General features: G+C 42.4%; 1 protein-coding gene and 1 long non-coding RNA gene across 3 annotated transcripts; one reads left to right on the forward strand and one right to left on the reverse strand.

Annotated features, from left to right (window-relative positions):
* Positions 1-414: 414 nt before the first annotated feature.
* Positions 415-101,263, forward strand: RNLS (renalase, FAD dependent amine oxidase). Of its 2 annotated transcripts, none has more exons than XM_081189789.1 (7): positions 415-571; positions 1,613-1,718; positions 4,808-4,950; positions 7,006-7,167; positions 72,006-72,179; positions 86,066-86,241; positions 100,968-101,263. In XM_081189789.1, the coding sequence occupies exons 1-7, from the start codon at positions 451-453 to the stop codon at positions 101,118-101,120; spliced, it is 1,035 nt and encodes a 344-aa protein (XP_081045915.1). In that variant the 5' UTR covers positions 415-450; the 3' UTR covers positions 101,121-101,263. The 2 variants fall into 2 exon arrangements, with proteins under 2 accessions (XP_081045915.1, XP_081045916.1); XM_081189790.1 differs by having other exon boundaries at positions 7,009-7,167.
* LOC308584812 lies at positions 27,757-33,190 on the reverse strand. Its single transcript, XR_014007028.1, has 3 exons — positions 32,995-33,190; positions 32,608-32,705; positions 27,757-28,304 (listed from the first exon to the last, which is right to left on the reverse strand). It is a non-coding gene; the product is annotated as an uncharacterized lncRNA (long non-coding RNA).
* Positions 101,264-144,179: the final 42,916 nt, after the last annotated feature.

Raw genomic sequence — 144,179 nt, forward strand, 5'->3', positions numbered from 1 at the left:
CTTGTTCCTGATTTATATCTTCCCTCCCCGCCTTCTGCCCCTGTGGGGAGTGGGTCACTCTTTTGTGGTTTACCCCAGGTGCCAAAATGTCTTGGGCAGGCCCTGCGCCGGTAATTAAGTATGTAATTTGGTTCTGGTGCGCAATCCAACTGAACAGGGAGCGGGGTGTGTTTTTGCACAAAACAGGGTTCCTATGCACGCTTCCCAACTTGGAGAAATTCGGGTCCTTTTCCTGCCTCCTCCACCGACAAGGCCGGCTCTGAGGAACCTCCGCACTCGCAGTGGCACCAGGACCGGGGAACAAGCTACCAAGCGGCGGCTGCCTTCTCGAGGAAGCGGCGCGATCTCCCTCTGCCGGCGGCCCGCAGCGAGTCGGCTCCGCCTCCCAGTTGCACAAGCAACCCAGGAAGAGGGAGAGGATCCCACCCCCATCCGCCGGCCGGTCCTGCCATGGCGCGGGTTCTGATTGTGGGCGCGGGGCTGACGGGCAGCCTGTGCGCTGCGCTTTTGCGCAGGGAGCTGCCTCAGCGCCTCCTGCGCATCGTGCTGTGGGACAAGGCGCGCGGCGCAGGTGGGTCTCTCTCGTCTTCGGCCGTAGTAGATCCTGTCGGGTAAAAGAATTAAAAAAATAAAAATAAACCGGGCGGGCAGGCTGCGGGATCTGGGGAGGCTGGCAGGAGAGGTGCCCGGAATAAACGCGCCCAAGTTCCGCTTCTCCACATGAGCACGTTGCAAAGTGTCCGCCCTAATCCTTTGCACGTTTACTCAGAGGCAAGTCCCGCCGTGTTCCTTGGGACTTGCAGGTAATTTTGCACAGGGTCTGTGGCCGTCCTGCCGCACCGTCCTAAACTAAAAATAAAAAAAAAGTTGAGCGAGTCCCGGCGGTAAATGCATTAAGCATAGCGCCCGCCTTCAGAATACGTCCTCCCATGCAGGGCTTATTTCACAGGCAGCGTGCATTATGCTCAAGCTTGGATAAAGGTAGATCGGGATCTACTAATAGATCTGCGGCTGATTTGCCAGGGGAGCGTCAAGAATTTCTGACTCACCGTTGTTTTAATAAAATGACGCAAGCGCTTTCCAAATTAGACCGCAGAAAACTCGAGTTAACCGGACTCGATTTTTGTGTGGAAGAGCTGTTGTGCTTCAACACTCTACATCGCTTAGGTATATGTATAGGTTTGTAGAGTCTGTCAGTCAATCAATCAATCAATCAATCAATGAATGCGTGTCCTTTGCACCTAGCTGCATCTAGTGGATTTGGGGTAGAGGGAAAACACAAGAACCCTGAAGTCTGTTTTCCCCCGATATACACGATGAAAAATCCCATTCCCGACGAATCTGGGGTTGTTGGGTCTTTATAACTTGGAACCGGATTCCTAAGCAGACAGCTTTAGGCAGCAATCCTATAGATGCACTTATCTGGGATTGAGCTCTTAATTAAGCGCTAGGCAACAAACCATCGCCCCCTGCTCGGAATGACTTGACCATACCCCTGCCGCTTCCCAGTTACTAGGCGCCACTGGCTTATTTTGCCCCACGGAGGAAGCTGATTGGATACGCGCGGCTGTGCTTTAAAAAACTTCTTGTCTCCACGCACGTGATTTTTAAGGGGGAAGAATGGCTACAAGCCGCAGCACTCAGGATCCGAAATGCACGGCAGATCTAGGAGCCCAGTACGTCACTCGGATGCCCGAATATGCCAAAAAGCATCAAGGGTGAGCGGGGGAAATGAATGACAACGGGCTGGGTTTCTCTTTGGGGTGGGGTGGGGGGGTTCATATGTCAAGGGTGAGACCTGCCAATACTGTTACAGCAACCCGTGGTTATTGATTACATTGCAATCTACCGCTGAGCACCAATGAATGGGAGATTAAAGGGAATTTGGTAAAGTGACTTTTAAGAAGGAAAGTGACACTGCTAATGAAAGTACCTTAATTTTGCTAATTAGATCTTACTGAAACTCTTGAGATGGAATCTCAGTTGGCATTTTCTCTGTTCATGCTCAGCTTTTTCCTGTTTCACTATTTGTTTTGTTTTTTAAAAAAATAAGAGGTTGCTTTAATTTTGTACACACTTGTAAGCTACAGTTGTGTTTCATCATTTGTGAAGCATTGGTGTCTGAATGACTGTGTTGAAGCATCCTAAGTGGCTCATGTAGGTCTTTTGCACATTCTTAGTATATGAAAGAGCAGTTGCAAATCTTTGTTAACATAAGGATACTGTGAAAGTTGAGATTCCCCCCCCCCCCATCAAGTTTAGTCTTCTGTTTCAGAGAGCAGGTAGTGTAAGGTTGCCAAGTTCTCAACCAGCTAATGCACCTATGCCTTTAGTGTGAGTAGCAAACAGTTTTAGCTAGCAGCCCTACCTATCTCCATTCTGTGAAAAGCTTCACCTGTTAATTTCTTGACATCAAAGTTCTGTGAAAGGTTTAAGAGTTTGGCAGCCTATTTTTGCCTGATCAGTTGGCATGTCTGCATTGATCCAGTGCCTATGGAAGCTCACAAGTAGTATTTGTTGGAAGAGGACTGTTCTCCTTACGACTGACTACAGGATTGAAGCAGTCCTCGGCAAATTGTCCTCCATGCATCTGGTTGGCTTACCTCGTGATGCTGCTCTGCCAATCGGTGCCTGTTGGCGACCATTTTACTGGCCTCGAACAATGCTATATCAAGTGCTTCAAGGTATTGTGGGAAACTTAAAATGGTGGCTCAAAGCAACCCGGCACATGGCAAGGGAGGCCCTAGACAGGTATTTACCTTCACATACGGCACAACCCTGATCTAAATCACTTGCTTTTTAAAAAGAAAGTGCCATTTGTAGCTTTGAACATGGCTCTCTGATGTAATTGACAGGTTTGGGCCCAATTTGTTCTGTTTCTCTGTACGTAGTGGGTAGTAGCTGCTGCCAGACATGTAAACAGGACTAGCCACTACTACATCTCATGCTAGTGAACTCTTCAAGTTCACAAAACCATACCATTAAAAAAAAGACAAACATTCAAAATCATAGATCAGCTAACTGTTACAGAAATATGCCTTCTTAGTTGCCTGCATAAACCTGACAGAATACGGAGGTTTTCAGCATGTTTTTTGAAGTTGAAAGAGAAGGCACCTGCTGAATCTCTGTTGGCAGGACTGTTTTGTGGAAACATAGCAAAGTCTTTATGGCCTGAGGCATGCATCATTTCCTTTTCATGTTCTCCCATGTCACGTTGTTTATCCTTGTGTTTTCCTTCGGACACGACAGTGTGGTAAGAACGTGGGTAGCTTCAACAAGAATTTGAGTAGCTTCCATTCTTGGTAAGCTTGATAGGTGTGATGATGAGCAACTGTATAGTCATCTTTCACTAGGACGAGAGAGGAGTTGGGCACATTGATACCTGCTTCCAGCTGAAGATTGCTGCTTTATCTTGAGAGGCGGGGCAGGAGGGCTTGCTTTTCCCAACCAGAACATAAGGCAAGGGTGGGGAAATGTGGCCTGGACTCCCAACTCCCATCATTCCTGACCATTGGCCATACTGCCTGATGTGAACTGAGGTTCAACAACATCTGGATAGCACATACGGCCCACCACTGATGCATTGGTTGAGCTGTGCAGCCCCCTTACACCTGCTGTTTCCTTCCCATGGAACGTAGGAATATGTTATTTGAACTGGGCTGAAAAGAGTCTGTGCTAGAATGAAATAAATTTAATCCAGATCCTTTCATCAAGGAAAGCCAGAATCTGTGACTTGTGTAATCAGGACAATTTTTATTTTTATTTATTATTTACTTACTTACTTACTTACTTACTCACTCACTCACTCACTCACTCAGTGGGTTATAAAAATCTCTCCCAGGGTACAATTGCCCTCCCAAGGCTGTGCTCAAGATTTTATAATAGAACAATAACAATAGGAGTACCCAATAATGTAGTTATCCAAATTAAGACCACATTGCATTCCCTTTAAACTGGGTGTGTAGCAATTAATTCATCACAGAAGAGAATAAAGACCTGACTAAAATAAACATATTTTGCAGTTTGCTTATTTTTTCCTTCTTACTTTAATCATTTCTACTGCAGTTTCAGATATTTTGCATCATTTGTCCTGGTTTTACTAGTTGCAGGAGGATACTGGCCCTAACAGACCTTTGCCTTCTGAGGTTTCAGCAGGCAGAATTCGTGAACTTTTAGGCCTTTTTCGGGCAGCTGATTCCTGTATCCATGCCTGCATTCTGTGCATATCCAGAGGGCCAAAAGTTCCTCAGGCCTGATGTATTGTCAAGCATTGGGAGTGGCCAAAGTGGCCTAGTACCAGATGTTCTTGAAGTCCTAGCATCCTTGATCACTGGCAGTGCTGACTGGGGTTTGGTAGTTGGGGTTTTACCTCCACTGTTGAAGAAATATGCCTCTGAATGCCAGTTGCTTGGATCGCAAATAGGGAGAGTGCTGTTATTCCCAACCTATGGGAACCTATGGCTTCCCATAGGCTGACAACTGTCTTACATACATCTTAAGGGCAGCAGGTTAACTTCATACACATACACACAAGCACACATAAACCGGTCAATCAGATCTTAAAATTAGGGCTGTGAAATCGGTTCTTGGTAATTCATCTTAAGTAGCAATAGCTTTGTGGTGAATGCAAAGGCCATTGCTGCACATGTGGATATTTTTACTTTTGATTTTAATGGTTGTGGATTTGATCACTCAACTTTAAGTTGGGTATTTCAAACAGAAGCATCCTTTTGGGGACATAGTTAATACAGTAGCTATAGACAATTTGACATCGATGTGTTTATGCTTTTGTTTTTCTTGTTTTCAGCTTCTATGAAGATCTGCTGACTCACGGAGTGCTGCGGCCATTGACTGCCCCCGTAGAAGGAATGCAGATGAAGGAAGGGGCGGAGAATTTTGTAACACCAGAGGGAATTTCATCAATTGTGAAGCACTATTTAAAGGAGTCAGGTACAGACCTTGAAACAATGATCCTAAATATATTATTGTGGAAGCATGCCCCACATTTAAAAGTGAATCTTTCGGTGCAATCCTACACATGTTTAATAGGAAGCAAGCTCCATTGAGAACAATGCAATTTGCTTTCAGGCCATTGTGTATAGAATTGCATTCTTGATGTGTTTATAAAATCACATTTGGCAGGTGACATCTTACTATGGATAAACCCTATAGTCTATTTTTATTTGTTACTATAAATTCATGCTTCTCTTTCTCCACACCCACACATATACTCATGAATAGTGGAACAGAAATAGAGCTACTGGATTTGGCCTGTCTATGCGTTATTGTACTTAACTTAGTTAAAAGATTTATCTCTCTCTGCATCCTATGCTCAATTCAGCAAAGTATTGTGTGCATGGTGGAAAAGCAGTTTCTGGCCTTTTTCATTTGGGCTTCCAACCTGGTTATGATGATAAAACGGCTCCGGAGAAGCTGGTAGGTTCTTCACTCATAATTAAAACTGCAGCATCCACTGTTAATAAAAGCAGATTGCAGACAAGTAAAACATCTGCTGCAGCAGTTAAATATCCAGCCAAAGTGACCTCACCTCCCCATTGCCGTTTGCATATAAGGAAGGTCTTGCAGCCCATTCTAAAAGCCATCAGGGATGTGCTACTTTGCCTTCCTGACTGCCACTCCAAGCAGGTGAGCAAGAGCTGGCTGGCTCTCTTAACCAAACAGGTGTCAGTTATGAAGACAGATTTGTTTCTTGGAGGATAGCTGCTTTCCTTACCACAGGCCTGAGATTAACTAATGAAAACCAAAGAAAAAGCTGTTGAACCTCTTCAAGTTGGGTTCCATCCAGTTGGAAGAAACAGAGCCCCAAATTCTTTCTATTCTCTTACATACCTACCCTACTCTACCATTGCTTGTTTCAGGGTCCCAGACTTACACTTTGACTCTCATAGTCCACCCTCTGTGTACAGTAGTTCATGTCAGAGGAGAAAACCAGAAAGTTAATATATCACTTGTATTAGCTGGTGTGGCAGGGCAGAGAGAAGGACAAGCTAGCAAGTGAGGTCCAGCCAGGAAGGTGCTGGGAGAGAGAAGAATATTTGCAGATTGTTTTTTTCTTTCTGTCTCTTCACGGAGCAGAGAAGAGCAGGTCCATTGTGATTTAAGGTGAGATTAAAGCCAAGAACCTATGGCATATTTAGCTGGCTTATTCTCAGCTGCTAGAGGAAAACCATGTGAAAATAAGGTCCATTAGTTGCAGTGGAGTTGCTTCAATGTGACAAAAAGAAAGATACAAACTAATCAATACAATTTAAAAACAAGAGTTATAAATGAAAGAGAACAATGAACAGCTACGTAAAATACCAAGTGAAACTTAAAGACCTTAGAAAATGTAAAGGTCTTTGTCACCGAAAAGGCATTTGCAACATATGTGTCTACTCAGAGGTAAGCCTTGTTGGGTTCAACAGTTCTTAATCATAGGGAAGTGTGTCAAATATTTCAGGCACTGTCCTATATTCAGGAGAAAGTCCTGTTGAACGGGACTTGCGTCTCAGTAGATAGGAAGGCGATGAGAGAATTCCCAAAGTGAGAACCTTCCGCTCTCCCCTGTCACAGCCCACCTCATCTAAGATAGCCGAAAAACCCAGAGGAGGGCCTCCCTTGCCAACCTGGTGCTGTAGTTTTAGACTACAACTCCTGTCAGCTGCAGCAGGGACTGGGACTGATGGAAGTTGTTGTCCAAAGCATCTGGAGGGCACAAATTTGGAAAAGGCTGCTCTGATCTACTGCACAAGCAGGTTTATGTGGGACTTGAGACAGACCAGGCGCCAATGAAGATGGGAAAGAAGTGGAGTCTCATGTTCTGCCAAACTGTGTCCAATCAAAACCTGCACAGCTGTGTTCTTAAAGAGGATGAAGTTGCTGGACAGCCTTCAAAGGCATCTGTAAGTAAAGCGTGTAGCATCAGCCTTGATGTAACCAAAGCATGGATGATGTTTGTTTGTTAATTGGTTCAGATATCTCTTAGGTTCTCTCTTTCTTTCGAAGCAGGTGCTGATGTCTTCTATAACCACCACGTCACACAAATTTGCCTCAGAGATGAGAAGTGGGAGGTCTGCGTCAGTACAGGCTCCTCGGACCAGTTTGACATAGTTATTCTCACAATGCCTGTCCCACAGATTCTTCAGCTTCAGGGAGACATTGTGAACAGTAAGGTTCCTCGTTTAGTTTTGTTTTACATACTTGTTTGCTAGCTTGCTATATTTACATCGTTTGCTTCTCACAAGGAGCTTAAAGAAGTATACGTGGTTGTCTCCCCAACCCCCCATTATATCCTAAAAAAAACAAACACCCCTGCAAGGTAGGTGTGGCTGAGAGTGGCTCAAGGTCTTCCAGCGAGTGTCATGGCTGACAGGATTTGCAGCCAGGGCTTCCATGCTGGCTGGCTGTCAGTTCATACAGGCGTTGTGAAGACCACAATGGTCAGTTATTAATGTAATTTATATGCGTTTTTATGTAGTGTAATATATATGGAAACGTATATCTGAACTTTGCAGACGTTATCGGAGACATGCCTCCATGCCCCCCTCTGCCCCAGCCATTTGATGTTAGGCATGTGGCGATTGGAGAGATGAGATGCCACGATTGAAAAGGGAATCTATGGAATAATATCCCTAGGGAGGCTCCGCTGGCACAGTCTTTGATGCCGTTTCTGCACCGGGCAAAGATCTTTGTATTTGTTGTGCATTCTGGCATGTGCTGTAAGCTCATTTGGGTCAGGTTTTGTCTGTTCTGCCGAAGTGTTTCGTTTTGATGCAGATTCCACCTTGGAATGGTTTTGTATTTCAGTTGTCTTTATTGCAAGCCATCCGGAGAGGTTCATTGCTTTTGTTTTTAAAGTGTGGCATGCAAATTCTCTAAATAAATCCATAATTACTTTGTCCATTATATCTAGGACAACTGAAGGCATAATTGGCATTAAGGTGCCTGGACTGTGCTACTTTAGACTACAGGTACGGAAAGGGACATCTCAGGTGATAGAAAAATAAACAAAGAAAACATCTCAGCCAATAGAAAGCAAGGTATAGGAGTTACTAAGCATTCTCACCTAGTTCTAGCCACAGTTGCAGGGGAAATTGTAAGGTTTTTCCTTTAAAAAATAATAATCAAAAATCAGAATTTCAACATGCCCAGTAGAAAGATTCTTGGACCTGTTTGCTTATGCTTTAGCAGTTTTAATCCTCTCTTGAGGGATGCTGGGCATGCAAATTCCATCCACTTTTCAAAATGAAAAAAATATAGATTATTGTTTATTTCCCAACAGCAAATTGAAGGATGGAGGATGAAATCTCCCCACCACCAAAGAGACTTTGCCTTGGACCCTAAAACTGAGTTAAACAGCCTTCAAAACCCTTCCGATTGAGGCATGCTGTTTTCTGAAGTGCTGAATGGGGTCTGGACCTAATCTTGGGGGCAGTGCATAATTTAGTTTATCTTATCTGTTTACCAGGTCTCATAACAAAGGAAATGATAGTGTACTGAGTTGAATAGGATCCAAACTGCAGCAGTCTGATTGGTCCTAGAACAATAGGATTCAGAATGCAGCAGTCTGATTGGTCCTAGAACAAGGCAGCAGTATGATTGGTTGGCAGGAACCACCCAATCATGCTCCAGATAGAAGTGAATCCACAACCTGATTGGCTTACAGTAGAATTCCAGAATTAGCCAATCATGTGCAGCCCATTGTGTAAATAATGTATATACAGTGGTGCCTCGCAAGACGAAATTAATTCATTCCGTGAGTTTTTTCGTCTTGCGAAGCACAGTGTCGAAAAAGTTTTGGAAAAGCTTCAAAAATCACCAAAAACCTCAAAAAAGGCTACCACACCGTGTTCTATGAGTTGCTCCTCGAAGTCAAGTCGCAACTGTATTAACGGTGTTAAGAAAAAGGAAACAAACTTGCAAAAAACGCAAGACGTTTTCGTCTTGCGAAGCAAGCCCATAGGGAAATTCGTCTTGCGAAGCAGCTCAAAAACCACAAAACCCTTTCGTCTAGCGAGTTTTTCGTCTTGCAAGGCATTCGTCTTGCGGGGCACCACTGTAAAGCAGATACTTTGAGGGGACTTGCATTCATTCCTCCTCACCACTATGAGCTGAATAAAGAGCATGAAATCACTTTGCGACTCTGAGTATATTTCAGTGTGATAACTGGAAATACTGAGAGATGTGTAGTGATTTCTGTGGTTGCTTCTGTCACTTAGAACTGAGCCATTGGCATATCCACATTACTCATCTATGTTAATTTTATTTTTGTTTCTCATTGTTGCTTTAATGCCTTTCCTCTTATGGATGTGATTCTGCAATTGAAGACTATTTCACAGGACACAGAATCCTGCAGCCTAATATTTATCCCGATCAGTTCGAACACATTCAAATGAATAGACTCCTTTAATGGGAAGACAAAAGCTACTCCCTTATTTATAAGTTTAAGATTATTTTTACTTGACATTTACCTTTAGTAATTTCACCCTACATGTGCAAATATTTTAATTATTAAGATGTTTTTTCTCAAAATGAGTCGGTGATTTAAAAACAAAAAAAATTGCTGTCAGTCAATGGCTATTGCCACTTTCCACGGAATGGGAGGGGGGAGATTTCGGAAACACAAATTCCTAAACATTCAGTTTCAGAATGCAAAAAGCCTGCAAGCTAAAACTTAAAAACCAGGAGCAGCATAAGTTTATCAAATTGAATCCCCACTGTGACACTTAACTGCCAGAGTTAAGCTTCAAAAGAACCAATGTTTTGACATGTTTCAAGTCTAGCACTTCCTTGCATTGGATTTATCGGGCGGGAGAAATGTTTGGCACTTGAAGGGTTACCATTTAATGAACCTGGAAGTGTTTCGCATGTTGCACTGGAACCAGTCTTGCAGGGGATGAGGCAATCCTCTTCTAAGCTGCAGTATTTTAAAGAGGCAGTGGATGGCAGCATTTTAATGGCCTTTGAAATGGCTAGATCAAAATGCCTTTAAAAATCGGAAGGTAGGTTCGGTTTAGCTGTGAATAAACGCCAGCTATTATTTCAAGCTCAACTTCGGCCTCCAAATCAATGTTTTCTGCAGTTAAAACATTTGTGCTGACTTCATAAGGTTTATTTAAAATTTGAAGGGGGGAATGTAATAAATAATAGGAAGTTTCTCATCCACACATGTGTAGGGAAGTGGGATTTTAATTATCCATCACATTAACAGTGCAATCCTAAGCATGGATGCTTGGAAGTAACAGCCTCTGAGTTCAATGGGATTTACTCCCAGGTAAGTGTGTAAAGCAAGGGTAGCCAGTGTGAGGCTCCCCAGATGTTGTTAGACTGCAACTCCCATCAGCCCAAGCCAAACTGATCAGGGATGACCAGGCTAGCAACATTGTGTATAGGATTGCACTGTCAGCCACTACACATGATGAAGGGTGTCCAGACTCGCCCTTGATGACTTACAGCTCCAGCACAGCATTGAGGTTGAGGGGATGCCTGGTGATTAAAATATGGTGTTAGATCCTTGGCAGCTCATTCCCACATGCAGGTCACCACTTAACATGCTTACAACTGCAAAATTGTGTGTAAACAAGCACTAACAGGGCTTTTTACAGATTTTCAGATGGATTTCAGGAGAGTAGGAATTATTTTCAATTTCAATAAATAAACCCCCACCCCAACATTCCCCTGTAGTAACATAAAGGCTTTCCTGAACTGGGAGTGCAAGGGTGTCCCAACAGAAGTAATCACAAGGTGGGTCCATTCCTTAATTTTAGGGTTGGGGCATTCATTGGGTTCCATGGGCAGTCCCTAAATATAAGCTCGCATCCTTGCCTAGCTCCTCTTTCCCCAAAGTTTCCCATTAAAATAACACTTTTTTTAGCCCTCGGTACCTTTTGGGGGGTTTTGGTTGGCATGTTCTGTTAAAATTCAGTAAGAGGTGAACTGCAAAGCAATAAAGGTTTGTCATTAATTATTATTAGTAGTACAGTGGTGCCTCGCAAGACGAAATTAATTCGTTCCGCAAGTTTTTTCTTCTTGCGAGTTTTTTGTCTTGCGATGCACGGTTTCCCATAGGAATGCATTGAAAATCAATTAATGCGTTCCTATGGAAACCGCCTTCAGACCAGGTCCGGGGACAGTCTGTCCCCCGACCTCTTCTGAAGGCTGGGGGGGGGACAAGGGCTTTTCTTCCCACCCCCAGCATTTTAAAAAAAACCCAGGACAGCGGAGGACTTCTCCGCTGTCCGGGGCGATGTAAAAGCCCCTGGGAAGGCAGGCAGGGGGGACAAAGACTTTTGCCCTCCGTCCTGGACCTCTTCTGAAGGGCGGGGGGTGAAAGTCTTTGCCCCCCCCGCCTGCCTTCAAAAGCCGTCCGCGATAGCGGGAAGCTCTTCCCTGCTATCCTGGACTGCTTTTAAAATGCTGGCGGTGTGGAGCAAAGCCTTTCGGCCCCCGCCGGCCTTCCTGGACCTCTTCTGAAGGCCGGAGGGGGGGGGAAAGGCTTTGCTCCCCACCACCAGCATTTAAAAGAGGTCCCCGGAGATTTCCCTATGGGCTTTTGTCTTGTGAAGCAAGCCCATAGGGAAATTCTTCTTGCGAAGCGCCTCCAAAACAGAAAACCCTTTCGTCTTGCGTGTTTTCCGTCTTGCGAGGCATTCGTCTTGCGGGGTACCACTGTAGTTATTGTAGTAGTAGTAGTATTATACCGCCCTATACCCGCAGGTCTCAGGACAGTTCACAGGATAAAATCACAATATAAAAACACAGAATACAGAATCAAAATAAAAACAAGAACAACCCAATAACACCCCTGGGGAAAAATACATTTTAAAAGGGCATTGAATGTCAGTCAACCAAAGGCCTAGTTAAAGAGGATCATTTTTACCTTGTGCCTAAAGGTGTATAATGAAGGCATTAGGCGAACTTCTCTGGGGAGAGCATTCCCCAACAGAGAGCCACTGCAGAAGAGGCCCGTTCTCGTGTTGCCACCCTCCGAACCTCTCAAGGAGGAGGCGCACGAATAAGGGCCTCAGAAGATGATCTCAGGGTCTGGGTAGGTTCACATGGAAGGAGGTGGTCCTTAAGTTATTGAGGTCCTGAGTTGTTTAAATATACTTTTATTCAGAGTAGACTCATTGAAATTAACAGACCAAAGTTAATTATAGCCATTCATTTCAGTGGGCCTTCTTTGACAACTCAAAGCCTTTTTGTATACTGGCAGATGTCTGTGTTATACTGTCAGTGAGTGAGTGAATAAATGTCTTTGTGTCTTCGTTCCATAAAACTCTACCTTTCCATTTTCAAGGCTTCTTCCCTCTTTTCCCCCCTCTCCTCATCTTCCATCCAAATCCGTGTCAAAATATTCCAAGTTTTGGAAACAGGAGAGACCCACCTCATGCCTTATTTGAACAATGTTATTTGGACTGGAGAATTTCGGATGCTAAAGCAAAAAAAAAATCTAGAACTCTCCTTGGTGAAGTTTCCATTGCTCGCTCGCTTTGCATTAATGAAAATGCCAATGGGCATGATAATTCACATTTGTTCTCTGATGCCTTTTAGAGCAATTCCCCATGGCTTTGTTCCATACCGTTACACAACACAATTGTTCCATAGCACAGTCAGTTACTTGTAGAATCTTCAGTCAATTATTTTCCCTTTCCATTTTAATGTATGGTTGAGGGTGAAGTAGAGCAGTCAAGCTGTCGTCTTCACTGAGGAAAAGGGCAGAGGCTGAGGCTGGCTAATCAAGAGGAATAAGCAAGTGTCTTCTGTTTCACTCTGCAGATTGCAGTTGTCCCAGCCGGCTATATAAGGATGCTGCAGAGTGGATCATCTTTTTTCTGATCGAGATGTTTGGGACTGCAACTCGCATTGGCCATGCTGGCTGGGCAAGGCTGTCTCCTATCCGTGTATACCCTCTTTCAGCTAACACTGCTATCAGAGTTCCCTGATAATAGTGTTAGCTGAAAGATGACAGTACCATACCACCAACACTTCAGATGTGTGAAGTGATTATATTGACTACTTGGGGTTGTATGCATGCACGCATTCATTCCCTCCATTCGACAGTTTTTTTCCTGTTTGTATTTTTTTGTTTTAAACAATATTTTTATTCAAGTTTTTCACAATACAATAACAGCTACAAAAAAATACAAACAGAACAAGTAAAATATGGAGTCGTCTCCCAAAGGGTTTTCAGCCCCTATTACCCACAAATAGCCCCTCCCAGCTCTCACCTGGCACCCCTGTTTTTTCCTTCTAACATCTCACCCTGGGAGACTGACATTTCCCTGTCTTGCATCCAGGGTCCTCCATCAGCCATCCACCACCTGCATTAGTACAGTGGTACTTCAGGTTACATACGCTTCAGGTTACAGACTCCGCTAACCCAGAAATAGTGCTTCAGGTTAAGAACTTTGCTTCAGGATGAGAACAGAAATCTTGTGGTGGCGGCATGGCAGCAGTGGGAGGCCCCATTAGCTAAAGTGGTGCTTCAGGTTAAGAATAGTTTCAGGTTAAGAACGGACCTCCGGAACAAATTAAGTACTTAACCCGAGGTACCACTGTACACAGTCCCTGGAACTTAGCAAGTGCCCCAAACATAGGACTCCAAAGGAAAAAAAGAAACAAGAATGTTTCTTTTCCTTTTGTCTTTCTTTCTTTACTCTCATTCGGCAGTTTGGTGTCTGTGACTGTCCCCTTTCAGCTGGGTACGGTGTCACGCACGTGAGCTTCCTTTTCATCCCTGCCTGTTCATCAAGAGTTAGCTTGAGAGAAGCGCAAGACTGCTGTAAGCTGTATTAAAACAGAAGCATGGAAAGCTGATATCTAGCATACCATCTGCTTTCTGTGAAAACCATGTTGTCACAAACTGGTGGGGGTGGGGGTGTAGCTGGGGGAAGAAAATCAGGACTTTTGAGTGCCCTGATAGGGAGGAAGCATAACTGGTGCTGTGCTGCTTTTATTGTAAATATTTGTATTTTTTTAATGTATATGATGTTTAATTGTTTCAACGATTTGTTTTTTCTATGTTTTTAGCAATTCTTGTTTTTATCTGTAAGCGCTTCTTGTTTTTAGCTGTGGCGCTTTGTCCTGGATCTTAGGCAAGTCAATCGAAAAATCACTTTTTTTGCATTTTGGGGTTTTCCTTTAAAAAGCTCAACATTTTGGGGGGTTTCCTGGGGGGAAAAGCTCAACCATCTTTGGGGTGTCCTGGTTTTTATTTTTGAAATATGGCAACCCTATATAAATAATGATAATAATAGATTCTAACATTTATGCTTGCAAATGCAGTAGACCAGACTACAAGAGAAAGAGAAAGTAATGTATGGAATATGCCTTAAAACCTTTTACTAGGTGAGAGCCAAACTGTACCCAATCTGTAAAATACCACCTACTTCCTTAGGAATTTGTTCCTGTATAAGTAAGTGCTTCACTTGGGAACCTGGGTAGTATCCTTAATAGAGGGCTAGGCCAGGCCAGGACTGAGGAAACCCACGTTAAAAAACCTTATATTTCAAGTTCACTGGGTGGCCACATACTGTCTAGCCCACAAACAGGTTGTATGAGGGGAAGAAAATGGAGGGGCACTGCTTCTCCTCAGAGAAATGATGGGATGTACTGTACATGTAGTTCAATCACAAAAATGCTAATCTCCATATACAGCAAGATAAAGTTATTTCTCACTTCCTTCATACCTCAACAAGCATGCAGTTAACTTGAGTTTAGTAGGTAGATAGATAGAAACTTTATTTTCATTAGCCACTAGCTGTAGCGATAAAAGAAAATATACTGGGGATAGAGCTAAATAGTTAGCTATACAAAATACATTCTGGAGGTTTACATCAATACAAATGGCAGAATTGATACATGATCCTTTAGGCACAGAGAAAACATGTTGAGCCAATAGGCTTTCGTTTGATTAAAAAAAGAAAAGAAAAAAAGCTGAGGAATGTTAGAAAATTAATCAAATAATAGATCTTATTCTGATTGCCCCTGCTAATTTTTTTTTGCAGTTTTTGCATGCAATTAACTTGAGGGGGTTTTTTTTTTTGTGTGTGTGTGTAACAGCCTATATAACATGTCTTGTTTCATCGTGGGAATTTCAAAAGGTGTCAGGCTGGCCTGCACAACCAAATGTAGCCCAAATGTATTGTAGCCTGCCAAGTCCTTAACTCCTGTTTTTGCAGGCCCAGGCAGGCAGTAAAAACAGGAGATTTATTAAGCTTCTAGTAGGCTGAATCCAGCTTTTGGGGTCACAAATTGTGCACGTCTGATATTGTGCAGGCATAATTTCTTATTGTTGTCATGTTCCAGCACCCCACACTTAGCTTGAGAGGCCTTCACTCAGCCAAAATTGTTTAATAAAAAGGTGCTAATGGAGCCAAAAGATAAACATTCCCATGCTTTTATAACACTGGTGATTTGCTTATTCCAAGCCCTTATCAACCCAGTGAAGTTTCTGTAGCAGTATCTGTATAACATTTGCCTTTCTGAAATCATCACGCCATTTTCCATACTGCCATGATATGAGGAAGTATGTCTTTAAAAGAAGTAAGCTTTTTGTTGTTGTTTAGGTTGCTTTTTTTATAGAGTTATTTTCTGCTGACTAGTAGGCAGCTAGAGATTTGCACAACTTCATAATTGTCCTGGGAATGTCAGAATCCAGCTTCTAATGTGAAGCCAGTTTGGTCTTTCAGCTCTGCATGCGTTTTCTTTCTTTTTAAAAAAGGAAACACTGAGCCCTCATTTTGAGGGGGGGGGAATAAGGCGGTTGGCTTGCGACATGAAAGCCGAGTCTGTTTTAAGATCTATCATCATCAGTTCATTTGCATTCCACTTTTCTACAGTGGTGCTCAAAACGGCTCATTACATACCAAATGAGCAATAATAAATGTAACAATTCATTAAGAACAGATAGAAATAATGTCAATAAATGCAAAAAGTAAATAAATCCATACAGAAGCAGTACAAATAAGCTAACCTAATTTAAAAGCTTAAAACTAAACAGAAGAGAGAATATTATCCAACAGGGAAATAAAATGGTAGCATTCAAAATGTAGCAGGCAGGTGGGGGTGAGTCTTTATTCCCATAGGACATTCCACAGAAGCTCACCACAGTTAATTTGCATATTTTGTATGGTAGCCTTATCTCCTAGTTCTGAGATCTCTCTCAACCATTTCCCCATCTCTCATCTGCAGGTGTAAAGATTGCCAGTCCTTCTTAAAAGCTCACCTGCCCTCACAGTTCAGAAACTGCCATTGAATGGATGTCTTTCTTACATACAAGCCATTGCTCTTCCACAGGGACACTGAAAGGCTGTCAGATAACATCACATATTTAAGCACATAAGATTACTGTCATAATATATGTACTATATAGTTTATATGTGCTAAACTATATGATGAAATTGATTAGTAACACTGAACATTGATTCACATAGATAAACCTATCTAGTGAATCAACATTTAAGGTTACTAATGAATGTACTGTGTCTATTTTAACTTACTTTAATGGAACACAGGAGGAACAGTCGTGGGAAATTATGAATCATAATAGTATCCAGAAACATTTAGGATGACTGAAATTAAGAGCAGAAATTATCAAACATCTGCATGATACAAACAAACAAACCTTTTCCTACAATAATTAATGAATCATCTAATACTTAAACAGGTAGCCCACTTAAATAGCTTTTCCTTTGTTGTCATTTTGGCAAACTTACCAGTTACATTGACAAAGAAGAAGAGTTGCCCCACAAGCTTGCTTCCTGCAGAGAGCATAATAAGGTGGTTAAAGCATGTGGTAGATCTTAACATTATGCAGACCTTTAATAGTTTCAGTTTACTAAAGGTATGCTTGTCTGGTGCAGCCTATGCTGGAATTTAACTGAGGTTGTCACACTGTTCTGAGTCTTTATTCATTGCTGACTGTGTCCTTGCAACAATGTGGGTACATAAATTAATTAATTGTGTGTGCAGCGAATCCAACAAGGATAGGCTGCAGCATGGTAAAGCTTCTTCGAGTGGGTGTTGGGGCCCAGTCCTCCTCTTTCTTGTTGCTTGTTCCAACTTAAGTCTTCTGCCAAGGAAGCACTACATCATGCTGCCAAGCCTACATGTGTTCCTGATCACATGAAACACATGAACTCATGTGCAACATTACAGCAGAGGCATGATATTTTTAGATCTTGGGCCCAGAGTCTCCATGAGGAGGTTGCTCTGCATGTCAGTTGCCATGGGGAATTAGCACCATACCACTCAGTCTCAATTTGGATTAAATCAGCGTGGGTTTAGTTGCAGAATACCAAAACAGTATCGGAGAGGGAAAGGGCTGTGTGGTTAATACCACCAAAATGGTTAGAGATCATAAAATGGTTACTTGGGAGTAGAATGTATGCGTAAGCACCAGCATGCCTGGACTAATGGCTTACAGTTGCTGCTTTGCTTCTGTGATAGGGATAGATTGGGAAAGAGAGACTTAGTTTGCCTACCCATGTGTTAAAGCAACCCTAAATCCCAGGGGCTGGATCCGGCCCAATCGCCTTCTCAATCCGGCCCGCAAACGGTCCGGGAATCAGCGTGTTTTTACATAAGTAGAATGTGTCCTTTTATTTAAAATGCATCTCTGGGTTATTTGTGGGGCCTGCCTGGTGTTTTTACATGAGTAGAATGTGTGCTTTTATTTAAAATGCATCTCTGGGTTATTTGTGGGACATAGGAATTCATTCTTGTGGGTTGTTGTTTTTCCAAAATATAGTCTGGACCCCCACAAGGTCTGAGGGACAGTGGACTGGTCCCTTGCTGAAAAAGTTTGCTGACCCCTGCTTTAACAGAAGCAGAGTGGGATGCTAGAGATTTGGTAGGCTGAAATGGAAGCTGAAAATTCAGTAGTGAAAACTAATAGAATGGAGGAGGTTTGGCTCCCATTAGAACAGAAAGGACAGGGGAAACTGAGAAATGCGGGTGGTTAGGGGGAACCAGGAAGTGGAGTGCTGTTACTTGTCGCAAGAAGAGGAGACTGAGTAGAATCAAGTTTCCCAAATTCCCTAGTGACCCAAGAGTTAAAGACCATGATTTTATGCCAAGGTTCCTAGAGAGTCTATGCCCAGGTTCCTGGATGTCATCCACAAGTAGATATGCCTTCTTAGGTTGCCTTTAGTCTTGTATTTAATAGATAACTTGTGTTCCTTAGAACCCTCCACAGATGGTTGAAATACTGGGAAATGACCTTTAAGGAAAACGCATAGCTTTGTGTCCCACCCTTAAAGGTCCTGACTAACCAAACAGGGAAGGTAATGGAGTGAACGAGGCAAAGAATGGACTTGGCTGGGGTTGTAGCATCCTCCACATTTCCCTTGGGCTGACTGGAGCAACCCAGGAAGGCTGAAAATTTTTGCTGCCCAAGGGGAAGGTCTACCCAAGCAAAAAGTGTCTGGGGGACAGGACGGTTTCCAAAATGATAGGTGGGTATGCAGAACTCTGGAGGCTGTGTACTTCAAGGGGTCAAGGGTGGGCTTTAGAATACCTGCTCAGTTTTGTGCATGGCCTTCTTTTCTGGTCCGTAACCGCTGCACTGAAGGTCCAAGGTAAAAAACCAGATGGGGCAGTTTTCCCCACTCCCTACCTCTGCACCCATGGCAGAACGTACAGCTGAATGTGGTTTGGGGGTAAGTGTACATCACAAGACCATGTCTAAAGCATTATGTATTTTAGAACCAACAATAAGGACAGGGAAACACAGCTCGGATATTATTAGATGGAAGTACACAATCATATTTTCCATAATTAGTTAGCTAATTATTGGATGGGAGACAAAAGCTCTGTTACAGCAACAATTCTTGTGTAACATGTAGCTACTGCATTCACAACTTTGCCTTCTAATTTCTGAGTGATGTAGAGGCATCTGAAAAAGATGTTGGCAGTTTTGACACTGTAACAAATCAAAACTGTTCGGTTTTGGTCTTTTTATTCTCGGACAAGGCACACGTGTTCCATAAATTACGAAAATAATTTCTGAATTTCCTTCGTGGTATTTGTATGCTTTTATGTCTTCGAAGTCTTCATGGTGATTGATATTCTGGAATTCACTGATATGACGCTTCTTACTGTGTTACATTCTGCTCCTTATCAGGCTTTCGTTGTTGGCAGCATTTTTCTAAATAAAAATTCCCCCTAGAAATCAAGCTCCTGGGGACAATTCCCACAACCATTTTGGTGGACTGGTTTCAATCTAATGTGTCATCTTTTTATCAGCCTATGTGGAACGTGGGCTTTTTGTGAAGTGAGCATCTGAGCATTCCCCTGTGGCCCAAGATCTAAATTCAGCACACCACTCTAAACGCCATAAAAAGACTGCAGATGTTGTAATGGTGCAGTAGATTGGGATTAGTGCAACATTAGGTGCTTGAGAAATAGGATTAACCATGAGGATCTGGGCCCAGTTCAAGGAACCCAAAGCTCATCTATAGTGTTGTTTAATGTGAATAGTAAGCTTGTGCCCTCTCCTACTTTCTCATATGCTCTATTTTTCAGAGTATCCTTAGTATGAAAAAATCCAGAGGGGGTACGTGTGGGAAGGCAGTGATTTGGTGGGAAACCTCATATGGATGAGGGAGAATTAATGGAGGCACAGGACGCCTACTGTTTGCATTAAACAGGAAGTATGGCTGAGCCCTGAACTGATTGCTTCTCCATACCCACAAACATTCAATACAAGATGACCAAAACAGCTTGCTGTGATGGCCCGTGAACCTGCTCTGTTCCTCCTTGGTGCCCTGAGCATACTTTCGGATGTGGAAATTCAGTGTTGTTTGTCCTGGCTTCTCGTGCATCGTAGAACAGTAAAGGCAGGGGGATTATTCAGGCAGAGTTCCTGCAGCGTGTATCTGTGTGCCGTTCTTAGCAGTTATTAAGAATAAGCACTGGCTATTGCAGTTATATAATGTGTGTGGCTGCAGCTTGGGTCAGTTCATCTTGAGCCGAATCAGGGCACATGTGGAGACAATCTGGGCAATTCTCTTCTGGTGCCTTGAGACGGAGGGGAATTGCGACAACGTAGCCGCTCTCCGAGTCCTCTGAACTTGTCACTCTTTAACGAAGGGATGCTTTATAAATATTTGAAATTGGGTAGAAGTGCAGTGGCGCGATATAAGAAAGTGAGCTGTCTTTAGAGAGGGGGGAAATTGGTTGGTTACACAGTGATCAATGCTGACGACTGCGGTACTTGTCAGAAGCCATACTAACCATATTAGGGGATGTATATGCCTCCCATCTGTTGAATTTTTAATTTGAATATAAAGTTGTGGAATTTTTCCATCCATCTTGCATGCAGCCAGTATTTACTCTACCGGATTATTATTATTTTTTCAACATGGAAAAAAGGATGAACATCTTGTTACGCAATGCCAGGAGATAGGGCCCTCAGAAGACCTTTTCGCCATCAGAGAGCTTTATCTGATGCCTTGAAGAACTTCCTTCCAAATGAATAAGATTCACCAATTCATGCTAAACTCAGGCAATCTGAGATGAAAATGGACTGTATAATTAATGCTAGCGTGCCACGCTCTGTGTGCTTACCAAGGACGTTGCTAGGAAAATTATTCCATTATTTAGCATTATAAACCAATTCCTCCGAACCACCTCAGCTGCTCATGCATGCAAGCTTTCATTTCCACAGCGCCTGTTCTCTTCAGCAAATGCTGTCTCATAAAACACAACAGGAAGGAAGGAAGTCTTTCCACAACATAAAATAAAGCTGTGCTTTAATTTCATCTTGTTTTCACATCAAGCATCAGAAATGAACAATCGGAGAATCACTTCTATGATTGTTCTTCTGTTATTCAACCGCACACCCCACTCCCAAATTTATATCAAATCTTCTATGCCCAAATTTCCATCCTTGGGAAAAGTTGCGAGAGAATGAAATGGTAGTAATATGTGGGTGAGAGAAACATTTTACAAACTTAGGTAGAATCCCAGAGCAAATGGCAGAAAGTTGCAGGGTGGTTATTATCACTCAGTATTTCTGTTGTACATGTTAGCATAATTAACAACTGTAGTCCTATAACCGTTTATCTGAAGTCAATGCCCTTTGTGTTGAATGGGCTTTAGGATTGAAACTTGAGGTTACAATTGTATCTCTTCTACCTGGGATCTGTGCATGTTTTTGCAATTCCCCTAAAATATTATTTATTTATTTAAAACAAAAACCTATTTTTCTCTGAAAGCTTGTACAGTGGTACCTTGGTTTAAAAACAGCTTAGTTTATGAACAACTTGAATTAAGAACTCTGCAAACCCATAAGTAGTTGTTTTGGTTTGTGAACTTTGCTTTGGAAGCAGAACATGTTCCGCTTCCCGTCAAGTGTGTTCCATTTGTAAATTGAGTACCCCACTGCTATGGGAAAGCACGCCTTGGTTTAAGAACACTTTGGTTTAAGAACGGACTTCCGGAATGGATTAAGTTCGTAAACCAAGGTACCACTGTACTGTAATGTCTTTTCCTGTTTGAAACACAGGAATATAATTGTTGTAATTTTATAAAATTATCAAAATTAGATTTCTTCTCAGTAGGGCCTTCTCCATGGTGGCACCCCAGCTGTGGAATGCCCTTCTCAGAGAGGTGCACCTGGAGCCATGTTTATGGTCATTTCTATATCAAGTGAAGTTGTTTTGTTTTGTTTTTAGATTTTTCTAACACATTCTTCAAACAGATATTTAAAACTCCTTTTCCCAAGTTTCTTTTTCTTTTTCTTTTTTTTGCTCAGATTGTTTTGTGGTTCTTATATGTGCCCTACTGTTTCTCTTTTTTATACGTCTTGTGTGTGAGAACTGCATGTGGCATAAAATGTCACAACCTATTAGTTTTATTATTTATGTATTTTTATCAGTATCTTCAAGTTGGGGACCTGGTTTTAAAGGTGCAAAGAGATTATGGAAAGATTGCTTATTTCCAAACATACTTCATAATTTACAGCCTGGCCATATATGTAAGAAGTTAGATTTGTTCTTTCTTTTTGGTCTCCTGTGAGCTATATCACTCAATGCAATGCATTTTTATTTTCTTCCTGGTTTGTAATACTATTGAAAAATAAATCCATTTTTTAAATTTTATTGCCGCAGGTTAAATTTCTCTGGGACTTGCTTCCCAAATATAATTCTATCATTTCTTGGATAAGTCAGTCTGATGGTAATTTTCCCATTTAAAAACAATTAATGATTTAGGACCTTGATTCATGAAAGATAGCTTCACATATATCTACCCCAATCTTGAAATCTGCTTCTCAGTAGGGCCTTCTCCATGGTGGCACCCCAGCTGTGAAATGCCCTTCTCAGAGAGGTGCACCCGGAGCCATGTTTATGGTCATTTTTATATCAAGTGAAGTTGTTTCGTTTTGTTTTTATTCTCCCACAACTTTAGATAATTTCTGGTCTTAGTCTGTTTATAGGCTGTGTATTTTCAGTCATGCTGTAAAACTGGTTTTATTGCTATCTCTGCTGTAATTTTTTTATGATACAATTTGTTGTTTTATGGTATTGTATTTTATATTGGTAGCTGCCCAGAGAACACTGTTATTGAGCAGCCTAAATAAAATCCTTAAATATAATTTTCATCAAGATGCTATACATTATTTTTTTTTTAGTCCTATGGATATATTCAGCCAACACACCTTTAAATCATGTTAGGTCCTTCTGTTTGCACCCTTCAAAACAGGTCCCTAAATTGTAGGTGTTGAAAATATAATTAGATTAGTGAAGCTGGTACTTTCTGAGGCAGCAAAATTATTGTCATTTCTTGTTATGACAAAGGCTAGGTTCAGACTCTCATATCTTGGTATAATAACCAGAGAGGAACAAGTCTTGTGCCTCCCACAGCCACTTCCTTCCTTTTTTTCTGGCACGTCTGAATAGAGGTCATAAATCCCCAATTAACCATAGTTTCCCATTTGGTACAAACCTCGATACGTATTAAACCATGGTTTAAGTTGGTTTAAGGTTCTGACTTGTTCTAAAACTGGTAACCACATAGTATTGAAGTTTTAAAGTTTTGAAACCAATGGTTAATTAGCACTGGAAGTATTTAATCATAGCACATGATGAAATGATGAGGGTATAGATATCTCTCACAGGCAAAACTAGTGTGTAATATTTTATAATATTTGGGGGTCTCTAAGTCACCCCCAGTACTCTGTTGCATTGTTTTTAACTGTATTAGCAGTATCTCGTTGCTCATATAAAGTGATTCATCGCTTACTGAATTAAACATGTGTTGTGGCGTCCTTACTATGATTATTTTAAAAATAGAAACTAACACTTATTTTTATATGTTACTTGTTCCATCTATGACATTTATAGTTACATATCAGTCATGCTTTTAATTATCAGTTGATCAAAATTATCATTGACAAGATTTATTTATGATCATAGATCATTTTACTCCTAGACTCAGAAGCAGTAATAATGTTTTCTTTCCATATGATTATGACCAGACATCCCCAACCTTCGGCCCTCCAGAGGTTTTGGACTACAATTCCCATCATCCCTGACCACTGGTCCTGTTAAGCTAGGGATCATGGGTTGGGGATGCCTGATTAAGACTTTCACTAATTTATAACCACATATCTTTTGAAGTATACTTAGGAGATCAGTTAACTTTCTTGTGTCCCATGGAATCCTATACATATCTATTTGGAAATAAGCCCACTCAGTTCAATGGGACTTATTCTCAGATAGTATTTATGGAACTGCAAACTACAGCAACACTTTGAGCACTTATCAAGATCAATTGATGTATAGCCATGCTCAGTTTTTCTGTTCATTGTCTTTTTTTCTTTTATGTTGCTTTTCCAAACTGTCTGTTCCTGTAAAACTGTGCAACCTTTTTCTTCCTTTTGCATATAATCAGAGGCTGTACTGATTATTATTATATGTGCAAATCTGTTTTCCTTCACTTCCGATTTTTAGATGTGTGCTTAAGCCCCAAGCAGGCTTTTGGTTTCAAAGTGGTCAGCTGCTTTTCTGTTTTGTTTTGTTGTCACTGCCGTGTGTTTTAAGAGTGGTTTAGGTATAATTTGTGTGTATGCGTGTGAATTTATATTTTATACTTTTACTAAATTGATACACAGCAGAGTGCGGAGAGACGTTGGGATTTGTCAGCTGGTTTGAATACAAAGTTTTTATAGGGAAGTCGAAGGAACATCTATTTAATAATAGCAATAAAATGTATTTATTATTCAGTGGAAAACTGAAAATTGGCAACTGTTTGCAGAATCCTTAGGCAAGCTGAAGAAAGCATCTCCCAGGGCAGCAAGTGTTAAAATGAAGGCTTGTGTTAACTTTTTGGAGCCTTAGGTTTTGAAACATTGTGCCTGTACAGCTATTCCCATAGATTTTGCCTCATATATACAAAGACGGGTGGCTGTAGCTTCTTAGGGAATGGAAAGCTGGGAAAGGGGATGAGGTATTGCTGAGTCATAGCTTTTGAAAACTGCAGAGCTATATGCTTTTGTTCTCCAGCTCCAGTTTTAGATGTAAAACTGAAGGGCTTTCCAATATTTGCTTCTTGCTTTTCTTCTGAATTTCACGGAGGAAGTCACTGTACTATTTAACTTGGGCAGCCATGCATCTCATCTGTAAGCTCAAATATATCAGTTCTTCCTTTTGGTTTGAAATGATAGTGCTAATTGGCAGCTTTGTTCAAGGTTTCCCTAATTTCTCATCTTGCCCCGGCAAGAAGGCGTGATTATCTCCAAATGTATTCCCCCCCCCCCCAGGCAAAAGGTAGCAATGTGTTCAAAGTGACGTGGCAGGATTTTGTATTGTTAAGTACTGCTTTTAATTCTCCCACTCAGTTAGAATCAACCACTTGTTTGGTTTTAGTTCTTCGTACTAGAGATGAGGTACCATATATTCCAGCACAAACACTTGCTCCCATTAAAAGTTTGGGTGTTTTGCACACACATGGTTAGATTTATTTTGAATCTTCACAGTGAGCAGGTGAAGAAGAAGAAAATCTGTTTAGGATTTTTGTTACACACACACACGCAAACGCAACACAATAAAAACCAATGTAAAGGCAGGAACAAAGCAAAAACCCAAATAGAACTTGAAAATTTGATTCAGCAATGTTTGGAACATTTTGTGTTTGGGGTCCCTGTTCAATACCTGATTCTTCAGGTCTGTTTTAAAAGGTACTTTTCTAAGTGGCAACATGTTTTGGATGTCCAAATCCAACTGGGGCCAGAGAAGTGGATTTCTGTGTGCATGTCCCTTGCTGAATGGGGATCCACATACGTCAGTAGATGCTCTGTTCATTGTTCCCTTACCTGATCCAACAGCCAGAGCCAAAGATATAAAGAAAACAAAGTCCTGATTATTTTCACCATGGTTTGGCTTCGCATGGGCCCCATCTCCAAACTTCAATGTAATCACTACTTTGAGCCCCTGAAAAATGTCGGGATCTTGTATCTGCTTCTCTGTAGAATCTTTCCCATTTCATGTGAGCAGGTATCAAAGGACATGAGTTTTCTTTATGCACACACCTCTATGCTTACGTGCCTTATACCGTCCAAACAAATAAGACATATTGTACTTAAGTATCCCAAACTTTTGTCAAGGTGTTGCTGTCTTTTGTAATTAGTGAGCAGGAGACTGGGAACGGTGCAAAGGAAAGCACACTTTTGCTGTTGTTTCATTCCTTATTACGTTTAATTTCTTTGTAATAAAATGGAGTTTTATGTACAGGTCAGTAGGTTTATGCACAGTGAATTCATAATGGCTTCCCAGATGTTCATATTTAACTAGCAACCATATTCCTGAAAAGAGCAATGCATTCAAAGGTTATCTCCTTGATTAATTACTTCAACTAGTCGCTACTTTCAGCTTAGTGATTTTTATAGTCTGCCAGAAAATTTAACCGTATAGTTACCCACTTTGCAAATTGAGGCAACTGTGCCACATGATATGGCTAACACAATAAATACATGAGTCTTCTTGACATTCGTGCATCGCGCAGAGTGTGTCCATCCCATTGAGTTTTTGAATGTGTATCTCCCCTCTTTAAGCCCCAAAAGATGCGTAGAGGAGGGGGGCAATTTGGAGCACGGATGTGGTGTGCGGGGAAAGGGTTAAACAAACCAATAGTGTGTATGTAGATGCATTCCTCAATGTTTGGAGGAGCTGGGCCAGTCAGAGTAGATGGGCAGCATGAGAAGGAGCGGGTGCTTAACTCTTCCCTTGCACCTTGTAGCCCTGCTCAAATTTGCTCCCCGTGCACTTTCATTAATTAGTATATACCAATGCCAGCTTTTGGGAAGGTGTTCTCAGAAATATCCTTTTTAACTATCACCACTGGGGCTGGATCTACATCGACCCCTTTAACATTATTGCATCCTAATAGAACTACATTAGATATGTCATTTTAAAACAGGGCTATTCTTGTTAATTAAAACGTTTTTTACCTTGGTGGTCCCCCCCCCCCGTCAAATGTAAGTAATACCCGGCCACATGATTGTCCAAAATGCTGATTCTTTCCCTGCTGGTTGCTCTGCTCCACTCTGGGGTCACCTTTTAACCCCCCCTCCCCGCCTCTTGTCTTTTGTTATCTGCCCCTCAAATACCAATGGAGGGAGGTCGGAGTTTGAATACAGTAAAAAAAAAAAGGTAAAACACTACATAGGGAGATACAAGCAGTGTTTCACCGATATAGCAGCATAAAACGATTAAAAAATAAGTGATAAAAATAATGCATTACGAACGTAAAAAGTAGGACGTCGATATTATCAAAACCATCCCTTAACCCTTCCTTAACGTTAAAAACCATGAGTGTAGATCTGCCTTGGGTTGATATTCTCTAGTCCAGTGTTTCTCAACTTTGAGTCTCCAGCAGTTTTTAGACTACAATTCCCATCATCCGTGACCACTGGTCTTGCTAGCTAGGGATGATGGGAGTTGTAGTCCAACAGCAGCTGGAGACCTAAGGTTGGGAAACACTGCTCTAGCCAGTAATATGCATTATGCTCCTGCTTTTAAAAATACTACCCAATGGGAAGGAGAGCAGGCTGATCAGCAGTGAGGCACAAGAACCAAGCAAACGGTGGGTGCATGTATTGAACTTAATGGATTTGTATCCTGCCCTTCAGTCTAAATATTTCCACAAAGGCTGGATGGTGGCTTCTCTTTGGGAGGGCACACTTTCCACACAGCATGTTGATGTTTCCTCTCAAAGGTCTTTCCCAAACCAGCATAGCTGGGTTTGTAGGATTAATTGCTTTTGAAATCTCCCTAGTCAGTTCCCAGTTCAGAAAAATAGGGCATCTTCATTCAGCATTGTTTCGCTGCAAGCCCACCCACAGTGGAACTCTGGCAAAAATGAATATTTTTTATAAAATAAAATAAAACAAACACCCTTCAGGATGCTGAGCAGAAAGAATAAAATATTTATTTTGGAGATGAGAAGAGTGGAAGTTGTCATGGGGCAGAGGAAGCGAAGCATTAGGGAAGCCGTCAACCTCCACTCCAGAGAGGCTTCCCGGTGCCCTCCTTGATAGATCTTGATGCGCCTGCAGTTTTCACCAACATCCCTCAGTACTGCAGGGCAGAAAAGGACAGTTCATACCCAATCAGGAAATACAATTGAAGCCTCTAAATACGGTTGAGGCCGTTTAAGTGGTTATATATAGTCTAACTGTCCTAATTCTGAACTTTTTCTGTCAGCTCCATGGTAATGAAATATTCATTATCTTTTGAAGTTTACATTGGACTGTACTTCAAAAACTATCAGCACATCAAATTATAATATATAACTGCTCTTTAAAAATCTGATAGTTGTAATCCTTTGTGAGATGCATTCCCTCCCCCCCCTTTTTGCAATTTCTTCATCAGTGCAGATGTTAGCAACTCACACGGGACAGCTAAAAATGTCTTTCATAAAAGCTACAGAAGAAAGCTGTAAATCATATGCTCCAATTAAAGGAGAAAAACCGAGGTTTTGCGGCTTACAAGACAGGCTCACAGGAACAAATTAATACACGGCAAAACATATAATGCTAAGACTAATGCTGTCCTTCCTCGTTATTAGGTTTATTAGGCGATTGGACTTTTTGTGAGTTAGCATCAGTACTTTGGGGAAGCTGTGGTCCTCCGGCTGTTGTTGTATACAATTCTCATCATGGTTGACAATTGGTCATGGTAGCTGGGGCTGAGGGGAGTTGGTATCCAACATCTGTAAGGAAACAGTTTCTACATCCATGCCACATACGACCCACACAGTGCACCTCAGAACCCCTCTGCAGCTTTGAAACTCCTTTTCACCTAGAGAAAGGAATAAAGCTTTGACCTAGCCTTAAATAAAACTCATAAGGAAATTGGTTCCTGAGTGACCATAGAATGCATTGAACAGGGGCAAGTCTATGATCTTGAAACTGCTGGCCATGGGGCTCCTTGGCAAGTATTGTTCCAGTCCTAACTAGGAAATATAAAATTGGGGTAGATTTCAATTTTTGAAATTGTGTGTACGCTTTGTTGTCATAATCACCTTTGTTGTTGTAATCACATGATACAGTTTTTAATTTTTTTGGCAAGGCTGCTTACCTACTGGATAACATTCAGAATTTGTTGTCTAACTTGACAACAAAAATCATCTCCTACTAGTACTGAATCTAGAACCACTTTCACTGCCAACAGTCATGTTAAAAAAAAGAAAAGAGATAGCAATTATGCGTCTAGAATAATTTGGAAATTAGGTTTGGAAATTACCGTATTTTTCGCTCTATAAGACACACCCAACCATAAGACGCGCCTAGTTTTTAGAGGATGAAAACAAGAAACAAGAAAGCAACGCAAAGCCTCTTGAGCGAAGAGGCAGGAGCACTCTGGCTGCACTCAAGAGGCTTTGCATGGCTATCCCTGAAGCCAGGATTGGTGTGCACCAATCCCTCTTGCTCTCCTGGCTTCAGCGATAGCTGCGCAGCCTGCATTCGCTCCATAAGACGCACACACATTTCCCTTTACTTTTTAGGAGGGGGAAAGTGCGTCTTATAGAGCGAAAAATATGGTAGGTTTTTGAGCCTTTCATTCAGTGTTTTTAATGCTTGAAATACTGTGCTGCTCCTGCTGTTCACAGAAAGCTGATTCCTTAAAAAAAAAAAATTTATTAAGCATGTTATCCCTAGAGGATAGTTACGTAATGGCTATAATCAGCACTATTTTTCTAGAAAAAGAAGTGCTGGAACTCACCATGAACATCTCTCGTTCTTTTAGAATGCCAATGGTGCACACCTGAGAGGTGCCGGAACTGAGTCCTAGCGAGTTCCCTCTGGAAAAAAAAACCCATGAATCTATAAGTCACTCCTGGAAAGAGACAGATAAATGAAATTAAGAAGAGCTAGCTGGGGCTGATGGGAGTTGTAGTCCAACAACATCTGAAGGGCACCAGGTTGACCAAGGCAGCTATAAATCAACAAGCAAGGACTACATCAAAATCAGCCAATATTCCATACTCAGCTATTTCTTTTTACAGGCAGGTTTTCTAAAAGGCCCCAGCATATAATTAGGGCCCACAGATGACAATGATGAACGTGTAACTCAGGAGAACTTCTGACTGCTGCAGCACAAACTATAGTTAAGGAATTTTAAAGCAGTCTGATGAACAGATGTAAAACCTGCTGCTCCAGAGCTGGTATTGGATTCTAGAAATTCCAGAAAGGATAGATTTCCTTCCCACTTATGCCTCGATATCCAACCTCTGAGGGACTGTGACTGCACACCGTGTTGGATTACGTTGCAAAGCAACTTCTTTTGCAGAATCAGTTTGCACTTGTTTAGCTCATAAATGAGGGGGGCAGTGCACATCACTGGGGCAGTGGAGCAGGTTGTTATTATCCTGCTCTGTTTTCTAAAAGTAGGACTAGTTGCCATTTGATTTTGTCTCCCTTCGTACATATAGGAGCTGACTGCTTAGCGGTAAAGAAGTGTGATACGTTTTTCATGGGATGTAGCAACTAGCAGCAATTTGGTTGGCAGTGGATTTTACCTTCCGAGAGCATGAGTTATGATTCCTCAGTTTAAGAATGTGAAAACCTTCTCCAAGACTTAAAAAAATCCAACAACCTCATTCTCAATTAAGATGATAATTATTTCAGCCTTTTCCCAGCAATCAGATAAGGAGAAGGAAGGGGGGAAGCGGGAGACACAGCATCCATCTAGGATATATTAAAGATAAAATCTACAAATCTGCTGTAAAAAAGTACAGAATTAGATTTCTAAAGCATGTCTCAAAGCCTCTCAGGGCCATGTTAATTTCCTGTGGGCAGTTGTGTTGCATAGGAGAACAATGATCCTTTATGTCTTCATTGGATGGTGTTCTGTGACCCTCTTAAAATGCAGAAGTGCAATGTCATAATTTTGCATTGCTGCATGAGTATTCTTCTATGTGTATTCTTTTCCCATTTCTATCCTCCTAGCTTTTGCTTTGAATTATTTTAAGGATACTTCCAGTTACTTATTTATTTGACTCATCTCCTTTTGGAAAGTACCGAGCAACTTTTATAAGACTCTCAAAAGTCTCTCATTTAACAACAGATCACTCGCTACGCCTACGTAGCTTCAGCATTGCTGCACTGTGTAGCTGACTTTCATCTTAACAAAATAATTACTCCGTACGAGTCTCAGACATGGAAACGAAAAGTTGCCACCCCACCATCCAGACATCTTATGAGGTCCTCCTTCCACAGTTCTGAATACCCCCATAGCATTGGATCACAATACTCAATAAACTTTTACCCAGGCATTGGACTAAGGCTGCAGTCCTATACCCACTTATCTTGGGAGTAAATTCCATCAGACTCATGGAACTTGCTTGTGAGTAGAGATTAAAGGATTGCAAGCTAACTTAGCTATGACTTAAGTTTCAGTAGGACCTTTTACAGTGGTGCCTCGCAAGACGAAATTAATTCGTTCCGCAAGTCTCTTCGTCTTGCGGGTTTTTCGTCTTGCGATGCACGGTTTCCCATAGGAATGCATTGAAAATCAATTAATGCGTTCCTAGGGAAACTGCCTTCAGACCAGGTCCGGGGACAGTCTGTCCCCGGACCTCTTCTGAAGGCTGGGGGGGGGACAAGGGCTTTTCTTCCCACCCCCAGCATTTTAAAAAACCCCGGGACAGCGGAGGACTTCTCCGCTGTCCGGGCGATCTTAAAATGCTGGCGGGCGGCATTTTAAAATCGCCCGGGACAGCGGAGGACTTCTCCGCTGTCCGGGGCGATTTAAAAGCCTCTGGGAAGGCAGGCAGGGGGGACAAAGACTTTCGCCCCCCCCCGCCCCGCTTCGGAGCAGCGGGGAGAAGATCGCTTCTCCCCGCCGCCCCTTGCTTCAAAAGAGAAGACCCGCTGTCCCCGGGGCAAGCTTCGTTTTGCGAAGCAAGCCCATAGGGAAATTCGTCTTGCGAGGCAACTCGAAAACGAAAAAACCTTTCGTTTTGCGAGTTTTTCGTCTCGCGAGGCGTTCGTCTTGCGGGGTACCACTGTATTCCAAATCAGGACCAAGGAAGAAGCCCCCCTAATTCCTCATACTGTAGGGTCCCAGTCTAGATTGGGGCCCCTATGGTGACAATTCATTTTTTTGTTGTTGCTAAATACTCAGACAGAACTATGAAGATGTGGCCGTGTGTCATTTGGCCTTCAGCAGGGCAGGTCATGTTTTGCTGCATGAGCAGTTCATTCCCCATGTCTCCACCCTCTACTAATCAGTTTAGACAATACTGAGCTGGACGGACCATTGTTCTTCCTGGGTGTAAGGCAGCTTCCAAGGTTCCTACCTATGTCAGATGTACCTGTTTAGGGAAGTTTTTAATGTTTGATGTTTTTAATATTCTGTTGGGAGCCGCCCAGAGTGGCTGGGGAAGCCTGACCAGATGGGCAGGGTATAATTAATTATATTATATTATATTATATTATATTATATTATATTATATTATATTATATCATATCATATCATATCATATCATATCATATCATATCATATCATCATATCATATCATATCATATCATATTTATTACATTACATTACATTACATTACATTATATTATATTATATTATTATATTATGTTATATTATGTTATATTATGTTATATTATGTTATATTATATTATATTATTTTTATCACCTAGTGGGTGGAACTTGTCTATATGATCAGGATTCCTTCCACACATAGAACATGTCTGTTTATAGTCACAGCTGACTATTAAAATCTTTTCCATTGTTTTAAACGTGAGTTTATTTTATTTTAAATTGTACTATTTTAATATTTTGATGTTTGCTGCCCTGGTTTCCATTGCTCAGAAGAGTGGAGTAGAAAATTAATAATAAAAAAATAAGTCACATGTAGGAAAAGTACTGTTGTGTTCAGGTACTGCTTCTGGGCTTTCCTTGGTTGTCTGGTTGGCACTGGGAGAACAAGATGCCGCGCTACCTGGTCCTTTGGTCTGATCCAGCAGGTTCGTCTTACAATTGTTGTTGTTTGTTTAAAGAAAGCAAAACTGGTAAAGATGTTGACATCTACCTTGGGAGTGCAATAAAATAACCATTCAGATTTAATTGTTTTTCAGACATTACTCACTTGCAAGTGTGTCAAAAGTGTCCTGCGGCAATAACTTTTACAAAGGCCCCCGTTAGCTTCCAGAACAGCTTTCCCTGTATTCGTTCATTGACGGTAACCTGTGCAGTCATTGGTGCAACTGAGTAATTCGCTTTGCAAGAAAAAGAGGTTGTAGATTGATGCACAAAGGGGATGGCCTTAGGAGTGAACACTTGCAGAAGTCACATGAATGAGAAATGGACAAATATGCACATCCTCCCCCAAATGCTCACTGCTGGCTGCTGATCTTATGTTGCCTTCCCTCCTGCCTTTCCTCCACCTCTGGCTTGACATGTCCTCCCCTACAAAAATCTTACTCGGCTCTTATCACTTGGAATGATTCCATTGATTATAGACATAGATGGTTACCTGCCTCTGGTTGTTGTTATTCGTGTTTCTGTTACTGTTTCATCTTCCTTCCTTCCTTCCTTTCTTTTCCAATTATTGTTAACCCAGCCCAATCATAAATTTTGGTCGGATTTGGTATGATCGTCATTGTGTTATTTTTAGCTTTCTGGACCTTAGCAGATTTTCCATAGGATAATGGGAACCCACAGTGAAGAAGAAGAAGAAGAAGAAGAAGAAGAAGAAGAAGAAGAAGAAGAAGAAGAAGAAGAAGAAGCAGCAGCAGCAGCAGCAGCAGCAGCAGCAGCAGCAGCTCTTTTTAACTTGTGGGAATCCCAACATGAAGAGAGATTATTGTGTTCTCAGAGAGCTGTGTGGGTCTTGCTGCCCAAATATGTTAAAGTAGGCGTTTGTTATCATAGCTCCCCCCACGCTCCCATCGGTTGTTCTTCTGAAATCTTAATTATATGATTGATACAATATGTACGGGTTTATCATGCTTTTAAGAAGAAATGGGACCTCTGAACTTAAAAAAAAAGAGAAGTGTAAAGTGTTGTTGTATTATCTGTCTGATCTTATTCTGTTATTTATTGTTTTCTTGACTGTGGATGGGCTTCTTGTATAAGCTTTGTCCTTTCATGTTCGTTTTAAAGGGAGCTCCCACTCATAAACACAGAATGCCCAGACGTCGCTAGATTAAAAGAATGTCTTTCTGTCCAAACAGTCATCTTTTGTAGAATAAAAATTGGCTGTCTGATATTTAATGAACAGAGGTTTTACTTATCGTGCAAAAATAAGTGGGAGCACTTACTGCATTTCTGATCTGTTTACTTTCCAGAATTTAGAGAACATTCTGTCTTTTAAAAATTGCCACGAAACTGACAAGCGCCATTTCACAAACAGCACAGTTCTCATGCTCCACATGTGCATTTTTGGAGCACATGGAGCTCTAGCCAGTCATGGGCTTCCCTGTTCATAGGGATGCCAGGGCTTACTCACACATGAGTTCCATATGTTAACCCATTTTGTTTTTTTGTGTATCTACTAGATTGTAGGCCTAACAGCAGGGACAGTCTTCCTACGGATACTTGAAAGCTGCTCTGGATTTTATTTATTTTTTCCTGCAGCAGAGCATGGCAAAAAAAGAAAAAGAACACTGAGTATTATTATTTTTTAGTACAAGAAGTCACTAGATCAGTCTTCATGCTCTGTGCCAATTAAGCATAATAAAGTATATTTTATTAAATGCAATAATTTCAACAAAAAGCACTGAGTTGTTAGGTAATAATTCTGCTTACTAATATTCTGTGTTACTGTAGCTCTTACAACACTCACAAGGTGGAAATACTCCTATTCCTATTTGCTTTTCCAACTTCATGGATAAGGGGAAAGTTCAGCTGGAGGCTTTCGAGTTTCCACTCACAGCCTCTACATGAACTTTTGCATTTCTTTGCTTATCTGGAGTGATTTTCAAATTCATCTCCACTTGCACTGTATGTTGTCATACCTTAACTTGTTTGGGTGTCTTTTTAAGTGTAGCTTTCATTATTCATTTCCTGGTTTTTCAATGCTTGCTCGGTGTAAAGTGAGTTAGAGCCATGTTATGAAATAACCATTCATGTGAACGAGTGCTGGGATACCACAGCTACTTGATAATTTAAAGTAAGGGGAAATCTGCTGGTTAATTCCTTTCCAGCCTAAAAAAGAGATGTCAAAAGTTTTCGCGTTTTGAGTGCCCAAGCCCATTTTTCCTCCCAACTTCTTGAGATGTTGTTGTTCTTCAGGCTGATTATTGTAATAACTAAAGACGGGGAAAGCAATAACAAAAGACGGGGAAAACATTGCAGTGAAAGAAAGAAAAATCCTGATCGGTAGGAAGAAGTACAGAGTGAATGGAGCAATGAATGTATCCACTTAGATTAGCAAAATTCCATTTGGTTTTTCAAGCACCATTGGGGGAAAAGAGGTTGCATGTCCTGCATCGCTACTCAAAGCAGTGATGTGCTTCTACTGGAGATGCAGCAGTTATTGCAACTGGTTCTAAACAGTTAATTGCTCACAAGAGTGTGTGCCTTTTCAGGAGCCTTGTAGCGCCCGCATCAAACCCTAGTACTTTATTGCTATATTTGGGATCTGGGGGTTCTGGTAATTCCCTCCCCCTTTCCACTCTTCCTTGAAACCTCCTCCCATAGTTCAGGGAAAGGACTTCACCTCAAGGATGTCATAGGTTGTTAGCGCTCCAGAAGGCCAGGCTTGCCCCCAAGAAACATTTCCTTTTTTCTCTCGAACAGACACTCTGACTCTTAATCTCAGCATCGCAGCTTCGAACCCCAAGTTGGGCAAAAGATTCCTGCATTGCAGGAGGCTGGACTAGGTGACATTGTGGTCCCTTCCAACTTTACAATTCTATGACTCGGTGCTCAACGTTTCATCGGTACTGGGAGTTGATAAGCATGGGCTCTCTGGCCATTAAGGGACAGGGTGGTGGGAATGCAATTTGGTAAAATGTAATTGTCTTTTGAAATCACAACCTGATGTGCTTCTCTATGGCTGCCCTATTTCGGGGTAGCCCTGTTTCACTTCCTATCAGATAGCCATTAAAGAACATGATATCAAGCCTGAATTCCAGGCTTATGAAATAGTCTAGGTGGCTTTGGGGAGGACAGTCTCTCAGCCTAAAGTACGTCATCAGATTGTTCCAAGATAACCCTGTGCACACTTTTGAGTTCCTTGGACAAAGGACAGCATCCAAACAGAGTTTGAGTAATAGCAACAACTTATTGTGGATTTGGTGTCCTGAGGCCCTGCTGCAACTGGAAAGGCTGCACAATTTTCTAATTGTGTTTTAAAGTGCTTTGAACTGAAGGAATGCCAAGTCAATATATGAAACCTGAGACTACTATAGAAAGGTGCAGAGACTAACTGTGATTTAATAATTTATGCAGTGGGTTATATTCTTCGCCTTCTCCTAATGCAACGATTCCCCCAGACAGCATTTACTCCTATTGTAGCTTTATAACTGCTACACTTTGAAGGGACTGTGCTAATATTGAGTTGTGTTGGCTGTTCCATTGTGCAGCCTTCCAAGGTATACAAGAGGATCATATTCCTCATGACTCCTAGCACACCGAACCTTTCAGTTACCACTATTTCTCGTAACCATATTTGAATATTGTCCTTCATGCAAAGAACTCAGAAGCGTACAGGGTTGTTCTATGTGTTGCTTTGAAGTTTGTGTATTTTAATACTTGAAAAAACGCCCTTTTGCAACTTCATTTAATGTATCTAGCTTAGCCATTTAAAAATCCTATGACATTGTGTGGCAATATTTTCCCAGAAGATTCTTGTCCTTAAAACCCTACAGGTACTTCTGTGGATGAGATGAAGGCTTCACAATGACACAGCGAGAACTTATATTTTAGTTCTCAAAATTAAATTAATATAAGGACAACAATAGTGCTCGATACAGCAGATTGTTTTGCTGGTAAATTACAATAATGAAATGTGAATATATTATGTGATTTTGTGCCTGCCTCCCTCCCTCCTCTGTTAGGGCATTTTAAAGACATAATTTTAAAATGGATGCTTTAAGAACATAATTCCAAAATAATACCAGCAAGGGATTGCTAATAGTAATAACATAATATGCTTAAAACTCTGAGAAGTTGCCAGCATTATGAGTAGGTGCAGCTTCTAAATGCTTATAGTGTAATTCAAAACATCATTAGAGGGGTGAAACAATGGAATCAGAACTAGGTCATAAGGATCTTTTAAATATTTCAGTGCATCTGTTAAGGTTTACAGTTTGTCCATTAAAGGCTTAATCATATTGTACTTTTGGATCATTTACAAACCCCTGCAACGACTGACTTGCAGATTTATAGGAGACTTGTCTGACCGGGGGGGGGGGAATACTATTAGAGAAAAGTATTTTAAAACACATTTTCCCTACTTGGACATCAAAACTACAGATCTTAATCTACCCAGAAAACATGAAAGCTTAAGCACCACTTCACACATTACATTTTTTAATATATACCTGAGTAGTATAATACTTTTCATTCCTGGAATTACCGATAAAGTGGTTTGATCCTGTCTACGAGTCCCTTTCACAATCATTTGGCCTTGGATGCTCTATGTCTATGAAGAGTCTTTGCCGCCTCTGGTAGAGACTTGCAGTTTTTCTCATTTTTTATCCCAACCCCCAATTTCTAATTTCTTATAATATAAGGCTTTTGTAAACATACAAACAGTAAACATAAACAATAAATCAATATTATTGATGTATGGACAAAGTCAATACAAGTAATTTAAGTATCTAGATCTGGGAACAAAATAGAAGATAGTACATTTAATCAGGAGGAAAAAAGAGGTGGGGAGATATAGAATTGAAACATCTCTGTAGCACAGCTAAAAAGTATTGTGTGTGTCCCCACCACTAACAATGGTTTGCATACTTTGTGTGCCACTTTGCACATCTAATTTGCATTGTGGTTGAGACAGGTTGCCTTTTTTTTTTTTTTTGCCCCTTGTGGCAATTTTCAGAAGTTAAACACTTGAGTTCTGAGCAGACTTCAAACAACCAGCTTTCTTTTCTTTCTTTTTTATTTTTTAAAATAATTTTTTATTAGTTTTTACACATATTCTCCAGCATAACATCCTTTCAAACATCATTTCGAAATTTTTGGCTATCACAGCCTAAGACTTCCTTCAACCTCAACTGATGGTTTTCTAAAGTCTTTCTAAGTATGCATTTTGTTACTATAATTATTGCTATAAACTCATATTTCCAATACATCTATTCTTAATTCTTTTCACAATAATTTATAAATTGCTCCTTACAAAACTTCTTTTAACCCTACAAGCAATGTCAATTGGTTACAATTGCTTTCCAAATACATCCAAAACTTCTTCCATTCCTTTAGGAAAATTTGGTCCTGCTGGTTCCGAATTTTCCCTGTTAGTCTCTCCATCTCAACATAGCTCATCAGTTTCTCTTGCCACTCTTCTTTAGTTGGTGTTTCTTCTTGTTTCCATCTTTGGGCTAATAGTATCCTTGCTGCAGTTACCGCATATAAAAATAATTTTTTATCATTCTTATGAATTTCTGTACCCACAATACCCAATAGAAGGGCTTCTGGTTTTTTAACAAATGTATATTTCAACATTTTTTTCCCATCTCATTCTAAATCATTTCCCAGACGTCCTTCGCTTTCTTACATCAAACAACCAGCTTTCACGTGGGCCTTGATTCTTGTGAATCCTAGTGCGCTAGGAATGGGGAACTTGTGGCCCTGACGATTGGCCAAGCTGGCTGGGTCTGATGAGAGTTGGAATTTAACAACAGAGGTTTGTTTGTATTTTTAAACCTATATAGGCCTTTTTCATATTTGAGCAATATTTGGCTATTAATCCATGCTTTTCCTATTTAAATTAGACCAGAGTAGTCCAGATCCCCAATCTCAGGGGAAAGCACTGAGATTGGTGTTTGCGGGTAGCGTCATGTGGACTATACAGATTAAATAGGAATGGAAACAGCTGCAAGCACACCCCATGTTGGGGGGGGGGAATTCTGCTCAGGGAATTGTCACATCCAAGTACATTTCCATCATCCACTTCCAGGTTGAGTTGGGAGCTGACAAGTGAATTTCCAAATGTATTTTGGTGTTTATATATAGTTGGATGCAAAATGCACACACCATATTTAACATTTAAGCAGTAGTGCCTTTGTGATCCCTGTAGGAGGTTACAGCACATTACACTATTTGAATGTGAATTCTTTTCTGAAGTCTCATTTGCCCCAGTTTGCCAAAAAATGATTCCGAGTGCATTTAAAAGTGCAAATTGCTTTGCAGGCGTGACAAACTCATTAAACCTTATGGCAAGTCTGTGGGATACAGATCATTAACACTCACATTTTGCATTGGTTATGAGTAAGTTTGGTCGTGGATATTCCCATGGGCCTCTGTTAGACAGAGGGAAGGGATTAACAGAAGGTCATGCTGTGGTTAGAACTTATACCTAAGCCCTCTGCAGAGCTTAGGTATTACAGTCCTGAAAAGCTAACATGAGAAGAAAAGGGTGGCAGGGCTACACGATTAGACACACTCCTGCCATCATACAACATGTGCTGGCTTTGATTACTTCTGCAGCAGGAAACCTTTTCTACTTGTGAAGGCTTCCCTTTCAGCTAAGAACCCTGATCTTTCCAAGTTCAGAGGACAGTTCTCTGTTGGAAGTGGTGTCCAGTCCAAGGTCAGATTAATGATAAAAATAACTCCACTAAGGAAGAGTAGATAGGGGCCTTGAGGTTTCTCATCAACAATGAGCATATTGAGTCACAGACTTGACCAGGCACACAAATGTATCCCACTATTTCTATTTAAATTTTACTAATTGTTTCCAAATTTGCATCCATGCCTATAAATTAGCATGTGACGGTTTTATGCAAGTCTGTGTACTTTGTAACTCTTTATGGCCCTTTTAACAATATGTTGGTGGCTACAGTTCCCAGGATTCTTTGGGGGCAAGCCATATTCTTTAAATGTGTGTTAAATGTGCTTCTGATGTATGGTGTAGATGTGCCTTGTCTAGCATCCCATTACAGTAGTGAGCCAGATGCCCGTGGGAGCTTGCATGCAGGACCTGAGTGTAGAGTTCTGAACCATGTGGGTTTAGCGCCCTAAACCATGTGGGGAGTCTACTGGCCTAGGGGTCACCTTCATTCAGACCTTCCCCTCCTCCATGCATGGAAGGTGGGGGAGGGGTTAAAGAGGGGGGCTGGGCCTTCGAGTGCAGTCCTACTCTTCCCCCTACACAGTGGTAATCACATGAGGGGACAGCGAGTGAATGGGGCTTTTGTGTAACACGAATCCTACTGCAAGATGAACAAGAGATCTGATTCAGAGACGTCTTTGGAACCATAGTCTGGAATAATGGACCGAAAGGGTTGGGAATTCAATAGAAATGGAAGCATTTAAGGCAGACGGGTCAGTAGATGCCCAGTGTTCTCGGCAAAATCCATTTGTTGTCTAAGTGGTTGCGCTTTTGTGGCGCCTACTTTAATTAAGGCCCTGACAGGATTTCCATTATAAGCCCATGTTTTAAGAGGTTTATTGCTCGGCTGTAAAAATTTGCTCCAGGCGGCCTGTCTCAGCCTGAAAACGTTTTCTCAAATTTTGAAAAAATAATAATAAAACAAATTAAGTTATGCAAGTAAGGCTTCTGAGATGCTCGTTTTCAGTGGCATGTAACTTAATCAGCTCTCATGTGACACCAGTCTTGTTCTTCAAGCTCTAGAACAAGGAGGTGCCAGTCGAAGTGATCTGATGCTGTTAAAAGCATGGCTTGCATTTGCAAAAGTGTCTCGGTCCTGTGTACCTAAAAGACCACCCATCATAAGCTCTAAGTTCAACCAGGAGAGCTGTCAGCAATGCAGTGCACAAGGCCAGTACGGAGGGCATGTGGGGATATATTTTTGGCATCTGCCCAGCCACTTTTGCTCTTGCTAAAGTCCAAACCTAGGCATTTTCTGAAAATCTTGTTAAACCATATATTTTTTTATTTAATCTGACTTTTTGTGGTTAGGAATAAGATAGCTCAAGTAGAGATTAGAGATGCTTCCATACGAGACAGTTACATACAAGAATAGCCATACTTGGTTCATTCACATTTTATGTGGTGTCCAATCATTTTTCTGCCGTTTTATGTTTGATCCCCCACAATCATTATTGAGACTGCAGAAAATGTGGCCATTTATTTGTACAAAGAATAATATAGCCTGGCACAGTAGAGTGATTTCCATAGGTGTGTTCGAGAAAAACTGCAGTTGAGATACCCGGTGAGAGGATGGTTCAGGAAACCACAGGAGCGGGGAGTTCTCTCTCCCTCGGGTCCTCTTCTGGACTTGGCATCTGGTTGGCCACTGTCAAAAACAGGGTGCTGATCTAGATAGTCTGATCCTGAAAGCTCTTTCTGTGTTCTTCTAGTCAAGTAATGGTGTGGATTAGAGATGTTTTACCATTTCCTGTTTGCAGTGCCAATCTGCAATGTCCCTTCCTGTATTACTTTTCTTTCAGAATTTGTACACTACTTAGAGAGTTTTATGATAAAGCGGTATATCAGGGGTGGGTAACCTGTGGCCCTCCAGATGTTTTAAGGACTCCAGCTCCCCCCAGCCCCAGGCAGCATGGTCAGGGATGATGGCAGTTGGAGTCCAACAATATCTGGACAGGCACAGGGTTCATCATCTCCAAGATATAAATCTTTCTCAGTAAATAAGGTACCAGGTCCTGGAAGAAGGGAGTGACCCTCATGCTTTCTGTCCTCCTTTTATAATGAAGAACAGAAATTTACTGGTGTCTGCCTCACTCTGCTTGATGCTCAGGCCAGCTCCTGATCTGGGTAACAAGAGGGTCTCTGATTACTGGGAATATTTAATATTCAGAGAGATGTTTATCTAGCAAAGCCGGTTTTCTCAAACAAAGCTTTCACTTGCCCCCAAGATCTCAAAATGCATCTTGTGGAAATAGAAATTAGAAGTTGACTTTTAAATGTACAGTATGCACAGTACTTCTGTGCAAGTAAACTGGAATTCCACCTATGTGGTTTTTTTTATTTGTAAATTATACATAAGCTTTCTAACTGCTGCAAGCATCACCTCTATTATTTAATAGGCTTCCCTATCAATAAATTATGGAATTTCAGTGGTATGCAAATTCATATCAATATTTGGGTCCTTCAGAACTTCAGACCCCAAACACACTTAAATTATACATACTAATGTAGTGATACTCCACAAAAGTGTTTTCCCCCCTCGCTTAGATAGTACTTTCTATAAAGCTGTGCTTTGATCTGCAAGTTTTATTTCCCAGTATAAGGGCAAGAAAGGTGTGTACCAGGCATACTTTGTTTAAAACTGAAATGCCAATTACGCACTGTTTGAAATAGACACCTGAACTATAACCATTATTTTAAAAGGAAGGGATTTGTGGTATGTAATAAAGGTGGTGGGCCATTAACATTTTCAGAAATGAAAAGGACTTGCACAACACAATAAAACGTTCTCTAGCGATGAGTAATCAACCAAAGGCTGAGATATGTGTTTGTGTGTTTGTGTGTGTCTGTGTGTATTTGTATGTCTTTCCCCAGATTATATCTTCCTTTGCCGTTGCTTATCTGTGCCCCGTTCATTCTGATACATTTCATCTAGCAAGAGTCCTCTTTCGGTCTCTCACTAGAACCCTTCTCTGAGGCTAGCAGAATACACAATAGGAATCAATCTCATGATTCATAGCCCCATGATTCATCTTCACTTTCTCAAACCAAAGTCAGTTTTTTAATGCTTGCTTTCGCATGGTGTGCTCCAAACATCTTTTGAGATGACAAGCCACCATATTCAGATTAAAGGTCTAACATGTTCCCCCAATGCCTAGTTCTGAAATTCTTCCTTTGTCCACTCCTCCCCCCCCCTTTATTTTCCTCTTGTGACTAATGCACCTCTATTATTTTTTTGCTTGACGAAGCAGGTTCTTTTGGTGGAGCATATGAAACTGTGTTAACATGAACTATGGTTATTTTAAAATAAACTCACTTCAAAAGTAGGGCAGTACTTTTTATTAGGCAAACAAAAATGTCACAAAAAGATCTTCAAGTTTTCAAGCAGTCCACAACTCTTCATTAGACTAGACAGCTTCTTAAAAATAAAAATAAAAAGGTGTGGGAGAAGAGAAAAATGATCTGGTGATAAATCTATCTATATCTGCATCTAATAAAAGTTTTAATTTGGAGTGTGGAAGAGCTAACAGAAATTAGGAATTTGTGGACTTTGCTGTCCAGGGCGCAGTTTGTATTCCCTTCCCCTCATTACCCCATCCAACATGTTGAAATAGTTTTTTCTCCCTATCCCGTTGTTGTTGTTGTTGGCATCACACAACAGATTATACGTTGTTCATTAAGCTCATATTTAGATTCAGGAATCATGTTCAACATAATCTGCTTCTTTTGTTAAGTAGATCGCTCAGCACATTCTCTTTTGTAGGGACAATGGGCCTTTGCAGAACTAAAGACTTGGCCAAGTATATGTGATTGGTTGCCCTTGTATCTAAAGATAAACGATAACATTTGGCTACAATAATGTCAGCATAACATATACTGTGTCGTTATTTTATGGATACAAAATCCTTTTTTAAAGCCACTACAACTTGCTAATTTGCCATGAAAACTGACAAAACGTAGGAAATGAGGAGATTTGCTCAGGGCAGATAAATGCAAACCCTGCAGGGCACATAGACTCTTACCTTGCATTTTAAAGGGGAGTCCTTGCATGCTCTGTAAAAGAAGTTATAAACTGAAACATCTCCTTGCCCCCCCCCCATACAGTTGCTGTGAAATAAACTAGCCTAGCCACTAAGGGTTTTAGCCAATGAGTGAAGCCAGAACTGTGATTGAACCCATCGTTCATTCTCTCTCTGCAAAACTAGGATGAGGTCCAGAAGATCAAAGACTGTGGGAGGGGAATCCCCTTGGGGTTTTCAGTGTGCCATTTTTGTTCACTGTATACATGCTTCACATGTGGTTGAATTGTAGCTGAATAATTATGAAAGGCTTTTTTTTATTTTGAGAAAGCAAATTAACTTTTTTTTAAAAAAGTATTTAGTTTAAGAAAGTAGACTTTAATTTACTATTCCGCCTTGTGCATTGGTGTACCAATACAACAGGGGCACATGATAATAAAGATCAATCCTAGAATACCTTCTGATGTCTAAGTTTGTTTAAGTTGCGAGTAGAAAATCCTGGTGAATAACGAAAGTAAGTTGTTTATTCAAAGTGCATATTTTCAAAGATTCCTGCAAATGCTAGTAACGAATGGTTTTTGCCCTCCAACACACACTTTTTGAGTGTGGAAACACTAATATAGAGAAGTGAACAAACAGAAATAGCCAAAATTGAAATTATTTTTCATCTGTACGCTGTGTGGAAGATTCCAGGGAGATCTCAGTCTGTTGCTGTAATCTGGCTATAACTAGCATGGTAAACCATAATGATTCCTTTGGAGGTGAGGCATAGAAAATGGGTGAGTCTTACCCCCAACAAATTCAAAATTTTATATTTTTCCTTAACAAGAGGGGACTGCCATATTGGTAAAGATTTATTTTAAAGGGGTGGGGCCACAAGGGGGGAGGAGGAGTGTCATTTGAGGAGGAACGAGTTGTGGGGGACAAAATGCCTACCGCTATCTGACCCCAAGGGCCCCTAAGAAGCTAGACCCATCGCTGCTTCTTGGCCGTAGATTGCTTGGGGAGGGGAGAAAGCAAGGGACCCAATGCGCATGCAGTATCCTGGGCCCAGGAAATCCTTTTAGCATTCCTGGTTGCATGCCTACAGATTCTGAGGATTACTTCTGATGTCAACAGTGGCTCTGCACTGAAATGACACTGGTCTTTGTCATCCCTCCCCTCCACTACCACCTTCCATGACACAAGCTAAGAGTGGGGACAGCTGCTTTCACCTTTATCGGTTCACTGTGGCAATCTTTCTTAGCAAAACTCCTCACTAGCCTTTCTGCCTGTGCTGGAAATGTGTGAATGTATCTCTCAGTAATTTAGGACATTTCCTTTCCATTGCTTGAAAGTACGAAAAATTAATGCGTTGGATCCAGACTAAGTCAGGATCCAGGTAAAATCAATGGGACTTAAGTCAAGTTTTGATGAATAACTTGTCCCATCTGTTGAGTATCGTGCAGCTAACTTGTAGGGCAGTCCTATACATGTCTACTCAGAACCTTGTTTCATTGAGTTAAACAAGACTTACTCCTGGGGAGGCGTGTCTAGCAGGGGTTGGAAGCCTGTTGCCCTTCAGATCTTGCTGGACTATAACCCCTGTTGTTCTCAACCACAATAGCTGGCGTTGATAGGAGTTGGGAGTCGAAAATCATCTGGAGGGCTGCCGGTTTCCTGTCTCTGGTGTTTCAGATTGCAGTCAAATCCATTATAGGTATATAGCTCAACTTTCATAGGTGCAGCCATATACAACTGGCAGGTACACAAAGTTGTTCATCACAATCTGCATCATGTCATGAATAATTATTATGCCTTGCTTAAAAGTCTACCCAATATCATTTCCAAGAAAGGTGATCCAATGGTATGCAATGCGTTTTGCAATCTTTTTCATCTTTTCACCTTGTTGCCAACAATCTTTCAGGACTGAGATCTGAGATGGACTGAAATATAATACGACCTCTAGAGTATTGTAGTGTTACAGAGGCTGTGTTCAGAGGATTACTATTGTAGAATGTCTTCTTAACATTTTATCTACCACATCACATTCTATGCAGAAATAGTTAATGGATGATTCTTCCTGATCTTTTGATTTCCCACTCTTGTGGGAGAGTTTTGCACACATTGGATCCATTGACATTAGTGGAATTAACTTGGTCATCGTCGTTAATTTGAGTGGGTCTACTCTGAGTAGGACTAGCATTGAGTACCACCCAAACTGTCTGCCTCCTGACTTGCCAGGCCAAACTCCTTAACCCACCATTTCCCACTGCAACAACTTCCTGGCCCCATCCTATTTCTGCCTGTGCTTCCTGGAGCTGAGGATAACATGAGACGTTTCTCAGAAGACCTTTTTTTGTGGAAGAAATTTTTTATTTTTCTTAGCTAGAAAAAGTCTGCTTTTCATAATCTTCTCCATCATGTGCCGGGGGTGGGGGAGAGAGAGAGTAGATGTCATCCTCTCTGTAGGCCACCTTCCTCCACTGTCGCAGAATGGCACTAGGTAGGTCCAGGGATTTTTGGAAGATGTAAATGGTAGCCAGACTACCAGCACAGTTGCTCCTGCTCCCACCTGCATAAGCAGCAGCAACAACAACAACCCCCAACCCTGAAAGGCAAGCAAACAAACAAACAACCTCAAGTGTGCTATTGTGACTGTTGTTGGTGAGACCTACTACTCTCCACCACTAGAACCAGGGCTTTTTTTCCAGCCGGAACTCACCAGAACTCATCTCCAGCACCTCTTAGGTGTGCACCATTGCCATTATAAGAGAACAAGGGAGGCACTCATAATAAGTTCCAGCATCTCTTTTTCTAGAAAAATAGAACCTTTGGGATAATTTTTACTCCCCACTGCAGAAGTTCAGGATTTATTTCTTTTTAACACATCAGTTTCTTTGCCCACAGATAGAATAGAGCAGGGGTTTTCAACCAGTGTGCCGTGGCACCCTGAGGTGCCCTGAATGCTGGTCAGGGGTGCCACAGGCAACACTGGCCTCTGTCCCTCTTTCCTTCCCCCCCCCCTTCCTCGCGTCTCTGCCTCCCCAAGGCTTGCACAGCTGTTCGTTGCAGCAGCCCTGGCTACAAGCTCCCCAGGTGAATGGTGGCTCTGGGGCTGGTCAGGGAGTGCTTGTTGCCTGGAGCTGAGGCAGCCTTGGAGTAAGCAGGTGAGGGAGCCTAGCCAGCTAGTCCACCAGCCCTTGCAGTTGGGAATGGACAGACAAGTTGAAGGCTGGGCAGGCGGCAGGCACTGTGCTGGCCTTTCTTGTGCTTGCTGTGTGCAAGGCCTGCCTGGGAGCAGTGCCTGGGACCGGTGCTGAGGATGAGCCTTTCCACCATGCAGGCCCTGCAGCACCCACTGCTGCCACTGCTGCTTCCCAAGGTAAAGTGTTCACCTTTGGCCAGTCTCCATTAGACCACTAAGGCTTGGTGCATCCTCTTCCCAGGCCCCTGTGGGGCAGTGTGAGGAGGTACCTCTCTTTGGGATGGTAGGGGCAGCTCAGACACCAGGGCAGCAGAGCCCAGAGGACTCCCAAGAGAGGGGAGAGGAGAGGAGGCTGAGGGAACACTGCACAAGGGAGGGTGTTCGAAAAAGGGTGAGAGGCTGCCAGCTCTGCAGGCAAGGGGTGACATAACTGGGCTCCTGAGCCCCACAGGGGCGGCGCAGAAAGAATGCAGTTGGTCAAGGGAGCCGTGGACTTAAAAAGGTTGAAAACCTCTGAGTTAGAGAATTTTGTGAAGGCATTTGCTTACAGCTCTGTCACAGGCCTTCTGTCACACATGTGGACAGGAACCTTGAAGGGCGCAAGCACAGAAAACATGACAATTCTAGAAGGCTGCTATCTGCAATATATTTAGATCACCGAAGATTCTCGAAGATTCACTGGCAAATATTGCATATCCTTCATTAATTTCTAATGTACAAGCTTGAAATAACTTGATACATCCAGTCACAGGTAATTAATACATATTTTGAGTAATGCCAATTACTTCCACTTATCTTATCAAATATCTTTCATCTGCCCAATCAGGGTGATTTGAAATTTGAGGAGAAAGCAGGGAGTTTAATTTCCATTGAGCAGCGCCTTTTGACCAGAGCAGTGACAATTGTTTTCTGTCACTAAATAACGGATTTCGGTTAACCCAGCTGGTGCAGCAGATAATGTGCTGGATCAAGGATATGTATGCCAGCTGGAAATACTTGAATATATTAATATTGTTATTATTATTTAAGCAATTTCCTAATATATGTCAAGAGAACAAACTGTACAGCGGATTAGCATATGCCTGCCAGCACTTCCAGTTTTTCCTCATGATTCACTGACTCCACCTTGAAGTAAACGGTTCCTTGGCCCAACACAATTCACTTGAGATTTTGCTTTCAAAGAAATGTAGGGACAGGAAAGAAAAAAATGTCATTTATATTCTGCCATAGCAATTCCCATATCTCTTTTAAAGACCGTGAAGTTATATTTTGTTTCCTGTTTCACTTTGTGGCCTGGAGTCAGTGGGTTTAGCCTTATAGTTATTTCTTGCTCAATTACTTGTGCGCTAAACAACATCAAGAGACTTTTCTAGTGCATTGTCCTTTAACTAACCTTGGGTTAGTTTAGGATTGCGCCAACCAAGGGTGTAGTTAGCCAGGGTTGCGGGTCATTGATTCATTATATTTTGTGGGAGCAGAGTTCTAGGAAAGTCCCCATGTTGACACCCTCCAACCCAGCTCCCAATGAGTGATGATTTGCATTGACTTATGCATTGCTGCTACAAAGTTCTCATATTAATTGCCCTCTAAGTAGCTAAAGAACGAGACTAATAGGTCATTATCTGCAGCACCCAAGATTTTTCCCTCAGGCAGTTTTGCAATTTTGCACCAGAATGTCCTTGCCAAGAGCATTGCCAAGGACATTCTGGGCTATCTAAAGGCTCTGCTCTCTGCCTCCTCCTCCCCTCTGGGGAAACACTTGAAACGGGCATCATTTGAAGGCAAATTGCTATTGCTTTGGGAAGGACCCTGGTATTTTGAAGCTGAGGACTTGTAATTTAATTTCTGCACATTTATGTCTCTGCCCTATAAGGGTTGGTTTTTTTAAAAAAAAATTACTTCTGGGCTGTGTTGTTGAAACTTTTAAAAGCTGCTTTGCTTTGTTCTGCAAAACCCAAAAACGTTTTGCTCTGAGCGTGTGTTTGTGTGATTTGCTCGGAGTTGTAACTTATTCTCAGCAAAAGCCAAGCCTCTTGTTCTTTCTACATTTGTCGTCTTCTTGATGAACTAAAAACAAACAAACAAACCCATACCCTGATCCTGCATATATTGTTCATCAGAGCTCCAAACAAAGTAAGAGACCGAAAGCTCATTTTTGATGTATAATCTTAGAAGGCGGCATGGCTGTGAGGAGGTGTGGAATGACTGTCATAAAGGAACCCTGCACTTCTGAATTTGCCACTACACTACCAGCACCAACCACTGGCGTCCAAAGGTTGTTTTGAGAGGATATAGGACTCTGTGTGTGAGGGGTGTGTGAGAAAAGGAGAGAACCCAAAACTGACAGATTTGTTCCTCCCCCATCTGGGAGGTGGGTTCTCAGTCTTTGGCTGAGTATAATATGATCCTCATTGCTTTAATCTGTTCCTGATTACAAACACCCCCAAAGTGAATTGCTTTTTTATGGTGTGAGCTTACATAGAACTCACTGTACCAGGTGTATAATGCAGACCTTCTATCCAAATATGAAGTGGAATAGTTTTTAAAAAATTGCATTGCACCCCATGAATGTTTCTTAAAAACAGGAAGGAATCATTTTAAAGGGAAATGCCAGGTGGGGAAAATACACAGAGGGATTAATCAGTGGAAGTAAAACTAACCAGCCCATAATATTAAGGACATGCGATCATGAGGAGAGAGTCCTGCGTAAGAAATACTGTTTCTTATACACAGTGATATGTTCATGGGAATGAAAGTGGAGCAGCAATTGCAATGAAGGATCAATACTTCGTTGGGTGGGCTGTGAGAGCAATATGCAAGTGTATCAAGACAGTGCATTAAGTGGTATACATTGGTACCTCGGGTTAAGAACTTAATTCGTTCTGGAGGTCTGTTCTTAACCTGAAACTGCTCTTAACCTGAAGCACCACTTTAGCTAATGGGGCCTCTTGCTGCCGCTGCACCGCTGCTGCACGATTTCTGTTCTCATCCTGAAGCAAAGTTCTTAACCCAAGGTAATATTTCTTGGTTAGCAGAGTCTGTAACCTGAAGCGTATGTAACCTGAAGTGTATATAACCTGAGGTACCACTGTATGTTGTAAGAGACTTTTTTTAAAAAAGAAAGCATGACCAGAAAAGACAGGGGTTGACTATGCTTCGCTTCACAGAAGTGAAGAAAGATTGTTTTATGCTTATAGTATGTCTTTTGTGCTGCTCAGCCCATCAGCTGCTTCCCATAGTGTTTTGATGTGGTTTCGCTGAATCACTTGAGGACTTTAAGTGGGAGTAGATGTCAGCTCTTTGTTCTGGCCCCAGAAGGATAGGCTGGGTCAGATGATTTTTGTGCCTGGGATGCATTCACATGTGAACTTCCACTCTACCTGCTTCCCTTCCATTCAACAGGGCCCCACCCCACCCCACCCCAAAGAGTGGGGAGAAGTGGCTTCCAATCTGCTGGAGGTAACCAGCCATTGTTTTCACTGCAGCAACTCTGTGTGGTGCTGCTGAGAATCCTTGACAGTGTCTTGACAGTGTCTGTAGCACAATGGAAGCTCGGTTTGGAGGGAATCTAAGACTGCACTTGGTAGAAAGATCTGTCAATATTCTGACTCCAAAAAATGAGCCATGCAAAATTAATGTGGTGGTACATTACTGCAGATGTGGGAGGTCTATGGCCCACAGGCAAAATTAGACCCAACTTGGCCCATGAGGCCATTCTACAAATAACACCCAGTTGGCCCACACCTGACAGATGTGGGGGGGCAGGTAAAGACACAGCTGCAAAGGAACAAGTGGGAGCCTTGGAATTCACACCTAATTGTTCATTGGTAAGAAAGGCATGTTGTCAGTGCCAATCAGCCAACTGAGAACCCCCTGGTGTAGCTTGACTTGTGTCTAAGCCAGGCTGCAAAGGAAGAAAGGAAAGAATGGGGACTGCACTCAGAATGCCATTAAACTAGTACTTCTTTTGACATTGGGTCTCCTGGCGTCTTGCCAGGTGATTGACAGGTGGGCAGCCCTGCCTCCCTGTCAGCATGGTACATGGAGAACTGTATCTGGCCAGATCCTCTTACCCACTCAGGAATCACTGGGCCAATCTGTGTTGTGTAGAAGCATTAAGGAAGCTTTGTGAATCTTGTGGGTATATTCCATCTCTGGATGAAACAGGAAAGGAAGCTGGTGTTGTGCCTACAGAAGATGGGATTGCCTTAAATTGTGATCCGCCAACCTGGGGTATTGCCCATATATTTTTTTATTTTCCCTTCCAGCTGGTCTCACAGTTGTTTTTGACTTCATGCTTTAGGCCACGTTCAGCCTGCTCTTCTCACTTCTCCTGCCCGGAAGACTTTTAAGCGTCCCACTGAGCAATGACATCAGGACGCAGAGATTCATCTGCTCGATTTCTGCCTTTGGCCCTATCTGGTTCAGAGGGAAAGAATACATAGATCTGGGTAGTACACAGAGGGCAGCCCGCTCCAAAGCACCGTTCTTCCAGCATGTGAATGTTGGAACAAATGGGAAGTAAGCATTTTCTGCTTACATCAGGGACGGGGAGCCAAGTGATTTGAACCATTGTCCATGCTGATTGGGGCTCATCGGAGTTAGACTCCCAACAGTAACTGGAGGACCACAAGTTACCCATCCCTGGTTTACATGGTGCAGAGGTTAAGCCAGGTGCCTTAGCACAGGTGTGTAAAACCTGAGATCTACCAGCTAGAGCTAGGTGCATGAGTGAATTCTCCTAAACCAAATATTATTTTGATCCCTCATAAGTGTGGAGGAGATAAACAGGTCGGTCAAGATCACTAGACGTGCCTTTGTTCTCTGACAAGGGAGAGGCCACCTCAGAAACCCAGATTCTTTTTTGTGTGACTTAAAAGGCTTTTAGTGCCATTTCTGCAAATAGTGTCATGCACGAAGAAAATGAATGCTCTTATTTCATTGTTCACCTCAACTGCTTGAGGCATGCTATGCTTTATGCAAAAGTTATTTGCTAAGTGCTTTGTAATTAAGATTATATAAGCAATGAGAGTTTTATATTTATGGCATGTACCGTGAAAAGGTTCATTGTCTAAATCTCCGCACTTCAAGGTAGGAAACAAAGCTGCCATGGCGTGGTCCAAATTATTACAAAGACCATGGAGTAATTCCAGCTTAATTAATAAATACATCCATGGGGGGGGGGGGAGGCTGTTGCTATGCCACGCACCCTTTTGCCAGCACATGATCTTAAAGTCAGACAATTGGAATTCATAATTTTATCACTTGATAAAAGTGAACCAGTTACCCTGTTTTCAAAATGCACAGAACAGAATACAGTATGCGTGCACTTCAGGAACACAGAAAGTTGCCTTATAACAAGTTGGAGCATTAGTCCATCTACTCAATATTGTCTGCACTGACTGGCAGTAATTTTCTAGAATTGTCTCCCAGCCCTACCTAGAGGTGCCAGGGATTGAACTTGCAACCTTTTGCATGCAAAGCAGATGCTCTATGACCCATCCCTAGAGGAGAAGCTGGGTTTGCTAAAATATGAACTACTGAACCCCCTAAGCTAAATAGCACTCCTTCTAATAGTGAACTTGCGTGCAAGGTACCAAGAGGATTGTAGCCAAAATGGGGTTGCTGAGAAAGAAGAGAGAGGTATCAGTATGCTGAAGGGAACCCTTAAGTTTTACCAAAGCACAACAAATTTTTAACACAAAAAAAACCCCAAGGAGGCGAGGACTGTGTTCAACTAAGTTCTGTTCAAAGTAGGCCCACTGAAATTAAGGAACCTAAGTTAGTCATGTCTATTAACATCAGTGGGTCTGCTCTGAGTAAGATTAACATTAAATATAACCCAAATTCCTAAAACAAAACCCCAATAAGAATGGAGTATAGTGTTTACCTACAGAAGATTGAGTGTTAGAAAGGGAAGAAAGTTGTGTGGTGTGAAATGCTCAGTTTGGCCTCTTAATGCCTTATAGCAGATATTGTTGGGCTCTCGTCATACCTGAACACTGACCATGCTAACTGAGACGGGTGGACATTGGAATTTTACAACATCTGGGTGGCCACAAGCTACCATTTCCTGATTTGTTGCAACCTAAAGGAGGGCACAGCTGGCTGAGTGACTGGCTGGCTGGCACATAGAACAGAAGTATTCCTATTATTAGGTGGCAATATACTGCAACGTTTTGTTACAGATCTCACTTGTAATGCTGGTGCAGGTACTTGCTGGAAGAAAGAAATAAGACTTCAGAATATTGGATAGCCTGGACCACAATTTTTATTGGCATGATTGCAACAAGAGCTGCAATTCTAACACGTGTTGTGCTTAGCTAAGCTCAGGAACTGCCTAGTGACTCAATTCGCTTATAGAACTAGGGGTTAGTCATGCCCGCTATACCCTTTTCCATTAACCACACTTGTTCTAGCTGTTTAGTCCTGTAGCACTCTAGGAAGTGTCTAGGAGCACATTAAAACCTAGGTCACAACCATAAGGAGAGCCAGTGTGGTGTAGTGGTTGGAATGACCAAGGGTTCAAATCTTCCCTTGGTCATGAAGCTCAATGGGCAACTTTGGACTGAAATTGGGAGCGGGTAGCCACGTACACCACTTTGAGCTCCTTGGAAGAAAGGTGGGAAATAAATGAACCAAAAAAAATCTATATATCTATCCCTTTTGGGAGACGTGTGCATATGATTCTATGAAGCAAATCTTTGAATAGTTGGAAGGTGCAGCCTGTCAGATGGGTGTAATTTACGTTCCAGTCTCTTGGCACAGGCAGGCATCCAGGGTGACTCTCACCACCCACCAGTACAATGCCTAGGCTAACAGAAGAGCCATTTCTCCCCTTTGCATAACGAAACAGCATATTTATGAGCAGGGCCCTCCAAATCATTGTGATTGGATTTGGAGGAAGGTTTTTCTGGTTAAGCATGAGCTTACAAGAAACTACTATTGGGTGTCCTTGTTTTCTCCATGCACTTTCTGTATTTAGAAAGATGATTCATAATCTCAATACATGAAAGTTTACACAGCTATAGCTCTTTTTGCTGCACTATTCAGAGGATGTACTTCACTCCTTCCCAAAGAGAACCGTGGGACTCAGGTGTTTTGCCTTAGCCAGATAGCACATTTGATCTAGGAATATGTGGCAATGATATCACTGAGAGGCATATGCCTACGTAATATTTTTAGAATCAGGGTATTCCACTTAAGTTGGTCTGTATCAGAACAGCGTTCTAGCTGAGTAATTTAGGATTTTATATGAATAGCTGCTTGAGTTTCTTATAATGTAGGCCAGGTTTTGTTTTTCAGTTGTTTCACTGAACTGATACACGCACCTGAAAAGTTGTTGTAACTCATTATGTTACTTCATAAAACTCATTGCGACGTAATTCTTCGTGTCTTTTCCCCTGCTTTGATTATATAACTCCATAAATGTACCCTTTACACATCTTTCACGTGTCACAAACTTCAGGCAATAAACTTTATAGGAAACCATTCATGACGACAGTGATTTAGAAATGCCGCTCGTTAATAGACAATTGCCGTAATGTTCCTAAGCACTGTGCTCTTGCAAAGATAACTATTATGCTGCGGCTCTCAGTAGAAACGCCAAAATGGAAGTTCAGCACATTCGAAGTGCACTTACATTTTTGCATATCTTTTTTTTTTAATTGCCATTATTGTGCAAGCCTTAACATGGCTGAATTTATCTGCAGTGCTGCCCTTTAAAATCTGAAGACATGATAAGGAAACTCAGCTCAAGGACCATGTCTTTCTCATAACCTTTGCTACCTCCTACGTAAGTATAAAAGCAGTCAAATGCTCTGCAGCTGGAAATGGCCTATGCGGTGGCAAGAAGCCAGCATCCTTTCACTGTGACAGTTAAAAAAAAAAACCTTAATGATTAACAAATGGCTTCTTCTTTTTTCCTTTTTAAAGTCTCTTCTTTATAGCCTCCTCACAGATAGCATCTTAATAAGCAGCTTCTGATTCTCTGGTAGAGAAATCCCACAAAGGAAGGAATGGTTTTCTTGCTTGCTGACTTCATCAACTTTTAATGTAATGTGTAATTTTGTATAATTCAAGACCTCAGACATAATGCTGTATAGAGTTTAAGGCCTGTCAGGTTGAAACAGTGTCGCTTCTGATTGCAAAATGTCCTTTATTCTAAAGGGAAAGAAAGTATTTCAGGCTCGTTCTCACATTGCGTTTTAAAAATACAGCTCTACCCTTACAAGTCGCAACAGTGTTCAAGGGCGGTTTCCTATGTTACGGTTTCGTTCTCAGAAGTGCTTCTAAAGGTTTTCTCCATAACGCAAACAGTAATTCTCTATAGTCTTACATAAAGAGTATGTTTTTAAACTTTCCCTGCTTTTTATGGATAAGCAGAATTTAAATTGCCAAAATAAACTTTTTACTTGTAAGACAAATGTCCAAAGTTGCTTATAGACATGGGTGGATCTGTTAATTTCGATTTCTCTCTGTTTCTCCAGCCTTAAATTCAGTTCACCACAGTTCCATTTCTAGATTGCATTAGAAAAGAAAATAATCATGAAAATTCACCATCATTTTAGTGTGTATTTGTTGTAATAAAGATGTTTGTGTGCAGTTTTGCCTAATGTACACATTCTTTGAAAGCAATGTACCCTAATATAATCAAATTGTATGTGTTGCTTTCATTGGTGTACACATTGGCTGGAGAATTGCATTGCAAAATTCAGAGAAGTCTAAATTTTGAAAGAAGTTTTGGTTCCTGTATTCTTGCAGAAAATACAAATTAGGTAGGTTTGGCGCTATAGAATCAAACAAAATAAAAAAACTTACCTATCTCTAGACTTGCATGTCACCATAGCATGTGGGGCTTCGGACAACTGGTATCAGAGCAACCATCTCAAACTCACTCATAAAATTATGCAATTACTGTGCGTGAGCTCCCAGTTACCAACAATTTTGAATACAATTTAGGCTACAATACAGTAAATAGTTTCCTGTTCAATGGGCCTTACTTTTGAGCAGACATGCCTAGGATTGTGGTGTCAGTTATCAAATATTATTGTTACTATTTACACCCTTAATGACACACCAGAATAGCATATTTATTGTAACATGTGGAAGCTTTGCTTATATATCTGTTTAGTGCTAATGTTTAACTTGAGTTTTACCTAGTTTGAAATTAATTTGATTGGTGCACAGGAAGCATACTCAGAGGATTTAGGCTGAAATCCTATACTGACTTGCGTAGGAGTAACTCCCACTGAACTCAGTGGGGCCTATGTCTGAGGAGACATGTATAGGATTGCCAAGATAGAAATGTGATACCCATTTAAAAAATTGCACATTCATGTAATCTGGCTGCAACTAATCGTTGTTTCTCTTCACCACATTTGTGCTCCTTTCATATGCCAGCCCATATTAAGGATTCAAGGTATTGTGCCACAGTGTGTGGTGTACAAGGCACATGAAGCAGCAATCTAGCTGAAGTGAAGCAGGTTTGGGTTTCGTCAGTGCCTAGATGTGAGACATTCTGGGAAACCCATGTACATCTCCCTGAGTTCCATAATGGGAAGAAAGCCAGAGTTATAAATATACCAAATATTTCCTATGTGGAAGTGCTTTCGCTTCAGGAATCTTGTGGCACAAACTCTATGATTCTGTGATTTCTGAGAGTCATTCAGGTTTAGAGTACATCCACTGAAATCAATGGAGATTATGTTAATCACTAGCTGAAGTCCCATTTATTTCTATGAGTATTCTCTAAAGGATGACTAAATCTGGATCCATCTCCCAAGTATAGTGGGAAGTGCAGAATGCTTGAACATTGCTTTGTATTGTTCTTCTCTTACCTATTCTTGTGCATGTATTAATCCCCCCCCCCGTATCTTCCCATGCATGTTCAGACATGGCTTTTAGTCTCATGGGTAAATGAATCTCCTTGATCAAAACATTTCAGGAAGTTGCCTTTCTTTCCATTTCCCACCCCACCCCCTTATTCTAGACATTCATTGCTTTGCCATCAGTCTCATGGAATGGGGAAAGGGACTACATGTGTTCTGGTTTAACCCCATGAAACAAGCAAGGGCTGTATCCGTCCACCCGGCAGCCTTCACAGTCTAGTCCACGTTGGCCAACAAGCAAGGGAGCAGGTGCAGCACAGCAACAAGATACTTATGAATAGCTGTAGATGATTCAGGCAAAGAGCCCAACCACACAATGCAGGGAGAAGGCATAAAATTCCCAGGGTCTCCAGCCAATTTAGCCGGGAGTGGGGGGTGGGAGAGGAGGATTCCTTCACAGCCTGGAGTCTGTTGGATCAGTCAGACCCCATCCAGTGAGTCATCCCAAAAGAACATTTAATTGGGCACCACTTCAACAATCCTATTGCTAGTTATGGCACAATCGATGTTCCTTGTTTTTTGGAACATTCCAACTCCACGGAACTAACACCACATCTTTTCTTGTATCCCTTCTTCTTGGAATTTGGTCTTGGCAACCATCAGCTCCAAGGTAAAAAAAAGGTCAGGCTGCATAATCTGTCGGGGCAAATGTTCTTCTGAATTCTGTTAAGCAGAATGCCCACGCTAAAAATACCTATGTTACAGTTTAACCACAATTTCCTTTTTAACTTAAAACAGCAATCAGCAGCAGCTTCAAAATACTACAGCTTGTTCAGGCAATCTGTATCTAATTGACTAGTTTTAAATTCTTGGCCAAAGTATGATTTAGTCAGACACTACAAATAAAATCATCTTAAACAAAACAGTCTGTTGAAGGAAGAAATAATATATTTTTTGAACTGCATTGAACATTGTGTGTGTGTGTGTGTGTGTGTGTGTGTGTGTGTGTGTGTGTGTGTTCACACAACCCCAAGCATAGGTATATACATACAAAAGGAAAGTAACAAAATAAAAGGTGAACAATACAATTCTATGCTCCTCTACTGAGCAGTCCAGATCTGCCAGTCTCACTTAACCTTTCCTTGTGTGAATAGATCCAGCATAATTCAGTGCTTATAGTATCAGAGCTAGAGAACTGGGGACATCTAGGTTCAAATTCTCATGAAGGTCACTGGGGGTTGTTGTGATGATCAGATGAGGAGAAAGGAGGACTGCACACTGTACCTGAGGAAGGGTGAGATAAGTATTTGAGAAAGGAAGGAAGGAAGGAAGGAAGGAAGGAAGGAAGGAAGGAAGGAAGGAAGGAAGGAAGGAGGAAAGACTTTCAGCCACCTAATATTTAAACCCTCCCCCAAATGCTTTAGAATATCACCTCATCACCACATATTCCCCATATCAGATCAACCTTCTGACGTGAAAGAAGGGTAGTTCACCAAGCCCTAGATTTTTCTACTGATTCAAACCTCTGTTTGACAAGAAACAATCATGGGGGAAAGAAGCACAGAAGCAAGCATCAGGACTCTCTTCCCCTCCCCTCCCCTCCTTTGGTTTCTAGCAACTGTATTCAGAAGCATACTGCCTCAGGCATGCAAAGGTTCCCATGTTCAGTCCCCATTACCGGAAGTATCAGGTGATTTGGGGGACTTTGGCCTGAGAATCTGGAGAACCACAGCCAGCCTGAGTAGTAAACATTGGGCAAGGTGGGTAAACAGCCTCACCTGGTTTGCAGCATATCTCTGTGTGTAGGACATTAGAGTCAACTCATAACACTAGTGCGCTGAGAACTACGCTGGTTGCTAATATGCTCCCGGGCCAAATTTAAAGTTTAGCGGTAGTGTATAAAGCCCTAAACACCAGGATGTTTGAGAGATCAGTTTACTCCCTCTATACCTGTCTGCTCACTATATGGGCACACCTCATGGCTCCATGGGCACCTGAGGTTTGTTTCATGGTTATTCAGATCAGGTCCTTAAGCAGGCCTGTCCACTGAAGTTAGACAAGTACCAACATCATACACATTTCATCAGATGCTAGAAACTAGAATCATAGAATCATAGAGTTGGAAGAGACCACAAGGGCCATCGAGTCCAACCCCCTGCCAAGCAGGAAACACCATCAGAGCACTCCTGACATATGGTTGTCAACTATTTCTACAGGCCTTCCCAAAAGGTTCTGTCGACTCAATGTCAGATATCAGATTTCTTTTGGGAAACTGTTTTTAATCTGCCTTATTTGTTGTGTTTTTATTATTGCACACCACTAATTTTTAACTATGATTTTTTCCAAACAGATGAATCAATAGAGAGTACATTGCAAAATGACCTGACCTAGTGTAAAGAAGATTCATACAAGGAACCTGTTTCTTCTTTTCTTTTACTATCAAGAGCTCCTTTATCCCTGGTTTCCTTTCTCCTTGCCATTTAATATGTTTCATTCAACTGATCCCACTTCCTACAGTCTCCCTTTCCTTGCTCATAAATGGTCCTTAATTCCCACACATACTACTGCTTATGAGGGGTTTTCCTGCCAGATCAAGGACATGGGTCTCTTTTTTCTCCTTCCTAGCTCATTGCCCCATTCAGCTTCATCTTGGGTACTACCACTCTTATAAGGAATACAGGATGCTGCCTTACAGCACGTCAATCTGTTGGTCCATCTCACTCAGTATTGTCTACAGCAAAAGTGGGTGAACCTGTGGCCCTCTAATTGCTATTGAACTCCAGCTCCCATCATCTCTAGCATGGCCAATGGGTAGGGATGGTGGGATTTACAGTCCAGTTAATCTGGAGGGCACAGTGTTGGCTACCCAACAGTTCTCCAGGGTTTTAGACAGGACTCTTTCCCAACCCTACTTGGAGTTGCCATTTATTGAACTTGGGACCTTTTCCATGCACAATATGTACTCTTAACACTGAGCTACAGCCCTTCCCCCTGCATCTGGGATCCTTAGCAAGGTGAGGCATACCTTGAACCCCCCACCATGTGTTTTCTGCGTTCCTCTTTACAGAACCCGCCTGCCCTTTGCTTTCATCCAGTTGCACCAACCTAGAGCCTACACACAAGTCATCACTGTCATTGACCCAGCAGATGACTCTTGCTGGGCATTGTCCCACTACTCTACCACTTCCAAGTCAATATTGGGTATTCAGGTCAATTCCTTCACTCTCTATAGAGAGTTTGTTGGTTCTCATTTCTTAATTTATAAGCGCTCAACGTGGTTATCTCCCAGCTCTCATGGTACATGGGAGTGTCTTCTGGCTTCTGCACATTGGAGTCCTTAATTTATCACTTGTCCATATTAGGATGGAGCACTACCATCTTTGTTTGAATGTTGTAGCATCAGGATGGCGGTTTTTCTTTCTAAGTCATAATGGGAGAGGTGTTGCTACGTCTGAATGATAATACAGTTTTGTTTTTAGTTTGTTTCAGGGGGAAATAGCCATCTCTGTTTCTTTGTAATTAAATTGCCAGTGGGACAGTTATGACCAAGGCTTCCGTTTATGCTCCAGTTGTGGTGGTCTGTTGCAAACCTTCTATCCATGACTTAATTAGCTTCGCTTTTTAGAACTCTCAGAGAGCTCCAGCATCTTGTACTCTGTGTGAGTGCAGTCTAAAAGCAAGAGCACAACTCTGCCCCCAACACCCACACTCTAGAGTTGTTATTAAATCATACCTGCTTTGGGAAGGAAGGAGATATATATATATATTATTTTAGAAACAATGTCAAATCATCTTCCCTGTTCAAATTCAAACCAACAGACGCAGAATTCCCAAAACTGAAACTCTCACCTTGATTGAACTTGACTCACCTCACTGTCCTTAGTAGAAATCTTCACAATGCCAGGCATATAACTGTGCATTGTTATGCAATATTTCTGTTAATCTGATCTAGGCAATGGGTGAAAGACAACACTTAACGTGAACATTTTTTGTCTTTCATTCGAAACTTGAATGTTACGTTGACGTTCAGTTCACAAAGGCTTTTATTTGCTCAGACTAGATGCTAATAGGCCCTCAAACACGACCATACATGTACATTTTCACCTGCCAAATGGCTTCTTAATAATGAAACATCACAGTAATGTAGATCCATGGGGAGGATATTGCATATTTTGTGTATATCTATCTGTTCCAATTAAAGGAGAAAGTTGGTGCAAGTGCATTGGTAATTTGAATAATCATATAAACTTACCGTACTTTAAAAGATAAACCTAGTAGAGAATTGGTTAGTTTGGCACAGACTTTTAAGGGAAGTGTCTGCTTTATATCCTTTTTTTGCCACATTAACCATTTAACTGGTGTTTCACCTTGAGATTTAAGCCATGTTTCCAGTGACTATTCAGTCACGGTTATTAATGAGATAGCTAACGAAAGGTGAAGGGCCCCATGGGGAGGGTGCTTCATTCAGAAGTCTGAGCACACAGGGGAACTCTATAAGATCCAGATTGTGCCTGTTCACAGATGATCAGCTATCCCATGTGAATGTAAAATGGTATTAATTTCAGCTTAGCCTTCACCTGAAACGTCTGGCACATGGAATACTGTCACTCAATAGTTCACAAGAGCCACAACTAAGGAAGTAGGACTTCTTAACACAACTTGTAGAAGGGGTCACAAACGTGGCACCCATGAGGTCTTTCCCTAGCACCCACAAGTCTTCTGAGACACACACACAACTCACTGCTCATGAAGTGGTGAGGGTGATTACATTTTTCTCTGTTGAAAAATACATGGAGCAAAAGCTGGAAGTGCCACATTCTTTCCCACTTCCTCTTTCCTATCTTAAGTGTTTTTCAAAGGTCAGATTAACTCCACAAGATCCGACTTTGACATAGATCTCTTGGAAAAGTGAAGTGTGTTTGTGTGCATGCCCCCTTATCTCTCTCCGTCTCTCAGTGAGGTTGATCCAGAGGAGGGGGAGATAAGTGGCCAGAGGGTTAAAGTGTGCCCAAAGGTCTGAAAAGGTTAGTCATCCCTTACTTGTAGAATTGAATGTAGTTGGACTACTTTGGTATGTTTTGTATTTTGAAGTGCTGCGCTTGGTGAGGGAAATCAGATACACAGATATAGGCTGGTGGGGAGGGATAATAATAATAATAATAATAATAATAATAATAATAATAATAATTTATTATCTATTCCCCACCCATCTGGCTGAGTTTCCCCAGCCACTCTGGGTGGCTTCCAATCAAGTGTTAAAAACAATACAGCATTAAATATTAAAAACTTCCCTAAACAGGGCTGCCTTCAGATGTCTTTTAAAAAGAAGATAGCTGCTTATTTCCTTCACATCTGAAGGGAGGGTGTTCCACAGGGCGGGCGCCACTACCGAGAAGGCCCTCTGTATGGTTCCCTGTAACCTCACTTCTCGCAATGAGGGAACCGCCAGAAGGCCCTCAGTGCTGGATCTCAGCGTCCGGGCTGAACAATGGGGGTGGAGACGCTCTTTCAGGTATACAGGACCGAGGTAAAATTAAATCCATGGGTATAGTGGCTTAGCTGTAGTGAAAAGACCTCAGGATTGTGGGCAATCATGAGTTGATCGTAAGTCAGTAGTGTAACATGGCTGCTATAAAGGAAAATGCAGTTTTAGGCTACATTAATAGAGACATGGTTTCCGAGTAGCAATAAGTGATAGTCCCATTTTATCCTGCAGTCGTCACACCTCATCTAGAGTACTGAGCCCAGTTCTGGGCACCACATATTAAGGAATATATAGCCAAATTGGGGCAAATTAAGAGGAGAGCAAGGAACCTGGTGGGCGTTTGAAACAAAGTCCTATGAACTAGGTTAAAGGAATATTGAGGGGGGATATGATGGAAGCCTACAAAAACCTGGATGGCTGCCCCGTGCAAGATGGCAAAGACTTGTCCTCAGCTGCCTCAGAGGGCATGCCTAGACCTCATGGGCTTAATTTACAGGAGGGTAGATTTGACTGAAGTTTTTTTTTGGGGGGGGGGACTATTGATGGTAAGAGTGATTTTACTTTGGAACCAGTTATTTATGGTGGCACCAGGTTGTAACTTCACAGGGTGTCTCTAAGCAGGAGTGGGTAGCCACCACAGAGCCCTTGTCTATGTCCCACTTTGGGAGAATGTTCAGTTCTGATGAGGAGCAGGACAACAGCCACAGCAACTAGGATGGTGGAATGCTTCAGTCTATGAGGTTCGGGGAGCCTCCTCTCTGATGGCCTTCTGCTGACTTGTGAAGACATCCTTTTATTTTATCAATCTTTTAATTTTCCACATTGAGGTGTTTTTATCAAAGGACTGTTTTATCTGCCATGCCTGTGTCTCTTATATATATTTCTTCTTGTTGCTGTATTTTCTTACTGTGATTTTAATTATTGCAGGGTGCCTTGAATAGCTCATATATACAGGCAACAATCAGTTCCGGACTCCCATGCGTATCGGTGGGGCCCACGTCAGCCTACCCCGTTCCGTCGCCTTTTTGGTGACATTTTGGTGAAGTTTTTGGGTCACTTCCAGGTTCGGCACAATATGCGTGTACATTGTTGAGCACATATTGGATACTCCTAAAGCGGTTGCTGTCTGTATTAAAAAAGTGAGGCATAAATCTTCATATCAGGGGTGGGGAACCTCAGATCTGGGGGCCAGGTGCAGTCTTCCAGGCCTTCCTATCTGACCTTCTGGACTCTCCTCTTGCCACACAACCTCTCCCTAGGTCATGCTCCTCATCTACCCTGCTTTAGCCCCTCTTTTGATGTTGAAATGTGTTCTGAAGCTCTGATGATGGCATTTGCTTGCCTGGATGGAGGATAGATAGAGGTATGTGTAGAAACCAGGTAACATACGGTACAAAGCTAACATTAATGTTTGTTGCCCCACTCACTTTTGCCTCTGGCCCTGGCCACCCTTGGCATTTGGTTCCACCCACCCTTGAATGAGTGCCCCTTTGGTTGTAGCTCTTGGGCTAAAACCAGTTCACCACCCCTAAAGGTAAAGGGACCCCTGACCGTTAGGTCCAGTTGTGGCCAACTCTGGGGTTGCGGCCTCATCTCGCTTTATTGGCCAAGGGAGCCGGCGTACAGCTTCCGGGTCATGTGGCCAGCATGACTAAGCCGCTTCTGGCGAACCAGAGCAGCACACGGAAACGCCGTTTACCTTCCCGCCGGAGCAGTACCTATTTATCTACTTGCACTTTGACGTGCTTTCGAACTGCTACGTTGGCAGGAGCAGGAACCGAGCAACGGGAGCTCACCCCGTCACGGGGATTCGAACCGCTGACCTTCTGATCGGCAAGTCCTAGGCTCTGTGGTTTAACCCACAGCGCCACCCGCGTCCCTTCACCACCCCTGCATTATAATAAAACATAGGGCCCAGGACCTCAGGCCTCCTGGCTTCTCCTAGCTGTTCTCCTATCTGCACCCCCCCCAAAAAAAAAGACACACACAAAGCTACATACCTACACCCTCTCTTATTGCTTTTGCCTGGCTAAAATGTGTTATTGAACTGCAATAATGGATGGAGGATATACAGATGTCTGTATGGAAACCTTCTGACGTTTGCATAGCTGGAATGTATCCTGCTGTGCAAATATACGAATCACAGCCCTTGCTTCACCAGCTTTCACAACAGGCCTTGCCCATCATTGCCATGTAGCTCCTGGAAGGTTTCTCAGGAGGGAATACTGCCCTCAGACTGGGGGTAGGAACGGAGGTTTCCTCACCTCTATAATAAAATTAATAACTGTTGGTGATGCTTTAGCTGCAGATTTCTTGCATTCAGCTGAATGAAATGGGGGTGGGGAGGGCGGACTGGGTTGTGTCGCCTCCCACTTCATTGGTGTATATAAAGTGTTTTAAAGAGTCATTAAACTTCAATGCCCGTGGGGTGAACGAGGCACCGATGAAAGGGTGAGTCAAGTAGTTAGGGCGGAGGCTGTGAATACAGTTGAAGTGCATGACAGCTATGGATTAGCAGCCCTTCCTATTGCCCTGTGGGGCTTGCGGCTCTGGAGTTTGCTTCAGAACCACTGCTGGGTGACGCGAAGCAGTGACAACTGTGACTACCTGCAGATGGCACTGGTGATTTCTGCAATTTCAAGGAAGCATCACCTTCATTTAGAACATACAGTCGTTCCTTGGTTGTCAAACGCCCTTGGTACTTGTCCATTTTGGCTCCCGAACGCCACAAGCCCGCAAGTGAGTGTTCTGGTTTGCGAACGTTCTTTGGAAGCCAAACGTCCGACGGGGCTTCCACGGCTTCCAATTGGCTGCAGGAGCTTCCTGCAGCCAATCAGAAGCCGCGCCTTGGTTTCCGAACATTTTGGAAGTCGAATGGACTTCTGGAACGGATTCCATTTGCCTTCTGAGGTACCACTGTATTTGTCTTTGCCTTACACAATGATCTGGTGGATCCTTTCCCCCCTGATGCTCCTTCATTTTTCCTAATGACTTTTTAAAATATAATATCACATACCATTGCATTCTTTTTCAGGCCAGAGCACTGTAATTTTCCTTTTCACAGGGGACGTGTGAAAATGTTGCCTGCCCAATGAATAGCACTCTTCAGAATACTGGCCATATTTTGGAGGACCTTAAGAGAATAATGGACTTATAAAACTTTGGGAGCCACCATTAAGAACATGGGAAGTCAGATCATTGCTGCATCAGGCTCAGGACTGTCTACACTGATTAGTGGTGCCTCTCTGTGGTTTCACACAGGGTATCTCCCAACCCTAGCTAGAGATTGAACCTGTGACCTTCTGCATGCAAAGCAGGTACCCCACCACTGAGCCTAAAGCCCCTCTGTACTGAACATGAACAAGAATATCTATTATCAGGAAATACCATTCTGATTTTGTGGAATTTTCTCTCAATGTGCGGGTGGATGGCTCTGTTGAAATTGCTAGAAATGTAGACTTTTGCTTTCTACCATGCTTTAGCAAGGTAGTAACCAGTTAATGGTTTCTTACTAGGTTAGAGACTAGTTAGTCTCCTCTGTTCTTATCTGAAATTGTTTATTTGTCAAGAAATCTGCATATATATATATATATATTTGCTTTCGTAGATTTTCACGGGTACAGGAATGCAGGTTTTGGTGTCTTCGGGTGTCTTCCCGTGTAAGAGTTGGGGTGTCTAGGCGACGTTTCGACGAGGTCTCACTCGTCATCTTCAGGCTGGTGCTTTCGGCTTCTTGTTACTGGAACAGAGCAGGATCTCAGTGTTTGAGTTCCTATAAATACTGTTGAGGGGGTGTGGTGTATAGCCTCCAACGTTCTGGGCAGAGAGGAAGTTCCCAGGTTAGTGTGCCTTTTCTTCTTTTGTTCATTAATTACTTGAGGGATATCTTGAGTGATTTCTTGAGTGATATTCTGAGTACCACTTAGGAGGGTCATTAGGTGTGGATTAGTTGCTAAAGCTTTCGTGTCTTGACCTCTTGAGCTTGTGAAGAGTTTTTCTGAGAAGATGGCTGTACTGCAAATAGTTGTGCTCTGGCTTGGCTTCGTGTATAGGGGCGAGCTGTGGTTTTGTGCCCTGTGCCAGCCAGATCTGTGTAGGGATTGCAGGGGGGTGCAGTATCCGGAGGTGCCACTATGGTTTGGCTACTGGATGGTGTCTGTAATTTATCTGTGGAGAGGGTCTGGGTTTGGGTCTGGTGTGGTTGATTGGAGATGGCGTTCTGTGTGCCTCTGGTTCTGGTGTCGGTTTTTGTGGGGAGGGCTAATTTCCAGATGTCTGGCAGGCGGGACGTGTCGTCACGCTTGTTCATGTTGTGAGGGTGTTTCTCTATCTCGATGGCTTCCATGATTATTCTCTTGTGGTGATGTTCCATGTTAAAGAGCAATTTGGAATCTGCAAAATTAATTTCGTGTCCTGTTTCTTTCATGTGTTGGTAAAGAGAGGAAGTTTTTTCTTCTTTTTTGACGGCATTCTTGTGTTCTGCGATACGTGCATTTATTCGTCTGTTTGTTTGTCCAATGTACGTGGCTGGGCAGACTTTGCAGGGTATTTCATAGACCCCTTGGTTTTCTAGCTGGATTTTATCTTTGGGGTTTCTGAGGATATTGGCTATTTTTTGGTTGGTGCAAAAGGCTGTTTTGATATTGTGTTTATGGAGGATTTTGCTAATTTTATCTGTAGTGCCCTTGATATAAGGAAGGAGGGCCATGCCATTGTTTTCTTCTGTGTCTTGGTTTTTGGGGGGTGTTTCTTTTTGGATTAGCTTCGTAACCCTGTTTTGCTGGTATCCGTTGGCGATTAACACATTTGAGAGATTCTGTAACTCAGTTGTCAAGTGGTCTTTGTCAGCCAGGCGTTTGGTTCTGGAGATGAGAGTCTTGGCTACGGAGTTTATTTGTGCAGGGTGGTGGTGTGATTGTGCATGTAAGTAGCGGTTGGTGTGTGTTTTTTTCCGGTAGATAGTGTGTCCTAGGGAGCCATCAGGTTTTTTGTAGATTAGGACGTCAAGGAAGGGAAGTTGGTTGTTGGCTTCTATTTCCATAGTGAATTGTATTTTGGGGTGTAGGCTGTTGAGATGTGTGAGGAAGCTATCTAGTTTTTCCTTCCCGTGTGGCCAAATTACAAAGGTGTCGTCAACATATCTGAGCCAAAGTTTGGGTTTGTGTTCTGACTTGTCTAAAGCATTGGTTTCAAAGTGTTCCATGTACAGATTTGCGATGACCGGAGAGAGGGGTGATCCCATAGGTGCTCCTTCTATCTGTTTGTATCTTTGTCCATTGTGGATGAAGTACGTGTTGGTTAGGCAGTGGTTGGTCAGGTCCAGGATGTATTCGGGGGGATTGTATTTGTTTTGAATGGCTGTCAAGGCTTCATTAATGGGCACTTGTGTGAAGAGAGATACAACATCGAAGCTCACAAGTAGGTCATCGGGATGTAGGTTTTGCTTCTTTATTGTTTCTATGAACTGGAAGGAGTTTGTAACGTGTGAAGCAATAGATTCTGCATAGGGCTGAAGTTGCTTAGCGAGAAATTTAGCGAGATTTTGTAGAGGTGAGCCTATGGAGCTGACTATTGGTCTGAGTGGTGTTCCTTCTTTGTGTATCTTGGGGAGACCGTAGAGTTTGGGGCATCTGGATGATTTTTCTCTGGGGATGATTCTTAGCTGGATTTCTTCACTGATAGGAGAGGCTTTTATTTTGGATTTGGTGGTTTTTTCCAGATAGGTGGTGGGATCTGTTTTTATAGGTTGGTAGGTAGGGTCTTGGAGTAGATTTGATAGTTTTGCTTGGTAGTCCGATGTGTTCATCACAACAGTGGCATTACCTTTGTCTGCTGGGAGAATGATTATGTTGTTGTCTTTCCTCAGGTTGGTGAGTGCTTTCCGTTCTTCTTTGTGTAAATTGCTTCTGGGTGGTTTGCTGGAGCAGAGGATGTTGGTGACTTCAAGTCTGATTTTATTGGCTTCATCTGGGTTGATTTTGGTTAGGCTAGCTTCGACTCCGCATATGATGTTTTCCGTGGGGATGCGTCTCGGGGCGACTGCAAAGTTGAAACCTTTGGAGAGTACTTTGGTTTCAGTTGAGGTGAGGATCCTGTCTGATATGTTATGTACTGTTTGTTTCATGGGTTGTTGTGGAGGGTGGCTGGGCTTCTGGCGTTTCTCTAGTTTGTGGAGTTTGTTGGTGTGTGTGTCTGTCTTGTGAGAGGACTCAGTTTCAGCTCTCCAAACGGCTAGTTGTTTGCATTTGTCCCAGAGTGCAGGGTGGATTTTGTTACAGAGTTTGAGGTGAAGAGTGAGCAGATCTTTGTTGGTTTGGTTTAGTAGGTATCTTTTCTTATGTAGTTCGTTTCTGATTAGGGATAGTTCAGTTCGTTTCAGGATCCTTTCGGTAGCTGGGGTTTTAGAGTGGAATTTAAGTTGGAAGCATGTGGGAATTAAGTTGTTGTCTCGGCAGTTGCGTAGGAACAAGAGATCACATAAGATGGTGGCTCTTCGGATTTCTAGTTTCTCGTAGGTTCTTGTCAGCTGGAAGGTTTCCTCCCCGTAGAGGTGAGATATTTGCTTTCGTAGATTTTCACGGGTACAGGAATGCAGGTTTTGGTGTCTTCGGGTGTCTTCCCGTGTAAGAGTTGGGGTGTCTAGGCGACTTAATGAAGCCTTGACAGCCATTCAAAACAAATACAATCCCCCCGAATACATCCTGGACCTGACCAACCACTGCCTAACCAACACGTACTTCATCCACAATGGACAAAGATACAAACAGATAGAAGGAGCACCTATGGGATCACCCCTCTCTCCGGTCATCGCAAATCTGTACATGGAACACTTTGAAACCAATGCTTTAGACAAGTCAGAACACAAACCCAAACTTTGGCTCAGATATGTTGACGACACCTTTGTAATTTGGCCACACGGGAAGGAAAAACTAGATAGCTTCCTCACACATCTCAACAGCCTACACCCCAAAATACAATTCACTATGGAAATAGAAGCCAACAACCAACTTCCCTTCCTTGACGTCCTAATCTACAAAAAACCTGATGGCTCCCTAGGACACACTATCTACCGGAAAAAAACACACACCAACCGCTACTTACATGCACAATCACACCACCACCCTGCACAAATAAACTCCGTAGCCAAGACTCTCATCTCCAGAACCAAACGCCTGGCTGACAAAGACCACTTGACAACTGAGTTACAGAATCTCTCAAATGTGTTAATCGCCAACGGATACCAGCAAAACAGGGTTACGAAGCTAATCCAAAAAGAAACACCCCCCAAAAACCAAGACACAGAAGAAAACAATGGCATGGCCCTCCTTCCTTATATCAAGGGCACTACAGATAAAATTAGCAAAATCCTCCATAAACACAATATCAAAACAGCCTTTTGCACCAACCAAAAAATAGCCAATATCCTCAGAAACCCCAAAGATAAAATCCAGCTAGAAAACCAAGGGGTCTATGAAATACCCTGCAAAGTCTGCCCAGCCACGTACATTGGACAAACAAACAGACGAATAAATGCACGTATCGCAGAACACAAGAATGCCGTCAAAAAAGAAGAAAAAACTTCCTCTCTTTACCAACACATGAAAGAAACAGGACACGAAATTAATTTTGCAGATTCCAAATTGCTCTTTAACATGGAACATCACCACAAGAGAATAATCATGGAAGCCATCGAGATAGAGAAACACCCTCACAACATGAACAAGCGTGACGACACGTCCCGCCTGCCAGACATCTGGAAATTAGCCCTCCCCACAAAAACCGACACCAGAACCAGAGGCACACAGAACGCCATCTCCAATCAACCACACCAGACCCAAACCCAGACCCTCTCCACAGATAAATTACAGACACCATCCAGTAGCCAAACCATAGTGGCACCTCCGGATACTGCACCCCCCTGCAATCCCTACACAGATCTGGCTGGCACAGGGCACAAAACCACAGCTCGCCCCTATACACGAAGCCAAGCCAGAGCACAACTATTTGCAGTACAGCCATCTTCTCAGAAAAACTCTTCACAAGCTCAAGAGGTCAAGACACGAAAGCTTTAGCAACTAATCCACACCTAATGACCCTCCTAAGTGGTACTCAGAATATCACTCAAGAAATCACTCAAGATATCCCTCAAGTAATTAATGAACAAAAGAAGAAAAGGCACACTAACCTGGGAACTTCCTCTCTGCCCAGAACGTTGGAGGCTATACACCACACCCCCTCAACAGTATTTATAGGAACTCAAACACTGAGATCCTGCTCTGTTCCAGTAACAAGAAGCCGAAAGCACCAGCCTGAAGATGACGAGTGAGACCTCGTCGAAACGTCGCCTAGACACCCCAACTCTTACACGGGAAGACACCCGAAGACACCAAAACCTGCATATATATATATATATATATATATATATATATATATATATATAGCATGTTTCTGTGGGGGGGGGTGTTAGTTTTATGGTACCAACTGCTTTGAGGGTCCTTAGCAGGCGTGAAAGTGGAATAAATAAATGAATGAATGTCTCCATGTGTGTTTAGTCCAGGGAAATTACTCTGGAGCCATGTTGAAATGAAACAGCACTTTTAATCTCTAATCGTGAATGCACTGGTTCTTGTCCACGACTCACAATCTTATCTATACTCACAGCAGCATAGACATATATATTTTTGTACTCATGAATTCCCAGATCTAGAGGTCACCAAGAACTGAGTCTGCATTGTCAAGAATGTTGCTGATTAGTAATGAAAAGATTATTTGGTGCTTAAGATTGATATTTTCTGGAGTCCTTGTTCTAAATTCCAAACATGCAGATGGACACATGTGGCTGCATGACTTTTTAGTAATTTTTTGCATGCAAAGGAAATCTACCTACGCGGGTAATTCTACTGAGTACAATATTACGTATGTATTGTTATTTATTATGGAAGCTTGAAAGTATTCTCCTTGACTACTTTTAAGGAGAAAGAGACTAAAATAAGACTCACATTCTTGAATTTATGTCTGCATTATAATAAGAGGACAAGGTCAGCAGCCCAGACCACCACAGCGGCCCACCACAGCAGGGGGATACAGTGGTACCTCGGGTTACAGACTCCCCTAACCCAGAAATAGTACTATTTCTGGAGTCTGTATCCTGAAGCGTCTGTAACCTGAGGTACCACTGTACTTCCACCAGCAAATCTGAAAGTAGTTCTTAGGGCATGAATAATGATGTAGGCTCCTCACGGTTAACACACGGTGTTGTAGTGGTCAGAGTAGGACTGGAAAAACCCAGGTTCGAAAGCCCACTCAGCCGTTGGGCAACCTTGGGCCAGGCACTATCGCGCATCCTAACCTACCCCACAGGATTGTTGTGAGGATATAATAGAGAACCACATATGCCGCCTTGAGGTCCTTGAAGGGAAGGTGGGGTAGAAATGTAATAGCAATAATAACAAAGATTTGAAAGTACACTCAGGGACACGGCCTCTTGGGATTTCCTTTGAGTTTTATTCCTTGGGAGGAAATGGATTCCTATTTGCCTAATAACATTTTTGGAACGGGTTTCTGAATGGACTACCACGTCTCTGTTCTTGAGTGGGCTTTTAGAATTTACTGTAAGTTATGAAATGTCCCAAATTAAATGTATTAATATGTGATACGATACCCTTTGTGAGATGTAATTCTTCTTCCTCTTCTCCTTGTTATAGCCATTAGCTAGTAATCCGATTACATATATTTTGTGGATGATACGATTTTATCTTGCAGGACTTTCCTCTTAGCCATAATGTGTTCTCGAGATTCTGTTGTGGCAAAGCTCTCCACACACACCCTTTTTTTTGGGGGGGGGGATTCTGCAAGTGGCTTATATCGCCTCCCCACCCTTTGCTCTGTTTCGCCTCCGCTCACATCTACCTGTCCCCTTCCCTTTCCATTTTACGCACAAGGATATATCCCGTGTTTCATAAAACGTGGCTTCTTAAGTATCCTTAAAATTGTCTGATGACCCTCTGTGTGACAGTAACAAAGACCCAGGACTACATTCGTGTTCTGTCATTTGAAACTATGTAGTGGCGCATGGCTTCTGCCGCCCGCAACCCCCCTCCCTTTTATTTCTAGGCACATATGAGTGCTGTTTTAGGAAAAGTCTAAGCGGCTTAACTATAGCATTATTTGCAGGTTTAATGCTCTGAGAGAAAAGTAATTGTCTAATTCCTTTATTTGTCTTTTTTTTTTCTCCACAGTAATTAACAAAAGTCAAAGGCAGCAACTGGAATCTGTGAGCTACTCCTCTCGTTACGCTCTGGGCCTTTTTTATGAAGCCGGCACACAGATTGATGTCCCTTGGGCAGTACGGTACATCTCCGATAATCCCTGCATACGCTTCATCTCCATTGATAATAAGAAGCGCAATATAGGTCAGTGCTCCCATTATTCCCTTTAAGCACAGTAACAAAGGAGGGTGTAGATCATGAAGGGCGGGGGGAGAAGCGACTTAATTGAGTGTTGCTATTCTGAACAGAGCAAGTATTTAACTCCATGCCGTAGGGGATTAACAAAAAAAAAAAGTAATGTCACATTTGGCCTGTAATAAAATGCACAATGAAATTAAGAAGGATTTTTAAAAATCATCATCACCCGACACATGGTTTATATTATAGCATTTTATGAAAGCAGTGTCAGAGATGGGTTAAAAAGAGAAAGATGAAGAACAAAGGAAAACATCAAAACCCGGCTATTCCAAGAAATGCCCTGGTTCTGCTGTTTAAAGCTTTGATTTTTGTACAATTTATTCTACCGTCCATCCAGAATTTTACTACCCTTCGTCACTCCTCCCTATTGAGTATGCTTGGCTCCAGAAATGAAATGTGTAGGTATGGCTGCTGAGCCCAGTCCTGTGTTAGTGACAGGGGAGTGTGGTTAGCATGGAAGGACCATGACGTTTCCGTAATTCCATATATTATTCGAGAAGACTTTTTTTTTTTTTTTGCAAAGTGCTGCTTTTGTCAGTGTTTCGGAATACATTGTTGAAAATGGCTGTGGAAAAGACATTGGGTGCCACTTTTATTCCCCCCCCCTTCTTCTTTGGAGGAGGAGAGATTTTCATCAGGACTGTGGCATGGGAAGAAAGGTTTTAACACCCACCCACCTCCTTTCTCCTGTCGCAGTTAGGATGTGCTTCCCCCCAACTTCAGCTGCTCCTACATTGCAGTTTCCAAGACACGGTTAACAAACTACACATTTGGCTCTAAAGTCTCCAGAATTCTGCATTTTGCCACAGGTTCTAATGATGTGCAAATGGTTGTCGACATCTATCTGTCTCGAAGGACAGTGGCGTGGGCCCCTGAAAGTGAAGTCCTATTTCCAGCACACCTTCCTTTGAAGTCCCTCTAGATTGTATATTTTCAAAGGTGTCTTCTCGAAGTGAGTCTTGCCTTTTTCCAAGGCAGGAGCGCACACAGTCCGCATGTTGTGTCTTAAGAATACAATGTATTCTTTCAGGGGAAACTGTGCCAAGCTCTTTCTGCAGAGGTGCTGTTGCAAAGATGCAAGTGCAGTGGCAATTTGCACCAATTGGTTAGAATCTGTAGACATTCGAGCCTCTGCTCTTTAAGGGCACCGACCGCTGTGGGCCATCTGCCAGGAAAGGCTGCCCTCTGCTCCTACCCGTTTCACCCTTGTCCCTTTAACTGCAGCATCCCTAATGAATGCATCTGTCATGTAGGTGATATCAGGAGGCCATGGGAGGTGCAGCCCACCAAGGGCATAGAAGGTCAAGATCTGGACCTTGACCTAAATCCAATATTGAACACAGGGCAATGAAGCATGAGAAGTACTAGAGTGATGTGCTTTCAGTTGCAGCCTGCTGTTTCCTAGATGGCTTTCTAAGTTGGCCTTCATTCAAATATGGTTATATATACATAGCCATCTATGTCTATGTATGTATAGATCTAGATATAAATTACTTTATATGTTTCCCAGCCTTCATTTCTCTGCTCAGATCACTAAATAAAAATTGCACAGATTTAGTTTGGTTGTGCAGGATATTATTATTATTATTATTAGGCAAGCCCTGACTTCCAACACTGTAAGAACCATATATAAGACATACTTTTAAAAAAATAAATAGTAGTAGTATTTATAAATTTGTATTCCACCCTTCATCTGCAGATCTCAGGGTGCTTCCACAGCATAAAAATACAAGATAAAAGCACTAAATATATTATAAAAACAAGGACAAAACCAAATCAAGCCAGTAACACCCCCACACCTCAATTTATAACCAGAAAAATACAGTTATTAATAACTACTTTTATCTTTCCTCATTGTCAACAACAGTCATACTGTCTTTGTTTTATTTATTTTAGAGATTCATATCGTACCCTTCCATAAAATTCCCAGGGCATCTTCCCAGTTTTCACTTCAATCAGCATCTCTTGGACTGTTCCCCAAATTTTGCTCTGCTCTCCCAGTTGGCTTACGGTTTATGTTTGTGATGTGGGAGAGGAATTTTAACCTTCCATCTATTATATTCTGCATTCAGTACAAAATCATGTGTGCTGTGAGGATTCTCACATTTAAAACATCTGAAACATGAAAATATATTAGTTATATTAAAGTATAGGTTAAGAATTGATATTTAAGGACATCATCTTTTTTCAGAAGAGGGGAAAGACATAACTTTTCTCCTGAATTCTCCATGGTTTGTCAGGGAATCTGGCTTGGCTAGCTGCTTCTTTCCTTTTCTTCTTCTATTGCCATCTTGGCATCAACCAACTTATGGTCCTGCGATTGTGGCAGCTGTGCTTGCCCAGATCAACCATCATCCTGCAAGGGCCCACCTCCTGTGGCCAACGTTGGCAGGTGGACAGCCCCACCCACCTGACAACGTTCTTGCAGGTGCAGTTTGGATTCAGACCACACCTGCAAATGGATATTTCTCTTCTGCAAACTGAGAAAATGCCCAACGGAAGCAGCTAGCCACTTCTGGAACATTGGGGAGAAATATTTGGGGCTAATAGCTACGGTAATGGGATGGGCAGGTACCTGTTAGGAAACTTGTATTGCCCAATGAAGTGCCAACTCCATTATTGTTTCTATTGTGTTTAATTAATAATAAACAAAACAAGAAGGGAAGGGGGAATAAAATGTCAGCCTCCGTTGATTGAACTATCATGCCATTGTGCCTGTATACATGTAAGCCTGATTTAACCAGCTGCTCCTGATGGATTAAGAGAAAGCCACAGTGTATCAAAGCATGCTCATCCTTCATGACACAGATTTATAAATTGAGAGTTGGGAGTGAGGTGGGGGTGGGGGAGAAATATTTGTTGGCAGTAATTTGTCTAAGATAACCAGCTTTCTCAGAGGGAGTGAACTATATAACTGTTATAAGCTTTTTTTAAAAAAATGCTGAAGACCAGCAGTTGCAGATGAATTTCTTCCCACAAGACCTCATTATGACATATGGTCCTCCTTCTCTTTTGTACTCTGTTGCCCCTTGTTAACTCGGTTGAATTTTGCAAATTGCAACTCCGTTCCAAGAAAAGTAGTAGTAGGACAATGTGCTTATTAGCAGCAAAACAGAAATAGTTGTGATGGCAAGGGCTCTATTTAATCTCAGGGGTTTTATGAGATGGTTCCATATTCTCTGGGTTTTCTTTAATTTTAAAAAATAGCAATGAATAGCTGAATGAGAACAGTAAGAGTGAGGGGATTTTTGTCCTTAAGGACATACGTCCTTTGCAATGTTTAATGAGCATTACTGCAAGCCAGGATGCTTATGATGAAGACTATCTAGCCAGGAATAGATAGATGATAGATAGATATGATAGATAGATAGATGAGAGATAGATAGATAGATAGATGATGATGATAGATAGATAGATAGATAGATAGATGATAGATAGATAGATAGATAGATAGATAGATAGATAGATAGATAGATAGATATAGATAGATAGATAGATGATAGATAGATAGATAGATAGATAGATTAGATAGATAGATAGATAGATAGATAGATAGATAGATAGATAGATAGATAGATAGATAGATGATAGATAGATATAGGTAGGTAGGTAGATTCCCCAAAACTATAATGCTCACAGTCATTGCATAGATATTATAGATGCTTCACATGCACAGGCATGTTAGCTGCCCTGTGCTCCCATTGGAAGGAAGATAAGTACAAGGGTATAAATAAGTGCTTAAAACTGAACTCATACACATTGTTCTCAGTCTGCAGTGCATAACATGTTTGGCCAACTCTGGTGCACGAAACCCACAAAGAGTGGGCTTTGCCGAAAGAAGAAGCAAGCCATAGGGTGCAGACAGAAGGTGTCATTCTTCTTTGTCCTGCCTACAAGCTTCGTGTAGGCTTCTTGACATGGTGCCAGTTGTGTCATGCCAATATGCATCAGACAGAGCAGAAAACAGTGTTCCTTGCAAGGCTCATTCTCGCCTGGTGAGACTCAGTAGATCAGGGATGGGGAACCTGTGGCCCTCCAGAAGTTATTGAACTACAGTGATCATCATCCTTAACCACTAGACATGCTGCATACTGCCTTTCTTGTGGCTTGCTTTGCAGTTAAGAAATTTGCAGGAAAACGTTTTCAGCTTTTTCAAGCTTGCTCTAGCCTCCGCATATACAGTTTCTTCTCCTCCTCCTGTTGCAAAAAGGCCTTTATTTACTTTGCCTCCATCAGCAGGTCACTCCACCAATACATTTGACTCCTCTTTGCTTTATCGGTTTGCTTTATAGCCCCTTTCGTAGCTCCTTTCAAGGCCACTAAGAAATTATTCACGAAGATAACAAAAGACGGAATAGGTTATCCAGCATTCTCTTTGCAGGACTCCCTCTGATATGTGCTCTATACATTAAGGCGATTCCAGGAGGAATAGAAGAAACTCGACAAGCCATGTGAATTTTTAATAGAAAAACCAAGAACAGCCCAACCGTTTGCAAAGTAGTACATTAACGTCAGTACTGACATTTCAGAGGAAATTCCAAGTTTATTTTTAGATTCGAAGGAATTTATTTTTATTCATTATTCATAGCTAGATACATCTTATTAAATCCAAAATGATTTTTCTCGATAGATATTTTAGAGGCACCCAGTCCGCTCAAATAACGGATTACCTACTTTCCAGGTTTTTTTCTGCTCACCCTGCTTGTCATTAGGTCTCTATTTGTGTGTGTCATTTTCCCTTACAGATTGCCATTCAGACTTTAATTCAGGGGTTGCCAGCCCTTTGGGGAGCATTTCAAATTCTGAAAGAGGGCTGGAAGTGCCAGTCACAAAATGGCTACCATGGAGGGGGCATGGCATATCACAAAATGGCTGCCACAGGGAGCATGGCATAATTCAAAATTAGAGAGAAGGGCACCCCTGACATCCTTATGCTTTCCATGGGAAATTAACTATGTCCTACTGGTCCTGATTATGGAGATATCGCTCTCTCTCTCTCTCTCTCTCTCTCACACACACACACACACACAGAGAGAGAGAGAGAGAGAGATCATTCCTAAGCACTTGGAAAAAATATACAAGGTAGCCACACCACCAGTCTCATTTCACAGAAAATGCATAAAAGTTTCCCACATATTTGCCCTGCAACTTCCTTTATAGGAGAGCTAGAGATTTTACTTATTTTTTAAATTAACACTTGGGGTCTAGGGGACTTGCCCAATGGTGCCCATGGGCACCGGGTTGGAGACCTCTGCTTTGTTGTTTAGGGGAAAGGAAAGGGGAGTAGTCAGAAATGGCATTTTTCTCCTGCCATTCTCTCTACATAATTAAAATAAATTGCACTGGAGGCTAGCCTCTTATATAAATGCTTTCTTATTTATTTCAAAAATTCTAATCATGTAGTCTCAGCACAGTGGACTGTGAAGTGGCTAATAGCTTATAAAAATACAAAGTGCCACATAATATTCGTTCAGCACTTGCAAGGAATCAGTCCTTCACCATGGCAGCACCTACACTGTGGAACTCCCTGCCTATTGAGACTGTACTGCTTTTGATGCCTGCTAAAAACGTTTTTGTTTATGCAAGCTTACCTAGACTTACACATTTCATATGTATTTTAACATGCTGGGTTTATTTTGAAAAAGTTCAGACTAACTTTCTTTAGCATCTGATTTTATTGGTAAATTTAATGTGCATTTTATGTAAACCACTTAGAGATTTTGCTGATTGAGCCATATATCGATCCTGTAAAATAAAACAAAATTAAAAAAAACACAATAAAATTAGCAGTATTAATTAAAACTAAAAAAAGAAAAGGCAAGCCAGCCATCTTCCTGAACAAGCAGGTCTTAACTTCCCATTAAACAGGACACGAATGGCAAAACCATTGCAAGGAATGAACTCAGGGCATGCGTCAGAATTTGCGCACCTGGAACGGATCGTTAGATCAGGACACAAATGCAACATTTAAAAAATAGTGAGCACAAACCCCGCTTCAGTAGGCAGACTAATTGCCGTTGTTTTAGCAATATTTCAGGGCAAAACATGCATGGCACAGCGGATTCTATCTACGCTAAAAGACAGAGTGTTGTCTCTTACCACTTAACACATGCTATGTGTACACCATACCATAAAATGTCTACTGTACCATAAAATCAAGTGGCTAACTGAAATATCTTTTTAAAAGAAACCTGAGGATGTGGTTTGCTCATTTTGCCCTTTGGCAATAGCATTCATATGGTGAGAATAAGGATGAGACTTGAGAAACCTAATTGCCCAGGATCACATAAATTATGGTGTTGGGGGAAGGGCTGTTTGGGGAGGGAGAAGGGTTAGGCACATTGCACATACATTACATGCAACCTCCCGCCTCTCACGTGAGTTCAGATGGCTTTAAAGGGAGATTATCGATTTATTTGCATGTTTACACCCAACATTTTTATATCGGCCTTTCACAAAGTGACCAAGCTCTGATTCTAGGTCATCGTATGGACTGACCATCTCAACCAGGCCTGAAACAAATACCTATGGTTCTTTTAAAAAGGGTTTTTTATAGTCATACTGTTCTCCTTTTTTCTCTCTCTCACACATCAATAAAATAAAACACTATGAACCACGGGGCAGAGATGCATATGGAAACTAGCACATGCTTCCTCAGTTTGCCCTAGAAATACCACTTCATTCACAAACGGGAGGAACTACCACTTCTAAAAGCAAATGTGGTTTAGTTTCTCAGCACATTCTGTTCTCTGTATCCCTGTGGAGACCGTGAACAAAAGTGTTGATTGTGGTAGGGACTTTTGGCATCAAATCCTTTTTTAAGTTCAGAACTGGGTAACAATCACCGATTCAATTTGCACAGAATGCGATTATACTTGGGCAAATACAGTTTGTTTGTGTTTTTTATATTAAAGAAAAATCAAAGATTTTAGAGCTTTCTTTTTTATTATAAGAAATGTCAGTTTCTGTGAGAACTTGCTTGATAACTTGTCAAAGCAGCATTCTAAAACAACGGCAGAATTATTCTAATTCTGTGGCTTTCTGTGCGGTTGTCTAAAAAATGAAGAAGAGCAGAGACCACTTATTCATGGGGGTATGCTGTGTGGCGCCCTTCAGAAGCTGCATCATCCCTGACCGTTGTCTAATGCTAACTTGGGCTGATGGGAATAAGAGTCCCACAGCACCTGGAAAATGCCGCATTGGCTGTCAGTGGTTTATTCCTTCCCTATTTCACATGTGTGGGACGCGGGTGGCACTGTGGGTTAAACCACCAAGCCTAGGACTTGCTGATCAGAAGGTCGGCGGTTCGAATCCCCGTGACGGGGTGAGCTCCCGTTGCTCGGTCCCTGCTCCTGCCCACCTAGCAGTTCAGAAGCATGTCAAAGTGCAAGTAGATAAATAGGTACCACTCCGGCGGGAAGGTAAATGGCATTTCCGTGCGCTGCTCTGGTTCACCAGAAGCGGTTTAGTCATGCTGGCCACATGACCCGGAAGCTGTATGCTGGCTCCCTTGGTCAATAAAGCGAGATGAGCGCCGCAACCCCAGAGTCAGTCACGACTGGACCTAATGGTCAGGGGTCCCTTTACCTTTATTTCACATGTATAAGAAATACTGTAATGTAAATGAAAAGGTAGCTGGCAAACACAGTAGCAAATTTTGCAAAAAGAAGTTTCTTGGTTGAACAGACCAGGCATCCCTGCCTGCTTGACTTTAAACTGTTGTTTTCAGACCTCACCACCTTCTAAAACCTTCCTGAATTGCTGTATTGTTTTGTTTCCCACTTTCATAGACTATGTATAATTTCTACCTTCTCCAGTCTCCACGGGAAGAGTTCTCACGTTGTGAAGTGTATTGAGAGAGACATTTACTCAAGCAAAACCTTTAATTCTTCATGATTTACAATCTGCTAAGATAGCTTAGACATTACTGAGCTCAGGTTTGTAGTTTAGCTAAGAATACAGTAGAACCATTTTCACTGATGCTTCTTTCCTTCAAACTTCATGGATGTCATGAACACTTTTAATCATTAAGATTAAAAAGTTAAATCACTATAACTTCTTAAACATTTAATGTCTCTTTAACATGAACTTTTGTTTATCGTGATACTCCCAGACCCCTTTCTGGCAGTTAGTTATCTTAAACTCCTTATTTTTCTTTAAAAAAATTTTATTATCCATTTTCCCATAGGCAAAATACATGTGAACAAAATTGTTTCTTGAAAATATGTGGGAAAGCATGCAATATCCATATCTATCCATCCCAAAGTCCTTCTTTTATCAGATACAATTAGCAATAACATAGCTACTTGTTAGCTATGTTATCACTTTCAGTTTATCCCAGTTCCCCATTTTTCTAGCCTTCAGTTCTCCACATTTCCAGATCAGTTTGCAATTTTTAAAAAGGTGTTCATGAAAATTCAGCATTTAATGCAAGTTTCTCATAATATACACATTTTAATTCAGTGCTGCCATATTTGCAAAGCAAATAGAATATAAATTCCCTAATATACAGTCGTACCTTGGAAGTCGAACGGAATCCGTTCCGGAAGTCCGTTCGACTTCCAAAGCGTTCGACTTCCAAATAGCGGCTTCCGATTGGCTGCAGGAAGCTCCTAGAGCCAATTGGAAGCCACGGAAGCCCCATTGGACTGGAAAAGTCACTTCCAGGTTTCGAACGTTCGGGAGCCAAAACGTCTGAGTTCCAGGGAGTTTGACAACCATGGTACCACTGTATATTAGGGAATTTATATTATATTTGCTTTGCAAATATGGCAGCACTGAATTTTCACTAATATGAACATTATTATGTACACATCACTGGGGCAAAAACTGCACCGGAAGATTTGGAGAAGTGTGAATTTTAAAGAAATGGGTATGTTTTGTTTGCTTCATGTATTGTTTCAGAAAGTGTAAATTAGGTGGGTTCACCTTTAAAGGCGAATTAGCACAGAACAAAAATACTGTTCAACTGAGATTAGATTAAATGATTTCATTGATGTGCTGTAATCCTTCTGTGTTTCAGCTGATAAAATGAAAATGGAAAGCAATTAATATTTTAAGATGTATGACATCAACAGGGCTAATATATTTTTCCCTAACGTAAGATTCATAGCCCCCATTACATAATATCAGATGTGGGCCAATTCATAGAAACCATTTTTTAATGGGATGGTTTGAAAACAGTCAGTGTAGCTACAAAAGTGCTAGAATCAGAACTTTTGGGAAACCAACTTGTTGTTTGCGTTGTATCTTTCCTCAAATTTATTTGACCTGTCTCTTTGCTTTTTTTTTATTTCAGCACATGAGTCCTAAATACCACACAATAAAAATGATAAACCCTAGCTGATTAACTATATGAGTTTTAGCTGAATGGTTAGTTGATTGATCAAAGCTGCGTGGTTTTTCGTGTGAATAAAACAAAAAATAGAATAGAGAACCTTTTTTGTTTTTGGACAATGCAAGCATTTGTCACAGCAGAAGCCACGTAGAAAAAAACATATCCTTTGCTCAAGAGGGAATTTCTCTACTAAGATAGCAGCTGATACCAACAGGTTTTTGTAAGTTATTTTAAAATATCAGCTTCCCAATTCATCGGGTAGCAAGTTTCTAGCCAATCAAGACATGAATATACCAACTGAAACAATTAATTAACCAAATGCTACAACCCTACTAAATACACCCTGACCAGAGGGATTTCTGGTTAGCATCAAGTGACAGTATTTGTAAACTGTCATAAAAGGGCTTGCAGTCTTCTTGCCCATGTTGGCTATGCAAGCAGCAGTCAATACAAGCTAATAGGTGATTGTTTTAGGGACAACCTAAAACTCTGTTGCCAATATTCGTGATGACAGCAGCTTTGAGGACGGAGTAGCACCCATGCACTACAGGCTCCACCTCCCCAGCTTTATTATGGAGTAGTAACAGCCAGATTGGAGAAGTCCTTTTTATGTGCTGGAAGTCAACAAAGTTGACTTTTCCCAGTGTCATTGTGTATGGAGCAAGGAGCCACAGCACAGTGCTTCTTGATATATATTTCCATATAGTGACTCAGCATGTTCTGGTGTTATTTCCTGAGCAAATTCTGACTTGCTTATTTCTGTTTGCCTTTCCACCAGCATCGTGTCCCATAGGCTGTCAATTATTTGAAAGGTGAGCTCTAGTAGAACTGGGATCAGAATTGCAATGGAGCTCTTGAAACAAACCCACAGGAAGGTTCATATGGAATAATCACCTGCAAGTCAGGGTGCAAACTGAGAAACCTGTCTCGAGCAGGTCTAGTTTAAGGAATTGACTAGATAGAAAGGCAAACAGATAAGGACGCTATGGGCTGGGAGGGAAGAGGGTGGCAGGGGCATGAGCAAAAATACTTAGAACAGTCCAGTGCAAAATCTTCATGAGGTTTCATTATCCCAAGAACTTTCCTCTATGCAGAATGCAAGTAGTATGATGGTCCCCTGGCAGAAAGACGACTATAAATGCAGTGAAAGGGCTGTTTGTTTGATAGTTACAGGGGAAAGACTTCTGCAAAATCTCTAACACTCTGAATAATTTGCATCAGAAATTGGGGGATCAACTGCAGTTTTCCTCCTTAGGTTATTTTCTGCCTTCTGAAGAAGGGATGAAAGGACTCTTTTTAAAAGCAAAAGGGGGAAAAGAATGCCTTATTCTCTTACATTTTAACTATACCAAGAAGAGGGGTGTGGGGAAACAGCCTAGCATGGATACAGCAAGGCTGGAAAACATCAAAGACATCTACTGCTCACAACCCATGGGGTGAATATGGTAACTGCTGAAGGAAAAGGAGGAAAGGAAAAGCAGACTTTTTTCTTTTCTTTTGTTGCAATATTTATCTGTCTCCCCATAGCACTGTTCTCTAGCCATCTACAACGATAAAACATTAGCATACAGTAACAATCAATAATTACAGCAGAAACCAATCAACTCATACGCCTCAAATCATAACGTTCTTCCATCGGAGTGCAGGTACACCCTGGGAACGAAGAAGAAATAGCTCCAGATAATTCAGTCAAGAAAAGGGAAAGAATCAAATTAGCAGGAGACAAAGCAGGAAATGTATGCCTATAAACATATACAAGAGAGTCATGGAAAAAGACGCAGTGGGAGAGAAGGATGAACAGGAGCATCAATATGACCCAAATGCCTTTGCATGTAGTTGGCAATCCTAACTGAGTAGTAAGTCCTATTGAGTTAAGTGGGGCTTATTCCCAGGTAGGTAGGGTTACGATTGCCGCCTAACTTGTTTTGGAAGCATCTAACCAAATTTAGTTGTGTTAGTCCAGTTCCTAGAATGTTACTGATTCATTCCTTAGTTGGCAATAATGAGTGAGTGAATGAATGGTAGTTTGCAATAAGCCAGAGGGCCATTGGTACCAAGATCTTTCCTATAGCTGAAATCACAAATATGGTACTTTCTTCTTATTGGCCTCTCTCTCTTTCTCTCCCTCTCTTTCTCCACTGTTGTGATATCTTGTTTCTCTGAGTTAGACTCGCCACTGCTATTTGTTTATTTTCCATGTGGTATCAGCCATCTTTTCGGAGTGGGCAGTGATACTTCTCCATAGCAAGCTTCTGGTTCCCAATAAATAATCCTCCCCTAGCCTTTGAGCGGTAACAATTTTTTTTAGATTTGTTTCGAGACTGTCCTGGTGGTCAAACGCAACAGAACTGGGGCTGTACCAAGTGCTTGAGCCCTGTTTACATTTTGGCTCCAAACACAAGCATGTTTGACATTTCTGTGTGATAAATGAGTTCTGTGCCTGAAATCAGATGAGGCACATGCTGAGCAAAGTGTAGAAAGAGCAGCAAATATGCAAAATACAGGAAGATGCACTCCTATTGTATCACTTTTAGTTTTGGTCAGCTTCTGCATTTCACCACACCACCATTTTCATGGAACTTAACTTTGATTCCCCTGCGCCCCCATAAAAACATAGCCCTTCAGAATCCGATTTCGCTTCGCGTGTTTTAGAATGTCAGCTTCTAAGAATAACCCTTAATTTTAAGAACGATCTTGCTCCAGTTACCTCAGTGTTAAATCCATCGCAGTTTGGGTTTCAGCCTCAGTCACACACAGTTCTCTGCTGCCATCCCAACAAAAAAACAGCTTCTCGGTTGCCGTTTCTTATTGCTGAGTGAGCACAGCATCCCTCTCTTCCTTTACTTTTACTAGGAAGCTTCCCATCTCCTCTGTGGTTCATTGCTCCTGGGCAACACAACCCTCACAGCACCCCTTTGGGGACGAGCTGAGAAGAGCTTGTGTTGGCAGACAAATCATTTACACATTGCACAAAGTTAGGCCCAAAGCAGCCTCAGGTGGCTTGGGAGGATTTTAGGTGTGACCTGCAAAAGATGTAAGAAAGAAAGAATATCTGAAGCTAGGCAGAGACTTGAAGGAGGTCTAGTAAGAATTGCTTCTACCCCTGGAAGTATCTCAGGGTTGCCACCTTGCAATCAGATTCATGGCATTAAATTTTCCACTGTAAAACATCCCTAATTCATCCTGCTAATGCATTCACCCAATGTGGTTAGTAGGGACATGGTTGGTCTGAATAGTGAGGGAAGGGAGAAAGCAGCTGACAGGACCAGGCAGCAGGATCTACCACTGTCTCACTGGTGGCAGCACACTTTGATTTATTGTCTTACTACAATTATTTCTCCAAGCAACTCAGTGTGGTGCACATGGCTGTCCGCTAACCTGTTTTAGCCTCACACCAACTCTGGAAAATAGGTTAAGTGAAGAGAATACGACCAGTACAAGTGTTTCCCAATGAGCTTTGTGGCTGAGTAGGAATTTAAACCTGGAACACACTGGTCCTAGTCTAACCCTTTACCTACTACAACATATTGCATATTGCTGGACTACAACTTCCTTCATCACTGACTATTGATCATATTAGGTGGGGTTGATGGGAAATGGAGTTCAGCAACATCTGGAGGACCACAGGTTCTGCATCCTCGGCACACTGTATGCCTAGTGCTGAGCGTCTTCAGGTTGCCAATCAGAAGGTCAGTGGTTCGAATCCCCACGACAGGGTGAGCTCCCGTTGCTCTGTCCCAGCTCCTGCCAACCTAGCAGTTTGAAAGCACACTAGTGCAAGTAGATAAATAAGTACTGCTGCGGTGGGAAGGGAAACGGCGTTCCTGTAACTTACGTCACGATGTTCCGTTGTGCCAGAAGTGGTTTAGTCATCCTGGCCACCCGGAAAGCTCTCTGTGGACAAACGCCCGCTCCCTCGGCCTGAAAGCGAGATGAGCACCACAACCCCATAATCGTCTTTGACTGGACTTAACCATCCAGGGGTCATTTACCTTTTAGCTTTTATATACTTTAGTTACTAGGTGGTACATTCCTCTCTATATCGTCCTCAGGACTCTCTTTATAAGCTACACCCCCTGTTCCCAAGCCAGAACTTTAGTGTTTTTGCCCGCTTATATTGTGTCCTTGAACTCCAATAATGTCTCCTGCTTGTGCAGATAGATGACAGAGAGGGGCTTGTGAATATGTGAAGATACTAGCCCATTGTACAAAAGTAGGAAAATACATTTATTACCTCTGGCATGTGGCCCTCAGAAGGGAATGCAGTCTTCAGGCTGAAAAAGGTTCCCCATCCCTGAATTAAATGTTGTTCAGAGAGAAAACAGGTTATAATGCTTACTTTGTGCTATCCATATTAACTCTTAGGGAGCTACTATGCCATTAGTTGCTTTTGGATTCCAATTGAAGCTGCGTTTAAGGTACAAAACGGTGCTGAATCTTGAACATAATTATTTGGATGCCAAATAATATATATATTTCTTTGTGTCTCTTGCAGAATCACCTGATGTCGCTCCATCTGTTGTTGTTCACACCACCGTTCCCTTTGGAACTAGCCACTTGGAGTCAGACAAGGAAAAGGTTCAGCAGTTGATCCTAGACCAGCTGAAAGATGTTGTACCTAGTTTGCCTAAACCAGCCAGCATCAAGTGCCATAGGTGGAGGTATTCTCAGGTAATCTATAATAAAGGATGATAGCAAAATGCCCAAGTCCGATGATAGCTTGTTCGGGAATGTGAGAGGCGCACATGATTTTTATTCGAGCATTGCACTGGCTTCTGAACACTGACTCGCTGTAGTTTGTTCAGCATTTTGTGAGACATCTGAATGCAAGCCACCTACATAGCTCTATTGTAACAGGATGTGGCCCCTTGCTAAAGCTCTGTGGTAGAGCACAAAGAACCAGGGCTTTGTTATGAGGGCACATGATGCAGTCACCTCATTGAAGCTAAGCAGGTCTAGATCCAGGCAAAAGAGAGACCACCTACCAACACCATTTACAGCACTTTGAGTTCTGTATGTGTGGGTTTAGTTGAATTATTGGCATCTCCAGTTAAGTATTATGCCTGCTGCCAACTATGGAAAATGTGCACAATTGGGCTAAGCATTCCTTCAGGTTGACCCATTCTAAGGTAGGTTCATACCCACCTTTTTTAAGAAAACCACCCTGCATGGCTGGGATTCCGTGCTGCAATGGCATCAGCAGCAATCATGGTGGTCAAGCGTATCACAGAGAGAGATCCTATATCCATGCACCACTGTGGTGTGAAAACCTGGTCGCACAGAGGGCCTGAAGTCTATTCTTTATTCTGCTTTATTCTTTCTGACCCTGTTAGTACTTTGTTCTTGCTACAGGACAACTGAGCGTTGCAGGACAGTTACTTATCAAATGTGTGAAATGGAGCAGAGAAGCTATTGCTATCTTGGTTCCCCGTGTGAGTCCCTTCTGCAGATACATGCCCCCCATCCCAGGCTGGGCCTCCAGCTAGCCAGATGCTGGGAACAAAAACATGGTGCCTCTGATGCAATCCTGGTTAGCTGTTTTCCTATCTCTGGATAAAAGATGATAAAGGGAAATAGTATATAGCTGACTGTCAAATATGAGACACCTTGCTCTGGTGGCTGAAATGGCTGTTTTCTTTATATATGTCTCTCTTTTGGCATAGCTCCTTCTCTTCTTCTATGCCTTCACATAAACAAATGGAGCCATAACATTTGTAGAAGGAGAATGGAATATATATATATATTAAGCAACTGTAATGTGTGTGTATACTGTACGTGTGTGCAGATAATTACCAGAAGATGCTAATAGTTACCAGCTGTAAAAGTAAAGATGGACACATATCTGAAGTGTCCAATTCAGGCCAGGCTTTTCAAAATTCTTTTTCTCCTTTTTAAATGAAATTTAGCAGCCTAACCACTTAGTGCAGCTCAAAATGGTGTGTGGGTGTGTGGGTGTGTGGGTGTGTGGGTGTGTGTGTGTAGTTAGCTGTTAGCTGTTAGTTATAGTTCTTCCATGATGCCCCATAACCAAGGTTTTCGACAGAGGACGTCATATCGCACAATGAATTTCACAAGATGTTACAGGACAGGACCAGACATGGAGATAGACCTGTTAACACTTACAGTACACTGTTTGCTATTAGGTATGTTCATCACACTGCCCCTGAACTAAGTTAAGAGACTATTTTGTTTGTTTGTTTTATAAAAAGTCCATTTTTTAAAGTCAATACCTCAAGTAACCAGTAGAAGAAGAAACAATACCAAACAGCAAAGTAAACAACAATCAAACTGCAAGATAAAAACATCAAGGCCAGCAAATTAAACAGCAGCTTAAAAAAACAAAAAAAAGACAATGAGAGGATCTTAGATACATTAAAAGCATGAAAGAACAGTATAATCTTTGCCTGGCACCCAAAATATAACTAAGGAAAGATCCCAGAAAGCATATCTAGGGACAGGATTCCATAATTTGCCACCACCACTAAAAGGACCCCCTTGCTTGCAAGCACCTCCCTGCCCCCAGAAGACTGAAGGGACTCTGAAGATAAGTTCATGTTGAAAGTGGTGGTCTTTTACACACCCTAGCCTTAGGCTGCTAAGCTTTAAAAATCAAAACTATGATGAACATGAAAAATAAATTCCCCTGGAAACAGTGAGTATCTTTGATAACTCCATTTGCTTGTTTTCTTATTTCTCTGCTTTGTTTTCATTTTGTACTGTGCCTTATAAGCCATTATTTTAAATCGCCAATCGTCTTGTATGCATTGGTAGAAAGGGGCCATATAAACTTAGCCGCTGAATAGTCAGTCACCTTTCCATTTCTGCCATGGCTCTGGAGCCTGTGTTTTCGAAATTAAAAGAAGAAAAGTAAATTAGAAGCCACGGTTTTTGGCTGATGCACATGATTCATACTCATCTTGTAGCATGGGTTATCCCTTGTTCTTAAATGTTGCAACCATGACACATGTGCAACAGCCTCTTAGGAGGTGAGCATAGCCTGCCCTGAAAGTTGAGTTTTATCACTCGCTCATCTCCCCACTTTCATCTAGCTGCAGAGTAATCTGGCTCTGGGACTCCCTTTCTGTCGAAGGAAGGGGCAATTGAGCTTCTGCCTCAGCAGCAGCTCCAGAGTGGCAGGAAGCAGCCTCTGAACCAGCAAGAGGCCGTCTGAGGACCAGAGGTTAAAAATACTACCATAAGGTAATCTGTTTTGATCATAATATAATAGCAGCAGCAGCAGGATTTCCAGAGTGGTTATCATTATGGCAGCTAGATTTAATTACAAAGATAAAAACACCAGGTTGTTAATTAGGTTTATTGTGGTTATTATAATTCATCACTCGTGCTACTGTAATGCCCACAATGCCTGCACTGTAATAGCTGGTTTAAATTAGGGACATGGTATTTAATTCCTGGAGCCCAGAGAGAGGAAGAGAGATGCACAACTCTGAACACGATTCATGGATCTTAGGGCTACCCTGGGGCAAAAACAGAGGGCGCCACTGAGGCAGCCAGTGCTTGACAAGTGTGTGCCTCGTAAATGTATTTGCAATTATCTGTTTGCCACATTTCAACTTTTAGGTAGGCATCTTAAGTTTCAGTCCTATGCACCCTTACCCTAGGAGTGAGCTTCCCTAACAAACATCATCAGCGTCATCACTTTATTTGTACACCGCCTTTCCACACAAAAAAGATGTTGTGTTGTCCACAACAACAAGAACAACAATACATCACGTAATCAACAATTGTAAGAATAATTTCACACCAACAGCAATAATAAAACAGCAACTTACAAGGAACATAAGAGCATGCAAAAGACAACATTTCAGTACTATAAATGTAGCAAGATTGCACCATCTGTCCACATCAAAAATAATAAGGGAGCTTTGAACAGATCTTTCCTTGGACCTAGATATTCTCTAGCCACCACTAATAATAATAATAATAATAATAATAGTTTATTATTTATACCCTGCCCATCTGGCTGGGTTTCCCCAGCCACTCTGGGCGGCTTCCAACAAAACACTAAAATACAATAACTTATTAAACATTAAAAGCTTCCCTAAACAGGGCTGCCTTCAGATGTCTTCTAAAAGTTTGGTAGTTATTTTTCTCTTTGACATCTGGTGGGAGGGCGTTCCACAGGGCGGGTGGCACTACCGAGAAGGCCCTCTGCCTGGTTCCCTGTAACTTGGCTTCTCGCAGTGAGGGAACCGCCAGAAGCCCCTCGGCGCTGGACCTCAGTGTCCGGGCAGAACAATGGAGGTGGCCTTCTGTGTCCACTACAGGTTAGCCAAGAACCAAGCATAGGGTTGTGCGGCATGGTACTTTAGGGCTAGGCATATGGCTCGTGGCCAAAGTAAATGGGACATGAAATGAATCTTTGCATTTGACATTTATGCAAACCTTATAATGCACATAATGACCCACATGCCAGATAATGTCCTCTGCATGTGAAGTCATAAATCACCTAGTGTTTTGGAGAATGTTGTCAGTAATATGATGGTGGCACATAGCTCCACTTCTCCTTTACATTTGCAGGTGAGGCAGTGTATGTGCTGGACCATTTTCTTGCTTTGGTAATGGACTGCATGAGAGCCAATAAACTGAAGCTTAATACATATAAGAATGAGGCACTGTTAGTGAGTGGTTCCCTAGACTGAATGGCTGGGAGGTTGTCTGCTGTTGATGAGGTTACACTTCTTCTGAAGGAGCAGGTACATAGCTCAGGGGTACTTTGCTGTCACTTGAGGTTCACGTGGCCTCAGTGCCGTGGAGTTCCTTCCATTAGTTTGGCTGGTGGCCCAGCTGCACCCATATCAGGACAGGGACAGTCTAACTGCTGTTGTGTATGCTCTGGTAACTTCTAGGTTAGATTACAGCAATGTGCAGAATTTAGCGGCCAGGTTGCTCTCTGAGGCATGACGCTTTGAGCGTATAATGCCAATCTTGGCCCACCTGCACAGACTGCCAATTAGCTTCTGGCCCCATATCAGACTGCTGGTTTTGACCTATAAAACCTTAAACAGCTCAGGACTGCAGTACCTCAAGGACCGCAACATGAGAATGGGCCTTTTCTGCAGTGACTCCCCATTTGTGAAATTCTCTCCCGGGGAGCCTTGCATATCTTTAGGTGCCAGGCAAAACCATACCTCCTCTCCCAGGCCTTAAGATAATTAAACTGTGACCTTTTAATCTGGGGAGGGGGAGAGAGATACAGTGGAACCTGTGTTCTCAAATGGCTCCTGAACGCCGAAAACCCGGAAGTAAGTGTTCCGGTTTTTGAACGTTTTTCAGAAGTCGAATGTCCAACACGGCTTGGTTTCTGAACGTTTCGGAAGTCGGACTTCCGGAACAGATTACATTTGAGAACCAAGGTACCACTCTATTGTTTTGGTTTGTTATTATGGTATGTATTTCTTCTGTTTTTATATTGTAAACCACCCTGTGATCTTCAAGTAAAAGGTGGTATAGAAATTTAATAAATAACAATGGTGGTGGTGGTAATGATGATGATGACGATGTCAAAGAGGTCTTTGCCTGCCCCATTAATTCACACATCCTTATATATTAGATGTGGCTGATTCATAAGAAGCTTATTTGTCAGCCATAGATCTGTCCCCATAGATGGCATTAAGTGAATGTAATTGAAGAATGCATTCTCAGAAAGGAAGCTCCCTACCAGAACTGACTACACTTAAGTGCTATACAGTGGTGCTCTCTAATTACCTTACAGCCATTTTTGCTTTAACATTCCAATCAACTATTGACACAGCAGCAAAAGGAGAAAATGAAGGGTGGACGTGGTCCCCCCAACCCCCCAAGGCTTTCAAGCGGGATTTATTCTTTTTGTTAATTCAGTACAGCCATTATGCCCTTCATATGGGCCAAATACAATCCCAGGATTAAAATGCAGACATTACAATTATCCATGGAAGATGTGGGATTAGTCCTCCCAAACTTCTATTGATACTACTTAGCAGCACAGCTGCCGTGCTCTATCCCATGGTTTAATTATGATAAGACAACATTAGCATCAGCAATCAAGGATTCCTGAGCCAGAAAGTCTTTTCAGCCATCATGTTGCATTGTGGTAGGACTTGGGGGAGGGGGGGGGTAGCCTGAGCAATATGGCCATTTCATACTTTTTTTATAAGCAGCGCATTTGCTGTATCATTGAAATTATATGTTAAAGGAGCCCACATTCCTAAAGCAAAGAGGTAGTGCCATTTAAAAGCAGACCTGCCTCCCATTCCCAAGCGTCAAGAGGCACGTTGGCTTGGTCTCTCCTGCTGAATCGGAAGGGCATCTCTGCCACAGGTATCGTACAGCTAAAACGACCCTATGGAAGGGGATTTTGAATTTGGAAGTATAGCACTGTCAGCTAATAATAATCCTACATGAGCATTTCTTCCCTGTGTGTGTGTATATGTGTGCATACTTGCATAGTTCCTGGATTACAGGGGGGTTTGACTAGATTACCCTCAGCATCTTATCCAACTCTACAATGCTATTATTCTATGTACACAGTGACGAGAAGATCCAATGTGGCCAAAGGACAGAAGACCTCTTTTAACTCTCTTCCCCTCCATAGGATAGGATTCTCTTCTGTCCATTGTTTGAATCAAGAATTGTAGGTCCAGAGGCTTCTGTCTTGCCCAGTTGCTTCTGCACACCTGTTGTTCACTCCTGTTGCGCCCTGCTCCCTTTCAGGTGGCCCTCTTTTGCTTTGTCCGTTCTCCTCCCCATTACAGTCCAGGAACAGGTGAGCTAGGCTCCCTAGTTTTAACTGGCTTAGAGTGCTAGTTAAATTCTTAACAGCAGAGGGGCTGGATTTTCCAAGCCTGAGGCACATGAGGTTTATTATCTTGTAGACAATTATTTTTCTTGTGAATGATCGGAGCTGTTGTTGCTCGGTACCATCGGTTTCTTACTAAGGTTGATGCTTTGTGCTGCCCTGTACCTAGTGGCATACAATAACACAAGGGAAGTAGAGCAGTAAACTTGACATTTGTAGTTCAGCTGCACTTCTAAACAAATCTTTGATCCGGAAGAAGCAAACCCAAACGAAACAACAACAGATTCCAGGGAAGAGTCAAGTGGGAAACTTTACTGGGAAGATTTGAAGGGGGGGTTGCATTCTTCTTCTCAAGCTGTTGTTTGTTATTTTTTAAATCCTTCTCATTTGTTTTGCTGTCTTTCACTTCTACAGTATATCCTTTGGTCTCACTGCCAGAGGGATGTACATCTTTTGATCTACCTAAAAGAACCTTTACTCTGAACCAAGCATAGATCTATGTCCCATTCCCCACCACCACCACCAAAAACATTAATAATGTTCATTTCTACTGTGCATTAAAATGGGGTTTGGTTGTTCAGATGACTTTTGCTCCAGTTGTTGTCATTTCAGTTGCCCCTCTATTCTATTTCATCTAGTTTCACATTTCACAACACTGACACTCTAAGGCAGCTAAACAGCATCACAACCAAATACAGTTATTTGAAACAGCAACAACAAAATCAAAAAAGCAGCAGACCCTTCCCCCTAAAAAGCTCAGTACCATAGACAGAAAGCAAAAGGCGCCTTGCAAACACACTGTTTGTCTCGGAGTTCCAAAGCCTTGAAGCCACCACAGTAAAGGCCCTGCCCAGGGCAACTCCCTCCCATACTTGAAGTGCAAGAAGGCCTCCAAGGAATATCTTGAAGAATAGGTAGGTTTATAGTGGAGAAGATGGTCCTTTAACTACTCTGAATGGCAGTCAAAGATTAATGAATTGGGTCCCTTTAAATTGGGCCCTGAAAATGAACTAGGAACCAGTAGAGTTCATCACAATTGACATACAGTCATACCTTGGATCCCAAATGCCCTGGAACTCAGACATTTTGGGTCCTGAACGTGATTGTTCCATTTTGCGAATGTTCTTTTGGAAGCCAAATGTCTGACAGGGCTTCTGCGGCTTCTGATTGGCTGGAGGAGCTTCCTGCAGCCAATCAGAAGCCATGATTTGGTTTTGGAAGCCAAACGGACTTCCGGAACAGATTCTGTTTGAATTCCAAGGTACGGCTGTATATTCTCTGTGGTCCATCCTGCTGTTTGGTGGCCACATTTAGTACTAATTGTTCACAAGAAGTCTTCAGAAGCAACCATACATCACTGTACAGGATTTGAGTAAAGCATGGCACTGATTAGCATCTCTAAAAAGAGTGATAATTGCAAGTGAATCTTAATAATGTAAGCCACATAATAATGGAAGTATTAATGGACATTAGGTGTCCTGATAAATATAATACAATTTTCATAGCGTTTGAAATTTCTGGATGTTTTCCCATTGTTGGTCAATATTTCTGGCAAAATGAAAAGGAATAGAAAACTGGTCTGAAACAAAAAGAAACCGAATTCAACAGAGAAAATTGCAGAGTTCTTCAGTTAGAAGGAAGGAAATCAATTGTACAAGTATAGGATTTGGGGGCAATACCTGGCTGTGATGTCTGGATCAAAGTCCTGCACAGCATGAACATGAGTCAGCTGTGTGATGCAGCATCAATACAGGCTAATGCAGTTTTAGCCTGCAGTTAATAGAGCCATGGTTTCCAATATGTAAGAAGTAAAGGCACCACTTTATTCTACACAGTTCAGAGCTCATCTGGAAGCACTGTGCACAGTTCTGCCTTCACACTTTAAGAAGGATATAGACAACCCAGAACAGGTTCAGAGAAAGGCAACAAAGATGATTGAGAATCTGGAAAATAAGGGCTATGAGGAAAGCTTGAAAAAAATGAGCAATTTGGGTCTGGTGAAGTCTGAGGCAGATTGCAACAGCACTCAGATACCCAAAGATTCTCACACAGAAGACAGCAAAGATTTGTTCTCTGCTGCCCCAGAAGATAGGAATAAAACTGTTGGGCTTAAATTGATATAGGTGGGTGGATTTCAGCTGGAGAAACGTCTTAGTAAGAACAAGGCTATAGTCCAACCAGTTATCTAAGGGAGAGATGGAGGTCTTTAAGCAGAGTCTAGTCAAATCATCTAGCTATGGGTTTCTTGTACCAAGGAAGGGGCTTGCACTAGATGCCTACAAGGCCCCACTGAGTTTGGTCATTCTTTTCCTTTCCTTCCTTCCCCTTGTTGTATTCATTTCTGGATACAACTGCCATTGCACTGGGGCATGCCCTGCCCCTGCCCTCCTTTCCGTGACAATGTGGAGCTGCGAAAGCTGGTCCCAGAAGCGTGCGCCTGGATTCCTCCTGCACGTATGTTCTCTGCAGACAGATTGCTCCTAGGCACTGCCATAGATGCCGTGCCCCTTTGCATGTCCCTTGAGCAGCTGCAGCTTTGAAAACTGCAGTCTGGCACTGCGTTACAGAGTTCGGGAAAGAGAAATTCTCTCTCTCCCTCTCTCCCATTAACTCCTCCCACACACATACACCGTCAGCCTGAACAGGCAGGCTTACGGATCCATAACGATAGCCGTGGTAGCAGATGTCACAGTAGTGCTCTGCATGACTCATCTACTGTACTCTGCGCTCTCCAGAGAGTCCTGCTTTTTTTAAATGGGCTCGTTTGCGAAAGGTGGAAATCAGGCAGGCCAAACAGGCCACCACGAGCTGTCAAGTCTCGAACTGCTTACTAAAAGCACATCCCTTCCATTATTAAAGAAAGCTCGGCAGCCCACATATGACAGCTGGCTTGCAATGGCTGGAGACAGTTCTTTCCTCTCCCCCCCCCCCCCACTGAGGCCACTGGGCATGCTAAATGTTAAAGGGAGCTGATACACATGGGGAGGAGAAACTTTGCTGGGTTTACTGCACAGTTGGTTCTTGGCTGCAGATCCTTAACCACAGTGGTAGAATGTGTAGGGGGAATGTCCATTGACTGTGCTGGGAAGGCTGGTGCAGGAGGCGAGGAGAGAAAGACAGAGAGAGATTCAAAAGTCCTCTTTCCCATAGGAATGTGTCTGGCCCCTGATAACAGGATGTTGGATTAGATGGGCCTGGCAGGCTCTTCTTAGGCCATGGCTTAATTTGGTCACATCACTTTCCTGTTGGCCCCTGCTCCACTTTGTTTTCACACCCTATCTTCCCCTTTTCCTCCTTGTACTAAATAATTCCTTTCCCCTTCTTTCTCTCATCCTGCAGGCTCAGCTATTTGTTCTCTGTAATGGGTCAGTTGGGAATTTCCAAGGGGCTGCTCCCCCCACCCCCAGAATGGAAGAAAAAAAAGAATTAAATTGGACAAAAGTATCTAAAAACAAAATCCAATGTTAAATTTAGAAAGTTCAAGGCACTGTATACTTAGATGGTTTTTAAACTATGCTCATGGAGCAGCAGGGTAAGAGAAGCTCAGCCTTCTCTCACTGTATTTTCAGTTTCATGGCTCCTCCAGACAGTCTGTTGAGCATCCTGATTTGCTTGCACTAAGCTTACAAGGAGGTTGGATTGTACCCAGTCTCTGCCTGGATACAACAATGAGCATTCTGATATGCTTTCAGGGCATTTGTACTTCTGGTTAATCATTCATTCATTCCACGCTTTTCAATGCATTTCCCCCATCACCTTCCTAACTGCAAAAAGCCTGTTTATTTTTTAAAAAGTGTATTTGTTGTGCTAGGATGGCGGAGTGCTTTAACCCACTTCAGCTATGCAAGGCTCAATTTCCCAGTATGCACTTCAGCCCTTGACAGCTTGGAAGTTCCCTCGGTCAAATATCATGGTGAGCCCTGACACCCCACCTTTCTCCAGAGGAAAGAAAAGGGCCTGGGTTCTGTCTGTTCCCAAACTCCATCAACACTCAGCACACACACACACACACACACACACACACACACACACACACACACACACACAGTGGATGTCGCAATTGGTGTCAATAGCCAAGCATGCTACTTGGCATGGAGTGCATGTAATGTAAAGCCCTGGCTTTACATGGCTTTGTCGGTGGTGAGGATGGGTATTGGGCTTTATGTTACATGCATAAAGGAAAATGAAAATGCAGGCCACTCTAAATTATTCATTGATCTCAGTTAACATGATGCACAATCCCTTCTCTTAGTCTTGCCAGAAGATCTACATTTCAGTCAATATTACAAGCATATCTCTGATTCAATAAATATTAGACAGCAACATTCATAAATATTGGCATCCATCGCAGTGAAAAACTTAACCAGGAAGAGCATAAAATTGGACCTTTTTCAGCCATGTTGATTGCTTTGTCGTCACATGCAGCCATTAGCATCACCCACGTTATTCATTCCCTTGAGATTTTCAGCAGACTTCAGCAAAAGCCACTTGGGATGTTTCAGTTCACACATCTTGTCAATTTTTATGATACAAAGGTTGATGCTCTTTGTTAACAACTGCCTTCTAAATAAAAGTTTTGCAAAAGTTGGTGTTGCAACGCTTGGTAATAAACATGTATAAGATAAAGCAATAAATGAGTAAAATAAAACTGATTAAGGAGGAATGTCTCCATCAGTCAGGCTGAGCATTATGTTCCTGTGAATGTCTTTAGTTGTTAATTTGAATACGAAACAAGAATGCTGAGGTTTAAGACTTGATGTTGGATTTGCTTTAAGAGTTGTTAGTAATGTTTTGCCTGCCTTACTTCAGTTCTTTTTTACAATGTGTTTTATGGATGCTTTCTCATATTGTATTTACATTGTGGCTGTTAGCCGTCTTGAGCACCATTTGGTGGAAAACTGGGTACGGATTTTAACACATGAAATAAATAAAATATGCCTTTTATCTGCAAGCTAAATTCAGTTCAGAGTTGAAAAGGGTTAAAGGTTAAAAATCGTTGGTGCTGCCGGAGCAAAAGTCAAATGGCCCCTCTCGGCAGAATATGGAAGTGGGCCACCAAATGCAGTAGAGCAAGCAGCTAACTGCATTTTGAGAAGGATGTAGAGTAATACACATTAACATTGGGGGTGAGGGCTGCTATTAGACTATTAAGTCCAGTGCTTTTGTTCAGTCAGAACTCACTGGACGTCAATTCCAGCACCTCTCAGGTGGGTGCCATTGCCATTCTAAGAGAACGAGGGAGGTGTTCATGGTGAATTCCAGCACCTCTTTTTCTATATAAAAAAATAGCACTGATTAAGTCTAACATTAACTAGGCATATTTGTAAGCATTACCAATGCCATTTTTTATTTATTTTTTGGACAATAATTGTCAAACAAGGAATGCAAACCTACAGAAGCAAGCAGCCCAGTGCACAGACATTGTCTAGTAATATAGACTGCTACATGTCCAATGCAGGATTTCTAAAAGCAGACTTTACAGGCTTGCGGGAGTGAATAATAATAATAATAATAATAATAATAATAATAATAATAATAAAAATTCTGCTTGTTGTTAGAAGGATTCAGCCATCTCAAGGCTGGGTGAACTTCCCTATGAGTTATATATATGGAAACAAGGCAGCATAGGAAGATATCTTGTACTGAAGCAGACCCTTCCTCCGTGTGGCTCAGTGCTGTCCATAATGCCTGGCAGGAGCTCTCCATGGTGTCAGGCTGGGGGTAAAACCTGGGACCTTCTATATAAAGCAGATGCTTTACCAGGACTTGCCGATCAGAAGGTCGGCGGTTCGAATCCCGATGACAGGGTGAGCTCCCGTTGCTCGGTCCCTGCTCCTGCCAACCTAGCAGTTCGAAAGCACGTCAAAGTGCAAGTAGATAAATAGGTACTGCTCCGGCGGGAAGGTAAATGGCATTTCTGTGTGCTGCTCTGGTTCGCCAGAAGCGGCTTAGTCATGCTGGCCACATGACCCGGAAGCTGTACGCCGGCTCCCTCGGCCAATAAAGCGAGATGAGCGCCGCAACCCCAGAGTCAGTCACGACTGGACCTAATGGTCAGGGGTCTCTTTACCTTTACCTTATGGAAGAGGGGGCAAATGCAGAAGTATCAGGTGAGTAGGCAAGAAGGTAAACATGGGGGTCAAAAGAGGGAGGCAGTAGGTAGCCTAGGAAAAGGCATATGGTAGAAGTGATAGCCAAATGGAGAAGGGATGGGGATGAACAGGGCGGATGAGGCAAGATGTGCAGGAAAAGGCGGGAAGCAGGAGAAGGCTAAGAGTGCAGGAGGACAGAAAGCGAGGCCAGGAGGAAGGAAGAAGGGGCTGGCATTAGCTTGCTGACTCAGCTGTGGCTCATCTTTATAGCCATACGGCCATATGGCAGGCATCGCTTTAATTCAAGATAAAGTATTTCCGTATCACTTCTTTCATCTGAGTCAGAGGTTTCGATAAGCAGTCGTTGCTGTTTTGTCCTGTTGACATTAATCTGTGGATGTGTCCCTTTTATAAAGCCCAGGCAAATTCCATATTTGTAAACATATAAACAGCTATTTCCATTTGCATCAGCAGTAATCACAGTCTATGTTCCTTTTTATTTATATTGTACTCTCTTTCTGTAAACAGGTCTATTGATGCTAAAAGGAATCTATTCCACTCCTCTCCTAACAAAGTCAAGGGGGGTGGGGGACCACGCATGCAGTGTTTACTTTGCCCAGAGAAATGTAATGCCGTTTCTCACTGTTTAGAGAATTCCTTGACCGTTAGCAAGTTTTAATGTACTGGATTTAATGTACTGGATTCGGACCACTGCTGTACTGGATTTAATGTACTGGATTCGGACCACTGCTTCTGTGCTCTCTTCAAATTGAGAGGTGTTTTTGTTTTGATTTTTCATTTTAATAATGCTGAATATATGCAAACCATGGCTCCAGCCAAATCCCAAATCCTGAACTGATTCTGGTTGACCCAGGATTTGGCCAGAGTGGGTTGAGGCAGCCCCAGGTCTCCCAGATCAATCTGTGCTTGTTTAAAGAGTCGGTCAGGAGGTGAGGTGAGGAAGGAGTAGAAGGAAACACATGCACACTGCCTCCTTCTCCCTCCCCCACCTACCCACCCAATGTTCAATTGTGGTTTTAAGCCCTAATTAAAAACTCTGCAAGCCCCCAATCCATTTCGGGCCCTGGATCAAGGTCAGGAACAGATTAGGGCCACTCAAAAGGGCCAAATGAGGCCCTGAATCAGATTAGGGGTATTCACAGCCATAATGCAAACCTGCACACTGATAACATGGCTTATGGGCAGAGGCTTAGGCATGCTCTGTCCAGAGACGCCTACCTGGATGCCTTTTTTATCATCTTTTTGGAGCCAGCTGAAAACCTTTTTATTTACCCAGACTTGCAAATTGTACTTAAAATCCAGACTCTTAACTTGATTCATTCGCTCTCAGTTGTAAGGAGGTTTTTGCTACCTCTTATTCTTGTGGTTGCTTTTAATTGCTATATCTTGTCTTTTTAACATTGTTTTGTTACAAGTCAAACAAGGGATATTTTTGGTGGGTAGCTATATTAAATGATGATGGTGTTGTAGTACTAGCTGTCGTAAGAAATCTCTTAACTGGAGTCGTAACCTATATAAGACATGGGGATTCAATCTTTCCAAGTTTAAATCTATTTATTTATCTCTCTAGTCATGCATCCATTTATTTACATTTATATCCCACCTTTGTTCCAACCTGAAACTCAAGGCAGCATTGATTGATTTTCCCAGGGGGGCTCCCATCCAGAATCTTTTTGCACCCTGACCTGCTTAACTCTGGCAATCATGGGTGTTGTATCATGCAGCTTCAGACTGTGCTGAAATTGGTGGGCATAGAAGCCAACTCCTAGGAGCTGAGGTCCCTTCGTCCCCACCCCATAAAATAGTTGAAGGGGCCACTCTCCCCAAAAGTTGAAGGGAATTCCCATTCAAATAGTATGACGTGTCTTTATTTGAATATGCAGGGTGGGACTTACCTCCCCCCCCCCCAATATTTTATTCAAGTTGGCACCCATGTTGGTGGGTGCAGGTGAGGCACACCAAACCAACTTGGCTTGGCAGGTGCCAGTGCAGTTGGCTCACGTGTGCGGCAGCAAGCCATGTGCAAGAGAGGAGAATGAAAGACCTCCTTCGATTTCCCCATGAGATCCAGCGAGGAAGGTAAATTTACGAGTGAGTGGAAATGGCTTTGGAACCAGAAAAAGCAGGCTTCGGTACTTTGTATTTTCTTTGAGACAAGTATTGTGTGCTGCTAAGATTCGTATTGCCGACGTTCCAAAACTCGGCAACATCAGTAGTGCAAATGTATTTTAGGCAGATGGCCTTCATGAATTTTATAGAGGTTTCAGTTCCTTTTCCCTTCTCATGTCATAAAGCATTTTACCATAGAATGAAAGAGCACTAAGCATGTTTGTTGTGATAGGTGTCAATTATTATTAAAACGAAGGGACTGTTTCTTCCAATTAACACACGTCTTTCCTTGAGATATGAGTTACTCATATGTCATGCAATATAATGAATAGCTACTTATTTTTCTAATCCCCTCTGTGTTTTGTTTTTTATTCCAGGTTACCAAAGCTTTCCCTGGCAGTCCAGGACAAATAACTCTCCATACGAAACCGTTTCTTATCTGTGGAGGTGATGGATTTATTCATTCCAACTTTGATGGGTGCATAGATTCAGCAATTAGTATTGTGCAGGCTTTGAAGTCCAGTTTGTAGGATTTTTCATCATTTGTTTGTTTGTTTCCTGTCCCACCCCCATGCCATCTTATTTCTATGACGAATTATACAATATACTAAAGCTTGATATACTTGACCTACTTGACCTCTATTTTAAGGAAATAAATCATGAGAAGTCTTCAGACGTTTCACAGATTTATTGCAATAGTTGGAAATGTTGCTTATTTATTTGCTCTGCCTTGAAGACACTCACTGTAATAACTTTTCTGGCTTCACAGAGTGTCAGACATACATCAAAATGGTTGTATGCCTTCTGTCTTCACCCAAATTCCCCAGCTCTGGGCAAAACATTTCCACCAGTTTTAGATGGGTAAGGGGGAAGAAACCTTAGACTACCTCCTGAATTATTATAGGGACCAACCACCAAAGAACAGCAAGCCAGTGTGGTAAATGGGTAGTTGTGTCAGTCTAACTGGGATCAGTCACCTGTATTCACCAGTTTTAGCATCTTATGAAGTCACATGATGCAACCACCATGCTGGATGCAGTGAGGGCCTAGATGGGAGGCCACCTGGAAGACACTAGATTGAGTTCCACAATGGAACAAAGTTGGGATATACAAGCCATGGTGGTGTGGCTTTCCTGCCCATGTTCACACGCTAAAACGGTATTGCAAAATGTTCAAGTTGCCAAATCCTGGGGAAGCCAATATCATGACACAGCTTCTGTTTCAAAACATGCTTTGGATGTTTCTCTGTTGCACAGAAATGACACAAACCAGTTCTCTATGCAGTGATGTCAATGCAAAATGGGAAGGTGGTGTGGTGACAGAACAGGAAGTGCAGGAGAACTGATGAAACCTTTTCCTGTGCAGCAAGGTAGCACCCAAAGTCTCTCATAGTACCTCATGGCCTTGCACTTTTTTACAGAACCGTTTTACCATGTGAATGCAAAGGAACGTCACCTCATGGTGATTATTCCACCTTTTAAAATGGCCACCTAAAATCACTATTGCCAAACAAAGGCCTTCTGAGAGAATTGTGGAATTGCATGGTTTCTCTGAAGAGCATATATCAAATATTTTGTGGCTTCAGTTTTCATTGCAAACTTCACTAATTATTTCCCTCAACATACTGCTTGCTGAAATATAGTTTGAGAATCACTGAACGAGAAAATAATAATGTGTCCTAAAACAATTAACAGTTTGTGATTTTTTAAAAGGCATTACCCTGACTTATTTACCACAGTTCTTTGTCGTAAGCAGGCAGTGGCTTTGTGTGCACAGTATCTAAGGAATCTACTAGAATGGCAGAGCTATTCAGGCGGCAATTCTATACCCATTTACCTGGGACTGAGTCCATTAAACTTAGTGGGACTTACTCAATCATAGACATGTAGAGGAGAGCACTGTTACCCCATTTCCTCTTTGATAGTGAATGAAAATGCTTTGCTTTTTCTTATCCTGTATGTTGTCTGGCCAACAAACAATCTGACCGTGCACAATAAGGAAAGAATTAAGAGGATTTGAAAGAAACTTAAGTCGATTTATGTTTCTTCCAGCAATCACATTTTACTCAAATTGTTATCTTGAAGTGTCCGCTAACATATACTCGCTTGCATTTGGGCTGCTGCAACTTTCAGTGTAGCAGACAAAAACAAAACCGGGAGACAATTGCAATAGCTCAGTTCTTTGCTAGATGAGTCTGTGATTCTTAAACTGTTGCACAGTCCACAGCAACTTGGAGGTTGCCTCTAAGATCACAATGGAAATAGAGGGAAATGCTGAAAAGCCTGCAGGTTGTTTGAAATATGGTATCTGCCTGTATGGTGAAAAAAAACAATTAGTTTTGTTGCTGATGGTGTTGAAAATGTGAAGTTGAAAAGCAGCTTGACTCTTCTGCAGCACAAGTGGCTACAACAGAAACCTCAATAAAACTTCAGGCCATGTGCCTGTTTCTCCTCGGTAATCTGACTGGTGAGGTAGGGTAGGAAGAACACAGTTCCTTGCGTCCAGTGTGTTGTGAGGAAAAAATGGCAGCCATGATAGCCGCCTCTTCCACACACTGTGTTCAGAAGGGAGGTGAAGGATTCCCACTGTGACTGACACATAACACACAATCTTGACAACAAACCTTGAAAAAATTGTCCCCCAAATTTATCACTAGTGAACAGAAATTCAGAATTTGGAGACCATTTGAGTTTGGCCCCATTAAGCACTTCTATGGCCCTTCCCAGAAACACTTATGAGTGTGTATTTGTCTTTTATTGAGAACCCGTCAGCCCATTTCCTTAAAAAAAAAAAAAAAACTTTAGGAAATTGACAGAAGCTAATCATTTTTATTTTTATTTTTAAGCATATGTGTGTTCAGCTGGGAAATGGGGTTAGTAGCTGCGTGATATAATGCATGTTGGCTAGTAAGCACAGCCTTTGCCGAAATAAAACTTTACGATGCTGTGTTGGAAAAGCTTAATTAACAAACTGTCAGCCCACATGTCCTGTTCAGGAGCTGAGGATGACAAATGATCACAAGTGAGCAGTAATTTTTTTCCACCTTGAATGTTTTCTGCAAGCAGGAAATTACCTTGCCAAAAAAAGAAGGGGGGTTGTAGAGAAGCTATTTTAACATTGTTAAAATCCTTTGAAAAATAAATGTGTTGTTGAGACCAGCACTGACATTTTGATCAGAGAATTTGGGGGCGGGGGGTGATCCTCACAGTGAAAGGAAAATTAATCTACTCATCTGCATTTACATGAAGATATTACATGTGGAGTAGAGCTGTTAGAGAACAGCACATCACTCGAATTTTGAGAGGTCTGTGTTGGCTGCCAGTGACCTATCAGGTCCCCTTTCAGGCATTGGTACTAGTGTAAAGGTAAAGGGACGCCTGACCATTAGGTCCAGTCGTGGCAGACTCTGGGGTAGCGGCGCTCATCTCGCTTTATTGGCCGAAGGAGCCAGCGTATAGCTTCCAGGTCATGTGGCCAGCATGACTAAGTTGCTTCTGGCGAACCAGAGCAGCGCACGGAAATGCTGTTTACCTTCCCGCCGGAGCGGTACCTACTTATTTCCTTGCACTTTGACGTGCTTTCGAACTGCTAGGTTGGCAGGAGCAGGTCATGGGGATTTGAACCGCAGACCTTTTGATTGGCAAGTCCTAGGCTCTGGTTTAACCCACAGCACCACCCACGTCCTTTGGTACTAGTATACAAAGCCCTAAATGACTTGGAACCCAAGGAGAGCCTTCCTCCATATGCCCAGATTTAGGGAAGGTGGACTTCTCTCAGTGTCACCCCTGTGGGTGGCAAGGAGGACAGGAATGCAGCAGAGACCTTTCACTGTTGGAGCATCCCCACCTCTGGAAATCCTTTCCATGGGAAGTAAGACTGTCCTCTTCCCTGTCCACGTTCAACAGAAATTTGAAGACATTTTTATTTGTCCAAACCTTTGTAAGGAAATAGGTATTGTTAAGCTATGGGTTAAACATGACTGTCATGTTAAGCTATGGACACTGGATATTGTTTTGTTTGATTTTATGTTGTTGACATAAAAATTTTATGCTGGAGCTTTTTTGGGATCTAGCAGAGCTCTCCTTATACTCTTCTTCTTAAGGAAGCCTGCTCCTATTTAGATAGCCCTGTCTTAGTTTATGTTCCTTGGTCACACTAGAATGTGACATAAGGTTCAGAGAATAAGACAAAAAGTTTGAAGCTCGATTTGATGTATATAAAAATCTGCATTGAAGAAGACCAAGATTCATCTGTGCCTCATAAAATTTCCAGAATCTTCTACTGATATTTAAGATATATTCCTTAAAGGTTGCAAGTTGCTCTCTGACCTGATGAAGGCTGTGTAGTTTCAAATTATAGATAGGTAGGATATACTTCTACAGATGTGCATTTTATTATTATTTTAAGGAAAGATACTTTATTTGGTTTTGTAATTCTGTGTTTTGTTTTATTTGCATGTATTTAGGTTATGGTTTGTATGTTTAGTTCTGTTTGTATGTAATCTAATATATTTGAGCTATGAAACTTCAAAGAATTTTGGTTTGGGAGGGTTAAAAAAGAGATTACCCCAAAAAAATCAGGGTGGTAGAAGGAAAAAATATGGTTCTTGGTGTGGTACACATTTAAGATCAAAGCAGAGGAATAGAATTTCCACAGATCCAGAAACTTGTGGTCTTAACTAACATCCTAGCATAGATTCGCTTCCAAGATATTTGTGGAAGATCAAATTCACTGGTGTCATCAGTCATGACTTCAGAGCAGAAGTCCAGGGCCCCACTCAGCCGAATGAGCTAGGGGTTCTGAAAAACAGCAAGGCTGGCTTAATACATTTTAAAGTGAGTGAAATAATACTCAGAACCATCTAAAAAGCCACCCAGGTAAGACTATGAAATCCAGTGTCTAAAATCACCTCTGCTCCTATTATTTGTTAACTTTCATATTATTTATTTACTCTTAATTGTTGAAAATATAGATGGATTTACCATCTCTACACTGTGACATAGAAGTTTCATCTAGCTATTAGAGAAAAAAAGTAAACTAAGTCAAACTTTAGCTGCGGATGTTTGTTATTCTGCAAATGAACAAGGAAAGCTGTAATGTATGGACTGTAGGCTTCTTTTCTGCTAAGGCCATTCGCAATGTATTTTGGAGGGATGCAAAAGCTCATATTCGCTATTATAGAGGGGTGTTTATCAGTTGTGCATCAGAGCTGCATCAACTTGTCATCATAAATCTGCCCAACTTTCAAAAATGTTCAGAGAAACCAACTGGGAAAGATGAGAAATGTCAGAGAGGGTAAAAATAGAAGACGAAAAAAGATGAAAGATAGTTGGTTTTTAGGTCCTAAACAAGGCTTTGTGAGGGGAGATGAAACCCAACATAGGCCTCACAATGGATTTGGCCACTGAAAATCTTGTTCCCTAAAGTCTTGTTGAAGAGAGATCGTCTCTTACTGCTTTTCTTTTTCTTTTAAAAAAAAGAGCGAGCAAGAAAGGCCCTTGAAGCACACAATATGTACACAGTGACTTAGTAGCTCCATCCAGGCTGAGGGTGCATGTCATGTTTTGTCTTAAGCAGGCCTGTGAATTCTACTCCAGCCTTGAAACTTGAGACATTTCACAGCATCTCAAATGTGTTACATGTGGTATTTTACACCACCAGCATCACTGAATAGAGCCACTGGGGTGTCGTGGCTAGACTGCTAGGGTTCAAAGCCCTAATCAGCCATAAAGTCTGCTGTGTGACCTTGGACCAGCCACTCTCAACTTCACCTAACCTCACAGGGTGGTCGTGGGGATAAAATGGAGAGGGAGAGAAGAAGTACCATATTTTTTGCACCATAACACTCACTTTTTTCCTCCTAGAAAGTAAGGGGAAATGTCTGTGCGTGTTATGGAGGAAATGCCTATGGGTGGCATGCCTACGGATTTTCCTCCCCTAAAAACTAAGTGCGTGTTATGGTCTGGTGCGTGTTATAGAGCGAAAAATATGGTATGTAAAACCACCTTGAGCTCCTTGTATCAAAGGTAGAATATAAACGTAGTAATAATAATATGAATGTTTTAAGTGGGTTTCTACTATAAAAAAGAAGCTTAAAAAATAAAGCTTAGGGTTCCATCAAGCTTACAGTCTCTATCTGTGGTTTAATTATGTGTTTAAAAGCAGTGCTCATCCACACTGTCTTCTTCTGTTCACTGCCTTACCTCTCCTTACTAGGTACAACTTCCTGGTATGTCCTCTCCATTTAAACTAATAAATTATTCCAAATTGCCTGCAACAGACTATAGTCTTTTGCAGGCAACTTGGGGTATATATAGCACTGGTTCACATATATGTATACCCCCAGTTCAGTATATTGCATCATCATAACAGAAGTACTATACACCAAATATGGAATCTCCTTAACACCTTGCATAGACTCAAAAGCAATGTTTTTTCAAAGGAGCCAAGTCACACACTCAGCTGCTAGTCTTCAAGCAAAGAAAAATTAAGTGATGCACATTGTGTAAGCAAGCCACCTAACTTCAGCCTAGCCTCCCACCACTCACTTAGGCTGTGTACACACTATACCTGTAAACAGTGCTTTTTTCTAGCAAAAGAGGTGCAGCTACTCACCAAGAAGTTGTTAGAGTAAGTGCCACACTTTTCAACAACAAAAGGAGGTACCAGTACTGTGTACCCTTAAGTACTTTTTTGGGGGGGGAGGGGAAGCACTGCCTGTAAAGCACATTCAAAATACATTATTTCCGTCAAAGAATTCCAGGCACTGTAGTTTATGCCTCACAAAAGTTACTATTCCCAGCCTGAGAACCCAGTCTATACCTGGTCAGGTGGAAGCAAATTAAAACATATCTGTGTGGTGGTTGCTCCAGTCAAGGATGTGAGGATAGAATTGACACACTGAGCCATTTCACTACTCTTACTGAAATCCTGTTGGTTTCCCTTGAAATTATTCCAATGTTTCACCTAAGGAGGGCCACCCCATTTTTTCTTCTGCTTTAGGTGAAATTTCAGGGACAATACCTTTCTTAAACATTAGCTCAACCTCAGTTAGCAGAAGCACACAGATTTCGTAACAGTTGTTCCTAAAATTGCAGATGGTTACAAACTGGCAAGTTCCTGTTTGAAAAATGCAGAACTAGAAGGCTGATGCGGCACAGCTCTGTGGCATTAGGTTTTGCTTGTTGCATCGTAGAACTAAATGCTCCCTCCCACCCACAGATTTAACCTTACAAACCAGAAGTGAAATAATGAAGAGTGAGGATCAAATGCCTATCATTAAGGTGCAGTTATGAGTGGGCTAGACAACAGTGATTGTGTCTGGCGGATCAGATGATCTGTTTGAGAGAGAATAAGGGATCTTCTTCCTGAGCCTGTTTACTCTTGAGCTGGCGAGCAGACATTCAGGAGAAATCGGGGGGATGTGATTTCCTCCCCACCCCCCTTTCTAATCCTGGTTCTGATGTGCAGTTGGTAAGCTGCTTTGCTAAAATCCAGAGACATTGATGATGTCACCTTCGGCCACTGCCCCAGGCATTGTATTAGTTGGATAATAGCGGTTTGTTATGGGTTGCACTTTCAGTCAAATCAATCTGTATCCAGAATGGTACCAGTATACTATTTGGGAAAGTAGCTGATATTAAACTGGTTGATAAAGCAGCCCTACATCACACTGCCCAGTGCCAGCTTTGGAATAGTTATATAGTCCCTGAGCCAGCGAGGTTGGTTGATGACCACACAGGGAGATAAATGCTTATTATAATTTTAGTCTGGACCACTAGAGATTGAAAATTGGTGCTAGAAATGCATAATTCTTTGCTGTTGTTAGAAATTGATCGGGAGGCCCTGCAGTGCAGCTTCAGAAATCTAGCCACAGGCAAGCTCAGATGAATGGTTGACAACACAGAGAAGTCAAGTGTTATGATCTGCTATCACCTGTTTCCTATCCCTCCTGAGTTCTTGACTATTTTCCTGATGCAGCCGTTGCAATCCTGCATGCCTGTGAACACACAGTTTCAGTATGACTCACACACACAAACACACTCACCTAGGTTGTACCAAAGGTACTAATGGTCAAATTTGACATCTTGGCTCCTTGACAATATGTGTGAGTCTTTCTGAATTTGTATACATGAAGGTCTCACTATCGAACACAATGCATTCACAGGATATTGTTAGGCAAGCATTTGCACAATGAGGCAACAATTTCCATTGATTTCTATGGGGAAATTTCTAATGCGTTCCTGACCACAGAATTTTGATTCTGAAAAGGGGGTGGAGACAAGAAAACCCTGTGAAACCTTGCAAAAGGCAAATGTGGAAATGAAAAATTCTCTAATATGACCATTCCCTCCCCCTTCCTACCTCCTCCCTCTTTCTCTCCATGGTTTCTGGCAAAACGGCTATCGCGGACCAACAAAACACAAAAAACAAGGCTTGTTTAAGGCTGCTTATTTGTGTACAGTACAGTGGTACCCTCGGGTTACATATTGTGATGGGATGGTGAGCTGCTTGTGCGTAAAAACGTAGTCCCTCAGAGTTTGTGCAACTCCACAAACCTCTGTGTGTGACAGAGCTCCTCAGACATGTCTGCCCTAGTCACTTGCAGATTCCGACAGTGGTTGTTTTCGGAAGCGCCTCCAGCATAAAAGCTCCTTAACGGAAACACGTCTTCGGGAGTCGCGGCGTGACAGCTTCTGGCGAGGAATGGGTCTCCCTATGGGAGCTTCTGACACCTCCCCACTGTTCTCGCTGGACGTGTCCCTGAGCCCTCCCTCTTGCTCGCTTTCCCTCAGAGATCCTCCTCTCTCCCTGCTAGTTCCTGCTTTAGCTGCTGCGTCTCTCTCAGCCTCCGTGAGACTTTCCTCCAGATACCCATATCTCCCCCTGCTGGTCCCTTCCTCAGCTGTTGAGTCCCTCCCAGCCTCCGTGAGCCTCTTTCCCACCTGTTCCTCCGATGGCAGTTCCCTGACACATATGCTTCAGGTTACAGACTCCGCTAACCCAGAAATAGTACCTCAAGTTAAGAACTTTGTTTCAGGATGAGAACAGAAATCATGCTCTGGCGGCGCGACGGCAGCAGGAGGCCCCATTAGCTAAAGTGGTGCTTCAGGTTAAGAACAGTTTCAGGTTAAGAACGGACTTCCGGAATGAATTCAGTACTTAACCTGAGGTACCACTGTACTGCACACAGGTCCAGTTGTTTGGGTATCTGAATCTGCAGTGTGTATAGTGAGGTTTGGGTCCTAATTCCTCAAGTTTGGATAAGTGAGATTTGGGTAGCAGGACCTGCAAGAACAAGCAGGCTTGCAGCCACTGTGTCAAAAAGAAATAGGCAAGGGCTCTGAAGAAAGGGTTATCTGCTGAGTAAGGCTGGTGCTATCCATCTCATGCCAGAGTAAAGCCTGCAAAAAAATTAAATATTCCCGACATTATATTTTGAGCTCCCTGCTGTGTTCGCCATCTACAAACATCTTATTGGGGGAGAGGAGATAACTGTCCCGTTTGATAAGCCATTCAGGGTTATCATTAAATTACAAGTGGAACGACGAGAGTGCATATAATCATAAAAGAAAATTGAACTGCATTAAAACGACCCATCCAACCACCCCCACCCAGCCCTCAGTCTGGGAGGATTAGTGCTAAAAGCCATTTCTGCAATCACAGACGATATCTTAACCCTTTGTACACTACGTGCATCCCACACATTTTAAACATCCTCCTGTTCTTGTCAGTGATTCACAGAATACACCAGAGAAATAGTGTGTAGTCCTCACATGGCATCTTAAATTGCCATTTTAGATTTATTTACTGGTTTATAAGGTTATTTTTGTTTTACAAGCGCTGCACAAAGTATCTCTGTAGCTTATGGCGTTTTAATTGTGGCTGTGTGTGTGTGTGTGTGTATGTGTGTGTGTGTGTACACAGAGAAAGAGAGAGAGATAACTATAGACACATGTGTTTCCTTTTTTGTATGGTGCCTTAGACTCCATATTGAAGGAAAGGTAGGGCATAAGTCCAACTGATAGATTAAAAAGTGGTGTACAATAAATAAATAAAAGTCATACCAATAATAATAATATAATCCTAATACACGAACACAACCAGCCATATAGGCAGCCGAGCATATATTCGCACACACTAAAAGCAACCTTAACATACGAAGTATAAGGAGAATGCTAAGTAACAAAAGACTAGGGCTATGCAAGTATTTAATGAAGTGTCTACAGCTGTACAAGAATGCATTCTGCCACATGCCCAGAAAGAGAGAACCCTGGAGTTTTGGTGCCACTACTGAGAAGGCTTCGTTTTAGGTACACATCAACCAACCCCAAGGGCAAGGAACCACTAACAGGACATCAACAGAGCTTCTTTGATTCCTATGATTATATAAGGATCTGGCTTCCTCAAGTATTGAGAGGCGACAATGTTCCATTGTCCTTAGACCTGGAGATGGAAGAGTCTTTGTTCATTTCTGGTCTCCATTCTTTTATAGAGAAAGAGATCGTGCTTGACTCTCATGCATTCTTGAACTGTGGGAGCACGTACATCCACAATGCACTCAAAAGGCTGCTTATGTTTATAAGTGAAAATTTTAAAGGAAGAATGGGTTAAGCTGATGCAATTAAAGGACAGAAGTTTGTTTGTATCATGAATGTTCTGCTTAAGCCTACGTCACAAGGGTTGGGGGGGATGTTTTAAGCCTTGCTGCAGCCAGCATCTGTAATGCACAAATGACCTCTGCATGCATGCAGAGAGGTTTTGTGCATGTGCATGCCCATATGTGCACTTGTCTGCATTTCTCTTACTGTGGGAAAATGAACTTGCTTTCAGTCGCCTTATGCATCTGACCACTCAGCTGATCAGTAGAGCATTGTGGTAAACCACAGCTAAGCTTCAGAGATCTTTTTTAGAACATAGTTCCGGTAGGACTGGATGGTACCTCTTGCATCACCTGCTCCTGCACCGAGATGGCCTTCCTTCCTCATCTTTTCTGAACATGGTTGCATACTCCCTGATAACACCATTACAACAAACACACATCAAATCTTTGTCTGATTAGCAGACCGATAGCTTCTCAGTTGGGTTAGTTGTCGTGTGCACAGCAAAGGATGCAACCAATGCAACCAAGTGCACAATCTGCAGCTTAACTAAGGACAACGAGGGTTTTGCTGTAACTTTACTGAGTGAGCCATTACACCAGGGGAAATTGCTTTGCAAAAATATGTACATTAGCCAAAATTGCATACCAAAAAAAATATGTGATATTAGACATGAGTATCTTAGAGCTTTTCTCCTAGCATTACTTTATGCTGTTATGTGTGCTGCTGATGCAAAGCACTGCTCATCCAGGATAGAGACAAGCCGGCTGTACAAAGCCGGCTATACTCCTCCATTTCCAGCTTAACCAACTTAATGCAATGCAATGCAATGCTTAGCTCTCTTAACATGCCTTACAGAATATATAGGTCAGCTTTTGCTGGAGTCCTCTGCCTTGTAGGGCTAGCCCCAGAACAAAGCTGTACAACCCAATCTGCACCCCAAATGCTTGGGTCTGTGGTTTATGGCCCAGATCCAACAAAACAAGTTTCTGGGAAGGAGAACCCTGAGAATGGCCATGGGTGGGAGGAGAGGGGAGATCATTCCACCTGGCAAGCTGAAACACTTGAACTTATGGCACAATCATAATAGCATGAAGTTGAATTTGTCATAACGTAACAAACATCTGGATCTTTGACATATTTCCATGTCCACTTGCTTCCAGGGACCAAACTAGATGTGACACCATTCGCACAATTAGCAATTACATTGAAAATAAAATTAAAGATGAGGCACGAGGTCCCATATCTGGATCAAGACCACAGTGGATTATGGTCAAAGGGCTGAAGTCCCTTTAAACCCTCCCACCAGAGTCTCCATCTGGACTAGGGACCCCTATTATTTACTTTCATGATACTGCTAATTGCTTGCAAGGTCAATTTGCTGATTGTGGTCAAGTTATGGCTGGTTGGGTTATTTGGACACTTGAGGCAGAAAATCCCCCAGGGAGTAGGGAATATAAAAATAATAAGTAACAATTTTCTGCCCACAATCTGTTGCCTGAGGCAGCTAGCTCACTCTCTCTGCCCAGTGGTAGGGCCGGCTCCAATTGTTTGAATAGTGTCACAGCTTGTTTGGGCCTCAGTAAGTGAGCTTACAAAGACTGGCTCTAAATCTGCTTAGATTCTAAATATGATGGTAAATGGAGAACTAATTCGCATAAATTAAAACTGCTCAGATCTGTCCAGTCCATGTCACTTTGGAGCTTGAAGTAGAAAACCGAAATGGCCCATAAAAACTAATTGGCAGAGGACATGATCCACCAGAAAGCCCTCTTACGAGAATGAGAGCTTCACAAAAACACACGAGTACTTCCAGTCTGGTTCCTAAGCCTGTGTCTTCAGCTAAGGGAGTTAAATCAGAGTTCCTCCCAAGAAAAAATGTGCATAGGATTCCCACCTGAAAAAGCAAGGCAGAACAGAACTATTTGCATGTCGAACGCACACGTCCTGAATCAAGCATAGCACCCACACGCTATGTCATATTCCCTTTCAACCAGGGATGGGGGAAAACATTTGAGTCAGTTCACACTTAAAGGCAAACCCCCCCACCACACCCAATTTGCATTTTTCGAAACAGTACTTGAACTGAACCACAGCCGTCTTTCAAACTTGGCACTTCTCTAAATTTTGCAATGCACTTATACAGCCAAGTAATGTGTACAGAAATGCATATATTAGTGAAAAGGATATGGGAAAAAATTCATTATATCAGGGGGAATTGTTTTGCTAAAACATGTAAACTAGACTAAAGTGCATGGAAAACCTTGTAACAAGAAATTCACACTGAAATGCTGGTGTGTTTTCATGAGGACTACGGGGGAGGGGAGCCATAGACCATTGTTGGAAATGGGGAGAACTGAATTTCAGGTTAGAAAAATGAGGAACTGAGAGATACTGAAATTGACAGATTTGCCCATCTCTACTTTCAACACAACCGTGTGCCAGGACATGTGAATTGCAAGAGGGGCACAAAAAAAGCCTTGCACTTCTTATTTTTGAAGGGGAAACGAGCAAGGCCAAGAACCACTAACTAGCATCTTAACAGCCATCTTAACAACTACAACAACAAAAAACAGCTTCTTCTTTGCACGCTACTCTAGAAGATAGACAGCTCCTCTTCTACATATTAACTACCGACTTGCTAACAGTACTGTTCACATATTCGCTACCATAGGATGGGAGGCAATATTCACTGGGCAAGCAAATGCCTGCCTACCTGTTCTGAAAAAGTTTGGCACACCGGTCCTTACTTGAAGTAGAGAACAGCTTCATGTGGTTAGTACTACTGCTGCTGCAACTTGGCCAGGAGAGCAGAAAGAAAGGTGGAGAAAAACATTGGCATCTTTGACAGATAACTCCTGAGCATGCGCAGAATCCTTATCCAGATATTTCTAGAGATTTTACATTGCACAGCATACAGAATTCACATTGCAATCTGAGGCACCATTCCTACACTGTGCGTGCACATAGTTACGACAGCAAAAACAGCTCAGCAAAAATTTTGCTTTCTTATTCTGGAAACTGGCCAGGAAGATGAAAATTGGGTGTGCCTGTAAAATTCCGGCAAACCTACAACCCTGAAAAGTTGAGAATGGAGAGATGTGGTGGGGAAGGGAGGGAAGTCAAGCGAATCAGACCCTTTTACTGCATAGGGAGTGGCTTTATTTGCCAATGACATATGGTGAAATAATGGGTTAAATGGCAGAGGATGTATGTGGAGTCTCTGTGCACTCACAATAACCAAACTTTTGAAGGCAGAGTCGGTGTCACTGTATGCTGCAGTCAGAGGATGTGGTGATGCATATTGTCATTGGCAACATCAAAAGCAGAAATTCAGAGGGGACAAGAAGTTTTAAAAAGAGCAGAGGGAAGTTAGAGACAGTCTACAAAAGTACAAAGAAATACAATTCAGCAAAAAATAATAATGATATGTCCTTCAGTCGTGCACGGCTCTGGCTATCCCAGGGGAGAGAGTACAGCTCTGCAGAATCAGAGACAACCCTGCATGCATGGGCATGGACAAACTGCAGCTTGGAAACGTTTAGCTCTTGGGGACTCCTTTGAGTGTCCAATTGTGTGTAGGGACTGAGGATGTCTATGGCAGAATTGGAAAGCACTGGCCCCAGTGCCCTTGGGTGAGCCTGCTGCTTGCTCCCCCACCTCATGCACTGTAAGAACAGCCCATTTATTCTTTGTCTTTGCTTCCTGTTGTTTAACCAATTGCAGAACTGTAAGAGAACTAATCCTTCTAGGCCAGCTTTCATAGGCATCTGCTTTATACCAAGTCAGGCCATTGGTCCATACAGCTCAGGGCTGCCTACGTTTGACCGGCAACAGCTTTCCATGGTTTCAGATGGGCGACATTCCCACAGCTGCCCAGAGATGTTGTGGATGGAACCTGGGACTTTCTGACACACATAGCAGATGCTACACACAAAGATGAACTACACACAAAGATGAGCTATAGCCGTCCCCAATTTTTTTGTTACCTATTCTAATAGCATTTCTGTAATTCTGTGCCCTCCAGACATTATTGAACTCTCATCATTTCTGGCCACAGGCTGGGGCTGATGGGGATTGGAGTCCAGCAACATCTGGAGGGCACCATATTGGCTCCCCCTACTATAGTTATTCTGGGATGGAAAAAAAAGCAGCCCAGGCAAATGCTTTCAACATGCAAGCTAGTGGTTGTTTCGTTTGTGGGTTTTGCTTTGTGATTTGTACCACAGTCCTCTGCATGTTTGCTCCAAGGTAAGTCTCACTGTGACCAGTGGCGCTTCTCCTCCCCGGTGAGTGTGCAGTCCAAATCTTGGATAGATGAAAGAGAAGGCCTTTTATACCTTGCTCAGAATCCATGCCACTTGGCTGCCTGAGGTGAAGCTCAAGATGACATCCCCTTTCCGTTGCACCTGCAGGGTCCCCCACTACACCTGAGGGCAGTGAGCTGTATTTGGGGGTGCAGGACAGATCACGTGGCTTATGCAGCTCCGTCTTCCAGTGCCTTGCTGCGGCTCGCTCACTGCTCTGCCCAATACCTGTTCACTATCCATTCAAGCAGGACTGGCCCTACCATGAGGCAGAGTGAGACAGGCACCTCAGGCAGCAGTTGCTGGGAGATGTGGCGTGGTGCCCCCCAAATTAGCCTGCTGCCCTCTGTTGCAGAGCAGGACACCACCAGAGTCCATGTAAGGTTCAGCTTCAACTTACATACATGGCAAGGAGAGGCACCATCTTGTCTTTCATCTCAGGCTGCAATATTTCTTGTGCAGGCCCTGCACTCAGAACAAATGCAGAAATGCAGCCAGCATTTGTCACATGAGCAGGTCATCACATGCCTGCTAAAGTGTGCAGCCTGGGCTATCCTATGCACACCCAGCATGTCTAATGGTAGGGCTGGCCTCGCATATCCCCTACTACTGAAATCTGGAAAGTTACACATAGGCACATAGACCATTCACCTGATCCAGTAAAAGCCAACTTTACAGCACTGAGATAATGCCTTCTATTGAACCCAGCCAGTTTATGTCCTTTAATCCAGGTTGCCTCAATTTTCACTAATGTGGTGTTTTTTTTGTCCCTATGTGTCAATCTGAAACAATCAAATGCTGCACTGTTTTCAGACGCTCACCTTTTTAAAGGGGGGGCGGAGACACACCCTTCCTAGCCTTCCAAACGGCTGTATCAGTTTCAGCACAAATCTGTTCTTCAAACGGCCAGCACATGTTGAATCTTGCTGTCCTCTGAGTTTACAGGAAGAGGCCTCGGATGGGTTAACCGCAGCGGAGCCAACCTTTTCAAGTCATTTAAGGAAAAGAAAAATACGAGTGCTTGCCCCACAATGAGTCGAATCGTCGCCGAGGCTGCAGGAAACCCTGACCAAATAAGTGGGGTGGGGGGCAGTCATTGGGTCCCTGTCTCTCTATCCCCCCACACCCCACCCCAGGCTAGCAGTGCAAGCCAGCAATGCTGATTCTTAATAAGAGAAAACGCAGGCTTTGGGTATCAGTAAACAGTCACATAACCCAGATTTGAAGCTGCTCCTAAAATTACAGCTGTGGAGCAGACATCCCGGCAGTACAACCTGCTCCTGCGTGCATTTCTCCAACTGCAGCCGAGTGATGTCATTCCTCACTCCTAGGGCTCTCAATTATTGCTATTCTTGTTGTTTTCATAACGTCTGGGAAGAAGCTGTCTGTTATTTTTGTTAGCCGAGCATGAGTGTTCTGTAAATTCCCACCACGTCGCTGTGCAGCTGACATATTCCACGTATCTCTTCGACTCCCACTGCTTTGGCTCAGAGGCTGGACTGCCTCCTTCCCTGGGTGGGAGAGGACGAATAATGCACAGCTTTATGGGAGCTGAGGATCAGCCCTAATGAACCCACCACCCCTTGGCAGGGTCGCAAAATAAGAAAGCCCTGTTGTTTTTCTCTTCGTTGCTGTCCACATACACACACATTGCACACAAATTTCAAGTGTATGCTCAGGTGGTGAAACCGCTGCTCAGGAACTCATTTTGATCAGGGGCCGCATTCTGAATTTAGCAAGGGCTGAGGGGCCATCTCTGTGGGTGGCTAAACAAGGCTGAACGTGAAACGTGTTGTTGCATCTCACCAATCTGTTGTGCGTTTCTAAAATTCAAATAGCAGCAGAAGGGGTGTTAAATCTCCCTACCCCACTTGCAGTTTTGAATCAGTACTCTCACACACACTGATTTGAAACAGCAATATGGCCTGGTAAGAGAAGCTGCTGTTGATGCCACACACTTGGAGGTAAGTCCAGTTGCGACCAAACTTAAGTCCAACAGAATTAACAGAGCAGGAGCTGGAATGAGAATACCACGTCCTTAAATTGGGGGGAAGTTGCTTGGTATAAAACAAACATATTTACTGACCTCCACTGCGAATACACTTTCAGTGTTTCTATGCTGTGATACTCTGTGTAGATGATGTGACATTTCTAATTATATAAACATAATTAAGGAAGATTACACCCAGCCTCCTTCACTTCTGGAACATGAATTGTCCCAGCAAGGTTTAACCATTAACACCACAATAAACCATGCACTATAACTATTATATCTACAAAGACATTTGTTGTAGCTAGTGCTACACTGTGTTTAAGGAGAGGGCTGTATCTTTAACATGCTTTGCGTTTGCAAAAGTCCGAAGTTCAGTCCCTCACATCTCTAGAGTTAAGGTGAATAGAACGGGGTTAGGAGAGACCCCTACCTGAAAACCCAGAGAGCCCCTACCACTCAGTGCAAATAAAATGGGGGGGGGGGATAAACCAAGGGTCTGACTCAGCATAAGCTATGTTCCTAAGCTAGATCAGGATCCTTCTCAAAGCAGGATCTGAAACAAGCCAAAGTTTCACATCCTGAATTAAGTGGTGACCATTGTTTGTGTGTGCTAACCATGGTTAATACTGCTACAGACATGATAGTTAGCAATAGTTAGAGACCCCTGTTTCCCTCACAGAGCTAAAATGCCCAAGGCAGTTTAGCAATCCCACTATGACTGCTTAACATGGTATGATATTGCTTTAAATGCGTAGTAGATATCAGGCCTTTCTAATATGACAGAATAACAAAGTTACCATTTTGGAATTTACTCCCATTTCTATTCCTATTGAAGGGACACGGGTGGCGCTGTGGGTTAAACCACAGAGCCTAGGACTTGCCAATCAGAAGGTTGGCGGTTCGAATCCCCGTGACGGGGTGAGCTCCCGTTGCTCGGTCCCTGCTTCTGCCAACCTAGCCGTTCGAAAGCATGTCAAAGTGCAAGTAGATCAATAGGTACCGCTCCGGCGGGAAGGTAAACGGCGTTTCCGTGCACTGCTCTGGTTCGCCAGAAGCGGCTTAGTCATGCTGGCCACATGACCCGGAAGCTGTACGCCGACTCCCTTGGCCAATAAAGCAAGATGAGCGCCGCAACCCCAGAGTCAGTCACGACTGGACCTAATGGTCAGGGGTCCCTTTACCTTCACCTTTACCTTTACTATTGATGAGCTGCACACAGTTTCGCATGTGATTTTGAAATGCCTTTTGTTGCCAAAGTCAGGACCCCTCGCCACAGTTTCAGCAGCGGCGATTACAATTGCAGCAGCGGCAAAAGGGAAATAAAAGGAATGTAATTGGAAGTCAGTAACCTGGAAGGCTGGGAAACGCTGGGACATTTCAGAAACAGCCACAAACGCTGGGACATTTCAGAAACAGCCACAAGTGGCACGTTCTCAACAAGCAGAAAACAGGAAGTAGGAGGCCGTCTGCAGCTTCAGAAGCCCCAGGAGGGAAGAATTCTTGCTGCTGACTCAGTTAGAATTTCTCATGGGTTCTCTCCCAGCAGAAAAGCATACAGCTGCCATAGCAACACCTTTCCCCTCTAATTATTTCATGCATTTGAGAAAATGTGCTCCGTACAGCAAATCAAAGCAAATCTAGTAGACTCCACTGATGAAAGGAGGAGATGAGGACCCCTCCCCTCCATCCACCAGCAAGAGATTAATAGTACATCTAACTGCAATGTATGCATTTTGCATCCAGATAATTCCTACACTTTTCTCATGTGCAAAGACCTAGAGAGCAAGAGAGGGGGAAGGACAGGGGCAAAAGTTTCTTTGAACATCTGTAGATGATGTATGTGTGTATTGGGCACCCCTGGGACTTTTTTACTGCAAAGGATAAGGGTGACTTCCTTTCAGGCTGTGCTTCCACCAGAAAAAACTAGTTGGACCTGCATTCAGACAACGAACTGTCACTAGTAATGTCAATACATTAGTCACTTGCTGATGCTATATGGCACTATTGATAGCAAGGTGGTTTTCTGACACAGAGCAGTACCATCAGTTCATCCATTATTCCTTTCATTTTGGATTAAACGGGTGATTTATTTTTTATTTTATTTTTTAGCTCCCATTGTGATCCAAAAAACACTCAGTTGGCAGGGACATGGGAGAGGGATTTCCCCATTGGAATGCCCAGGCTCTCCAGAACAATGCTATCTTTTTTAATTTCAAAACAAAAATGAGCAAAATTATTTTAGAAAGCTAGCAAGCAGAAAAATCTCTTGAATCCTGAGTCTGACTGGCAATGATGTTGGTCAACAGGACTGAGTTCTCCTTTTGGGGTGTAACTTTAAGTCCTAGGGCTGATTCATGCATGTGTGTTCAACACTTGATAACAGATGTACCAAGTGATGCCATGCATGTTCAGGTAAGTCAAAATACTATAACCAGAAAATGTTTCTATCACTTTCCAACTAAGTCAGTTCAGACACACCTTCAGCTGCTGGTCATCAAGTGCCAGAAAACTAAATGCAAGTGTAAACCAGAAATATTAAAGAGATGCTAGTTGATGTCCCTTTAGAACAGAAAGGCCATGATTCAGAACTCAAGTCACATATGGAGCTTTCCATGACATTGAAAAGGATAGGTAAAACTGCTGTTCGTACTGCTATGCGCTCATTTGGAAGCCAGCAAATGGAACTGAATCCTAGGCTTGAGTATTCAAGTATTATCACCCTATGGTCCATCTCCAAAGATATTGTTAGATTCTCAAAATAAGAGGCACTTGTGTAGTTTGGTTGACATTTCCATATTGCTATGACCCATGCTCTGAAGCCATATGGAACACAGCCTTGGTTATGACAACACATGCCTTAGTCACATCATAATTGGATGTATGCCATTTTATTATTATTATTGTGGAACTGGCTTTAAAAAGTGTTTGAAAACTTTCAGTTGACCAGAGCTGGGCAGGGGAAATTACAGCATGTAATTTATTGTTGGTCAAAGTATACTGGCTTCTAGTCCATGTTCAGGTTCAGTTCAAAATACTGGCTATTATTTTAAATGGCTTGGGGCCAGGTTACTTAAAGGGCCATCCAAGGAGGCCTCTAGATCCCATTGTGATCCAAAAAACACTCAGTTGGCAGGGACATGGGAGAGGGATTTCCCCATTGGAATGCCCAGGCTCTCCAGAACAATGCTATCTTTTTTTTATCACTTTGAGATTTTCTGATGAATATTTTAAATAAATAAATAAATGGTTGCTTCTGCTTTTTGTTGTTGAATATCAAGGTGTTGCAGGATATTCCTAAACATTGTGTTGTGGGCTACCTTGGGTGGGTTTTTGCAACTGAAAGATTAGATATGCACATTTGAGTTAATAAATAAGAGTGCTTTTACTTCCTGCAGCAGTGCCACCCTTCCTCAAAAAGTTATGGCAATTGGCATGGGTAAATGTGCCAACTTCTATGTGGTTGGCCCATTCCTCACGTTGCCCATGTGACATGGTAAGCAGCTGCATAGAAGAGATTACCATGTTGTTGGTGTTTTAAGAGCTGGCTTTAACTGAGACCCACTTTTAAACTGATGCTTCAGAGGTCCCTGGCCAAGTACAGAATTAAACTGAAGACCAAAATGTTTGCCCTCACACAGCTGATTTTTAAAACAGCCGGGGAGCGGGGAGCAGAATTGGGTCAGAACCATTAGCCATTGACTCTTTCCATGGTCCCAGTTAGAATGCGGGGGGGGGGGGATAGAAAATTGCACTATTTCTTGTTTTGAAGAAAGCTGCACAAAGGCAAGCTTTATGACAAACCTTCACCTCTAGTTTGGCCCTTTGGGGCAAACAGCTTATTTAAAATCTTTATATATCCCCCTTTCTTCAAATCTGCATCATTTCCCTCATCACCCGTTAGCAAAAAGAAAAAAGAAAAGGTCTTGCAGCTCCTGCGACTGCTGTCTATTCTATTGCTCAAAAGGTTGGGAGAAATAGCAGGATGGGATTGGCGGTAATTGTTTACAGACAGCAACCCAAGTGGCATGGCTTGATTTATTATCGGCCCACAGGATTCAATCCCCGGGAAGCCAAGCTTTGTGCCCAGTAAAACTGGTAATTTTAGAAAGAACATCTGTTTGAAATGAATTTTTATGCTGATGACAAAAGTTGATGAGCAGACCCCTACATGTGTGTTGTGTCCATATGAGCACCACACTCTTTCTTGCCTCTAATGAGAAACATGTACAGCAGATCTCAAAAAGGAGGGAAACAGAGAGAAACAAAAAAGGAAAAAAAATGAATATGAAAGAGTTAATCCCCTCCTTTCCCTGTTCCCCCTCCCTCTCATTTCCTCTGAATAATGAAATTAGTTGTTCCACAGTCTCTTGAAGGACTAGTCTTGGTCTTCTTACAGAATAATACATGCTGAGCTCGCTGTGAGAATGCTCTTCCAGTGAACTTTAATCTCCACATCTGTTATAGAGAAATAACTCTTATTCCCAATTGGCCATTACTAGCAGAAGACTCGGAGTTCATCCATGCTTTAGTGTGTGTGTGTGTGTGTGTGTGTGTGTGTGTGTGTGTGTGTGTGTATCAATGTACTTCAGCCTTACAGGCATAATAGATTGTTAGTTGCTATTTATACACCTCATTAAAATGCATCCACAAGTTTTATTCTTTTCATTTGACAAATGGGAGCCCAGGCTCTCATTTTGCAAAAGGTGAACAGTTGACCATTATCCAGCATTACCCTTTGGAACGAAAGAAAGAGAAAATGACTATGAAGCGAGGGAGTGGGGGGGGATCAGTTGCTTATTGCAGATGTGCAAATGACATCGTGCAAAGACTTTCCTCGGGGCTCTGTTGCTTGATGTTGCTGCTTCGTGTATGAATTAACATTAAGTGTCTTGGGGAAATGGTTGCAGGAAATGATTGATAGTCGCCTAATCTTTCAGGAATAGCTTTTCACTTTCTTGCAAATTCTGTCCTTCTGGCCCCCTGCCAATGCTCTTGCCTTTAATTTGGTTTCGATGAAATGATTGGGACAGAGACTAAAGGCTCAAGTGATACGAGTTCAACTCAGATATTCCCGCTTACTGCAAAGAGCACTGACATGCCTCCTCTTTGTGTATCTCTTTTAAAGAAACGCTTTAAAGAAACATCTCCCAGACTGATTGGATGTGATTTATGATTTTTTAAAAACTGATTTGATGGCCTCTGCTCAATAGTTTAAAGGCTAGGTTCATATTTGATGGGTTCCGATCCTGGTGGAGAGAAAAACTATCTCCTAAGATTACAAAGGCCAGCCTTACCTAGGACTTTCAAAGACGGAATTGACATCCAGGGGGAATTTCCAAAAGGCGGTGCTTAGGCAAGTCAATCAAAATATCACTTCAGTTTTGGCACTTTTGTAAAAACAACTTTGGGGTTGGTCTAAAAAAAGCTCAACAACTTTTGGGCTCTCCTACCCCTCAGCGTAGATAATATTGAGCTACACTCAGTTTGTGGTCGCTGCCATTCGGCACAGACAGTGCTGAGCTGCACTCAGTTTGTGGTTGCCACGACCCCAACGGGGACCCTCAGGGTGCCCCTATTTGATGCAAGTCATAGGGACCCCCCTATTGGTGGTTTACCCTTAGTTGGACTCCCTGCAGATGGGTGGGAGTCGAGATATAGCCTGGCTTCACCCAATGCCTAAGCCAAACCACTCACATCTGTAACCAATTAAGTTGTATCCTATTTGAACCCATAAACCTAAATGCTCAGGTTCATGTGTTTATTAACCACTAGGGAACTGCAGGTCACGGGGCCTTCGCATGGAACTGAAATGGACAGATCCTTCCATCTCTGTGCTGTGAATTATCCTAGAGTCGGGTGCCGGGAACACGCTTACTTCCTCAACTGCCTCTCTGCTCAAGGCAACGATCAGAAGATGTGCAGCAGTATCAGGTATCTTTCATGTTGGCGCAATAGACCCATGTCTGAAAAGGCACTCCAGAGTTACTGTTCACCATCATATGAGTGGTTCCAGATTGAACAGAAGGGCTGCAGCAACAGTTGACAGAGCTGCGCCGAAGACATTTGCTGATAAGATGTCACCCACCCCCAATTCTACATGCAGGAGCCAACCAGGCTGATATTGAATCAGACTTCAACAGTGGCTGCCTACACAGCACCTGAGGGCAACAGGTGAGCTTTGGGGGCACATAACAGATTGCCTGGCATACACACAGCTCTTTCCTTCAACTTCCCTCTCCTCCAGCTGCCCTGCTCTGCCCAAAGGTAGAAACCAGAGAAAAGCTTTAAAAATGGAAAAGAAATCAAACTGATTAGCAATTGTTGATACTTCTTACAGTTTGGTAAGGAATTTTTTAGAAGTGAATCACTTATAGGAACATGCTTACCTTTATGTATGTATTTACTTTTTTATTTAAAAAAATTGAAATGCAATTTTAAAAAACCAAAAGGATGTTGTCTTTATTTTCAAAGAAAAGGAAGCTTTGCTGAAAAGCAGAGAAGTGATTTTAAAAATCAAAAGAGAGAGAGAGAGTAGGGACAAAACACACAAACGGTGGAAAGATTTTCACAGGTCTCCATTTGTGTATATAAGCAGGTTGTCTTAGTACAGCAACATATACACTTCCAACAGCCATGATGACAGATGGTGACTCAAGCTGCTGTAATAAAACTGAGTGAAAAGCGGTGTTGGGTTGATGGGCGCTCCTCAAGCGCCACAGAGGCTTCAGATGTTGCATTATTTTTCGGTACAACATTGCAATTAGGAGAAAAATGCCAAATTAACATTTACCCAAACTTCGCTGATTAACAGTCTTGCCTAGACTTGCCTAGAGGGGTGGACACTGCAGAGACGGGTATTTTTGTGCGATAATTGCTCCTGTGTCGCAGGCGTCTCTGCAGTTTGTCGGATGCCGCTAGGTGGAAGATCTAGCACCACAGATTTAAACTGTGGCTGCCATTGGAGTGCCAGCTCCCATCCTGTGAAGAGAGTGGGAGAGATGTGGTGGGGAGGAAAGTGGACGGAACAAGAATAGACCTGCAGAATAAAGAAGAAGGGACAGAGAGAACTTGCGCTGTGCATTCTAGGAAGTCGAAGAGTACCGAAACAAAATGCACCTGCCATTTAAATGACAGGTTCCAGGATAAAGGGCTTCATTAGGAGCATGTGGTAACAGTGGGCTGGTAAGAGGGTGAACTTATTTGGTGATGAGTAGGAAAATAAAGCATATTTTCTAATATTTATCAAGTGAAATAGATACATTGGCTCAGCCTTAGCTATCAAAAGCTAGGATTGCACTAACTAACTGCATTGCAAACAGTGCCGATGCCCCTAATACCTTGATGGTTGCCTTGTTGCCTTACCCCCTAAAACATGTGTCAGACTCTGGGGAATTCTCTCCCTCCCCTGGTGGCCGCAAGGAGCAGATAAAAACAAAGAGTTCTTACTAATGAGTTTATTCAATCATCACAGCAGGAGACAAAGAGCGTGGGCTGCCTCCCTTGATGTCGTTGCTCCAACTGAGTTCCTCCCGCCTCCCTTCCTACCAACAGCACTTCCGTTTACGGTGTCCGTCAGGGGCTAATTGTCTCTGAGACCTTTGCTCTTGCACCTTCAATGAACGCCGAGTTCTGGGAGAAGGAGGGTCAGAAATACTCTCCAGTGATAACCTGTCAGCTGGCTGCTCTGTCTCTGTCTCCCCTGTCTCTGTCTTCCCCCCTCCCTTCTTCCAACACCTCCCAACTCTTCTGTTCACCTGTCTCTGAGCTGTGACCTTCCTCAAACCACTGCTGTAGTTCAAGGCTGTCTTCCACCCCTCTGGAAGCTCCAGGAGAAGGGGGGAGGCAACCTCCACCATTCCTCAATCTTTCCCCCTTCAGTCCAGTCCCTTAGACCCAACAGGTACAGATGACGACAACTTTGTGGGCAGTTTGTGAAATGTGCCTCCTTTTTCAGGGTATGAATAGCTTTATACAAATTCTCCCATGAACTGAGAACATAGGAAACTGCTGTGTAGCTACACTCATAGGAAGTTCTGCCTTATTGGGGACTGAACCATCACTGCACCACACCACAGCATACCTAGCCTAATTATTGATTTGGCACCGCCAAGCAGCAAGCTCAAGAAGCTGCCATCTCAACACATCTTAAATTGTTATGCGTCAACGGGGGCTCTGTTGCAGACCCCAAGCGACACTGCACTCGGAGGCCAAACAGCATGCATTAAACTTACAAGAACGTCTCCAACCCGTGGCAAGGATGAGCATGCAAATCATTCCCCCTTACTTAACTTGGGTTTATTTTGCTTATCATCCATCTCAGTTCTGAAAGATAATGCAGAGAGCAACCTTAACTCTGCCACATTGGAGGTTTATTTTGGGGTTAATTTCTATTGTCCGCAAGGCTCTTAAGTGACATGTGTGTGATAACAGCCTAGAAATGCAGTTGGAGGAGGTAGCGAGCCAGACCTCGTATCTGGAGCACTTCTTAAATGTCTACTTGTATTCATATAAATCTTGACTCTGTAAAAAGCTTCATTGTTCCCTATCCCTCTCTCTCTCTCTCTCTCTCTCCTCAAATTTAAATGCCAGCAATCCAGCAGCCTTCTTGAGTAAAACTATACAATAAAGAGCCCTTTCTCACTTTCCATGAACGGCAATGACGGCAGCATACATTAGTCTAATGGTTTATATACTGTAATGGCCTAGTAATGGGGATTTGGAAGGGGGAGTCACAAAGACTTGCCAGCCACACTGGTATATGTGGCAACTTTTCCAGCAAGGTATTCTCTATGCCTAGAGCAATGTTTTCCAGCTATGCTTCTGGGCTCCACTAGCATCCCCCAGGAGTGGCCAAAATGTTAGTGCCCACCATGCCTTGAGTTTACGTTTGGTTCATGATATTGGAAGCATACCCAAGATATAATTATCGATGTTGACTTTGCATTATGCAAATTGCTCTGGGGAACTGCCACATGGCTCAGTGGCTGAGCATCTGCTTTGCATGTTCAATCTCTGGCATCTCCACATCGGGCTGGGAGAGACCGTTGACTTGCAGCCCTGGAGAACCACTGCCAGTCCTTGTAGACATACTGAGGTTGGCGAACCAGTGGCCTAGCTCAGTATAGGCCACTGGTTCGCCAACCTCAATATTGTCAGTATAGGCCACTTCCTGTGTTCCTTTGATCCAATTGTTAATCAGATTACTTGTTATCCGTTTTCACCTTGTGGGGTGGGTCCGGGACAGGGAGAGAGGGCTGGGGTTTTGTAGGGTATCACAATGCGTTCCAGGGCTTCCTTAAGAAAGGGCTGGCAAAACCACCAGCCTAGAGAATGGACTTGCTAATTGTAGTCAGCCCTGCAGCTTTGAGATGTAACCCATCTTATAAGAGAGAATGCAAGGCACTTTGCCCTCGGAAATTTCTACTTTTGCTTCACCTGAAAAGCAGGCTTCTCTCGGCGGCTTCTGCTGCTAGTCTCTACTCCTAGGCTGGAGAAGGAACAGTACTTTTAAAACCAACACAAAAAGGCATATTTCTCAGGTGAGTTGCGTGCTGCAACAGGAAGAAGAAAGGAAGTTGCAGCCCTGCCGACCCAAGAGAGAAACCGTAGAACAAAACTGAACTTAGAACAAAACTGCAGCCTCCTTTCCCAAGAACAGTTTTACAGATGGCTATGATTTATTAATGTGCTAAGTGCCATCAAAGCATGACACGAAAAAGCAAGTGTGGTGATGAGTAGGTGGTGGTGCCATCATCTGTCCTTTGTTATGTGTTTATTACTTGTTTCTAGACATCACCAGAGAGTACTGAAAAAGTGAATCACCCTTGCCCTTTTATTTGCACTTGGAGGCCGGTGTGCAAAGGGGTAGTGGGTGTGCCTCTCCACGCATGAGAAGTCCTGCACCCAGGCTCCATCAAGAGCCCATGCATCCTCCTCTTTACTAGAAGTAAACTTAGGCAGAGGGAGAAGTCATGGATTTTACATGTAAACGGAAGTCGTGTATTTCTTCAGCAACCAGGTCAATTTGTCCACATTCGTCCTCATCCCCACAACTAGCTTTTAAATCAGCTAACAGAGGATCGATTCATTTTACCTCTCAGAAATGGTTCATTAAAAAACAAAATCAAACTTATTAAGAGCATAAGCTTCTCTCGCCTCCCTTACTGCCTCCTCAGTAATGCTTTTTAAGAGTTTTAGGTATGCTCCGACTAGTCACATGTCTAGCATGTTGCACTTGTATGTCTTCTCAGCTACATCAAGGAGAAAGCAGGGAATCCACGGGTCTAAGCTGATACAGACAAACTTCAAAAAAGCAGTCATAATAGCTGGCGACAATAGATGGATAGACAGACAGACAACTTGCATACTGCCCTTCATCCGAAGGTCCCAGGGCAGTTCACAACATAAAAATACAAAATGAGAACACAAAATACACAACAGATGTGCCAACTCTAGGGGGCAGAGGTGTCGTCAGCCCCCACAATATTGAGTGGGTGGAGAAATCTGAGCCACTGAGCTTAGTGCGGCACAGCATCAAAGGCAGGCTACTCTTGAGCATGAGACAGGAGGAGTCGCCCAGCTCCACACAGCTTCGATGGCTGCAAGGCCTCCTCCCAATGACACACCTCCCCTGACGAGGCTGCGTGATGTGACATCACAGGCACACGGTTCATGGTGCACATGTGATGTCACGTGTGTGCCCTGCATCGCTGCACCCCCAGTCTTCAGCCTGAGAAAGATAGGAACATAGGAAGCTGCCTTGGAAAAACATCAGACCTCAGACTCCTACAGAGGACTTTCCATTTCAAAGAATCTTGGCTTCGTGCAAACTTGGTTTAAAACAAACAACGGCTAGTGGCTCTTGCTGTAGAAGGCAGCTTCCCAAGTCCATGGGATTCTTTTATGAGCGTGCTGTGGGTGACCCAGTTTCATAAAAATTGCCACATGATTTCAACCACTTATAACCTGTAACTGTATTCAGGATTCAGCTTTGGTCATGCTACCGGTAACCCACATTTAGGGTGGTTTGCAATGGTATGACAAAAACGGAATCCCACATGTGGCGGAATGTGCACATGACAAGCTTGTCATGAGCTGCAGGCGTGGCTGGAGTTAACACAGGGGTCAGCGTTTTCTCAAATGTTTTCGCATACAGCGATGAGTCAAATGACTGTTGGCACGCGCACACACATGCCTTTATCATAAATCTTCCTACAAAATCAGAAATGTTCCTACAAGACCTCAGGTGGGCCAACACTGACACCAGTATATGCCACTGCAGAACATAGGGCTGAAGAAGAAGAAGAAGAAGTGTTTCGCTTTGATATCCCGCTTTATCACTACCCAAAGGAGTCTCAAAGTGGCTAACATTCTCCTTTCCCTTCCTCCCCCACAACAAACACTCTGTGAGGTGAGTGGGGCTGAGAGACTTCAGAGAAGTGTGACTAGCCCAAGGTCACCCAGCAGCTGCATGTGGAGGAGCAGAGACGCGAACCCGGTTCCCCAGATTACGAGACTACCGCTCCTAACCACTACACCACACTGGCTCTCAGAAATGTCTCAGAAATGTCCTAGCAGCACAGCATAATGCATTTATTTTATATCTATATACATGGTATGACATAAGGCATGGTTGGTCTGCAAACAAGTCTGGATGCAGTGATTGCCAATGAGTATCTCTCATATATATATATATATATATATATATATATATATATATTTGCTTTCGTAGATTTTCACGGGTACAGGAATGTAGGTTTTGGTGTCTTCGGGTGTCTTCCCGTGTAAGAGTTGGGGTGTCTAGGCGACGTTTCGACGAGGTCTCACTCGTCATCTTCAGGCTGGTGCTTTCGGCTTCTTGTTACTAGAACAGAGCTCTGTTCTAGTAACAAGAAGCCGAAAGCACCAGCCTGAAGATGACGAGTGAGACCTCGTCGAAACGTCGCCTAGACACCCCAACTCTTACACGGGAAGACACCCGAAGACACCAAAATATATATATATATATATATATATATATAATCTCCAATAGCAAAAAATATTGGAAGTAGCAGCTTCATCAAATACAGAAACACTTCTTCTTTTTACTATTTAGGGATCCTTCTTTTGGATCAGCTTCAAGCCTTTATCTAGTCCAGAAGCCACCTACAGCAAACATTTCTTGCTGCCCCCTCTGGGACTGAAATATTTTTGTCTTACAAGGCCTCTCAGAAAGAGAGAAAGCAGGAAGAGGGGCATTTTGGAAGGTCAAGCTGATAGCTTGAAAGTGATTGTTTCCACATGTATACTTGGTCATATTTCCTTGATATGAACAAGGACAACAAACACAAATAGAAGGCATCACCCCACCACAATCTATTAAACCAAGGCCCCGGGTTCCACAAGCCACCTAAAGCCATGGCTGATATGGCCCTTAACAGAAAACAAGTAGAATGTTACGATTGTTCTATTCTGGGTGCATTTCTAGCTGTGTCAGCCTTGTGGGAGAGGGACAGCCGTGTTAGCCAGTCTGCAAATGGAAAAGGTCAGAGTTCCACAGCAAGACACCATAATTCTTCAAAGAAACAGGCATCAGAATGTGGATGTGATGATACCATTTTGCTTTACCCCACAACTTGTTCATGTCATTTCACCAATGTGATATTTTGTTATTAAGGAGAAAGGAAGGTGTGCTTTGTCATTCAGCTGTCTGCGGAGAAGAATAAACCAGCATTGACTCTCCCCTCCTCCCCAAAAATAAAGCTGTATTTGTGTCACCTTAAATATTTATTGTCACCTGTGCAAAACGAGTGCAATGCCTTGGCAAGAATGGGATGCCTTAGTTTTCTTTCAAAAAGAGACACCTAAAAAAATCAGATGCTGAAAAAATCAAATAGCAGAAAATTATATTATAGCCTAATGAGAGCCCTTTTGGAAGGAGGCATAAAGGGAAGTGGGATTTGATCTCTCTGAATTAGCTTTGCTTCAAAAAGTAAATTTCTGGATGAAGCTGTTTATAGAACATGGGTGTTACTGGAAGGAATCCAGCACCCCCAGCTTCTAAAACTTGTTCAAAGGTCAGAAATTTCTTTTTGGTGTGCTATCACTGAAAAATATTATCTCTTTGTTTCTCCCTTACCCCTGTCCCATTACTGCAGATGATCTCTTAGCTTTACTTCCTCTTCCCAGAGATCTCAGGAGACTAAAGCTGTGCAAACAAACACCCCCAATTTAAAAGGCTAGCTGGAAAAAAGCAAACATGATTTGTCACTTTCCCTACATAGTCATTCTCCCAGTTGGCTACCATAAGTAACTCAGAATGCTGGGGGAAATCCACAGCCAGGAGCTTAAAGAGTCTGCCTGCAGCTGGTCAGGAGGCAACTCACTAGGCCTCGTTGGAGGTACCTGCTTACAACAAACATTTCACCCATTTTGCCCCCTGAGCTACACAAGCAAGGCTATCTCTTCTGTCTGATTCCCATCCTTCATGGAGCATAATTCAGATGAGTCAGCAGTGAGGTTTTCCGTATTATTTTTAGCTTTTCATATGTGGTGACCATATGGAACAGATCACCATTCCCAAGGCCAGCCGTGTGTGTGTGTTTTATCATGCTCCTTCATTTCAGATACTATTACTGCCCAAAATGATACATAACATGTGGCGATGCTGGAAGTTTACATTCTGTTCTGACTACACAGATGCACACAGAGTCCTTCGTCTGACAACAAAATAACTCCTGGTTCTTGCTTAGCTTCACAGCATCACCATTAAGTAGCGTAAGTGTCACTATGCTTCAATGAGTTTCTGTCCTGTGATCAAGAAAAAACACACTACCGAAGCTGCATGGGATCCCACCACAAGCCGGTGGCTCCCACCTGGTTGGGTAAAGGGCATTAGAGAAAACATTGACTGTGATATTTTTCCAGACCATCTTACAAGGATGGGGTTAGAAGGAGCTGCTTTCTGACAGTTTCAGGCCTCTCTTGAGGGTCGGTTCCAGGATATAGTGTTGGGTGGGTTTCTTGCTCACCGCCTAGCAGAGCCAGCCCAATACATTTTGACACCTGAGGCGAAACACAAAATGGCGCCCTCCCTGCCCAGGGAAGAACGGATGAGCAAAGATCTCCATCAGGGTTTAATTCAATATTACCTGACAGTTGAAGCTGAAATCTAAAGCCAATATGGAGGTGCTCTAAATTACAGAGCCCAGGGAACCCCAGAAGGCATCCCCTGCCGTTTCCTTCCTAGGGTTGGGAGGAGACCAGCAGCATCCCCTATTTGCTGAAAGGCCATTGTGGGGACAGCACTCGGGGGGGGGGCTGCCGAGGAGGCAGCAAATCTTTCGTCCAGGGAGTGTGCCACAGCTGTTGCTGGTGACGCATTCCTTGGAGGTTGGATCTGCTACCCCTGTGGTTCCTACTAACCAAGGTGGTTGCCTCAGCTTGCCTCATGGGCTGGCCGGCCCAAGTGCATAAGGCCATTGGCTTCTTGAGTCCCACAGGGCTCAATCACATCCCCATGTTATTTAATATTTGCATGGAATTGCTGGGAGAGATCATCTGGGGATTTGGGGTGTGCTGCGTTCCATCTACTTATTAGGGACATCTCTCTCCTTTTCAACTTGTAATTGTGGAATTTCCTTCCAGTTGAGGTCAGACAGGCCCCCTCTCAACTTCTGATACTTACTGAAGACATGAAAAATAATAATATAGCAGGCCTTTTAATAGAATTCATATTTTATAGTTTTCTCTTGTTTTTGTTTTTATTGTGTTTTATCTCCTGTGGCTAAGCAATATACCAATTGCCAAAACAAGCAAACAGTAAACAATATCAAGGAAGCTGCAAATCTTATGAATCAATGCTTGGAATCAGTAATGGATTGGATATGGGCGATCTTAATCCAGGACAAGACAGAAGTGTCATTGGTCAGAAAGCATTTGGACCCTGGAGTAGGAATGTAAACTGCTCTGAATGGCATAGAACTCCCCATGAAGAAGCAGCTTCACCATTGGGTGGGGGGTGTTGCTACTGGGTTCAGATTTACAGTTGCATGATCAGTGGTGGCTGTGGGTCAGGGGTGCCTAAAGCTAGTGAGCCTGCCGCACCCATTCCTGAGGTCAGCTTTGGTCATGCCTTGGTTGCCACACGCTCTACATTAGAAAATCCTTTTAGAAAATCCTTGGAAGCTTTAGCTGGTCCAGAAGGCAGCTGAAAGGATACTGGTGAGCAATCCATTCTCTGCCACTTGCAGGAACAAAGAAACTCAGTGCAATGACATTGAGTCATGCATATATCTTTTTTATTAGGTTTATTTATGGTGGGAGAGAGGGAGGAGATGCAGGGCTGCTGCTTTTGGCATCAGCACCACAAGCCTCTCATAATATCTAGTTCCAGCCTTGGGAGCAAAGTTGTCGAACTGGGTAATTGGTTGGGTAGGCAAGAATTTCAAGAAGCACTAATGCAATTAATCCAATAAGTTCCAAAAGCCAACTACTAATCTGCCATTCAGTCAAGAACGCTGCCTTTGGATCATCCCATGTAGTATTGTTTGTTTGTTTAGCTTTATTACAGCTTGCGTGCAGTCATGTAGCCAAGGACATGAAGTCTGCTGGGGATTTTTTCCTTTCTTCTTTTTTGGTGTTGCCTCCAAGGATTCATTATTCTGAAATATAGAGTCAATAGACTTTCCCATGAATGTTTCCAAGCCACTTTTGACTTCACACACACAGAGGGGGGGGGCTCTTGCACAACTGGGTGGAACTGGTGTCAAAATTCAGTGTGATGCTGGCAACTTGAAAGCAAGGTCTGGGTCATTCTGGGGGCTTATGCAAAGCAGAGGAGAACGTCTTTCAGGTTTAACAGAAGCCTTTGTTATTAAATGAATTTTAAAAAATAGGAATAACAGAGCTCTTTAAAATGTGGAGTTCTTATTCTTTGTTGTGAATAGTCAGGAGGAGGTGGGATTTGTGCTTTGGGATTCTGTAGGGTTGGATGCTCTACCCTGTGCTGTACAATATCTACTGGAAATTGCTGAGCGAGGTTCTCTGGGGTTTGAAGTGCTTTGCCATCAGCATGCAGATGGCATGGAAGCAATTCTATTTCTCTTATTCATCTGGTTCTGGTGAAGTGGAAGAAACTGCTAGACTAGTGCCTGGCTGAGGTCACGGGACTAGACGAAGGTGCGATCCAACCATTTATGACATAGCACTGTAAATCTCTAGAAATGGTTTAAATAGTTCTTTAGATTTGGGGGGGGGTATTTTGTTTAATTTTGATCTTGTACACAGATGCCATGATGTGCAAACTGAAGCTCAATCCATATAAGACAAAGGCACTGTTAGGAGGGGCTCCTCCACCCAGATGGGGTAGTTGCTTCCTCCACCAGCTTCAGCTCAGTGGCCACATGTCCAAAAACAGGTCACCTCATGTCATTGTGACACCAGTGACTGACAGGTGGATGACTCCACCCATCTGTCAAACTTCACCTATTTAGGGCAGGGCAAGAAAAAGATCCAACCTGCCAGTTGGATCTAGTTCACCCACCTTAAAGGATCATGTTCATGGTCTGGGGGTCTTCAGCTCGTGGACCCATCATTGTCACTGGAGATGCAACCAGCCACAATAACAGTTATCCCCTCTTATTCTTCTAACACCCATCAGCCCCAGATAGCATAGTCAACATTCAGGGAAGATGGGAGTTCAACAACATCTGGAGCGCCATAAGTTAGCCATTCCTATCTAAAGGAACACCTCTTCCCATATGTATCTCTAATTGTGCCCTTAGGTCATCTTTGGAGGCCTTGCTCTGAATGGTCCCTCCAAATGAAGTGCAGGGGGTAGCTATGGGGAAAATGGGCCTTTTCAGCAGTGGCTCCCTGTTTGTGGAATGTTCTCCAGTACTTGGAATGAAGGGGGTGTAATATTGGTGAGATAAGCCCCAGGCCTGAAGGAGGCGCATCCTATTGCATCTGCTGCCTGCAGCAACTTGAAGCTCACAGAAGCAGCAGCAGCAGGGAGGATACATATGGTGGTGAGGCAACTGATCAGCAATAGGTGGCAAGGCCAGCAAGCCTGTGCCTGTATGCCATGTGGGTGGGAATTTTTTATTGTTGTTATTGTTTCATGCGTGGGGATTGTAGCTGAGCAGAGAGTGGCAGTGCACCAGTGAGTCCAAGCAGCAGCGAATGGCGGTGCTACTTGCATAGATAGGTCACAAACCGCCCACCCGTTGCAGGAAGAGATCCAGCGTGGTGTAGTGGTTGGAGTGTCAGACTAGGACCTGGGAGACCAGGGTTCAAATCCCCACAAGGCCATGGAGCTCAGTGGGGGATCTTGGCCCAGTCACTGCTGCTCAGCCTAACCTCCCTTACAGGGTTGTGGTTGGAATTAAATATGGAAAGGGATAGCCACATACACCACCCTGAGCTCCTTGGAGGAAAAGGGTGGGATTTAAAGACCACAAATAAATAACTAGTGGCCTGTATCTGGAGTCTGGAAGAAAATTTGGCCACCACCAATACCTCTTATTCCAAACTCAGCAACACACCCCTAAACCACTGTGGGGCCCAATTATTCACCTAACACTGTGTGTGTCGGTATCTTCTTCTTCTTCCTGTATTTTTTATACTTTAGCAGGGCAATTTGTAAAATTCTGACGGCTGACAAAGATTGCCAAGCACCAAGACTGTGAATTTAGCTAGTTCCCTTTTAGAGGAGGTGAGTTAAAGTGGAACTAATTCCTTTTTGAAGAAGGTGAACTGGAAATGGAACTACTTCCTTTTTAAAAAGAACTTTCCAAGTGCTGCCTAGGACCGAGAAAGCAAACACACATTCCTATCTAAATACAAACAATAAGTATTGCCCTCTTCCAGTTTGCCTCTTTGCAGACTCAGAAAACCACTAGTCCTTTCTCCATGGGACTGGCACCAATTTCCAAAAAGGACCAGCTCAAATTCAAAGTCAAGGGAGTGTAAGTTGCATCAGAAGGACCATAAGCTACATGTTGTTTGTGAGCCACAGATTGGCAGGCACCATACTCCCAGCCAGCTCCTTTGGCAGGGAAGCAGCAACCCTATTATTTGCATTTCATGCCCACACTGTTGAGTTTGCTTGCTCATCTTCAGGATTACAAGTCGAAGCAGGGCACATGCTTTTTAAAGGGCATTTGATATTATCTAATTCAATCTTACAAGTTTCAAACCACAGCTTCAAACGAATTGCTTCCCGTAAGAGATTAACATAATTGGGCTAACTAAAATGTGGCCTATTTACCAAACATAGGGAAACCCACTTTTATTTTCCTCCAAGAAACAAATGTTAAAAAGGAAGATTTGTTGAAATCAGACCAAGTGTGCAAAATATGTAAGTAAAGATGCTTCAGTTGATAATTAGTGGAGACGCATAATTCAACCTACTTCAAATCCAATAGTAGCAGAGCTCCTGGCTTCTATATGGATTTCAAGTGTCACGCAATCTGACTGAACATCATTGTCCAAGCATAATTTCCCTGGGACTAGCAGAAACTTGTTAACATATGACGCCCATATCCAAAGGTACCTAAATCAGGGCCAAATAAGTGTCTTAATGTACTGAGCAAGTTTTGAAGTTCCCCATAATGCTTCTTCAGGCAGGATGTTAAACAACTTGGGGCCAGGAAATCTAAAGACCACATCTTTCCACACGAAGCTTCCCATCAACTATGGCCTTTTTATTATCTGAAATGTAGCAGTACAATAAAATAACTTCTATTCCAAAGGTGTTTGGTCCACATGGAAATTTCAACTCTTCCCACCCCAAGTGCACCCATGCCTTCTTTAGAGAAGAGCTAACATGGTGCCCTCCATATGTTTGGACTACAACTCTCATCAGCCTCAGCAAGCATGGCCAATAGTAGAGGTTGATGGAAGTTGTAGTTCAAAATGTCTGGAGGAGACCATGTTGGCTATCCCGGTAAAGACCTTTACGTATTCTTCCACCCTCTGAAAGTCCTATCCCTAGAATGCTCAAGCCTCAAAAGGCACAACTGACTAAATTAGCAAACAAATAGTGAAAGAGAAGCAAGAGGGAAGAGAGAAATGTAATTATGATAAAATAATAGTAACAGCACCAAAAAAGGGAGAAGGGAATGTCTAATATTCTCTGTTAGCTGCTCAGTGTAAGCAGAAGACCAACACGCCCTCTTAATTCCTGAAGAGGTCAAGAAAGCCCTGCCAAGTATCTTCAGATATAGCTAGTTTCTCCCATTTCATGTAAGTCAGTATCTCATTGACTGCAAGAGCTAAGACCTGACAAAAAATTGTCAGTTTTGGTTCCTCTCCATTTCTAACTTTTTCATCCTTAAGTTCAGCTTGCCCTCGGCAGTTTGAAAACTTTTCTTAAAGTTTGCATTAAAATGTGTAAGTATTTTTATGTACGTTTCTTCTAATATACACATTTTTTAAGCAATTTCCCCAGTAAAATGCATTTTTGCATGCTGTTTTCACTAACACGGGCATATTTGTTCAGACCTTTCTGTAACATACTTTTTGTACACTTTTTTATTTTTGGTGCAAAATTGGGGGAAATGTGGATTTGAGAGACTAGCTATATTTTGTTTTTGTTTTTTAAAATGATATTTATTACTTTTTGAACAGTTTCAACACAACACTACAAACAAACAAAAAGGAAAAAAAGAACAATACAAATACAATACAAAAACACTACATACAAAACAAAACAAAAACAAACAAAAACAATTTAAAAACACCTCAAACATTTTCAATATCTTATCTTTCATTCGCTTATTTCCAACAACCTCCTCACACCTCCCTTTTTGTATTCCACTTCTATTAATTGTTTCAGCAATTCCTTTCCATCTTCCTCTGTTTTCTATCCTATAATTATCTTAACACATTCTTGCCTTATTTTTTCCTTTAATTTTCTATTAATCTATTTATGCTTAATTCCTTATAACATTTCTACTAAAGCCATATAACTTCATTCCAACATTCTTCTAACATTCATTAATTTTACAATATTTCTATAAATAGTCTTTAAACTTTTTCCAGTCTTCTTCCCCCGACTCTTCTCCCTGGTCTCGGATCTTGCCAGTCATTTCCGCCAATTCCATATAGTCCATCAACTTCATCTGCCATTATCCAACACTTCAGTGCTTTCAAGAAGCAGCCATTCTCTCAGCCAGCAAAAAGCAGATGGTTCACAACAAAGTTTAGGGGTCTGGCAGGGCAAGTCCTTCTTTGGCATCCGTCAATATCTTAAATTTTACTCGAGGCTTCCTGCCCTGCCAAACAAATCTAGAGACGTCCCTCTGCCACCTCCTGAAACAATCCATCCCATCCAAAGCTTGCAATGTTTGAAACAAAAGCAACATCCCCGACAACACAGCAACCCTCATCCCCACCACAGCAACCTGGCTCAACAATAACAACTTCAGATTTGTCCATATTTCCAAATCCCCCTTCACTTCAATCCAACGTCCTTCACAGTTATCCTTGAATAAATTCACATTTCTGGTGGTCATACTAACCCCCAAATACCTCTCTTTCTCAACCGATGTTAGTCCTGTCTCCTCCTGAAACTCTGTGTCAAGCTTTCCTTTTCCTCAGGTAGGGCTCTGATCCTCAAATTCATCTGTTTCTCTTTAAGTTCAATCATAACAAATGTCAGCTTATGTTCATCAAGTTGTCCTTGTATGGATGGGACTCTCTCTCTCTCCAGTTGTATTGCTTTACATTCAGCAGCAAGGGTTTTCTCCTTGACTTCATCCGCAGTTTGCCGTATCAGAGTAGATTCCTGTATCAATTTCTGGATGGTTTCTGTATTGGTATTCACCTTTTGTCCCAGATTATTTAAACTTTCTACAATTAAATCTATTTTAATATTTGCAGCATCCACTTTCACATTTATCACGTCTGTTTTCTTGTGAAGCTGTTCCAGCAAATCGTTTATTTTCACTAATACGACCGCTAAGGCCTCTTCTGTCGACATTCCGTCTGTTTTTTCCTTTCCGTTTGCCATAACACTTAAGAGATTCAAGGTCAATCCCAGAGTCTCACAATTTTTTATCTTGCAGCTGGAAATTCCCCTAGCCCAGCTCCTGTAGAGCAACCAATTTCAAAAGCTTCCACTAGGGGAAAACAGTTTCTATTTGTATTAGTCAGTACTGTCCTCTTTTAAACAATGTTCCAATAATCCAAAGTGAGTTTCAGTTTTCAGTTACTTTTACTCCTTTTTAAAAAACAGAACAAAACAGCCGGAGACAGTAGAAACAATGTATTCTCTTGTTTAGCTACCTGTCAATGAACGTTCTAAACGCTGTCAATGAACATTCCAAAAGACATCGATCCTGCTAGCAGCCCGTTTCCAGGGTCTGAGCGGCGGTATTTTAACTCTCTTAACTCTCTCCTACAGGCATATTCAGTCCACCACTTACCCCCCTATTCTCCTGTCTCCAAAGGAGGGGTTTAGTTTTTTGCCGATGGAAATTTAGTCTTTTTACAAAAGGCTTTCCAAGACTTCAGCTTGCAGGCTCATTGCTTTAGTTTGTTTACAAAAGGGGAGGCGGACTTCCTGTATTGAACCTCCCTGTTTCGATGCCAAATTAAACGTTTAAAAATCCAATTCTCCCACTTCAGCTCTACTCACGGGTAATTACTTTAGAGTCAAATTGTCCACAGGAAAAAGTCAGTGCTCTCTGGCAACAGCTATGCGGCTTCGCTCCGTGGAAGAAGCAGACGATTCGAAGCACCGCGCCGCTCACCCCACATCGCTCCGGATCCCCGAAACCGGGTTTCCCCGCGAGTAGGGGAGGCGCAAAAGGTGCCCGCCGAATCCCACATTCACAGGCTTCTCCCGCCTGTGATTTTTACAGGTCTCCGTCTTCGCCGTGGCGGTACAGACCCAAATTCCCACGGGGCAAATTCCTCCCGATCAGAGGAGTTCCGCCATTGCCGGAGGCACCAACCCGGAAGTCCGAGACTAGCTATGTTTTGGTTCATATATGGTTTCAGGAATTGCACAATAGATACATTTGCATTTAATGAGACCAACGATCCATATCTCAGCCTGTTTTGTCTTTCTAGCTTTTTCAGAATCAGCCTCTTGGACAATTGTAACAATCTCAATCTAGAATGCAAGAGGAGTTATGCAAACTTAAATAAATCATGCTGGGTGAAAACATACCAAAAGCTTGCTCGCTAATTTGAGATATTTGAATAGTCATAATCAAGGTATTACCCTCGGTCACATTTAGATTGCTATTGTTTTTCTTAAATGGACCACAGGGTCACCTGCAATTTTTGTGTCATCCTGAAAAGTATTTGAAAGAGCTTCTGTCAGAAATGGAAAACTTCAATATAGCATGAAATATGATTTTATAAATGGGCAATTAGGGGTGGGAAGACATCAACAAGAATACATACATATGAAAAACAGAATTTTGGTTGGTTTCTACTCAACCAGGTTACTGTCCTGGAATGACATGATCTGAACTACGTTGTGCAACCAGAACGGCAAGTTCAGCTAGCTAGAGAGAAGTAAAATGATACCATCATTTTTATGATTGCTTTAAAAGAATTTGGCAAATTGTAGAGATGATAAAATTGACTAATTTTGTGTGAGTCAGAAGTCACCAGCCATCTGAAAGTTTTAAGGATTATGTTCAGCTATGACTTGCTAGTATTTGACACCTGCTGGATTTTTTCTTGTTGTTTTAAGTGCCTGATATGGGCACATGTTTCTGTGCATGATGCTGAGGGTGATCCTGGCATATTTGCCCCACAAGCCAATCAAATGTCAACTGTGTTCAATGCTTAAGTCTCCCACCAAAGCCAATGGGACTTCAAAAATGCCTAATTTTGGCTAGATAGTGCTCTTGGAGTTAAATTTGGAGTATTTCCTTTCTTGATATAATGCATTCCACATTTGGATTCTCAAGATCTTATTGGGATGAAGTTATATAATAATGTTTTGACTGCCTGGAATTAATTTGCATTTGACTTTCTTTCATGCCTCCTGTTTAATGGCATTTTATAACTACATTTCTGTTGCCAGTGTGTATTCATGTGGTTGTATTGCATTCCTATTATTAAGAGTTCTTGCTTTTGCTCTATAGCTCTAACATGGCTGTTATGTGTTTATTTATTTGTTATTTAATAAATTTCTAGCCTACCCTTCATTGCTATCAACCCCAGCATGGGCTTAACAGCATGAAATCGCAATATAAAACAAAAAATTCAGTTACAGCAGACAGGAGCTTCTGTGGCATCCTCCCTCCACAAAGATGGGAGTGAGGTAATAGATTTTTGTGTGGTTTTAAAAACTTGGACTCTCCCTGTCAGAACACTTGAGAAGTCTGTTATTAACTGTATGTGGCAACATTTCTTGATAATCAGCAGCAAGGTATGGCAATTGTGTGAAAGGGAAACTTGTGACCACTTATCCTTGACTCAGAGGCTATGCTTTGGCACTTTTGAAACTAAACTAGAACTTCACTTATTTACACTCCAAGAGGGTTATAACTTAATGGTTACATTGAAAAGGCACAACACTTCATTTCAAGCAAACACTCTTTACAGAGATAGCTAATAACTTTCTTAAAATTCACACTTGAAACCTGTCTCTAATGAGACAAATTCTTCTTAGAATAGCTATTGGTCTTACACCACGATTAGAACACCCCCAGCCACTTCTCGGGTCTTTACTTTCCCCTGAGAGAAACAATCTTGGTTGCCCAGTCTAGCAAAGCCCTAACTCAGCCCTAACCAGGTTCAAAACTGATCCCCATCAACCCTAACCTGGAAAAGACTCACTGATCAATAAGCCCTACTTGACAGAAGAACTATCAGGTTCTAACTTTTAACTCCCTACCATCTTCTGATTCAATGACACTACACCCAGCCCTGATTGGTTTCTGGGTCGCCAGGAAGCTCACCCAGGGTCCGGCTGTGACAGCATCATTGATACAACATTTATTAAACAATCTCTAACCTTTCCACAACACTACACAGTGGCACCAGTTTCCATATGTTAACAGTCCTCAAAGACCGGAGCAGATAAATGTATCTCGATCTGGAAAAAGAACGAATGTCAACAGAGGGGAAAGGAGTTCAGAAACAGTGGGGTGCCACCACAAAGGAGGCCCTTTTTGTTTCATAACATTACAAATGTCTCCCCATATCTGGAAGTAGAGAAGGGCCTCTCATGAAAATGTTAAAGATCTGGTGAAATATTTTATTGAGCCTGTGGGAGTTGCTTGATTTCAGTGTGTGTGTGTGCGCGCGCGCGGGCACGCGGGCATGTGCACACAAGCACACATTGTTTCCCATGAAAGCAATCTTGAAGCAATTAACAATAAAAACACCAACAATTTCAAATCCAATACAAATACTGTCTGGGGGGGGCAGGGGAAATCGGTTTAAAGGCTTGTTGAAAAACAAAGCTCTCTAACAGTAGAGGTGGTTCCTATCTGCCTCCTATGTATACCTCCTTTGTAAAAGAAACTGTGTTCTTCTACATCCCAGTTAATGTTTAATAAAGAGGGCTTGAAATCCCAAATGTTAATCAATTGGAATTGGTAGATTAATTAAGTAAAGCTGGATTAATCATGCTTACCTAGGAGTCAACCACACTGAATACTCTGGAACTTATTTCTAAATAAACATGCAAAGGATTGTGCTGTTATTTGTTTATTTGGCGAGGTCAAATTTTAAACTGGAGCCAAGAGCACTTTATTATTATTAAAATCAGAGGCTAATTTATCTCCGGTGTTTTATTATGAGAGGGGATGAAAAATAAAATACTAAAGATTGCCTTTCCCTCTAATAAAAGAGGCTTAGGATCTCATACTTTCTTTACTCTACATAAAAATCACCTATATTGAGATTTGTATAGTACAGTGATTTATTTAAATGTGATTTGAAACAATTCTCTGAAATAAAAGGCAGGTAATTAATCAACTAAAATAATTTTATCTGTAGGCACCATTAAGTAATAACAGAGCATTTGCTTACAATACAGTATTCCTATTCCATAGTATGGATAGGACCATATAAAGCAAGGCATCATCACCTTCCCAGCATTTCAAACAGCTGACGCTACAAAGGATGTGGCAGCAGCTTGAGCATTTTACTCATAAACTTGTTTTGGACACAGATTTTCAGAGTAGCCCATGTCAATGAGAGCACCTTGTGCCAAATGGCTGCAGCCTGTAGGAAATTATTCATCTCTGGATAAACACCACCACTTGGAAAAGACCATTCAGGGATTGCTTGCATCACAACGTGAGGAATATCTGTTGTTGGCATTTGGAATTTGGGGATATTCCTTAACTATACTGTTTGGAATTTTGACATGGCCCCTTAGGGCAAAGCAATTGCTTTAGTTCAGTTTAAGTTTCAAGCCTGTTTGTTAGTGTGGTTGTTAGTTGTGCCCAGGCAGGAACCAGAAGATTCTTTTTCTCTGGGTGTAACTGAAGTTCTCAACTCTTGTTCTACTGGGTGTTTGTGGAATTATTACTGTTCTTTAAGGACTTCAATTCACATTGTGGCTCAGGAGCTGAACTTAAACTTGTTCCACATGATATTATCTTATCCCTTAAATACGAAACAAATCTCTGTGCCCTGCAGATTCCACCTTCTCGAGAGGTCCGTCCCACACAATGTCAGAATTGGGTCTTGAGTGTGGCATTGCCTAAGCCTTTTGAACTCTTCCCCATTACATATCAGACAAGCCCCATGTCTGTTGTATTTTTTTCTGGCATCTGCTAAAGACTTACCTCTTCCAACAAGTCTTCTAAAATGAGATTTTATTTTATTTTTTGTGTCCCAAGCAGGATATGTGCTGGATTTGTTTTCTATGTGTGCATGCATAATTGTTTTAAGTGTTTTTTGTACGCGTTAAATTTGTTCGAATATTGCATTGAGGTGCTTCATAGGAAGAGATGCATAAATGAAATGATAAATAATGTGTAAAAACAACTTCATTTATTTGTTTCTCACATTTTGAATTCCTTGAATAGCTCACAGCACCTTAGGTCTCCATGGCCATCTGAAAGCATTTTGCCATGTGAGAGAGAGGAAAAGCAAACATGGTGCCCCCTCCCATTTCCACATACAGAAGCCAACTAGACAGGCAAGCAGATTTTACTTCACCACTGCTACAGGAGCATCCTCCTCCACAGCATCAGAAAGCAGGCGGCTTACTTAGATACCACAGCCAGGCTATGTGTTGCACACAGTGCTCTAGCCTCCACCAGTCCCTGCTGCTCCCATCGAGACAGCTTAAGACCATTTTTTTTCCAATAGTGGAAGACAACATATCCAAAGAATAAAATGGCAGGTGCTAGCTTATATAGAGAAAATAGGTTCACGGTAGTAAAGCTTGAGGGAGCAATCCTAATTTATCATACCAGCTTAGTGGGATTTTACAAAGCGGCAAGGCCACTGGCCCTTCACACATGGCAACTGGGACAAAAGTTGGGAGCAGGCAGCTCTTTGTGCCAGACTGGAGCTGGTGCAGTGATCAGGCCCGAATAGATGGCAGTGGGGCAAATTTGGGATCCTGTGAGAACTAGGGCAGCTCAATCATTTCTCCTCCCTGGCCCCAGAAAGCCTGGGTTTTTTTGGTGGTAGGGGGGCTTTCTACTGGATGCCACCAGTCAAAATCTGCTGGAAACGTTTCTGGAAATATCACATCATAGCTGGCAGCCAGCT

The sequence above is a fragment of the Podarcis bocagei genome (genome assembly GCF_964188305.1).
Source record: "Podarcis bocagei genome assembly, chromosome: 4".
Lineage (NCBI taxonomy): Eukaryota > Metazoa > Chordata > Lepidosauria > Squamata > Lacertidae > Podarcis > Podarcis bocagei.

What these genes read in the sequence shown, in the direction of transcription:
- RNLS (XM_081189789.1), top strand. Translation starts at nt 451, where the DNA reads ATGGCGCGGGTTCTGATTGTGGGCGCGGGGCTGACGGGCAGCCTGTGC. An exon ending in TATGCCAAAAAGCATCAAGG is followed by an intron (nt 1,719 to 4,807) that starts GTGAGCGGGGGA and finishes TCTTGTTTTCAG; the next exon opens with CTTCTATGAAGATCTGCTGA. An exon ending in TAATAAGAAGCGCAATATAG is followed by an intron (nt 72,180 to 86,065) that starts GTCAGTGCTCCC and finishes TGTCTCTTGCAG; the next exon opens with AATCACCTGATGTCGCTCCA.